Here is a 115,784-nt window from a genome sequence, read left to right as displayed (position 1 = left end):
GGTTCCATTTTTTTTCTAATTAATCTAATGTATTTTTCTCCCTTTTTGTTACACCAGCAATGGACATTCTGACAAACACAAAAAAATGTTGTATGGTAAAGAAAAAAATAAGTAGAATTAAGGTCTACATTGCTCTAATTCCACCAGATACAGCAGTACTAAGAGGCAGGAAATTTCTTCATGCTGTCAATATAGTAAGCACTGGCCTACTGTAAAATTGCATACTTTTGTGGGATCAAATTTTCGAGTCAAAAAAAAATATTGGTTTGTGGGGCTTTGATTTCGTGGTTGGAGAGTGTTTATAATCTCCATTTCTAACATGTGCATATAAACATCTATTAAAATTTGTCTAATGGGTTTGAATCTACATAATTATGATGATGACATTCATTTATGAATAAGAGGAAAAATAATTACAATATTATAATTAATAATCTCTTTCTAATCATTTGCAGATGTAGTGGGGAAAGGGAGACAATCCTCAGTCACAATGTGCATACAGCTACATGTAGCAAGAGGAGGTATAAGGGAGGTAATTACGTAAGTCTTGTTGAGAAGTTTAGAACCATTTAATTATCAAAATGTTAGAGTACCTGGGATACATGTATATGAATTTTGAAATTTATGTTTAGCTTTGACTTGGGAGCTATAACATGTATATGAATTTTGAAATTTATGTTTAGCTTTGACTTGGGAGGTGCATGTATAACATACATGAAATTATATTTCCATAGTTCAAAATTGTTGTAAATATATATATATATATATATATATATATATATATATATATATATATATATATATATATATATATATATATATATATATATATATATATATAGGGATGTAGTATACTGTTACTGAATATTGAGTATGTGAAACAGTTAAAGAAGATTTTTTTACTTTAGTGTGTGTCTGTATTTAGGGCCAGTTACATAAGACTGTGTTGGGATATATACATGTACCTTAGTATACATGAGTATCCATCAAGGTACCTTGAAATGTTATGTTTAAGTAATATACTGTGTATGGGTCAAGGTAGGCAATGGAGAACCCACAATTTTAAAGATATAAATAGAGTACATGTATAATCATTCTGAAGATTTTTTTCATAAAAAGAAGAGAATTAAGATTGAAATTACTCACATTTCAGTGTTAAATTAAGTGGAAAAGACATTTCTCAATAGTTATTATTTTACTGTATTGTACACTCTTTTTTTTTTATTATGGAGTGATAAGTCCTGAAAATAGACCTCTTTGATTCATTGAAGCTTGTTTTTCCTGGTACTATAATTCAGTCTTTTAGGTATGCAGGAAACAGGAGAAGAGAGTGGTGAAGACGCTGTCCGAGATTTTGTCACCGCACTATAAAAGTAAAGTAGTACGTAAGACGTAAGCAAAATATCATACATGTTCTACCTGTTATAATGCAAAAATGACAATACATTATGTGCTGACTTTTAGTAATGGTGATAGTTTCATTTGATATAATCTTGAATGCCTGAAACTGAAAATGCTCCAGTTATTGATATTATTTATTTGATTTTGTTTTAATTCTTTTTCTGAAGTGATAGATGTAACGGTAAGGTTTCCAGGTCATGATGATACATCTTGAGGTCGGAGACAGACAACTTCAGACAGATGATGATGAGATTATGTGTGCAGGTAAATTTACCTACATGTTTGCACGCACTTGAGGCTAAAGTGTATGTATAAAGTGAAAACGCGACCAAAGTCTTCACCTGTACTGAGGGATGTATGCCAGCGGTGTTAAAATGACCCTATCATTTCATTTACGTAGGGTATATAAATAGATAAATTCCGGTCACATAGATAAAATCTGGGCAATATGTGACCAAATTTTATCCCATTAGTACGCTTATCCATGTTAAATTCATCAAATTGAAATCTATACCAATATTTCTGTATCTAGATGTTATAATAATCATTTGTCTCATGGGATAAATCATACCCTCTTTACTGCAATAGGCTGTCGCCAAAATTAAACTCTTATTCTAAAACTGAGCTGTGTATTTACATTAAATGTCTTCATTGATATTTTACATGTACACTCATTTTAGTCAAATTCCTTTCAGAGTGGGAGGTTGATTCTACCTACAGTCAGTAACAAACAAATGTCTTATAGCTGCATGTTCCCTTTTATTTGCCCCACTGTCTACCTGACTGTAAAGGGTGGTAGTGTTTTTATTTAGTTGCCAGTCCTGATTAATTTCATCCTCTCCTCTCTGCAGTGTTTTTCTGTCTTTTTATAGTTACTTAATACACATATGAAGTACACCTTTTGGTAGATTTCTCAGCATTTTTCAGATTTTTTTCATTGTTAAAATTTTAATCTTTTTTGTCATCTCTGGTTGTAGACAATAATTCATAATTTTAAAAATGGTTTTAGATCCAATCCAAAATATCCTAGTTGTCCTGAGTAAAGGTACATGTAGAAGCAAGGTACATTTTATTCTGGACAGATAAAGGGAGAAATCTGACCAGTATTCTGATGTCACTTATGTCTATACTGGTCTTCTGTTCTCATTAAGAAATGATTGTATCATTTGGATTCATATGTCAGATCAGGATTAGAACTTTTAAATAGAGAGAAGTATTTAAAGAATTAAATCTTGAGTCCACGGGCTGGGTCACTTCAATCTTTTAAGGAAAGAGAAATATTTAAAAATTGAATTTCATGAATTAATTGATATTCAAAAAGTAATATCATTATTGACAAGTAAAAGATTTTATTGACAAATGATTGATTTTACCCAAATATCATCCTAAGTCTGATCCCTTATAAGTTACACAAAGATTTTCATTGATTCCTCAAATTCATTAAAGGATCTGGCAAGTGATAGAAAGTCAAAGTCCAAAGGACTGAGGTACCCTGAGATCAACCCAGTGGTCTGAATTCCTTGTGATTAACATAGAAAAAGGTCAATCTCAGCAGATCCCCAACATAAGGCATTGGACCATGGAGGTTCTTACCTGAGAGTTTTATAAGTAAAATTTAGTTTCCATGCCATTGAACTTTGAAGCTTACCTGCCTCATTGATATCTATGATTATACGTCTGGAAAAAAGTATGAAAGAAAGATTATGCAACACCTATATTGAATAATACTGTTGGATAGCTTACACCTTCTGAGAGTTTTCGGGTTAAGTTTATCATCTACGTTTAATCATTAAGCTTAGTTGTTACGTGGGAACTGAACCAGACTTCTACAGGCAAGGTAGAATATTTCACTTTGAAGTTTGGGTAGCAGGCAATAATATTTACATACTTATAGAATGAATTCTTTGTTAGCAGGAGCAAAGAGAGTAAAATTTCTGAATTAGAATTATGCTTAGAAATTCTATTATGTAAATTTTATAACCAGCATATATTGGGAGGTTTGATATAAAACAAAATACTTTAGATAAGGTAATAAGATATATAGAAAAACTTGTTTTTATAGATTCTGTTGATGTGAAATTATTATAAAATGTAAACCACCGCTCAAGAGAGGTATCGTTTGTTTATGCTTATATGTAGTACAAGTACTTTTAATGAATTGGTTTCATGTGTAGTTTTGCCATTGATATCTTTTGCCATTCCATACTATTATAATGTATTTTGTCCAATCCAAAGACTTCAGTAATGGCTCCTAGTATCATCCCATAAACCACAAAAATTGACCATTTTTTGGTTGCAAGACAATTCATCTACAGTATTATTATTCATTTGAATTTCTAGATGCACATGCAGTTTTTGTTTTGTGCATGCAACACCAGATTATCATAGTAATGTTAAATATTTAAAATATTTATTGTGACACTTTGTCTAATTTTTGAGGGAGAAACTGCAAGGCTTTGATAATAGGACAATCAGAACTAACAAAAGTATGGCAAGAATCAAACCAGTGACAAGAATGTTTATGTAGAACTGAAGCTCTGTTGTCATACAGCCATCACAATCTTTTTAGGATATGCAGTTGTCAGTTCTACAGCTGGAGGGAGGGGGGGGGGGGGGCATAGATCATAGATGTTTAATTTCTGATGGTGTTTTTACTGTATACAGTAAATAAAGTTTTGTTACAATAATTTTTTTTTAATTTTTAATTGCAGGGGGAAAAAAATTGCATCCTTTCTAAATTAAGGATAACATTTACATTAGATAGGTTTATAGGGTTTTCTGAAAAGTTAAATTATCAAAATTAATGTACTATTAAGATGCACTTTCTGAAAGATATTTGGAAACAGTTTTAAGCTTAAGTTCAGTCTTAAACCCTAGTGGATGTTTTAGCATTTTTTCTGTTAGACTTATAATATCTTTTGTACTTAAAATTTATCTTGTTGAATGTTTTATTTTGATCCAAAAACAAGCTCCACCTAATTGTAATACATTGATGGGTTCATGTAACTATATCTTCCAATGATTTTGTGTTGGAAATGATAATCTGACAAAAATTCTTCCAATGTTCAGTGTCAAAATATTTTATCTCAATTTTTGTATTAGAATGATGTAAAATTATATGTGGCATGGAGTTGTTTGTTCTGATATAATGCAGGACAAGGATTAACGTTTGGTCAATTAATTTGAGTAGCACAGATTAGTTTGAGTTGCATTGTTTACCTATGCTCGAGCAGCCCATGTGAACAGGTATGCTGACATGAAAGTTGTATTTAATGAGTGATAAAGACCTTGTAACTGAGGATTAAAACCACTGTATTATCTCAGACAGATGCCCATTCAATTTATTGTTGAATGTTAGCATGTCAAAAATTATTCAACTTAATCAAACTTTGAACAAATATTTGCAATTGGTATAAAAGTAGATCACCTGTATTGATTATGCTGTGACTTTGTCTTGGAGTTGATGGGTATCTAAGAATTAGACTGTCTGAGATTAGTTTGTGTTACCCTCGCCTTCTAGGGGGAAAAGTTATTGACCACGACCAGCATTGTATGATTGGTTAATAATCCTCTCAAAAAGTTCATGGGTTTAAATATTCAGTGCATAGGACTGTAGATTTAATTCCATTCTGAACGTGTGTATTGGAGGGGGCAGTATTACTATGATAGGTATCACTGTCTATCATCGGTCCTTGTCAAAGCTACATGATATTTCGGAGATAATATATCTTGCCTGAAGGGACATCACCACTTTCACAATCTACACGACAATTTTCCATTCAGTAGGACTCAAGCTAGCGATTAGCTTAGTGGGACTTTTAAGTTACTGATTGAATTGCTTGTTTAAACTAGAATTATCCGTAAAAGGAAAGGGTACAATGAAAGAATAAAAAAAAACACTTGACAAAATCTCTGAATGGAAATTGGATGTAAATGCTTGGATTATATTTTCTGTTGGCTTTGAGATGCAGTGGGAGCTAGTATAGCATGGATTCAGCAAAAGAGACAATAAATTTGATACCTTTCTGGTACTTCAGAACATGTCTATACCATTAAAAATCAACTGAAATGGACATAAGTATGGTATAATATAGACAATGTATTTTTAGGGGAAAATTTCACATGAAGAGGAACAGATATGAGTTTAAGGCACATTGACAAGATCAGGGTGAATGGAAGGCTTGGAAATGAATTGAAGGTAAGTTTGACATAACTCCATACTGATACTTGTAAACAGAAGGTATGTCTTAGCACAGAGAAGACTCAAGTGTTATAGTGATGTCTGAAAAAAGCACCTGCTAAATGGTGTTGGAAAGTAAATAGGGTAATCAGTGTTTTACAAGTAATTTTACAAGTAACTGAAAAGATTTTACATGCAGAAGTTGCATGAGGTATAAAGTACTGGAATTTTAACCAGCTGTTTGAAAAAAAAAAATGTTAAATTTTATTAATAAAAGAGATTCATTTGCATAAATCCTTGAAGTTTTCTCATATTTAACATTGATTTGTGCAACCTGAGACTCTTAGTGGTTGGAGCAGTGCTTGAAATGTCTTTCTTAAGACAGAACAAAGTTCAAATTCAAAGAGAGATCTTTTTTACTCCTGATAGCTGGCCAATTTTGATATGTAAGGAGACAAACTTGTTGAGCAACAGTAATGTCACGGCGATAAGGCTGTTTGGTTATTGATCTCATTCAATCTCCATAGGGAGGGTTTTTAAGTGTTTTCCTCTGACTTTTAAGTGCTTTAAAATAAAGTTAAACCTTCTTTATCTTTTATATTATCAAAATTTGTTAAACATTTGCTGATTTAATGTCCTGCGGTTTTCCTATATATCATGAAATAAACATATTTTTTAATATTGAAGAATTAGAGTGGAGGCAAATATATCAAATACACTTCTAAATTCAATGATCCATTTTTTTTTTATCTTGCTCTGGGTCATTATTGAAGTTCTGAATGGGAGAAGGAAGTTTGTGATGTAATTGTAGCTTGAAAAATATAATTAATAGAGGTGTACATGACAAAATTCACAACTGATTGTAAACTATTACACATAGTCTCTTATTGTACCAGTCTAGGGTTTGTGCTTAGCACCAGTAATACATCCTCTGTGAAGGAAACGTGAGACTATTAGATACATGTAGTTGTAACTTCCGATGATAATTCCTGAGTTCCAAAATTGGGGATATTTGCACATCGAACTGGTTGAATTTCATTAGACTGACTGAATATATTGTATATTCACTTTATCCAAAGTGAAAAAAGTGAGAGTTAAAATGTCTTATTTATGTAACATACGTAAGAATATTTTTAAAGCACTTGGAAAATATTGACGCCTGCTGTTGGACAGAGAAACAGACTATAAATATTTGTATCAAGATCCGAGGGTAAATAAATTCTGAAAGAGGATTTTTACAGAGTGGCGTCAGGTCCACGAACTTCGTCAATATCATTGGATCGAGGGTCGTTGATAAAACCCGGAGTAACATATTGTACAGGGTAAATATTGAAAATATCTAGCACCCAAAGTGTTTGAAAAGATAGTCATCTTTGATGTGTAAAGTTTGCACGGTTTCTTTGTCTCCCTTTCACCACATTGTGGTAAATTTTTAAACATGTAAGCTTCCAGCTGCGGACATGTATATCAGGATGTCAGCAGATTTGAAAAGCTTTTTATGTGTCAATCGTTGAACCCAATTTTAGAATTGGTTCCTTTTTTGTCCTCTCTATTTGATCAATTTCTCAATAATGATTGTAAGTGCCATTCATGTACAGGTATACATACTTATACATCATGACACTTTGACTTGTGATGTAAGTAATGAATTCAGTACACCTGTTTCTTATTGTTGTAAATATTACAAGAAATACTATTCAGACTTCGCATGGTTTGCCCTAATCATTCATTGTATTTATTAAGTATTCATAAAGTCTTAGCTGGTTACAAACATATATACACATGTATGAAAGGGAACATTCTTTTCTATTATGTGTGATTTATCTATGATTTGCCAAATTCTATAAGGATGATTTGGAAAGAAAATTTTCAATATTTATGCAAGGATTCATGTTGGAAAAAAAAAAGCAATTTATTCATTAATTATTCTTTTAACTTAAGATTTGTGTAAATTGCCATTTTATATTCAACTAAAACTTGCGAAAATTTGGAAGATAAAATACTCATAATCATAATCATTATGTGTCAAATTTTATTAAAAGATGTTTGATTAATCAGTATATCATTTGTCAAGCTGACACAAGGCATGAGACTGCAGATGACCCAATGTTAAGGGTTACTAGAAAGGGCCTTGCACCCCAGAAATCAAAGGGAGATAACCCTTAAATGATAAAAGGTCACAAGTGCATGTTTCAGACAGGTACTCGTGACGCTGGGGGGATTAATGCCAATAAAATAACTTGATAAAGTTAGATGATTCACAAATCAAATTAAATTAAAGGAACCTTAGACTCCTCAGGCGTTCCAAATGTAGGTGAAAGGTTTTCAAATTTGTCACAATATACATCAGATGTATAGTGATATGTCTTTGATTAACATGATAAAATATGTCATTAGAGTTCTATATAGCTATTATGATTGCGGGAGAAACAATGCTTGCTTTATAGGGCTGTAGTTTGATCAAACGGTGCTATATATCTTAGCTGTATCATAATTTCATAATCGAGTATCTTATTAAAAAGATTGATATCTTCATCAAAAAAAGCTTCGTACACAAACAAAAAAGTCTGAAATGTATGACAGTGACAGATCCCATGGTTCTTGGTGGTACCAACTGTGTGGGGTGACCTAGTTCTGGGTTCTATGTCCAAATTCTATTGTTTGTTGTTGATCAAAGAATTAAAATTGAATTTTATTTTTTGTCCTTAAATATACAAGCTTGGAGTTCTCTTAACATAATTTCAGATGTGAAACAGTGATTTGTTCATTATTCTGTGAAAAATCCCTGTCTTAAATAAAAGTGTCATTTCAATGAGTGACAGGTAGCTAAACACAGGATGTATTTTAAAGCTTTTTAAACAGTCTGTTTCTTATTTTTATTCAAAATCTTAAACCTTACTCTATTCCATGCTGTCCTTTTCGTGGTGTCCTTTTGTATACATTTACAATGACCTTGGGCTGGTTTCTGGAATTGTAAGCTTTTCCGTTCATCTCTCATGAATTCTATGGTCTGGCTTTATATTCAACAGTACATTTTTACTTATTTTTTGACTGGCACAAGAAAATCAGTGATCAATAATTCTTCAATACACCCTTTTACATTATGTATATGGATGGAATAATTTAAGAGTATACATTAACAATAAATTCTCATTCATTTTACTATTTTTTTCGGATGTCACTCAAATGATGACCTGACTGCAGGAGCAGATTCCTTTATTGAGTTGATTGATCTTTTACTTGTCCCTTACCTTTATCTTACCTGTAAGGTAAACCACAGGACCACTAAATTTATATTGAACTATCTGTTGTCTAGGATACTTCTGAAGTGTTTCAGGTTGTAATCAGTTAAGGGCAAGATTACAGATGCAGAAACAAGGAATATTTACGACTCAGGTGTTCCAGAAGGACATTTACCTGTTCACACCTGGTTAACTCATCCTTTTGATGTCACAACCCCTTTCTTCATTTAGAGTTGTATTACGAAGGAGCACAGTGAAAAATGGGAGTTTGATGAGAAACTTCAAGAAAGAGAAGACTGTAATCCCAACGAATCAGATAATGCTAGGTTTACTAAGTATGTCAAGATGAAAAAGACATACATTAATTTAAACAGGGGCTTTCGTATAGGGTCATATCACCTGATAAATTCCAACTTCTTTAAGGGACTAGCCTACCTGACATATTTTTTGTACATGGTATAAATCAAGTTAGAAACATAATCCTATAAATCACAGAGAGCTTCAATCAGTTCCTGTCTTCTATTCATTAAACACTTCCCTTCTGTCATTGAGGAGACAGAAGTAAAAAAGATTAAATGAGAAAATATAGATATTAGTCTAGGTTACATCAATGGGAGTTCTGTGGGTCTTGTTTTAATAAAGGTGGAAATAATAAAGAAGCTTTGGACTTATTGTACATGGTCCTAGTACCTGTCGGAAATCATGGGGAGTCCCAAGATATCTATCATTTGACAGGTAGAAAGGTATTGAGCCGAGTTATTATGACCACAGGGTTAAATGGGTCACTTCAGTCAATGTTCTAATGTAGCGAGCCTTTGTTGATATTTGTTTAAAGAAAAGTCACTTTCCTTTCCTTTGTACCATTGCTGAATTAGGACTTTTTAGTCCCGCGTGAATAGTACTTTAACAACACATTGGTAAGTTAGATTTAAGAGAGACTTAATTTGGCTTTTGAATTGAAGTTTACTTTCAAAGCGTAAATGACTGCGAAGAGGAATAAATTTCTTTTCAAGTGCATGACTTTAGAACAGTGTCAGTAGAAAGAAGAGCATTGAAAGTTTTCATTTCAAATTGGCTCTGATATTTCGACATGTAATATATATATGAGACAGAAGCTGTAGAGAGAGTAAATACGTGGTCATATTTCACAGAAATATGTGTAGGATATACCTGTGTAATGACTAATTAACAGGCTTATTAGAAGTGTGAGTGATATACCTGTCTGGCCTAACCCTGACGGTAAGGGAGTGATTGACACATTATACAGCCTGTTATAGCAGCCTCAGACCACCAGGTCCTGTAAAGGAATGCAGCACATTAGCTGTGAAGAATGCAGGCTGCTCATTTGAGGCTGGGCTATGAATTTAGAATTGTAGGAAATATATCTGCCTCATATTTGTTACTATAATACATGTATGCAATATTTTCTTTGATGAGTTCAATTACTCTGTGATGTAGAAACTCTCCTAAGTCTTTCTCATGCCCTACAACCTTGGCATCAGCTGATAGATCCTGTAAGAGTACATAATTCTCATTAGAGCTTATTTACTTTCATAGATTTATTTCCCATCATATCCAAGACTATGAATATAAAAATAATATAAGAAAGTCTGTCAGTGGTCAAAGGTCAGATCTCACATGAAAGAGAAAGAACTCCCTCCTCTTGCTTCAGACAGGTGCTGAGGGGGTCTGGGGGGAGGACTGCATCCTGACGTCTGCTAATTACTGGGTACATTGTGGTCACATGGACGGCTTGTTAGTCACAGACCTCAAGATTATATTGTTGGAGGCTTGTTAGGGGTGTCTAGGTACAACACCTGACTGCTCAAACACAGAAAGTCTGTGAGTTTTTATGGCTATGGGAAACTTTTTCCTTGATACTGTAAATGATGCATGTTCATTATGATCATTAAAGTTTAACTTTTTTCACTCTTGTTGAGCTGAATATGCATGTGTGGCCAGTTCTCTGTCTTGAAATGTTGAACCATTGTTCAGGGTTCAAACCACACTTTGACAGTATAACATTAGGTTACTAGTGGTTTTGTTTGGAATACAAGTTTGGTCGTCTTTCTGGTTGTGTGGTAGCAGTGGGTATACCCAGGCTTATGTGTGCCAACTATCAAACAAATTTCATGGCACAGAAGACACCAATCTGATCAAGATATTTTGTAGATAATTCAAGAAATCAAATTAAAGTCTCATCTATATATCCTAGGCAGTAGTAATTTTATTGGGGTGTCTTTTGTATAGTCGGGTGTGCTTTTAATTGGGTGGATTCAATGACACTGGATCAGATGAACCCAAAGAATGTGTGCCCCTTTTGTCCTTCCGTTGTGCTGACAGATTCATACCGAACTCGATTTACATATCACAGTTCTGAGGTTATTTGGGTTTATATTAAGTGACCGTTAAATAGACCTTTTGTTCTAAGAGGTATTATATGAGGTTTGAGGAAACAAATTTTATTTTGATCTCGTATTTCTTTCAAATGTCATAAATTCAGAAAAATCAGATATGTTTTTGATGGTTAAACACTTGTCAAAAATTTTTTTTCTTCGGGCTTAAATACCCATGTATAAGGTAAACCAGCATTGTTTTACCAGCTTCTGCTAGCCAACACAAGAAGATTATGTGATGCGTTTCATATAGCTCCCCAAGTTTGTCAAGATTTGACAAGATTTTCTTTTTGGATTTAGGAAACTATGAAATATTTCAGTTTCCTGAGCAAGAGTAATTCCTGTCTGTAAATACCTGAAAAAAGAACAAAGGTGTGAATGCTATAGTGTCATCATTTATCACAGAGTTGCCATAGTTTGTACAGAAATTCAGCAGACAGACATTTTGGTGTGCTTGAATGGATGGACAGGTGAGATTTTGGTGTGCTTTCTGTGTTGGCTCTGTCTGGGTGCAAAAAAGCACAAGAGATTGCTTAATGTTGTAGAAGGGAGCTGTAAGAAAAGCGAGCATGCGAACCTTTGTCTCTGGTGGTCGGAGTAAAGCTATGTGATTGATCACCCAATCACCTTTAGTCCTGTGAACCTACTGGTCTTTGGGTACTTGATAGTTCGTTTGTGAAGGCTCAATGTTCTCAACATAAGAGGTTTGTTAAAAAAAAGTGTCTTTAAAAAAATTTATGCTATCATTAAATACATGATCCCACACTTTGACATAATGGCTCTTTAAGCAGTGTCTGAGAATGTACATTGGTCTGTTGCCTTGTTGGTACGTACTTGTTTGGTAAAACTTAATCTCCTGTGACTTAACTTCAAGACTATCCAATTCAAATTATCTCAAGTCAAATGTGACAATTTTGACAGAATTCCTCAATTTCTGGTGTGTCAGACATCTCTGTCTTCCTGTGTGGGATTCCAGCTAGAGTCCTAACAACATAGACAGTAGGCTCGTCCTGTAGTGATATAAAGAGTATTTACCCCTACACTATGTCACACAGAGATTACATGCCAGCAACAATATAGACAAAATTTATCTCCAGAAATTAGTCCCTCATGATCTTGTACCTTGCAATAGAAAGATAACGTAGTCTTTATGTAAAAGATAAGTTTATATGTACTGGTCTTCTTTGTTACCTGGGTGCCAGTCTTTTTCTGTGTCTTTGGCACCAAGCACCTTGTACACTTGCTACACAAATATCTCTTGATTCGGATTCAGAGGTGTTGAAACTCACTTGAATTCTCCTTTAATGCAATTAGAGTGTGCATTAAACCAGTTTTGTATAAAATGAGGGTTTTCAGTGGATGGTAATGCCATCAAAGATAAGTTCTAAAGGAAATCCCACATCTTTTATCAATTGTGTTTGCCAGAAACTTGATGAAATTTGAGCCATTATCCTATTTTGTATATCAAACGAGTATACCACAGGTAATAAAAAGGTTGTCATTAAGTAGGTGTCATCCAGAGCAAGAAGGCTTGGAACATTGATTTTTATTTCCATTCTTTTTCTCCAAAGTCATGGAGCAAAACAGATGATTTAATATCTACCACTTCCTAATTATGCATTTATACTCACAATTTTTTTTTTTTTTTTGAAGAAATAATTTGATAATTTATTAAATTTTACAAAATATGACTTTGAACTTTTTTCTTCTTTAATGTTTCCAGGCAATTGTGATTTGATTGATAAAAAATATGATCTTGAAACCATAATGGGCAGTATAAGTGTAACCAATAGTATACATTCTGGCATGCAAGAACAGCCATTATCTTCTTGGTTCTTTTGAACTTATTCTTCAATGCACAGAGACAAGGTTAACATGGTGAGGACAACTATTCCGTAACTATTTTATAAGACATATTTTGACATACCATTGGCTGAGTGTAAGTAAGTATAAGTATTTCATTCTTTTGATGGCTTAATTAATCTTGTTAATTCTATTAACATTAATCTACTAGAACAAGTCAATGACTTATTACAGAAGGCTAGTGACGTAATTTTGGCTGAGAATAAAGAGAAAGTTTTATACCTAAGTAGTTTATACTGATAATCTCTTATAAGTTTCTAATTCTAAGCTGTATGGGAAAAATTAATATTTGAAAACACATTTTCATGTGCTCAGTGATCGTAATTCCATTTATTATATCCATTAAGTAATCTTTAAATAGTACAGATCATAAAATGTGTCATATATTTCATGTCTTTCACACATTCAGAATTGAGATCTGTGTAGAATATCAGATGTATGTATTCCATTATCATGGTAATATATATTAGAATTTGCCTAAATTTTGACTTGAAAAGATGGGAAAAAAATAATTGTTAGTGTAACATCTTTGTTTTTAAAATATTTACATGTAAATTTAATTTTAAATATTAATACTTGACTGTGGAACACTACACCAACATTGAATGTTAAGAGGTATACCGGTTTAATATTTAAATATGACACCAGCAGATTTTATTAATATCTGGAAAATGTCAAGTAGAGTGTAAGATTAGTCTGTTTCATTGAAAAAGGTCACCCACTTTTGAAATTTTGAATGGAGATTTGATCTGAAAGGAAAAAGTACAAGTTAGCAGGGGGTTCTCAAAATCTAGAGACAGAGCAATGATTGAGTTTTATAAAGGTTAATTTACTTCACGGCTCTTGATATTGATGAAAGTGATGCTAAATATACGGATAATCTATATTTTGTTATTTTGATACTGCGATTTACAGAAGTGCAGGTAGGTGATATTGTTCTTTGCCAGAATCCTGTGTCTGTTTCCCACTGTGAATTCCAAGAGGAATTTGTAGAAGATAAAAAGAAGGGTGGAGGGGGCCCTACAGGTGTTTTATGATGTTCCCCCATTCTCTGGTTTGTTTTTCATGTCGCCTTGCTTCTTAGATAGATATTATTTCTGGTAATATGAAAATGTTCCAAAAAAATAAGAGAATTTTTGTCCTGCAGGCATCTCCTTTGATATCTATCTTCATAACAGCTAATTATAAGTGTTTCTGATGATAAACAGTGACTGGAAGAAAATAATTCTTGGCCACTTTGTTCTGTGATGGAATTGGGTCAGGAGTACTCAAGCTTTTAGAAAATCTCTTCCAAACTTCTGCTTACTTTCACAAAATAAGTGCTTTTCATATAATCAAGACTTACCAGGCTCACAGTATTATCAGTGTGATTGTTGGTATATTTAGTGCCATAATTAGTCACATCAAGTGGACCAAGTAGTGTATGCTGCCCACCAACTGGTAGACAATTTTTTTTATGGCTTTGATCAAACCCTTAAGTTGGTCTTATTATTTGACATAGACATCCTCTCGGTTCATTACATAAGTACGTACACATTGGCGGATCCAGAGGGGGGGGGGGGGTTCCGGGGGTTGGAACCCCCCCTTTGTTTTTGCAGAGAGAGAGAAAGAGAGAGATTTCTGTAACATAGATCATTTAACGTCTAATATTTTGAATAAAATAAGTAGTTCAATCTCTGCCCTTTCTGCTCGCTAGATAAAGTGTCCCATATTCCATCCTCCAGGTACGTTCAGAACCTTTGCCCCGGGCCCCGACCACCCACAAGTAACATGAAAGATTTCACTTTGATATCATTTGAAGATTCCAGCGAACTTCAGCTATGCCATTTTTGGTCCATCTTCTGAAGTAACTAACTTTAAAAAGTATGAATAAAAAGTCATGAAAGGGAGCATACTTAAGAGACTATTATGGTTGTTGTAAAGTTGTAAAATGCCCCAGTAGTATGCGGGGGGAGTGGGTTCACTTTTTCTGAGAATAATCGTTTGCTGTAGTTTTAATATGCAAGTTTAGATTTGGATGCTCCCCCATTTTGTTGCTGGAAGTTCAAAATACGCAATTCAAGCATTTGAAACCAAAAAAGTGCGGAAAAATAAGAGGACACCCCCCCCCCCTTACCCCGAAATAGGATGTAAGAATGTGGCGCACAGTTTTTTTTTTTTTTTTTTAGCTTGTCAACTCTGTTCGGAATTTGCCCTTTTGATAAACCATTGCTACGGACTTGAAGTGCCTGTGGCGTAATTCTATGCATGAATGTTGGGGGCACCGACCTGGAACCCCCCTTTTAAAAATTGCTGGATCTGCCCCGGTACATGTAACTTTTCTTTTGCTTTATAGGAAACAAAAACATTGGACTTATTAGAGAATATTTGGCAGTCTTTTACCCCCATTTAAGTAAAAAGGGATGTCTGTCTTTAGGGATGGGTATCGCCAAAAACTTCGTATCTTGATATATCACGATTTTTTTCCCAAAATATCACGATAATGTCATGATATTTTTAAAGGGAATTTTTAATGATATTTTTAAAGGGAATTTTTACTACAATTTCAAATGAATTTCTATAATTTTTCTTACAAATAGGCTGTAAAAACATAAGTTTTTTATTCATATAATATAAAGCATGTTTGGATGCAGTAGCTTAACTTTTTTCAACATTTTTTAGACATCCTGTAACTTTTATTTAATAGTTCGAAGAAATAAATGAATAATTTCTGGAATTTATAATTATGTACCAAATACTGGTATTTTAGTCTCCGTATCACAATACGTATCATGCAATAAAAAATCACGATATATCGGTATACCGATAAAATCGTGCATCCCTATCTGTCTTCAATAAGATATAACACTGTGGTTTTGAGGTTATGTAAAAGTTTTAATGGGTCATGCAATTGTGATATATTATTCCTAGTGAAATAACAGATCAAGACAGGCTTACAGGGATACCTACACAGGAAACTATCACATAATTTTGAAGATGTTAGATGATAAGTCTATCATGGTCTTGACACCTTTAATGTCTGTCAGAATGACAAAAAGAGAACACACAGGACTGTGCCTTCAAATTCATCTAACAATGTCAATGATTAGCAGTTTATTCATGGAGATCATCAATGTATACTGCTCCAATTTCTCTACTTGACAGAAAATGATAATCTATGGTAATGATGACAATTAAAGTAGCTCTAATATGGCTCCAAGAGGCAGACAATTGCTTAATTGTTAACCACTAAATTGAACTGCCGGACAGGTTTCTTACTTGGGGGTACCTTATGGAGTAGTGGAGAAGGAGAGAGGGAGGTATTTAAAGTCTTTAGTCATCTAATCAAGCGAATGGTCATTTGACAGTAGAGTCTGAGAAGCACTGCAATTGTCTGAACATTATATTGATATCGGCCTGTCACTTTTCTCTGATTTTATGATGGATATATTGTCATGTATATTGTATTGCAGAGTATTTGATTCATACCTGGCATGTATTAAACCATTTAAAACAGTCAGTCAGTGCTCTGGTCTGTTACAGGAAGGGTCTTTATTCATAATTTTTAAGTGCACAATTACATGATGTATTAACACTGCCTTTCAATTGGGTAAATCCTTTGTAAATTTGGATTATTATAAGTGAACACTTAGTATTAACTGATTGCTACAAATTTTAGTAATCTCCTTCAAGGCTTGTGTTTACCTTGGGAGTTGTAGAACGCCCTCAGACCATTTAAACACAAATTTCACCTTTTTATTATGAATCAAATTCTTGAAGAAACCTGAATGAACTTTTAAAGACGTCCATCTACTGTCTGCTAAATGATAAGTACTCTGATGTCAAACTAAGAGAATGACAGTACAGACATAGCAACTGTCATAAGATTGACATAGTTACTTTCTGATGGAGTTCTATTCTGTTTGTCAGGTAAATTATGTGTTTGATTTTAAAATTCATCTTATCAGACCTTTTGATATATCCAGCAAGTTGCTTTCTTTTAGATTTGTCTGTTTATTAGATGAGTGATCTTTGCCAATATGAAATTGGGAAATTTCAAATTGATGATTATTTGGTTTGTTCTTTAAGGTTTAATGTTACCTCTAATTAATCAAAGAATGTTTAATTGTTTTTTTATTCTGCTTATAAATTTTGACAATGATTGAATATTATACCATTGTCACTGATATAACTTTCTTTGACTTCAGTTTTAAAATATTGTTATCAGAAAAGTATTATTTTTTTAAAGTAAATGAAACCACCTTGGTTGAAGGACAAAATAGACATTAACGTATGTGGGCTCAGAAGACTGATATAGAATTTCACAGCTAATGAACCTTGTTCAAGATCTGAATTTTGCACATATTATTAATCTAGATAATTTAATATGTTCTGCATTGTCTTGTATATCTGACAGAAAGTGTAATAATAGTTTTTTTCAGTCAATAGGTAGATCAGGGCAAGTCATATACACCGACGTCCACCCATCATAAATCAAATTTTTATGTTTTAAAATTGTTTAGGGCAGATTTTGCAGATCACTTCATGTCTTCATTTCCAAAAAAGTAATGTGATTTGAAAGGTGATAAGAAAACTCATTTGATACATAAGCGTATTTGCAAAGAGTTGTCTTGACAAGTCTGGGTATAGACAAAAGACAGAGATTAACATTTGATACAAAACTTGATAGGAAGGTCATTTTAATTTCATAACATGAAAATTGATCCAGTTACTAAAAATTAATTTTTTGGAGGTCAGATTTATTGCATGATATCCATAAATTTTCTTAATTAGGTCAAAATAGAAAGGCTTTGAACAGATGTATGTCAAATAGATAATATGTGTCATCTTCTTTGACATTCCCAAGTTATTGACTTTGTTTAACAAAAGTATTACTATGTTGAGTTCTTGGTTACCCACAGAGGAAATGGAATCATATTGCACCAACTTGAAATGGTAGACCAGGGGGCATAACCTGTGCAGGGACCATAGTAAGCTCCCTTGTTCTGAGGGATTATCGGAAGGCGGGTTTCCTTTCAACACCCATCCAATCATAACACTATTTTGTATAGGTCCATAAAACCTGAAAAGCAGACTTCTAATGGTGTGAAATTTTTTGATAGATAGGAAAGTGATCTTTGGGCAGATGTATTATTTTGATAATGTGATACGATTTTTAAAATCGGAAACAATGGTAGTGCTTGATCAAACACATTGAGTTGTTTTTTAAATGCAAACAAAGTTTGTTTAAGTAAGATGATTGGTAGTAGATTATCTGAACAACTGAGCTCTAACACTCTCGTGTAATATTAAATTGAGGGATATTCTGTGCAATTATGTTATGGATATTTTAAAAGATTTTCAAATCATGGGAGTAGTGGTAAGATTTTTTAAAATTTCTTGAAATTGTAGCAAGAATTTAAATTATAAATTATCAGAGTGAAACAAATTTTTTTTTTGGAAAGCTTGCTTCATAGGATTTAGTTCAAAAATGAAAGACAGATGATATCAACGAAATATACTTTTAAATTGTTGCAGTCTCCATTTGTAGGGGGAGGAGGGCTGGAAGGGGGGGGTGTTAAAACGGTATTACTTACAAGAATTGATTTGTTTAGTACTGTTGAAATATCCTGTCCATTCTGCTTAATAATAGAGTTGTTTTAATATAGTCACCACAAGATGCGACACTACAGGAAATTGATATTCTCGTTAATGTCAATCATCATGTTGACAGTTGCCTCCTGTGCTGTTGTCAAGGTTATCGGGCTATTTCAGGAGTCTTGTTTTCACCATTCACAAAATTTGTTGTGGTGACCACTGACCATCTGATATTAAGGAAGGGCATTAATCGGTAGGAAAAGTTACATTTTTTATTTAACCAGTGTAGGAAGACTAAATGTACTGAAGAATTTTTAAATTTGGATCTTGCTGGAAATTTATAGGTGAAGTAAAATTCTGAAAACAAGATACTCAGGTGTAATTCTTGTCACTGGTAAATAAATTATTTTTTTTTAATTTCAGGTGGAGGGAAGTGTTTAAGTGATCATACATTAATATTTGATGTTAATCATTGACAAGATCATGTACTAGACCTACAAGTTGGTGCATGACCCATAATGAGTTGTTGTTTAAATAGTTTTTAATGCTGTTTCCGAAAACGTATATGCCATAAAGCTAGTATGACACGAAGCTGATGGACATTTTGGCGACATGTAGATTGTTAACACATTTTTACATCTGGAATAGGTGTTAATTGCGAACCTTTGATTCAGCTGACGGAGTATTTTACATCAAATCACCTGTTCTTACCATTTGTTATTGAGAGATTGTCCTCAATTTTGTAGGTCATTCAGTGAAATTTTCTTAGGTCCGTAAACAATAAATGTTGAAAAAGAACTGGGTCCCATTTTACAAAAGAACTTACGACTAAGACCAAATCTTTAGATGACTGTAAAATTGTTTCAGATTTATTATTTCATTAAAAATTGCTTGCATGAATATATTTTTCAGAATTCTTTTATAAAATATTAATACCATTTTTTCAAATTATTGTAGAGAAGATATTTATTCACAAAATTATATTTAGGTCTTAGTCGTAAGTTCTTTTGTAAAACGGGCCCCTGGTACATATGTCAAAACATATAGCACAACATTGCATATTATGCATTGTTTTAGATGTAAATTTTTTAAAGTTCTGCAATTTACATATGAAGGCATTACCATTTCTCATTATAGAATTTTTCATAGATGTCTAGGGAGAGAGCGTAGTAGTTTTCAGAACTTGTGCCCATGCAATCCCTTTGTAATTATAATAAAATATGTACAAACCAAACTAAAATACTGTATAAGAACAACAGACATGAAATTTTTTTCAGAATGCCTTGATACCTATAGTGTTTTAATCTTAAAATGTATTTGTTGATCAATTTTCAATTAGAAAATGCACAGATTTGATAATTTTCCCTATATTATATGATTACCTATAATAATGAACTTTGAAGAGATACCATGGGTTAATACACATAACTTTATGAATTCAGAGACCTTTTTGTGAGCATTTTCAATTACTTAACTGCTGATTTTTAGATCCTAAGGATCACACTACCTTAATTACTTTTATCCCTCTTATCAAATGTGCAAGAATTGTCTCCCTTTAATCACACTGTCTATTCTTCAGCTAGGAGACAAATTGTCTCTATATGTCCCATTCTTTTAAGATTGCATGTCGCATTCCTCAAGTCTACTGCATCTGACTTCTCTTTAATCAATTATCCTTGATATGTAAGAACAATCTTATCATGGAATCATTTTGGTATCTGCTTTTTGGAGGGTTAATTGAAATGACCCTGTTACATAGTAAGTTCATTCATCAGAATAGCTAATCTTTATCTTCTGTTTTGGAAACCTGATCAAAGTTAGAAATGATAGTTGCTTTGAATTAAAGAGCCTTTTATAATGAAGACTCCAGAATATACCCCACCATATGCAAAAAGACATCAATTTCTCTGGTGCAGTTCTGTACATGTTTAGACCATTGTGTCACAGCTGCAGTAAATATTGAGTAGAATTATAAATTTGAATGCAAAGAGAATTAACAATTTGGGCTGATGTTTGTCAAAGGAAATGAAGATCTTCGAGTTTTGTTATATTGGTGGATTTGAGAGCCATGTTGTAATTGCCAGTCACTGAGATGTAAATGGTCTTTTTTCATGAAATCCTTTCTCAATCAGATAGAGAGTTTTAAGTATTTACATTTGAGATTAAAAAGACATGTCTAATTTAAATTATTATACATTTTGACCTGTTAAACTTTCCATTTTTAATTAAATTCATTATAATAGTGTAAAAGGAACACTTCGGTACCAAAAAAGCAGTTAATTGAGCTAACGAGAGAAAAAAAAAAACAGGGTTTTATATAATGGAGCATAGTATGAATGAAACTGTATGTGCCTGCATGTAGAAAATTTTATTTTGCCTCTCCGAATAAACAGCCATGAGGAGCATTTCAGTGTTGTATATATTGTTTCACTAATGATTATTTGTCTAACATCTTTCCCATGGAAAGCATGTCATGTCTACAATATGCTTGCCATTTGGCTGAATTATAAAAAGCATATGTTCATCCAATTCAGCAGTTAGATGCATGCATGATGATAGTGGAATTTTAGGCCAAATGTATTCATCTTCTATTTTGTAAATATTTCTCAAAATGAAATTTTTAACATTGTTTTGACCAGTTAAGGATTGGAAAATGTTGGGATCGTTCATTTATTTTAAAAGGCCTGCTTATGCCTATAGTAAACAGTTCAGATAAACCAAATGCTTATTACAAATCTGGTGCCAGTATATATTAAAATAAATCTATACTTTAAAAAGAGTTTAATTAATTGATACTCCTTCACCCTATAAGAGAGAGATTAATTTCCTCGTTAGTAATTATTGTATTAGATAATGTAACATCTGGGTAAAAGTTTCTACTGGGTAGACAAAATGAGGGAATTAACTACCCAAGTTAATCTTGGAATTCTGACTTAATTCAAAGATTATAATGTAGTTAAATCCTGTGTATTAAATACAGATTACCACACAGATTGGCTGTATTAATGATTAGAATATAACACTTCAAATGTCAATTTATTTATAGATATAGCTGATAAAGATGTTGAAAAGTGGTTTGTGATTACATTAAAATTTTATCAAGTGTGAAATCTACAGCACTGGTGTTTCACTTGTCCTACTGAGTTATGTCCCTTTAGCATAAGACTTTCTCACGCTCTTATTTTCTTGTTAACCAAATTACCAAAAAAAAAAAAAGAAGGAAGATTCATATTCTTTTTACATAGTATAGTAGCCTGGTGACTCATGGCAGAGGGAGATCGTCTTAATTAGTAAAACTCGTTAAATTAACTGGATCCTGCTGTGGGGGGAGACATTCAGGAATAGATATGGATAAGTGCCTTTTGATGAAAAGATCTCATACTGTCTCGTAATGTAAAAAGATTCGCCTGTGCTTCTTTCTTCATATGCTTAAAATTAGAGTATATTTTTATGTGATTGTTAAAGTCTGTTTCAATGGGACATTGTCGATCTATATGAAATAAATTCAGTAATTGATATTGCAGCAATGTTTTGTATATTTTTTTTAGTGTCCTTTTATTTTGATGCACTTTTACCTGGCATATCATGTTCTTAACAATAATTGTTAACAATACAAAAATAGACTTTGAAGAAGTTCTCATGTTTTTGGTCCACTTGATTCTGGTATATTAAGTGAATTATTAAATTCATGGAGGCAATGTAACAATTTACCATGCATTTTTATGTTATATATAGATTCCAATCTGATGATTTGATGTTTTGTAATGATAATAAAAACCATTTGATTATAAACTTGACATTATCATCCAAATCAATCAAAGATAAATAACATGTACCTCAATATTTAAAATTCAATTGACGTAAGGCACTGTAGGAAAATATTAATAATTCTGTCATTTTGTGTCTGATGGATGACTTTTGTAAAAGATGTACCAATGTTTGATTTTAGTCATCATTGTGTTATCCTAATCTCCTTGCTGATGTATATACTTTAACAATTGATGATTGCATTGATAAATGCTTTTTAAACAAATAATCAACATATAATTCCCAGTCATTGCATAATTTCAGAAAATTCAACTCGGTGATAGAAAATCTCAAAAAATGCATTTTTTTTTCCCCTCTTCCTAAAACAAACTATAGACCTCACATCTGCTCTCATACTGTGAGTGAAAGCTTGTGAACATGCTAAATGCTTTTAAAGAACATTACATTACATATAGTAATTAAAGAAAGCCTTTGTACCTCAGGCAGGTATAAGTTTGTAAACATGAATCAGACCTCCCTTCACTAGGGGAACATCTGTATGTAGAGGGCTCACATTCCCAGAATCACATGTTGTGAGCTCCTCTCTGACATACTGTGGTCAGCTTTGGTGGATGTTGGGGGGATTTCTGTGCAAGGGATGTCGCGGGGTGTAAGAATTTAAGGAATGAAGTGCATAGAATACGACAGAATCTGGTAGTCATCTCGTTTCTCTTTTCAAATGAAGCCTCAGAGAAATCTAATCAGTGATATCTGAGTTATGAAGATTCCCACCAGCTTCTTCAGAATCTCTGTGCAATATGATTTAGGAACCTGAGGACCCATAATGTAATGAGCAGGAGCAAATGGGATAAGTCAAATTTATCAGTTGCTGATGTGTAAATCATGTTTATGTGACAGAACATCTTCTGCCATTAATCATTATACAATTCAATGGAGAGGAAAAGGAATAAAAATGTTCCCAAATCTAAGACATTGCCTCCTAGAAAACCTTATCCACCGGAGTTTGACTTTGATTTCTTCTCCTCTACTGATTCTAGTACTGACTGGGAGGTAAGCACCCATTTCACCACTCGACCCCTCCCAACTGTCTTCCTTAACTGACCTTTAGTGAACAATATTGACTGCATGAACTTGAAACTTTATAGAAAAACCTGATAACAGCAAATCTATATAGCTTTATGGATACCTGTCTATATTGAATTTTAGTGTCTTTTAACCAAGTACAATAAATAATGAATGTTAGTTGAATTTAAGGAGTAATAATTAAAACATTATATTTCATATAATATATGTTATAGTATGCCACAAATTAAACCTTTGCACTTCAGATTTGAACCCCCCCCCCCCAAAAAAAAAAAGAAAAAAAATAGCAGCTTTTTTCAAGTTTTTGTCAGAAGTTCAAAAAACAGTTGAAATTGTCACCACAATTACTACCATGTGATGAGCATATTTAAGACCTTATCTTAATTAATGCATTATTTTGCAAGTTATCAATTACAGAAGTATTACCAGGCAAGTAAAAATTCTGTTTGTACAAGTAAATTTCATGGTAACATGTCTGAATGAACAACTAGGCAAAAAATTGATGTAGAGCACTGTTACTGAGTGAATATCAAATGTTTCTGATAGTTTTACAAGTTTCATACCTCCTTAATAAAATTTCCATTTGAAAAAAACAAATCAGTGTTGGTCGTTCTTAGAGGTTTGTTATAACCATGTTGAAATGTATCATTTTTAGACGATTATAGTCACTGTCTTTTGTCAGTTTACAATTTTCATTTCCCATTTGATCTTTTTTCTTTCAATTTTTGGACAACTTAACATTTGATTTTGGAGTAGATTATAGCAGTATGTTTTCAATCCTTTTAATTCTTGTGTTTAAAAAATGGAAAATCTGAGGATAAAAAAAAATTAGGTGTTTATAAACACCTTAGAAGCTCTTTCATCTCGAAATTTGAGTCTGCAAGGTGAATTCAGTGTACAAGTATTTTTGTATGAAGATTTGTCTATAATACTCATTACCTGATTTTCATTCTTTTGATGTTCAGACAATATATTAAGAGGAATTAGTGGGTTCATGGTTACATTGAAAGATTTTGTAATATTTATAGTTGCTGACATGGTAAAAAGATTATCTTTAGAGATTTCTCTACCTATCACAGTTAATATTAGGTGAGGAATTCCTGAAGATGTCTGCTAGATTATGAAATAGGTGTCTGATTTTTTCATTTCCAACAGAGGAAGATAAGATGGAACAAGATAATTAGGAATTGAATGCCTGTTCAAGCCAATTTTCACTGATTTGTTCTACAGATAAGTTAAAATACTTAAATGCCTATTACATAATTTAGGTTTGAAACTACATGTATTAGGGTGGAAAGTTTTAAAAAGGTCAAGCATGTATACATAAAATATTACCTTAAAACCTAGCTACCTCCCGTTCATTGTTCTAAATGAAGTACCGGTGTGGGTTTCTGCTATAAGTTTTTCCATTGAGAAAGTTTGGCCCAGGTAATCAGACAATTGTGGAATTTCAGTACAGTTTACTGAAGACTTAGTCTTATTTCTTGGAGCATTTCAGATACAAAGAACTCTTTAACACATTTGATGCCAAAGGTCTGTGTATTATCAGCACACAAACAAACATGCTAATGTGGTCGTGACTGAATCAAACGGATTTCTGTAGACTTTTTGCACCTCGTGTATGTGCTTTTTTGCGGCAGGTTTACTTGGATAAATAAACTCGGCAATGATCACTTTCTGTACCCCTGATTTTTGGCAGCATGTCCATTGACAGTGTCTGAGGTGTGATTTCTAAACAATTTCAGCATCAGATGTGTTGCCAATGCCAGTCCTTGACTCCAATTAGTGCATTATATTTACTTTAAAAAAAAATTAAATTGACAGTGTGTTGTACATTGGTTAAAGGATGATATGGAATGGGATTGGAAAAAAATGTTACTAAAAATGAGTGAAAAAAATCAACAATATTAAATTAACAATAGTTCAAATCAAGTAAATTTTGATATATATGTATATATATTATGCTATAGATGTGTAGGAAAATAACCATAAGGGCTGTATGAACAGAAGTCCTAATCTATTTACAAATTTTAGGATGTGCTGGAGAAGAAAATTGAGGACCTGAGTCGACAGTTGACCAATGAGAGACAGCAGCACAGAAAGGAGAGACAACAGTTTGCCAAATTACAGCGAGAGCTTGCCCGTGCCAAAAGTGACAGCCAGAAATTCTTGTCTGTAAGTTAGATTCAGAAATACATAATTTACTTGCAAAGAGAGATAACTCTAATAGTCTTTTTTGCAAACTAAGAACTTGGAAGTAATTTGAAACAAAGTCCAGAATCAATGTGGAGAATTCTTGCATATTTCAGCAAGATTTTCTCTAATCTAAATTATATTAAGCAAGTGATGTCATTTTAATTTTTAATACAACTTTGGTAATGCTTTACCTCCCCCCCCCCCCCCCCCCCCCAAATAAAAGGGGAAAGAGAGAAATTCATCTAGACTACTGATTTGAACTGACAAAGTGGTGTGTCCCAAACATAAAAACTGTGTGGAAAAGAGTATTTTTTATATCCTCTGAGCTATTCATAGCACCCACTGAAGCAGTTAAGCAAGCAGCTGTTTATTTTTTCCCCGTAATTTATTGGGTATTGATCTTTCCCAGGGGGTAAGACTGGATGGGTTTTGCATGTCCTTCCCATCATCAATGTCTGATTGCATCTTCATGGAGTCCTAAACAGATATTCTGACAATCTCAATTACTCACTTTTTCTGAATGCTTTGCTGGTATCTCAACGTAATAATGTTTTATAGGAATATAAGGCCATTTTGTCTAATGAGCTTATATTGTTGTAGAAGTATTGAGAATGACATTTCTTATTGTTAAGCGCTAGAAAAAGTATGTGCAGACTAGGGCCACTTGTTAATCAAACTGGGGGGAAAAATCTATATTAATTTTCTTTGCTCTATCCAAAAAAATTCAATATCTGTCATATATGTTATGCTTTCAATTTCATTAATCCAACTTCTTTCAAAGCATTAAAATAACTATTTCAAGCCTTTAATATACTTTGAAAGCCTAGTTTGTGTATTTGGCCTGGATAAGGTACAGAAATTGATGTAACAGGTTGAATCTAATTAAATATTCTTTAAGGGTGATCACTATGTATTTAATTGAACTTTTGTCCCCAGCTAATGTGACATGTGTCCTTTTAACCCCATTTTGATTTCATGCAAACATATGGTGCATGGATGAGCTACTTTCGCAGCCATTTGTTGAGGGTTTCACTTACAGTTGTGCTCTACAGAACATGGTTTCTTCTTTTGATGGTGCATGGTCAGTGGTATTTTTGTTGTGTGTGGCGAAGCTGGAATGCTTTCTGTTTTTCTTGGTGCTTCTGTTAAAAGGGCAGACAATTTGTACCTGCCAGGGAAAATAATCAGAAGACTATAAGCACAATTAAGGCTAATCAAAGCCAGAGACAGGTGATCCTATGTATACCTATAGTATGTCAAAACACAATTCTCTCTAATACCTAACAAACGTCAGGCATGAAAATTGAGAAATGGAGAATACTTACACTTATTTCTTCCCCTGAATTAGTAGCGTAAAAATAATTCTTTATGCAATTATACTTGCAATTAAAACGTTCTTATTGTGGATGAAAATTTAAAAACCAGGTAACATCATTAACCCAGTCTTTGGTTCACCTATTGGTTTGTAAGGTTTTCAAAGAGAGGCTAAAGATTACAGGCAGTTGAGAAAAGTGACGCTCATTACTTTTTAATTAAGATTTCATTAATTGGTTATTGAATTCCTGGATCAGTTAATCTGACTCAGCTTATCACAGCCATTCTACTTAAATTGAAAGACATGCAGAGAGACTCTCTTAAGTTTTTGTTTGCCCAACAGAAGAGCGATTTATTTTCTGTCTCTAAACTGATACTTTGGTTTGATCAGGTATCAGACGTACTTTGGTCCTTTTAACTCAAGTGTTTAAAAGCTTCGATTAACTCTGTTGTAAAAGAAGGAGAAATTGAATATTTAATGCAAGAAAATGGGTTTTTGATTTTTTTTAACTAGAAAGAGATAAAATGAAAAAATTAGTCTAAGAATTATAACTTGGAGGGAAAAAATGCACGCATGCAATATAAATATTACAAAGAGTGAAGAAGAAAGAAATTTCAATTGGATTTTTTTTTCAATATAAGAGGATTTTCTTCATAAAAAGTTGTTTTTATTACTCATAATAAAGTCTGTCCAGACAGATATGCTGTATATTGACCAGGAGTAACAACACTGCATTCAATGCTTCTTTTTTTTTTAATGTGCACCATCAATCTCTTCTTGGAGTAAGGCATATCAGTTTTTGTTTGAAATAATGTGTAAATTGTTTATGTAGTATTAACATAGAGCCCTCCTGCAGATATTTGGACACTCTTTGAACTTCCAGGATAAACATGCCAGCCTTTGCCATGCCTTTAGTCTTCTCTATACTTCTCCAGCTTTGACATAAATGTAGAAAAGATCTCCATTGTGAACTATAAAACTTGTACCTAGACAGATAAAGTTGCATATGATTTTTTTCAGTTCAGTGCATTTTGGAGAATTTATAAATAAGAAGGGATAATTTTTTATGGTGGTCAATACCAGGTAGGCAATTTTCCTGTGTAATGAATGGTAATATGAATCAAAATAAAGGCTCTGGAATATATTTTGCATTGACATGGCTAATTTATAACTTCCTCAAATAGAAATGTGGAGAAAAAACCCCCCACAAATGTGAATTAAAGAAAAAAAACAGCTGGTAAAAATAGAGTAGGTTTTTTTTAGTTGGAATCAAAAGTCTCTGAGTCAACATTAAATCAGGGAGATAATTAATCCTGCTTGGAGTGCCATCTTCCACCCTCTGATGTGAAAGGTTTTTGGGGGATTTTGTCAGCTTTTCTGTTTCTATTTAATTACTTTTTCATGTAGATTTTGCCAGCAAATTCCCCTTCCATTTATATCACAGAGGGTCTCCATTAGTTTCTGGTTTATAGTGTACAGGGTGAAGAAATTGTTGTTTAAAGGGGGATATATGGTAATTGATCTAGAACAGCTATTTTGAGCTTATATCCATTGTCATATTGAAATTTTTAAACACTTCACTTTGTTCTAAAAGTCTAACTTAGAAAAGTATTATTTACAGAGAAAATTTTAAATCTATAAGCCCAGTATGTGTATAAATTTTATTCTCATTCAAAACTATACTTTAACAGCACATGACTTTAATCAGTCTGAAATTACTGTATTAGTGTAATTCTGAATATTTTCTGGTTTCCTACAGATTTCATAGAATTAAGGTACTTTTTATGATGTTCTCTATAATTTGAGTCTGGATCTGCCATCTTTGTTATTAAAATATCATTCTACTTCAAAAGAAATTCATAATTAAAAATAAGCACCATACCTGCATTACTTGATCTTGCCCATAAGTGTTGGATAAAATGAATCCCTAGAGAATCTTGATTATATTTAATCTATATACAGCTCTTCATTTGACAAGAAAAAAAAATCAAAACAAAACAAACAAACAACTGAAAAAATAATATGACAATTATGTGGCCTATCTCTTAGAATGCATATTTTGGGAGATAGGAACATGATTTCTTCATGGCAGTTATTTAAAACAAGATTTTACTTTTAGAATCGTTGCTTGCCTGCCTGCATTCATTTTTGACACTGGTGTACATACTTTATCAAATTGATACAGATGTTGTGGAAATTGGTCATCCTTTATCATAGAGGAGTTTGGCTGGGGAGGATATCTATGATAATTCCTCCTTGATGCTCTCCATATGATCAGTTTTGGCAGAGTAGGGTGCATCACCCTGATTAGGCTTGCCCCTCCAGTGACAGATAAGTTTGTCTGCAGTGACCAGCAATCAGACAAATTCTAGTGTTCCTGCTGTGGGGTCCTTAATTTGTGCATAAATATCATTATTTTATGAAAAAAGAATGATTATTGGCAACATTTCGTCTTCTTGGAATATCTTTATAATAAGCAATTATTGCAGCAATGGATAAGGTACTTAGATTGAAGTGCATGGTAGTTTGGCAAAGAGGATGCGACTGTATCAATATTGCATTGTTATAGAATCCAAAACCCCTACTGACGCTCTGCTGAAGTAACAAGTGCATGATCTAATGTTCTGTATAGTCCTTATGGCGGATACAAGTAGTTGGCTTAGTATCAAGTTGGAGATAAAATGGAGGTAACTGTGTGCATATATACAATGAGACCATAAAACCAAATGCACATTCTCTGCTTGTAAAATCAACTACAGAGTAATGAAAAAGAACAACAGAGGAGAGAAGATGCTAGTTTAAGTGCGTTTAATGACCAATCAGAGATTCCAATGCATGCCAGGGATGACTTAGACAGTGGTCTCCCCATTTGGTGGATCTAAATAGGGGAATTCTCTCAGCACTTGTCCTGGACAGATAAGCCAGAGGGATCAGGGCAGGCATCTGTGGAATTTGGACAGGAATTAAGCCACTCCACCCACTGTTAATTGAGTGGTCACTTGTTCCTGGTTAATTGGTCGATATACTTGCTATTACTGTAGAGGGTCAGATGAACTTCAGCATCCCTGGTCAACATTTCTCTTTTCTATATACCTTCTCTTTCTGCATTCTTTTTGTTTATATGACTCAGATGCGTAATATTAATGTTGATGTTTATGTCAAAACACTTGCCAAGCTGTTTTATTTTATTCTTCTTTTTTACCAGAAGTTTGGAAGAAGAAAAAAGACCTAAATCAGGAAATCAACAAGCCCTCTGACACACAAAAACATGTTTTCTTTTGCACTTTGTGTGCATGTATCTGATTTGTTTTGATTTCTGTTCTACCTCATGCATACAAGAATGCTTTGTTGCTTTACACCGAAGGTCATGCCAAGTTTTGTTTTTGAATCATTCATAATCTTTGTTTATATAAGCATACAACCTGTACAAAAAGCCAACTTACAAATAAGTGAATTCAAAGGAAAGAATGAAATTATAAGAAATAAAATTAATTATGTCAATGATGATAAAAGAAATCTAGTTAGAGTCCAGGTGAAATTTGTCCTTTGACACCTGTTTATTGTATGACCTTTGCCCCAGGGATTGTCCCAACACCTGTGGTCCAGTCTGATCTTTGGCCATTTCCAGTTGACGCCTCTGTCCATTGCCGCAGTGACAAAACATTTGTTCAGGACAATTATCATATTGCTTCTACAGCTCACAGCTTGTAAAGACACCAGAATTCCATTAGCCATCATTCTTCCCTTCCCCTTGGTCATTCTTTGTTACTCATTGGCCTTTACAGGAAGAGGACTGGCTGTATATTATCTAGTTCTTGTACCACTAGACATTGGAACATGGACCTTTATGGTGGTCCTTTGGACTGTTTCTGATATATATTTTTTTTCAATATTTTATTAGGTAGGTAAAGCTTTCTGTCAAATGGTTGTATTTTTTTTTTACTTTTTTGTTCCAAGCAGTGTGAATAATTTGTACTGTCAATTACCATGGTCCTGCTAAGAGTAATAAGATTTATGCGAGATAAGAAAAGAGCTGAGAGAAATTTGTGAAATAATTGGAATATCTGATGATTCCCTTACTTTTGGGTGATTAGTACCCAGCATCTATATTTCTTCATGGTGAGGAATTTCTCCCCATTCTCATTGATGGGGGGAATGATATCCTTTATGATTTTTCCAGGTATTGATAGCAGGAAACGTTTCTGATAAACATTAATGAATTCCATTTATTGAGTATTCAAATATTTATAGAAATTTTACTGTCCTTAAAATACCCATTATAATGTGTTGTAGTAATGTTCCAAGTGATTGTGTTAGTTTTTAGAGAGTTGTTTTATGGAGGCAATGTGATCTAATGAGAGGAAATGGTATCACTGGGGGAGGAAACTTTCATTTGAGGAAGCCAGAGGCAATTTTTCCAGATTTTTGCATAATCAATAAGCTGAAGAGCTTCTACCCAGCAAGGTCTTTGTCAACATAGGACAATCGTCACTCGTGTGTGCGATGAAGGTTTAACTTTCATCTGAAGCATGAGAACACACCCAGCATGTGGGCAATCAATAATGCATGGATGAACCAATGATAATCTTTTTTGGTATTCTAACCCCCAGCATATAATCATTTTACTAATCAAGATATTTATAAATATCAACATGTTTTTTTCTCCTTGTTGTAGAACCATCTGTCATGTTTAGCATTCTTTCATCCACTTTTCACACATATGATTGATGATCTCTATATTTTTTAAATGTTTAGGTATATCCATTGTCATAAGATCTCTTTTTTTTCGGAAATTTTGAATGCATGTGCTTGTGTTTACTTTTGATGATTCTTTGTGCAGTCTGACTATGGGAACAGAGTGAGTAATTCTGCATCTATAAAACATTTTGGTAATTATAACAAGCTGTGTTACACATCTGTCAGACTCTTGACAAGGGACACATTTACTGTAAAGATGGATTAATTTTTACACAGCTACTGTCTCAGTTACCATGTGCTTGCAGTGTTTTGCATGAGGAGAAACCAATTGTGCAGGGAAAGTATTGCCCAGGGAAACCAGAGGAGATCCGATGCTGACCAGACTTTTATAGCCTGTAATAAACTTGTCCTAAATGACCAATGGATGGAGTAAATTGCTTGTTGCCCAGAGTGTCGGAGAAAAAAGGCACTGGGTGTAAAGAGATTGCATTTTGTTAATTGTTTAGTTAATGGGGCTTGTTATGATAAGCTTCTACAGTTAATGATGCTATTTGTCTTAAATCGGTCCTGAATGAGCTTTCAGGAGATCCAAAGGCAAAATTGATTTTGTGAAGTGATAGATTTTTTGCAGTGATCTAAAGTTTCCAGTTAAATGCTGTAAATGACATTTGTTGAACATTTGGAGAAATGGATTAATAATTAATGATGGAAACTATTGAATAACAACACAGCAACTGATAGTATGAAACTCATAATTGGTTTTGTGGACTAGTTATTATGCAATATTTTATGGATCATAAATTCAGATAATTTGTTTATAAAGGTAAGGACATGTTTTCCCTCCCCCTTCCCTCCCCCCCCCCTTCCCCCAAAAAAAATGTCTTGATAGTCTACCTACTGTTACTTAAAGTTTCCTTCAGACTCAACTTTGTAGTGAACTTTGTATGCCTAACCAGACAGAACTACTCTATTAACAAAGCATCATTACTCACCTTTTTAATTGAATTCAGAGTAAAGAAAGCAAAGTTGGGAGATAATTGCAAAGTCAACAATGATTCATTTGCAGTTATAATTAATCTTGTTATCAGTAAGGAGACAGGAACTTTTTGCTCAATAGAATTGTCCAAATTGTCTTTGTTCTTCAATTTTTTGTGTAAACATTCTGCAGGCATGTGCAGCATGACTGCATTTATGTTGATTTTGCCAATTCTTTGTCAGACATTCTTTTTTGACAAGGATGGACAAGCCTCTTTGACAGTTCTGACAGTCTTGCTAATTATGTCTTCTGCTAGAAGATTAGAACTTATCGACTGTCTTATGTAAAATGAGGAATGTCTTCTGCAAAAGCCTTGTCCAGTCAGGAAAGAGCAGAGGTGACTATGACCTGACTCCTGACATCAGGAGCTGTTACAAACATCTTACAGACAAGATTACCCGTCAGTTTCTGACATTTCAATTCCTGATGCTCAGAATAAATTTCTTGGTGAAGGAAATTGGTGCTGACTTTTGGTACAATGTTACCTTGAGATTTTTCCAAGATGACCAGATTTTCTCCACAGGAAATGATACATACATACACATCAGTTTTTAGAGTGATTTAAGTGATACATTGTATTGAAATGTTCTTCCATTTTGTATTTCAAGCAAACATCGTTGGAGGATTAATAGAAATGCCCTTAAGGTTAGAGGTACTTCAATGTTGTGAATACTCCCATCCAAGTGTCATTTCTTTCTTTATTGATTCAGGCGCTTTTTTTTGTCATTGGTATTCTGTGTTTTCTATTTTGATGCTTTATCATTTTGTTCTTTCTTTAAGATGATAATCCATGAGTAGGTGGCTTCATTTCCCCCACAAAACACCCAGCTTCCAATTGCAGTATTGGTAATAGATAGGCTTATTGTGAAGAAGTTGACAATTGTTTGGTTGGCTCCATTCCATGTATTTGTGGATGAAAAATGCTGCCTTCACAGAAATTCATCAAATTGCATGAACCAGAAAAATGTGAACTTTTCAGTAACTGTAAAACATGGCAATTTGCAATGCAAGTAAAAATGTCAAACAGTAAAAAACAAGAATTCATTTGCCTGGTATCATGCATTTATTAATTTTAATGTATAATGCAGCATTTTTTTTATCTAATCAATAAATAGGCTTTGATCAATACATACATAATTTGCAGATAAGTTTCTATTGTGCTATAACCATCAAAGAAAATGTGTAAGATACAGGAAGTTGCATTAATCTACTCATTAGTGTATTTGTTAATCATCTTAAAAACACATCTTTACAATTCCATGGAAAGTAGATAATTTCTCAGAAACTGTGATAACATTGATTACAGAGCGACCACTTGAAAGACCCAAGTCTATTAGATTAAGATAAGGTAATGGGGGAAAAAGATGAATGCCTCCCCCACCAGATCTTTTCCATAAAGCCCTGGGGTATGGAGAGAAGGGTGCTTTACTATGTGGACCAGATAACACATTTGCTGCTAATTACGACAGGGTTTAATTAAAGTGAGATTTCTCTAGGCCACATTTAAGCATAATTGATGATGCAGGTAAAAGGATGATTCATCCCTAGGAAGATGCTCCAATACCCATTTTATCCTCCAAGCTTTATCAGGCCTTCCAAAGGTTACTGTATGTTTCTGGTGTCACATGGTAGATCAGCTATGAGAGCTTTAGTAACTTTCAGGAGAGATATACACAATTAATATCTAAATCTCATGAGGTAATTATAAATCTGTCATTTTTTTGACATCCTAGAAATCAATTGTTCATTGCAAGATGGTCTCTGTCTCATTGGTTTTGAATGTTTCACCTGTAGTAGCTAACCTATTATTTGCATGGAATTAAACAAGCAATGTGATATCATGTGGACTTCTGTCGTCACATTGAACAATAGGCCTGGCCTGGCTGCGCGTGACAAAGAGGACTGAAGCTTTGATGCATATCCAGATAATAACTACCTGGTGATTCATCCCTAGCAGCAGTTTCTGTTTGCTTTTATCTTCATCTTCATGCAATTTCAAATCCAACTGATGAACAGATCAAATTTAATAATGAAGCAGTGTGTAGTTTTTCGCTGGTTGTAGAAAAAAGCAAAAAATTTATTATTAATGATTGCTGTGGGAGATCTTTGTCAACCACAAAAAATGGTTCGCTCATTGCAAGGTTTTTTAATTTCAAAAATTTCACAAAAAGTAATTTGATGATATACTTTATTGTGGAAAAAAAAAAAGTTATGTGGAGAAGCCAGTGATATAGGAAAAAAATTATTTTTTTTTCTTCCCGATATGATACAGTGAGTTTCTGGAAGTGAGTTGAATCACTGCTATGATGACTTATGAATGCTTTAGCTATGATGGTACACTATGATCAGATATGATAAGATGTGTCTGTGCCTATGAGTAATCCAAATTTCATTTTATAAAAGCTCTAATCCATGTGAATTGGAGAACAGATTTGTCCATTTGGATTCATGTTTCGTGATTTTTGAAATATCATTTTTGACTCAACTGCCAATGATCAAATTGAAGGGGAAAAAAATGATTTAAATATAGGCTGAGGTACAAAATGAATTACAAATTCTTGGGTACTCCCTTTCTAAATGCTTTATACATGTACTGGTACATCCATGCAATGATGTCTTTAATTATTAGTAGAACAAAACTGGAAGATGATTTGTCTTTTTTTTAACTCATTACATTGACCATAGATCTTTCTTTGTTCATATTTATATGTATTACTGTTTTATATTTTTGCTTTATAATTGATTTTCTAATATTCACATAGTATTAAGGACCCCATTTTTATGGACTGAGTCACTCATTATCAGTTAGAAATATATTTTGTTGTGCTTGTCTAACAACAGTTATATTTCATCATTGACTAGATCCAGATTAATAAAAAAAAAGGAGGGAGGGATGGGGGAGCAAGTTTTCAGTTTGGAGAGTTGGGGTGAACTTTTGACCTTAATTAGCCATGGACTTTTTTAACATTGGCTAATTTGAGATCAGTAAACCTCCAAAAGCTTGGGGGCTTTGATTTTACCGGTAGATTGTTTTGTAATTTATCGCCTATGATTTATTCATCAGGGATTCACATTGTCATAAATACAGTAGGTTAAATGATTGGAGCAGAATGTCGATATTTTCACATTAAAAATACATTAATTTGTGTTAATTTAGTTCACAGTGTCAAAAATTGGATTATTTTTTTTCTAAAATGGGTTGATTTTATCCCCAGGTCTTGATTCCTCCAATGTTTACTGTGTAAATGACTTGCTATATTGTTTCAATCTTTAGTTGTATGAAAAATAATAGCATCTAATATAACGAGTGACCTTTTGATATGGAGGTAATAGCATGAAACAACCAATTTTTGTCAAAGCATGCCATGATCAAAGCTTAACCATCAGGTACATGTACTGTTGTAGAAAAAAATTTCTACAACATTAGAAAATTATTAATTTTTTTTTCTTTTGTTATTAAAAATGAACAGTTTTTCCTCTCTATTTCTGATTTCCAGATGCCTGTATAGTAAATTACAGGTATCAAATGCAAAAGTTTATCATTTTTCCTACAGTTGAATTAGTTTACATTACATGTTCCACCATATGCAGTTTCAGTTATCTTAAACAAAGATCTAAAATTGCAATTTGTCAGCATTAGTTCAACCAACCAACTGCATTTCCTTCAAGCCTTACATTTGGCCTCTCAAGTACCTTATCGTTCGTTGTGCTAGTTCTGAGAGATTGGTTAAATTATTTGTCTCATGTCTTTGGCTGTTTATATTCCATTACATCAAGAGAACTTCAGATTTTGAAGGTTATCTGATAAATGGGACATACTATAGCTTCTTATGCAGCTGAGTGGGGTACAATTATTTTTCACTGCTATTTATTTTATTAGAGATAAACACATTCTGGCCCTTTGTGTGATTTTGTTCCCTTCATTTTTTTAAGCCACCAGGCACTAAAAGCAAACAAGAAAACAGAGGCCAAGTGTTCTTATAAACATTAGGAGGCAATTACGATCTGTTTTCCTGTGTCCTCATTTAGAATACAGTTCAAAAGGTCCTTAGTTCACCCTGATTCTTTCTTAATGATTTTGTGGAAATTACACGAGATTGATTATTTAACAGTGACTACTGTGTGTGGTCAGAATAGAGGAAATACAAAGTATTTTCTTTCAGTCATCAAAGACAAAAAATGCAACATTAATAGCAGAAAAAGAGGTTGGGTGTTCGGTTTCTACTCATTAGCTCAGTAAGGTCATTGAGGATCTTTCAATAAGGGAGTTACTTAAGGCCCCCAGAGTGCTTACAACATGGGACAAATTGAAGATCTAGGGGTATTTTTTGAGGTAGGAAATACAATTTACAGTGCTGCAAAAAAAAAAAAAAAAAAATCTGGCACTAGTGACTTGTTGATGATGTGAAGAAGATTTCCGAAATTCCAACCCCCAAGGTTCTGTTCAACCGTTGTCCCTACACAGTGTGTGTGGTACCTCCAGATCAATTATCAACTTTGTCTGCCGTTTCTTGAGTGTATATGGGCCAAGTTTGTTAATGATCCAACAACTTTATCCAGAGATGTTTGTGTTACATTTTATGCTCATCTTGCAAAAATGTTCATCATCTGGATGGAAGTGAAGTAAATAGCTGTTAATCCAAAGAACAAAGCAGAAAATGGTTATTGTCAGTTTATGAGGTTAATACCCACAATCATTGATCTAAAGCTCAATCTGTTGTGTGAATGGAATGCGAAAGAAATATATAAGCTTTTTACTTATCGTACTACATATAGTATGTTTCCTACTGAGTCAATAACTTTCCTGATCTGTTATTCAGATACGTATAGTCAATATGTATTAGCCAAATAAAATTGCAGCAAGTTCTCAAAATCTTTGTAATGTAATTATATAAGCTCAATTTTCCTATGTTTGTATTAATTTTCAAAGTAAATGCTTTTTATGACAAATTAATCTATTTAATGGCATAAATATCAGAGCACTTGATTTAATTTGGAGGCCTACTATCGTTAATTAGCAGTAATCCCATCTCTCTTCTCTGATCACAGGTCAACTCTCCAACAGATCTGTGGGACAAAAATCAATGTATATTGTATAAAAGTAAACATAATATTTCATAACCAGTCAATACCCATCAAGCCACAGAGATGACAAAAACAGAATGCATGGGAATATCTGGGATCCCAGTCGATTCAGCAGCTGATATTACTGCACTTGTCTGTCAGTCACAGTTTATCGTTATTTGTAAGAGCATCTGCCGCACACAATTAGACCTGCAAAACACTGCAGTGAAGAACTCCTACAAAATACAAGATGATTGTGTTCTGATGCACTGTAAAACAGCGACACTATCAGTTTTCTAGCTTGTTGCATTTCCAATGCATTAATAAAACATAACTCAAAATAAAATGTTGCATTTCTGAAATTATTTTTGCAATACTGATCGAGTTTCAGTATGAAAATTTAGACAGAGAAGTAGAATATGACTCAATTGACATCTGCAGAATTAATAAATGTGTAATATGTCACAATGGTTATGAATTCATATTTTTTTGATTTGTTTTCAGAAGGAAGCTCCCTTATTGAAAGAAGTTGAGCAGGAGAGAATGTTAAGGCATGAAGCGGAAAAAAGGCTGAAAGATATGACCACCGAGAGTGAGAATTGTCAAACTCGACTCCAGTCCTTACAAGGCGAGTTCAAAAAGTGAGTATTCATGTAGGGGAGGAAAGTGAGAACAGTCAGTGAGTCTAAAGTCATTTCAGAGCAAGTTCAAAAGGAAGTACTAGTATTTATAATAGGTTCAAAAGCCGGATTGTCTCAAGTCATTATAGAGCAAGTTCATAACAAAATGGAAAAACTTATAAAGGGTTCAAAAGTCAGATTGTCTCAAGTCATTACAGGGCAAGTTTAAAAGAAAAAAGAAGTACTTGTTTTGGATTTGAGCTTGTGAACTGTCAAGCTTGTTTCATGTCTCAAGAAGGCAAATTGAAACTCATGTAAAACTGCAGGTTTGTTTCTGTCCCTATAGAGATGAGATCAGAGACCAAAAACACAAGTAGAAATTGAAAGTGAGAACTTAAGTCATTGTAGGTAGAGATGAGCAAGTAAATATTTCTGCAAGGCCAAAGTCAGTACCAATACCAATTTAATATATATATTCAAAATTCCAAGGCAAAGTGACAAATATTTTAGCTGAGCACACAAGTGACAACATGCTGTTAAGGAAAAAGTAGGAACTTTTTAGCAGAGGTTCAAAAAAACATTAGAGACTTGGTTCACATCAGGTGATACAGTTCATAATTTGCCGTACACAACAATATTGTGTGTCTCCATATCCTGTTATGTATTTGTTGTTGACTTGCAGATTAAAATATATTCTCAGTTTTTCCTGTCACTGTTATAGAACATGTAGATATTATCCTTTAGATCAATGTCGACTACTGCCTTTATAGATTACAATAAATTGAATTACAGTGGCACTACGAGAAAAACTGTAGTTATCTGCACGCAAAACATATTATCCCAAATTAAGATTATTACAAGGAATGTTGGCAGATTGACCAATACTGTGTGATATATAACGACAGAAAATCAACAATTTATTTCCAAGTCCTTGAAAGCTGAATCTAATTGTAAGATAGAGTTGGTGGATAAATAGATTTGATGGATAGGAGAAATCTGAATGAATGACCATATCCCTTTCTTTCAGGGCTATAGAATTCCTGCCCTATTTGAGAGGGAGGAAAAATGGTTTGTGTCAAGTTTGTAAGGCTCCATGGAGGCGGACTTGTATTTTTCCCTGTGGAAGTTTGTGGCCATTATCTTGTTTCCAGTGATGATCACTCAGTGTGTAGTATATACAAAGAATACTTTCAGGATGATCTAGTGTTTGTTTAATGATGCAGCTTTTACTTATTTATAGCTCTTGGCTTGGTCAAGAGAATTTTTATTACTGGATGTGGAATCTGAGAGGTTTTGGGGTGATAATATTTTGTATATCGTTTGGCTACTTTATTTCCCTCGAAGGAGCAGAATGACCTTTTTATATGTAAACTGAACTGTTTTTATCACCAAGGCCAAAGAAAAAAAATTGGCATGGAATGTTTACGTTTTTGTGTATGATGTAATGATATGTGTTTCTGTTAAGAACATTCACAGCTTACATAATTGGCTGGTTACCTTGTCTTTACCTTATCAGGGGGTGATATCTAATGCACTATATCTATAGAATCTACCCTGAGGCCAGTAGATTGTTTGAACCAAATACACCTAAAAAATGGAACTTTTGCCAAATGATTTGTTCAGTTCATGCATGTTCTTCAATGTTCTCTAAAGCAGTAACATGTAAAGGTCCAGTTTTACATTGTTTGAATACATATTGTCCTTAATTCTTCTGTTTTCATAATGAATACGTTAGCTGCAGTAAACATAATCAATTATCGGGGTTAATATTTTGATGTAAACAAATCTACTGCTTTAATCTCATTGGTATCTCTCTGTAGAATCTGAGCTAACAAAGCCAATACATTTTATTGTGTTTTGTTTGAAGTCCATGTTATGGTAGAGAACATCTAGGTGCCTAGAGTGGAATATCCTTGGCAATTGTCAACAATGAAGAGCTTATGATTTACAAGTATCTAGTTTCAAGCCTGTCCTAGTTTCAATGTTTTTTTTTTCTCTCTCTATACATGCATGGATTTTAATCAGAGAGACATATCATCCAATTATTAAGAAATTTCTTAATAATAAAAACCTGCTCCAACCACCTGGAAATGTTTTACACCTTTGTTAACAGTGTGATATATGTGTCACGTAATTTATAATTTGTGATGGATGTTAACGTTGAAGACATGTCGAGGAGTTCAGACGAAAGGTAAATCGCCTTTGATCATAAAATTATTAAAGTTTGATTCATGTTGACACGAACCTTTTCAATCCGATGTGTTTGCTGCATGTTTATATTTAATTAAAGCAGTTGGAAATGTAATTGAAAAGGCATGAATTTGGAGTAAGCACAAGAGGATTACTTAGTTTTTTTGAAATGAGTCAGTTTGGGTTGCATCTTGCAGGGAATCACTAGTTTTATCTGCTGCCTTGATATCATGTTGTTAGTTCTATGTATGGACTCAATCTGTCCCTCAATAGAGGATCTATCCAAGGTTCAAGTGGAAAAATCATAAAACATTTTATCAATAAATTCTGTAAAGAAAAGTGTATTTACATCACGACTTCACTCTGTAAGAAGTAAAACAGTGAGGGGAGGATTCGATGAAGACTTACAGATTACGCATCCCCTAATGTTGGGTATATATATAAACCGCATGGAAGGAAGATAATGTATTATGAAGAAGGAACTCATTTTCAGATGTTTTCTATTTTGTGTTTAAAATTTGGATTGCAAATTAAGTCTTTTCAATGTCAAGTGTGCCAGTAGGATGTTTTGATTGTGTAGGTGACTGATTGTCAACGGGGACAATTTTTAAAAAAAACATTTATGTGTTACCAGTCTCGGTAGGAGTTTTGTGACATGTGCTTTAATTTACACTGTGTGGCACCTATACTTATCTGGCCGTGGAAAGTAGATACGATAGTATAGGAGTGTTGTATCGAAAAAATACAAGTAGTGAATGGAACCTTTAAGTGGCATTGTATAAGGATTGGAGAACTGCACTTCCAGTTATAGCTATAATGAAGTCCTTATGTCAACAGATATTTATATTATTAAACTGAATGGGAATATTCTGAGACTTTTTGATAACAGAGACATTATCCAGGATTAGAAATTCACAGGTGTGTTTTCTGCCAATTGTTCTGGTGTCCCAGATGGTACTTCAAAGTTTGGCATACATTACTTTAAGGGTTTGATAGGTGTAATCTTGTTTTCATTTCTTACAATGGGACTTGACCGCTTGACCACCCGAAAGCATAGACAAAATTATTAATTATATGATCCTCGGACTGGAACTAAGAGTTCTAATCTTTTAAAGAAATTTTTAAATACTGAGTGTATTCATCTTGTAGACATGTGTAAACAGTTTAATAGCTGTCTGATATATATCTGCACTGACTTTTGATTTATCAGTTTGTGGGAGTATTCCTTGACAGGTTTGGTACATTTACTGGTTTGATAAATTTATATGTTTTTTTCCTGAGATCTACCCACAAGCTCTGCTATTGTTAATTCATTATTGTGCAGAGAATTGAACATTTACTAGTGACATTGAAAGGGTGTAAGTTTGAAAGCAATGCTTGGAATTTATCCTAATTTATTTTCATAGATCTTTGTTCACTGTGGTCTATTAGATTGAAGCTGTGAGACACTAGAGACAGTGTTTTACTGGTGAAGATGTAAATATAATGGGGATCAGCGTAAGAGTGTTCACTGCATGGGGCACTTCCTGACAAAGAAATCCTCTGTTGAATCCCCCAATTCTCCATCAGGAATGGCTGACATGGTTTAATTTCTTTGTTTCAGGATGGAGGAAATGGTCAAAAGTATGATGCAGTATAAGACCAAGATAGAGCAGATGAAGCAGGAGAAGTCAAGCCTGTCCATCACGTATGAGGTAATTGTCCTGTAGAATTTTAAAACACAGGTGCGATACAATTGATACGGAAAAAAACAGATGGCATTGGTAATCTTATCTTTGGTATCTCTTGATTTATTTCTACAGAGCAACCTACAGAAGTATAGGAATTACATTAGTAACCTAGAGAGAGAGAATATGATGCTTCTGAATGATGTCAAGAGATTTGAGACCCAGGTGAGATGTATTTTACACCTGTTTGATAAGAAGTCATAGGAAATATTTTATGTTTGTCAGCTTTTTTTCGGATCTTTTGTTAGTAAGGCTTTCTAGAACTGTGGCCTCAGGAGTCGTGACTTTGCGACTTGTGATCTTGCAGTTTTAAGGAATTCATTTGATTGCTTAATGGTTGGTTTTTCTGTATAGAAAAATCAAAGACTCTTTAATGTCCCTCTGAATTATGTGCCATTTTTTCCAAAATGTCAGCGTAAAGCTGACATATCAAACATAATCATTTTCAATATATTGCGAGCAGGGCACTTTGGCATGCCTCTTGGCATCAAGTGTTTGATTAAAGAATTGACTAGGGGTAAACGTGAAATTTCAGCATGGCTTTAAATTTTTAGTTCAGGTATTGCCTGCATGCATGCATATATTTTGCAAAACCTTATTTATAGATTTCATTTAAGATAGACCTACTTGAACGGAAACATCAGCAAAGCCTTCAAGCGCATTCAGTTACAATTCAACAAATATAGTTGGATTTTTCACTCGATAAGAGAGGAAATCTGTTATTTTATAGCCTTTTTTGTTTAAATAAGTTTTATTATTGTGAGAATTTTTTCTTCAAGGCACGGACATGTTATTTAATCTTTATAATGGATTGTTTGCTGATGTAGCATGTTGATTTTTATTTCTCTCATTTTTTAACCACAGATGGATGGTAAAACAGACGAGCGATCCAAACTTTTGTTGGAGAGGTTGAAGATGTTGGAGGCGGAGAATTCCTCTTTAGTTCTGGAAAATGAACAACAGCGGCAACAGTACGAGAAATGTCTGGACGAAATCGCCAACCAAGTGGTCCAAGCTTTGCTAGCTCAGAAGGTAATAACTTCATAGTATCCCTCAAGTGCTTCTGGAGTCTTAACTTATCAATGAAATAGGAAGCAGGAAATGTTGATTAAATCCCATGTCTCGGAAAAAGGGAGGCAGTTGCATATGCAGACTGCATTTAAAAGGAACTAGATAAGATAAAGATTCTAAACTCAGAGATAGGCATGGCATTTTGGAGCTTCTCCTTCTGACTATGAAGTTTAATTGAAGTTTTTTTATCATCAATAAATTTCTAGTTAATTATCTTGCTTAGTTTTAATGATTTGTTTATTTGTTGACAGACCTTGAGAGAGGAATGTGTAAAACTTCAGAAAAAAGTGAACGAGTTAGAAAATCAAAACATGGAGCTAAGCCATGTGTTTCAACAGAAGAGTTATTCATCTCAAGCCCTCATCAAGGTATTAAAATGCTTGTTTACTTGCTACCTAACCATGTAATTTACTTAAAAACAAGGGATTGGTTTAGTTCTCCTCCCAAACCCACATCCAGGAGCGTTCATTAAGATAAAACAAATTGTGTCAAATTTCTCATATTTATAGTTACTGTAGGGGGAAAATAAGACACACTGTAATATTTGCTGTATTTGCACTCTCAGAAAGGCACAAAAGCATGAAAGAATAAAGAATTAATAATTTTTATTTTAAAAGTTTAATCAATTTTAAGGCATAATTTATGTTTGGGTAAATTCAGACAATTGCAGTAAAGTGGTAAAGGAAAAATAAATGAAGTATTTCCACTTCTTTAACCCCCTGTGCAGTATCCTAACTCTCTTGCATGATGTTTTTGCATTTGTTTTCAGTCGTCCAGTCAGAGCATGTCTACTTCCACATTGTGTGATCAACAAAGTAGTTCCAACAGTGTCACCAGTCTTCCTGCTCAAATCTCTACCGCCATTTCTCTCACACAAACTATGGTAAGCTCAAATCTCTATCACCATTTCACACACACAAACTATAGTAAGCTCAAACTTCTACCACTTTTTCACTCACCCAAACTTTTGTAAGCTCAAATCTCTAATGCTGTCTCACTCACACAAACTATGGTTGATATCTCTATTGCTATCTTACTCTCACAAACTATGGTAAGCTCAAATCTCTAATGCTGTCTCACTGACACAAACTGTCAGTGGTTGATATCTCTATTGATATCTTACTCTCACAAACTATGGTAAGCTCAAATCTCTAATGCTGTCTCACTGACACAAACTGTGGTTGATATCTCTATTGATATCTTACTCTCACAAACTGTGGTTGATATCTCTATTGATATCTTACTCTCACAAACTATGGTAAGCTCAAATCTCTAATGCTGTCTCACTGACACAAACTATGGTTGATATCTCTATTGATATCTTACTCTCACAAACTATGGTAAGCTCAAATCTCTAATGCTGTCTCACTGACACAAACTGTGGTTGATATCTCTATTGATATCGTACTCTCACAAACTATGGGAAGCTCAAATCTCTAATGCTGTCTCACTGACACAAACTATGGTTGATATCTCTATTGATATCTTACTCTCACAAACTATGGTAAGCTCAAATCTCTAATGCTGTCTCACTGACACAAACTGTGGTTGATATCTCTATTGATATCATACTCTCACAAAGTATGGGAAGCTCAAATCTCTAATGCTGTCTCACTGACACAAATTGTGGTTGATATCTCAATTGCTATCTCTCTCACACAAACTATGGTAAGCTCAAATCTCTAATGCTGTCTCAGTGACATAAACTGTGGTTGATATCTCAATTGCTATCTTACACTCACAAACTATGGTAAGCTCAAAGTCTAATGCTGTCTCACTGACACAAACTGTGGTTGATATCTCTATTGCTATCTTACTCTCACAAACTATGGTAAGCTCAAATCTCTATTGCTATCTCAATCACTCACACAAACTATGGTAATATCAAATCTCTACCACCATCTCACTCAAATTATGGTAAGTTCAGATCTCTACTGCTATCTCACTCAAACGAACTATGGTTAGCTCAAATCTCTACCACCATCTGGCTCACGCTAATGCTATCTTACTCCCACAATCTATGGTAAGCTCAAATCTCTATTGCCATCTCAATCGCACAAACTATGGTAAGCTCAAGTCACTACAGCCAAATTGCAATCTCACTCGCACAAACTATGATTGGCATAAATCACCACAGCTATTTTACACAAACAATGGTAATCTTAATTCTCCACCATTAACTCACTAACTACACTATATCTTATACAAGCCATGGTAAGCTCAAATCTCTACTCCCATCTCTCACTCACACATACTATTGTAAGCTAAGTACATTCACTGATACCCCCCCTTGATTGCACCAAGTTTGCTGCTTCCATTACTGTGCTCCTTTATACACCTTCAGATATGTCGTTATGCTCTGCTAATGATAAAAATTTACTGACGCCTCTATCGGAGGTATATCTAATCTAAGAAATCAGGAAGGCATTTTAAGAGAGATGAGACACACATGAAGCATAAGGCTGTTTTTATACTCTTCAATTTTTTTCCCTAAATCATTATTGATAAATGTGTTTCAGCACTATATCAGTTTGTATCATAATCTTTATCATTAGACTACACATTTTTTGGGGCTTTCATTCACTATTGCTATCTGTTTTAAAGTGTGGAGAAAAGTTTGAGAACTGTAATAGAGAGCAAAGTGTTCTTTTTATATATAGATATAATACAGAAGTTTTCACAGCTTTGTGTAGTGGTTTTGATAAGACATTCAGTAGTGATTTAGTTTCGTATGATAGCACTTGAGTGACACTTGAATTTTACTTTTTCAGCACCTGTCGCCAATGTCACAATATATTTTACAAAATACGGTGGCACAGAAATGTCTTCAGCACTTCATTCCTGAAAGCACAGAGTCTCTTCAAAGCATTTCATCAGACTTTGTACGTATCACTGCAGTGGATAGATAAATTCATCAGTATTATGAAATACTTTGGACAGGAGAGCTCTAATAGTAAAAAAATAGATTCAATCATTACATACTGTAACTCAAGGATATGAGTTAGTAACCTTACAAACACCAAATGCTGTTAAAAGTTTTAAGCAAGAAAGATTCATATATGTTTAAAAGTTTATTTTAATTCTCAAATTTAATGGTTTATTGCCTTTTTTTAGCCAATAGAAGAAGAGCGACCAAGATCTGTATCTACCTCAAGCTGTGTGCCATCTTCTCACTGTGAGGATGCTGGGCCTCACACAAAAATAGAAACAGAATTCCCTGCCACACCCTCTAGTCCCAAGGTCAAACACATAAGTATTGCTGAGCGAGTCCGCACCAAAAGAAGCTCATCTGTGTCATCTCTACAAGGGCCAGTCAAACCTACCAGAATCAATTCTACAAATGTTCTGCCTAAAACAAGGCTGTCTCAGCCAGTGCAATCAAAGAGTATTACAGATGTTCATAATTCTCGAGTGATGTCCATTTCTGCCGATCAGTTGGATGTAAGTTCCAAAAAGAGTGTGTCCCAGCCTGATAATATGAACAGAGTGAACAAACAAACGCTGTCTACCAGGTCTGTCAAAGTACAATCAAGTATCTCCTCAGGAAAAACAGTCCAGAACAAAACAAGTATTCCAGTAAAACATGCTTCAAAATCACAACCATCTCTACCTCAAAGCTCTAAGGCTGTTGTGAAACCGCTAGCAAAACAGGAAAGAACTTTGAAAGATTTAGGAACGGTACCAAAAACTTCTTCCTCAGAAGCATTGGGACACTCAAAAACTCCCAGCATATCCAGTGCAATCAAAGCAGCATCAATGCGTCAAGCTTGTTCAGGACAGTTAGATAAGTCCAGTACAGATAAAAAGATAGATGCCATTATGGAAAATCTAGGGCATCCTGCAAGTGCTTCATTACTTCCTAAGGCTCAGTACTTTTACGAATATAGTGATGAAGACAGTGACTTTAACCGTCCAGTGTCGGCAGACTTTAGCACGACATCCACAGTGTCTTTGAACGAACTCTTGGAGGACGAGGACACTGACACACTGCTGGATGAGGAATTTACTGCTGAAGCTTTTGCTTTCTTTGATTCTCCTTCTTTTGTGAATAAACAATCATTTGAGGACTCAAAGAGTCTTTCATCTAAAGAGATTCAAATGAGAAAAGAGAAGTCTTCCAGTTTAGGAAGCAAGCCAGATATTGTAAAAGATACTCTAAACTGTGTTGCAGCCAAAAGTCCACTCATGAGTCGCAGAAGATCTATGCAACATCCCAGCAAACGCAAACATCAAACTCAAAGGCCAAACTCACTTGTCTTAGCACCCAAAGAAAAACAGTTCATGTATCATGGATATAGTTCATCTAGTCTTAGTAGTACGGAGAGTGATGAAACCTGGTCTCCAAAAATGGAACGTAAAAACAGACCACATCACAAACCTAAACGAAAAAGTAGTTCCTCTTCTAATCGTTCTTCATATCATTCCTCATCTGTCTCAGATAAACAATCATTAAAATCATCTCAAGAACTAACTCCGATCGCCACCGAAGTGCCAAAACTGCCAAAAACCAACTCAGTGTCTTCAGAAATGTTGCAGAAATCAGAAGTGATTAGTGCTTACCATGCAACAGATAGTACTGAAAGTTTAAATTCAAATTCTCTTTCTAGAAAAGGACCACCACCTCCTGTACCTAAGAAACCAGGTACAAGTAAAAAGTCACCAGGGATAAGAATGGGTTTACAATCTCCAGGTTTTAGACAAAATAAACCAGCAGTGGTTCCAGTATCATCAAAGGATAACATGACTATGCTACCTAAACCACATGAATTTAAAACAGACTATAATTCTACTGAATCACTACAACAACATCATGTTATAAGTACTCCAGAAATATCCAAACTCAATCCTAAATTTGTGCCTTCATCCGACTCTAGTTTTGAGAGCAATAAAGGTGACAGGGTGGAGCGATCAGGGAGTAAAGATGATGGGTATTCCACTATGTCCAGTGATATTCAACCTGAACTACAGGAAAAATACAATGATAGTGCACAAATAAATGTTGACTCAATAGACCGAAAAGACACAGTTGTCAAGGATAAAAGTCCTGTTACACCTACTGAGAGCAATAAATCCCACAAGTCCAGTACTGGAAGTGAAGGGGACTCTATGATTGGACATGCCAGTGGGAGTGATGAGGTCACATCCTCCAGTGTTTCATCCCCTCACTTCTCTAGTACCCCCTCCCCACAATCTCCTGCTTATGGTTCACTTGGACGAGTGAGAGCTATGAGGTTAATGTTTGAGGCAGAATGTCAGAAAACTAGTGACAGTAAAAATTCTCGCTTTCCCCTCAGGAAATCCCCGTCAGTAGACAGTACACTCAGTTCTAAGTGTTCTCACCCAGAGGTTAATCTGAAGAGGTACTCCCTCGGGGATGAAAGTGCATTATTTAACAATACTCAATCAAAGCAAGACGAAGATAGTCAAAAGGTGGAAGTCAAGGTGGATGTTCCACCAACACCGCCACCAAAGACCTTTGTTTCAGAAGTCAAGTTTGAACCTGTTGTCCTTCCACCTAAGCCTATACTCAAACCAGTCATACCTGAAACCCCACCAAGTTTTCAACCTCTTCATTTGAGTGAAGAGAATTTCTTGTCTGATATTCCAGAGGAGAAAGATGAGTGTGAAATGTCGACAGCTTCAAGTGTGAATCGATTAGACTGTAGCTTCAAATATCATCAGCCACATGTCAAACATCTTGAGTATTTACACATGTTTAAAGGGAGAAAGCATAAAACCATGTGGTCCTCTCTTCAAGGTCTTTCAAGAGCCTTGTCTGATTCAGATTTGCACAAGTGTGAAAGTTCTGCCTCTGATAATGACTTGGATGAAATTTTAAATAGTGGCAAGGGAGGTAACCTCTCCTTAGAACGTTCCACTTCTCTCAATGATCTGAGGAAGACAAAGATTAAACACTCAGTCAAAGTCACTCCACCCTTGAGCAGACATGGTCAAAGGATGGTGATAGATGAGGTCAAGGTTATTGGACAGGTGCAAGAAATAATCAAAGCCCACATTTATCATCAGGTAAATGCATTTATTCAAGGATGTGTTCAAATATATTTTTTTCTTCTCATTTGTTCTCAAGTTAAAACTGTCTCATATTAATAATTCCACTTTTTTATGATTTTAGTTGTCTATGGAGAGTGAATCAGAGGATGACTATCAGAGCCTCAGCTATACCCAGATCTTGGCCAATAAACAGAAAAAGGAGAATAGGTACCAACATCTTTTGAGTCAGATGCCCCCTTATACAGATCTCTCTCAAATACCTAGCCTAGGTACTGACAAGCTTCAGAAACTGTCTGCTGCTCAGTACAGTGAAAGCTTGGTTGTGGAACAGAGGTTTGTAAGGCAAGGGACACCATCCAGTGACAGTTCTTGCCAGGAGGTGGATTCTAAATTTCGCAGTGACTATTACAGCTTGTGCATGGTTGGCTCAAAGGGAAGCTTATTTAATGGGAGCAGTGATGGTGATCATGAGCAGTTTAAACCAGAGCAAGCTCCACAGCACACTTGTAAAGAAACCAATGACAAGAAAAACTGCCAGGCATGCGTCAGTGCAAGGAACACTCAGGAATTTGATGAGATTTCACGTCAGCTTGCAAGTCTTTCAAAAACCGTTAATGCCTTACACAAAAGTCTAACTAGTCTGAATAGCCATGATTCAGACACGGAATCAAATGAAGAACAAGTCCAACTTTTCCCAACGACAGCGGAGAATTTCCGAGACAATGATGGCTACCAGTGGGTGGAAGATGAGTTCTACCTGACTCCCTGTGGAGGAGAAATTATCATGGGTGAATCTCCTTTCTCAGAAACAGGGGCATGTGCAGACTGGGTCAATGAATACATGGATGACACTTCATGTAATGACGAATTTGAATACTATGGGAATTTACCACCTTCTAATCCAAATGGAAAGTATGATTTCAAGTCCTTGTGTGAATCCATCATGGAGGATGACATAAACCCAGTCACCAGTGCAGGAAATGGGGAGGGAAGAATTTCAGAGGAGAGAATTCCTATCAAAATAGTGGAAAAACCTACCCAGAGGGTGGAAAACAAAAAGCCAAAGGTATTGTTCTTCATTTTCATATTTACCTGAAACTTGGACTAATTCTTCTCTAAGCATTATATATTTAAATAAAGTGTTTTATATGAATTTAAATTTGATTATTACTTAAATTTATAGCTTGGATCATCAAGTCTGGATGCCATGGTTCATTTAAGTGGAGAGAGCATGGAGAGCTTAGATGACAATATTGGAGTTGATCATGTCATGTGCTCAAGGCTTATTGGGCGTGGAGGTAAATAAATGTTGAGATCATACACTAGCTCATAGATTATATAATTTGGAAAATAAAATCAGGATGTAAATAAATATTTCTCTTTTTTTCTGCTTTAATAGAAAAAGGCAATGGAGCTGTAAGATGTATGCCAGTAACAAGACCAGCTGTAGATCTTTCTCAATATTTTTCGCATTTTGGAGAAAGAGAGCAGGAAGCTGTGGCTGCCTTTGATTTTTTACATGACATGTCTCCATCCCCTGATGGTCTTCAAAACAAAATACAAGTAAAGGTAGCCAAAGAGGGGAAAGAGCTAAACAAAGGAGAAACCAGTAGTAGTGAGGGGAGAAAAGATAAAGAAGTACAGAAAACTTGCAAGGTAACTGAAAAAGCTTCTGAAAAACAAAAACCTGTGCCTGTAAAAGAAAATGGTACTGTGAAACAGATACCCACAGGATCTCCAAAAGCTATCAGCCAAAAGACAGAAGATGGGTCCTCAAAGAAAGACACTCCTCCATCAAAGGCAGTTTCTAACAAATCAAAGACACAGCCTAAAGTAACTCCCCAGCCTGGGAGGTTCCGAATGTTCAGAAAACAGTCTCAGGGAACTGAGGACAATGAGAAGAAACAGGCTCAGGGATTGGACAGTACTAACTCAACCTCGACCAATGAAAAAAGTGCTAACAAAAACAAGGAGGACAAGAAATTACTGTCCAGACTGCCTAGGAAGTTAATTCCAACTAAAAGCAAAACAACTAAGCCTAAAGTGGAATCCAAAATTCCAAAGGCCACTACGAAATAAGTACATGTACATGATATTCTTTTGTACAACTGTAAATATTATTTATTTCATTTGTCATTTTTTGAAGAGTTTTTGGGCACATTGCATTATTTTGGCCCATTTTATACAAGCAATTTTAAATGATGTCTTTTTATAACCATGTTTGTACATTTTATAAAAGATACATGTAGTGAGATGTGTATGTTTCATTCAAATATTTAAGAAGAAATTCAGAGAATTACTTCTCTATTTATAGAAAAGATGACATAAAAATCTCCCCCTCTCATTTGCTGTCTCACATATATGCAGACTGAAATAATGCAAGGTGATAAAAATTAATGCTGTATCTGTATCACTTGATAATTTTAGTGGAAATCATGTTTTATTTATTTAGATATTTATAATGGTGCTATTTATTTTACAAAGAGTAAAAGTGGTTGAGGATTACATTGAAAATAGAAAAAAAAAATACTGTAGAAGCACAATTTTTCGTTGGGATAAAATTTCATTGATTTGTCAGCTAAAAAGGTTTCGTGGGCATTTAATTTCGTTGCTTTGAAAGAAACCCTATTCAATTTATAGTCATATGAAAATTTCATGTGGGATTTAATTTTGTTGATAATTGTTAACAACGAAATAAAGGAAATTTAATCCCCCGCGAATATTTCTGCTTTTATAGTATGTATTTAAAAAACATCAGCAGCACAAAAGAAAAAAAAGGATAAATGTCATGTGTAAAGATGATTAATGTTTGGAAAAAAAAGAAATATTTCTCAGTTTTTGTTTTCTTTTTTGAATGTATTCTGCATGTGGCAATAATTATATCATTTGTTTTTAAGTGACTCATAGACAAAGGACAAAAGAATCATTTTGGTATCAAATTTAGTAAACAGAGCATGGCTCAGGTGATACAAGAAGGCCAGAATATTTCACAGTATTGTCTCATTTTCATGATAACTCAAACTGGAATAAACTGGTAAAAACTGTATAATTTTGTGATTTATTATGATTTGATATAATGCAACTGCATGTGGTCTGACTTGATATGAACAAGGTAGTTTGCTTTAATAATTATGCTAGAAGGAAGCATTTTTATGCTTATGACTTATGCAAACAAGAGGCCCATGGACCACATCACTCACCTGAGCACATTGGCTAAGAAAAAGCACAAATCAGGTCACTAATAAGAAGTTTACGGGGGGGGGGGGGGGGGGCTTGAATTTTATACTACCTGAAAATGCTTTTTATATCAATATAACAAATGGCTTTGTTATTCTTAAGCAGAAAAGTTTTAAAGATTTTTCCCTACATATTCGTACGTAAAACTTTGATCCACCATTGTGACCCAACCCTACCCCCGGGGGACATGATTTGAACAAACTTGAATCTACACAACATGAGGATGCTTCCATTTCAAAATGACTAATCATGGCTCTGCTATTTTCGATAAGAAGATTTTTAAAGATTTTTTCCTGTATATTCTTATGCAAAACTTTGATCCCCCATTGTGGTCACACCCTACCCTAGGGGGTATGAACTTGAATCTACACAACATGAGGATGCTTCCATATATATATGACTAATCATGGCTTTTCTGTTCTTGAGGAGAAGATTTTTTCCTATATATTACCATGTAAAACTTTGATCCCCCATTGTGGCCCCACCCTACGCCAAGGGTGTTATGATTTGAACAAACTTGAATCTACACAACTTGAGGATGCTTCATATCTATATGACTAAACATGGCTTTGTTGTTCTTCAGAAGAAGATTTTCAAGTTTATGTAAAACTTTGACCCCCCCCCCCTCCATTGTGGCCATTCTCTACCCCGGATGTCATGATTTGAACAAACTTGAATCTACACAACTTAAGGATGCTTCATATCAATATAAATAAACATGGCTTTGTTGTTCTTCAGAAGAAGATTTTTAAAGATTTTTTCCTACATATTCCTATGTAAAACTTTGATCCCCCATAGTGACCCCACCCTACCCCCGGGGGTCATGATTTGAGCAAAAGTAAATCTACACTACCTGAAAATGCTTTCATATCAATATGACTAAACAGGGCTTTGTTGTTCTTAAAAAGAAGATTTTTAAAGATGTTTTCCTATTTATTCCTATGTAAAAATTTGATTCCCCATTGTGACCCCACCCTAACCCTGAGGGTCATGATTTGAACAAACTTGAATCTACACAATGTAAAAAAGGTTTCCTATAAGTTTCACCTTTTTTGGCCCAGTGGTTCTTTAGAAGAAGATTTTTAAAATATGCCACCAAATTTTCACTATTTCCTAATTATCTCCCCTTGAATGAGGATGTGGCCCTTCATTTGAATAGACTTGGATCCCTTTCACCCAAGGATGCTTTGTGGCAAGTTTGGTTAAAATTGGCCCAGAGGTTCTGGAGAAGAGGACGAAAATGTGAAAAGTTTACAGACGGTCTGACAGACAGACAGACGAACTACAGACAAAATGTGATCTAAAAATTGAATATGATGAAAATGTTTCAGTTTTCATAAGGTGTTTCGAGAGCAAAGTATTTGAATGTATTCATGTTAAATGAAACTTTTGAATCTCTTACATATTGTAAGTTTTTGGTTAATGTTGCTATCTTGAGGAAAAACATGAAATTCAAGACTGGCAACTTTACATTTATAGGACATTTTACTACAGATAGAATAAGAAAAATTGGGATTAAATGCTACATTGCAGTGTAACCATGGAAACAACGTGCTACTAGTGGTTTAAGGTGATTTTTTTTTTTTTTTTTTTTTTTTTTTTTTTTTGATGCTTTAAGAATTTAGTTACCTGTTAATCAAGAAACATTATTTGACTCACCTTGAATTTCATTTATCTGATAGAACTAAAGTTGAAAATCATATATTGATAAAGTTTGATGAAGAAAATAGAAATGTTGCTATGGTTACCAAGATAGAAAATTGCTGGATTTTGTTAACTTTATAGCAATATTAAACCCTATATGGTAGCTTCTTTAATCCAGTTAGAGATTATGTGATAGTTAAAATTGAAGGTCATGTTAGTTGTTTTGAATATCAATCATAAAAGTTTTGGGAATCTACATACGAGGGTTCGTATCCAAGGAAACAGATTTATTTTTCATTTATTTATACATATTTTCTATAATATCCAAAGCATTGCTCTATTTAATGAATTGAATTTGAATTATGAAAATTAGGACTACATCAATGCATTTAAAAATTGATCACCAGTTATTTTTAAAAAGACAGGATCATATATAGAAATATTTCCATTTCTATTCTTTTTCTCTGTGGTAACTCTTTGAAAGTTAGTTGAGTTGATTTCTTGATGTAAATTTCGCCAAGCAATAGGCCAGGAGCTAAGGAGGCCTAATATATGCATGTAAATCTCGTGCGTTTGTCTTTGTGTCTTACGCTGAGGAGGCCTAATATGCATGCAAATCTCGTGCGGCTGTGTTTGTGTTTGATCACTGGGCGGGGACTATTGAAATTGACATGTGAGGCCTTCACAATGAAATGGAAATACAAGGAATCATTTATGTTATACTGACTCTCCATATATTCTTCCATATTGCATGGTTGAACACTTCCACTTCAACCTTTAGTTTGATCAATGATTGTCAATCAGAATGCACATTTTCTTGCACTTTTTAAAAAATGCACATGCACATCCGGCGTAATATTCAGTTAAAAAAAACGGCACATAAACATAGGATCAGTGAGAGGGTAAAAATGCATGCACACAGAAACTCCAAATTTATTTTTATAAAAAAGGTAACTTGAAAAATATGCATTGCGTAAAGATTTTTGCAACTTGTTGAAAACAAGTCCAAAGATAATTTGTCTTTTAAAATCAAGCACCAATTTGTACACTATATTTTTATGCAAAATTAAACATGGACTTGGAAGGTCCTATAGGAGCTTGCTGGTACTGTCCGACTGCTGCTAGGACCACTGGATCTTCCTTCACTGATAGATGCCTAGAATAATCAAAGTTCTTATTTTTACCTCCATTAGCCTATGTGAGAACATTTTTTTTTTTGCTAAAAGAATATGTGAGAATATTTGAATTTTTTTTACACATATAATTAGCTGCATATATAAACAATCTTTCAGACAGGGCTACTCCCTTATGAAATAAGACGAGGTCCTGTCAGAAAAATGACTTCTCTCTGAACAAACGATTTGTTTTCTTTTATTGCCATCCTATAAAATGGTTATTCTAAGAGAGCTTACCACCGACGTAGAAGACTAGCTGTGGCAACAACGGTAGCCGCAGCCGCTAGTGTTCCCAGCACAGCACCTGCTGCAATGGCCGCTGTGTTACCTAAAAAAATGAACGTCCATGGTTATTACTGTTATAATTTTGTGTTAAATATGATGACATTTTTTAAGGGAATGCACACTTACTTGATGATCCACTTCCAGAAGAGGAGGAATATGCACTGTTACCTGGGGAAACAGTAAGGTAGGCATTAAGGACTGTTAGTATTACACAATATACATTTGACTCTTTTTCTTCAAAAATACATTGTAAGCTAATATATACTGACAAATGAATATATAAATCAAGATTTTCAACCTCCAATAAATAGCTACAATTGTGAAAACCGTTGTTTGTGAGTTTTTATACCTGTATGTTGTGTTTGTACTGTTGTTGATGTCCCTGTTTCTGTTGTTTGTATTGTTGAAGTGGTATCTCTTTCTGTTGTTGTATCAGCAACTGTTGTTGTACCTGTTGTATCAGCTATTGTTGTTGTACCTGTTGTATCAGCTATTGTTGTGGTTGATGCTGTAGATGTAACTGTGGTTTGTACTGTTGTTGTAATGGAGGGGTCTGGAGTTGTGGTTGGTGGGGTAGGGCAATCAGCGAGTAATGAAGGGGTCACTGTACTGTCTGGAATTTAAACAATATCGAAGTCAGCCTTATACTACTGCATAGTTAAATCACTGAAGTTATGGCAAAATCGTAACGCTTATTTCTCTTTATCTAATACTCGTCGCATTCAAGTTTTCTTTAATCTTCTTAACTTTATAAGTCAATGTTATTTTTTAATTAACAGGTAGCAAAAGTCGTTTATTGATATACCAAGTTTGGGAACTAAAGCTGGAACTAGATTACACAGATAGACAAAGGTATCAATATAGTGGACATAGTAAGAATCAGGGTCGTTGGCAATTCCCCTCAATTCTTCATTTGACCTTGACACCGTTGACCCAATTCCTATTGCGAACACTTCTGCTCCTTCCGTGCGTAGGTTATCTGCAGCTGTTATTGTTCGACTTCCGTTATTAGACAGTCCATCTGTTAGAATCACAACCGTTCTATTGGCTCCACTTCTTCCTCCTTTTGCAGACGTGAACGAATATTCCCTGACGTAGTCAATTGCGTCATAAGTATAGGTTCTCCCTGTGGTCCTTGTGCCACGTAAGTTCTTTATGGCATTCAATAGATCTGATTTTGCAGTATGATCATTGAGATCGAATTCTTCTGTATAAGAAGAGGAAAACACCACTATACTGACTTGCATATCGGATGATCCGATTGCCAAGTACTCTGTGACGTTATACACAAAATCTACAGACTCATCAAAATCTGTCTCCTTTACACTCCCAGATTTGTCCATAATGTATACCACATCTGTTAAAAAAAAAAATTATGTGAGAGTAATGAAATTTATTTTATTCTGTGTCAGTGCTAATGGACCATGAGAGCCCAGTCTGATTAAAACCAGCCCCTTCTCCTTTTGTCGTCATACAGGAGAAGGGAATCTGGTTTTTTGTTCTTCCTTTCCTGTCATATATAGTCCTACTGGACACACCATAACTGGTGATGTAAATAGCATAAAATATAGAATAAAATGAAAATGACGACCTCAAAGCAATGTTTTTAAACAAGAATGGGAAAGGCTACATTAACAATATTTTGGTTCCAGCTGACAAAGCTTCTTACAATATAGTCTGTGTTTGTAAGGCTCATTACATGTATTACAACTGCATATTTGTAAGAACTTCAACTGCACATTTCATAATCCAACTTATACTCACATTCCCTTTCAAAAGATGAATTCTTTAAAATCACCTAAGTTTCAGTTTAAAATCCTTTTAACATTCCAGTCAATGAAAGTGAATTTTAATCACCGTGCCTATACTGGATTAAAAAAAAATAATGAAAATCCTTACAAAGAAATATATATTGCAGGGTTCAGTAATGTTTCACCAAGCCTCAGTTTTTACTCCTCACATAAAATCTTAACTGTCGTGAAGGAGAAACTTCAGACGTACTGTGCTAAAACTTATTCAGAAAGTGTTAATGAAGTATGGATTCTCAAAAACTCAAAGAACTTTCAAAAAATTTAAAATCATAGGATTTTTTTCCAAAGAAACAATGACATCAAAACGTGTGACTTTTTCTCCATTCCTTATGGTATAATCTAAACCAGACCCTCGTAGTTGAGGGTAACATTGAAGCCTCAGTTGACAATGGTTTTCTTGGAGTGAAACAATTTCATCGTTATACCTTTAAAAATAGTTTCCTTTATAAATTTATACTAAAAACGTAACACATTTCCAATGTTTTACTGAGTGGTCCCAAAAAAAAAAATCGATGTTAGACCGCAGAGTGAGATATTGGACCTGTCGATGAGATATTGGACCAGTAACGTCATACTATGGGCGGGATCAGCTATATCTTATTTGCATTCGTTGGTGTTCGACAGCTACGGAATTTGCCTAGTTGAAACCGCCGTGTTACGTCATGGAAGCCAGCACAAGATATGTCAAAATACGTAAAAGGTGAAACAAAACATTTATTGACTGGATTCTCGGGTAAAATGCTTTTTGCCGACCTTTGCCTTCGGCCTTACGCCTCAGGCAAACAGTTTGGTTCTTGGGTCCGACAAAACGCATGTTGTCCTCGAAACCAGTCAATAAATGTATGTTACTCTCAGCTACATGCAATTTTTATTATTTTATACTGAATGTTTTATGCAAATACAACAATTTGTTATACCTTTAAAAATTTGTTCCTATATAAATCAATACTAATAAATGTATAATATTGAACCTTGCGCGCTTAAGGTTCATCGATTCTATGCTATAATTGTTCTTATTTTATTTGTTAAACACATTTCTTTTGGAAAATCATTAGAGTTAAAGCAGGATTTTATATGAGTGAGAAGAGGGTTTATAAACCTTAAAATATAGTTTTTACCCTGTCCGTGCGTCTGTGTCTCTGTTTGTTTGTCCACAAAAACTTTAACCTTGCCCATAACTTGTGATTGGTTGGAGCTATGGTTTTCATGTTTAACGTGTATTCCTTTTGACAAGTCCTTTCTTTGGGTACCAACATATTTAATCTCTTGACCTTGACTTTGGAGTTTGACCCACTTTTGCAAAATATTACCAAACTTTAACCTTGGCCATAACATTTGAACAGTTTGTGCTAGGGCTTTCATACTTCACATGTGTATTCCTTATGAGAAGACATTTCCTTGGGTATAAACATTTTTGACCGCAGAGTTTGACCTACTTTTATTGAAAATTCTTTATTCTTGTCCATAACTTTTGAACGGTTAGTACTAGGGCTTTTATATTTCACAGGTGTATTCCTTATGACAAGACCTTGCGTTAGGTACCAACAGTTTTGATCTTTTATCCTTGACCTTTGAGTTTGACCTACCTCTGAAAAACTTTAACCTTTTCCATAACTTTTGAATGGTTGGTGATAGGGATTCCATCGTTCACATGTGTATTTCTAATGATAAGACCTTCCCTTGGGCACCATTGATTTTGACCATTAAGGAAGCTCTAAACACTAACATAAAATGTTTTTTGGACTTTGAGAAAATTTTATCACATAAAGATGAACATATTGAATTTTTCTACTTCATTTTCAATATAGGGTACCTGCCATATTTCTCCACAACAAAAAATGTTCAAAGACAATGAAGTATTATTGAACTGAAATCACCTCTGTTTACTTAAGTTTGGAAAGTACTTGAAAATAATGTTTTCAATTACTTTATCTTGGTCTAATATACTATTAAGAATGCTTTAATCTATTTTAAATTGTGTCATTTAATGTAGAGTTCCATGTATTCCATTTTACATCAAAGAGCAGATCACTCTAAGCGCAAAAAACACTACCATGGAATTTGAACTCTTTAGTGAGCAGTGTTTAGAGCTTCCTTAACCTTGACGTTTGACTTCCTTTTGAAAAAAAAAACTTTAACCTTGGCCATAACTTTTGATTAGTTTGTGCTAGGGCTTTCATATTTCACAGGTATATCCCTTGACCCTTTCTTGGGATACCAACATTTTTGATCTCTTGACCTTGGATCGAGTTAAACCTACACCATAAGCTGCCATTCGGGCATCAGTGTGTTTCACAAACGCTTCTCAAAAGTGTTAAGTATTTCAATCCAAAATTCAAACTTTTTATATCTTAAATGCAAAAATATTCCTGGCTTACCGTTAGGGAAATTAAATTTTTAAGAGAGACAAATATTTTTGTATTATTCATTTTGCTATGTCGATAATGCAATGGTCTTAATACTCCGACTCGAAACTAGAATCGATCATATTAGATTCCATGGTCATTATTTCATTGTCAGATCTGCAAGGGTTGTGTGCACAGGTGCTTGTGGACAGGAACCCCCCCCCCCCTCCCGAATATTTTATAATACCGCGGGTATGATTTTTTAATAAAACATTAATTCTATGTTATTTTTCTTTAGATTTTTCATATGGAATACATTGTAAATGTGTACTAGAAGATTAATTTATGGAAAAAGACGAATGAAAATATCCTTGGACCCAGGGTGTATATTGGGGGGGGGGGGAGAGAGAGAGTCCTGTCCACAAGCAGCTGTGGTTGTGTGCAATTTAAAACAAAAACGTTACATTTACAAGAATTAATTTTACCTTTTTATACAGGAAAAAAAATTCTTTGAAATCCATGCAATTTATTTTGAGCACCTATACAACTGAAAGTTTTGTCTTGAAATTTGTAAATGAGTGAAGCGACATTGAGATTTCCAGTGGAATAAGTTTTTAAACATTGCATTATGTTCCTGTGACAACTCTTCATATATGTTGTCAAATATTTATAAAACTATACATGTTAAGTCTTAGAATCGAAATCGATTTTTAAGTTATAAATACGATGCTACGAGCGTAAATTTGTAAGCGACACGAAAAATTGTTATTTGGTCACGTTTTTGTAGAATGACTGCAAAAAGATGCCTATGCATGCAATCTATATTCTAATCCAGATAATCGGGTGGTATTAGGTGCATATACTTTCAAATGCATGTACTTGCAATTTGTTTGCCAAAAACTGACTCAATGTATAGAATTAATCGATTTTACGTTTGTTAACAGAATACATTAGAAATTGATTGTTTCCATAACCTTCATTACACCATTCTGCGATCCTTATAGCCTTTATTACTTTAAATGACCTTAAACTAAATTTTAAAAATGTAACTGTCGTAAAATGATTATTGCTACATGTACTGCCGTTTTTAAGTTCCAAGTAAAATAAATTAGGAACAATCGTTACAGCCATTTTTAATTTTAATTTAAAAATTATTTGTTTAGTGTTATTCGGTCTCAAAATGTATCCCTTTTCAGATAAAAAGGGGGAAAGATAAAAATCATTGAGTCAAACTTTGAAAGATGTACATATACCATGATTATGAAGTTGTATGACTTAAATGCATCTCCGATTTTTTTCTTCTAGATGAAAATAAAATTTTCCAGATGAACTTGTTAATTATCAAGATATTTACACATATATGTATTTTTAATCGTGCACAATTTTTTTTAGTTAATTCTATAATTAAAATAATGCAATGATATTTTGTATAACATCATTAAGATCATCCTCCTACTCGATCCACCAGAACCTCTTTGTTCCATGTGGTACAAAAGTTCTCAGATGAAAAGGAAATTTTTCTTTCAACTTTAAGTATGAAACAAACTAGTGTACATGTTAATGAGAAGAATTTACCAGAGTAAGTGACCCCCCCCCCCCACACTTTCTGTTATTATTGTAAAACATAATATCAAACAATCAATGTACTATCAATATTTATCAACAGTTAAAATGTTCAAATTAAGAAATTAACTTGCCTTTGAAGATGGCTGAAACACACACCAAATTAACAAAATAAAATAGTATCCAATTGGTCTCCATTTCACATAGTATTATACGGATGTCATCTTTTCTCTTTTCAAAAAAAACTAAACTTCTAGCAACTGTATACTCTTTTCAAATTGCAAAAGGAAGTTTGTCTTACGTGTTTGTCAGCATGGATATTTATAACCAAAGAATGTATTTCAAACACATGTACGCTCTTCCTAAACCGATTATGGAGAGTGTTGTTCCTCAACGCGAAGTTTCTTTAAAATATCCTTTAAATTCCCCTATTGTTACATTTCTATTGGTGTAAAAGTGATTCATGTCAATATTTTGATTAATAGTTAGGCATGGATCATAATACATTATTATTTTTTTAACTGAAGAAAATTGGCTTTCTTAGAACACTTACAAGGAAAATGAATTAAGCATAAATTTAAAGTTTAACTTAATAAAATAATTTGAAATGAACCCTCTAAAAATATGCAAACTACTTTTGGTAAGTGTCATGCAATGGAGCGTTTTTTCTGATTGTTATGTAGTCTATGCGTTAGGGTAACACCTACACGGCGGTAAGGGGGATGGCTTCACAGTTTTGGAGTAGGGATATAACGCTGTGACATTGCACACATTGAATACCTATTAATATACATGAAATGTGAACATAAAGAACAGTGCTCATTCTCAAAAGTCAATTTAAACAATACAATTTATGAGCAGAGCCAACACGGACTTCTGAAAACAGAGGTGGGATCAGCTGTCATAGAGGAGTACGCATTCTCTGCCCACCGGTCACACCCGCCATGTGTTCCTTGTCATGATCGGGTGAACGGAAAATCCGTAGACAATTGAGGGTGAAAATAATTGCAGTAACATTTTGTATGAAAAACGTCAGTGAATATTCAACCCAAAGATTGTTCTTGCAAACAAAGTCATTGTGTCGACCAAAGAATTTGCGAAATGTTGACTTTAAACAAGATTATTGATGTTCTTGTATTATCAACGTATTTGTCAATTGTCTGTCTTCGTTTTAGCAATTGTTCTTACGTAGAACAAGTATCAGAAAACAAAACAAAACATTTACATGTAATTTTGACCCATTTATTGAAAAGATTCTGAGTTGTTTTTGCGTTTTCAATATCTCTTTGGTCAGTGATGCTGACCTTTGATATGTGACCTCGAGTCAAGTTCATAACATGTTTATAGGCTACTAAAGCTTGAAGCCATTCCAGTGAAGATTCAAGACAGAAAGACACAAACCTCCATCTATAACAAAACCAATATGAGAAGGGGTATAAAATGCCTCTTAAAGCTCTAACTTATCTTTAGTCCATAAGAGTGCCGTTAATTATTCATAAAAAGGGATACTTTTATATAAACTTTTATTGAAAGTAAATAAACCAGAGTTTTCCCTCTCAGAAGGAGTATATTTCACCTCGTACAGATAGCAAACAGCAGTGTTTTTCCTGATACTATTTCCAAAACAAATATGTAGATTTAAAGAAAAGTTTAGTTGAAGGCGTCGGAAATTGGTTAATGTTAATGAATAATTTTTTTTCTGTTTGACAAAATCTTAAAAGACCAATGTGCACACAATAGGGGTGGGTGGGTGACAGTACATATTGTCGTTTTGTACATATTGTCGTCGGCGACAATATGCTCCTATCCTCACTGCACACATTGTCGTCCATTGACATATATTGTCGCCGGCTGAAAACTTATACATGTACATATTGTCGCTTGCGACATTATGTGCCTACCCTCGGTGCACATATTGTCGCCCTACAATTAGGGTTGATTGAGGATTTTTTTGTACTTTTGTGAATTAACTTGGTGTGTAAGTCTGTAGGCTATTTCATGCAGCGCGATTGTGACGGTACATATTGTCGTCCTGCACGGCGACAATGTGTACGTACCCTTACTGCACACATTGTCGTCCATCGGTACATATTGTCGAAGGCTGTACATTTTGTCGATCGCGACTATATGTCCCTACCCTCACTGCACATATTGTCGCCCCTCTGTCGGCGACAATATATACAGGGCGACAATATGTACCGTCACATGGGTCAACCAACTGCTCCATCTTCTAAACTGTAATATTCAAATAAGTATCCTCGTAGGTTGAGAGAGTCAATTTTCAAAAAAGAATATGACTTTTTCTTCCCCTTTAACCACAGTTCTTTGTAGAAATACGAGCTAGGGGGCAAAGATCGTGGTAGACGATTCTAAACAACCTCGTCAGTTTCACGCCAAAGAAATCGAGGTATTCAGAGAATTAAGGAACCAAAGAACGAAGAAACCACGTTTAACCTCTCTACCCTTTCATAGCCATATCTTATTCATCATTTATTTCTATAAATTTTTGAAAGAAGTTCTATAAAAATGTTTGAGACAAGAAAGAGCTACATTCGAGAGGGAATATCTTTTTGTGTATGCTAATTGATTTTGCAAAAAAAAATGCTTTTCAAGATGCAAAATGAATTAAATATTTTATTTTTTATGGTTGACCATTTACTGTCGATTAAAGACATCGTGACTTCCTCTTTCAGAGACAAACTTCTATGTGTTCAAAAACTTCAGAATTTTACTGATTTTTCGTCTTACAAGGGTACTTTGGTCCTATTTCCTATTGTTAAGACAGAATTTAAACAAATATTTCTTTAAAAACAGACCAAAGGACATACACGTGTTTAACATTGATTCATGTTTATTTCTAGACAATAAGTAATTTATATCATTAAAAGTTTTATATTCATATTCAATCATATTACATAGTTCGAAAATTGTTTCTGAAGAGAGAGAGAGAGAGAGAGAAACTAGTTTTATAAATACTACTTCTTTTACCTTTTTTCATACCAGATGAAGGGTACCAGCTTGTCCCCAATAGAACTGTATTTTATGCCATTTCAATTTCGGTCAAATATCTAAAAAAGTAGGGACTAGCAATCAAAGTATTGATAAAGATACTGAGTATCGAAAACTGTTGTTTTCTTGTAAGATAAATTTCCTTCAATCTTTAAGTATTGGAGATGGTTATAAATTACAACAAAAATCGAAGATTTGACAAACGTTCAACTAATGGTATAAAGAGAGTAAAATATTTCTTTTGAAACTATTCAACTTTCAAATAAGAGTTTCTTTTTACAGAAAAATACCTGGAGTGCGGAAACGTCGATCAGTTTTCAAAGATGCTCAAGTAGAGTATATTACCTTCAGCTGTGTGGGTTCGCTTGTTTTGCTCTAAATTATCAAAAATCACAGATTTTGCCAGATATTTTAAATAAATATTTTATTTTATTATTCAAATTATCACTTTTCTCATCTATATTTTTCTAAATATGTACTCTAAACAATCTTCATTCTATAGGGCTTTTAGGATATAAAGGCTTCAAAAACTCTATTCAGAGGAAGGTTTAAATAACTAATTACGAGGTCCAAAAATAATGTAATAACTGCATGCTATTAAATCTTCAATGATCGAATGTTGTCAACAAACTTTTATATACTAATACCTCTCAGAATTTCGTTCAGACATATGCTGTACTTTTTAAAACATTAAAATAAACACAACTTTGGGTCTTGTCTATCTCCGCGTGGCAAGAATGTACCGACGTTCGTTATGACGTCGCGGTTTTTCTTTGGCACTCATTTTCAGTTCATCCGGAACTTAGATCTACGCAGAAAGGAATGATTTCAGAAAAAATATTTGGACAAAGTCAAATAATTTTAATACAACAACGCAAAACAAGACGCTTTATAGCAAAATATCAGTCCACATTATTTTTAAAAAAGCACGTGAGAGATTTCATAAGACATGCAGATGAATTGAAAATAAGTGCCAAAAAGTAACGTCATGGCGTCGATAACATTCTTGCCTTGCTGCGATAGACAAAGCCTAACGTTGTGTTTATCTTAATTAATATTTTGAAAAGTATTTTATATAACTTGATGAAATTTTGAGGCAAAAATTAAAATAGATAGGCGAATTAGTATGTAAAGATTGTTGATAGCATTCGATTATTAAAGATCATATAGCAGTTGTGACAAATTACTTTTGGATCTACTATGTAACGTCAAATGTGTGAAGTGGAATAGCATGTACATGTAATCTACATGTGTGTGTGTGAGGGTGTGTGTGTGTGTAAATTTACACTTAATTGATGACAAAGCTACAATGTGCGCTACTTCATTTTATTTGCTGAAATCCGTACTATTATTTAATGCGTTGAAGTACAATGCAACGATTTTCTGCGATTCATGCAATTTGTTAGATTAAAACAATGTGTCCTCTATATCAAACTTAGATTTTTTTCATTTTATATGGTTTGTGTATGAAAATAAGTCATATAGTCATTGACAATTGAAAACTGTTAGAGAAAGAAAACTGTATTGAATCAAATAAACATGTGTACAAATGTTCATATATCTTGTAGTCCCTTGTTGTTCGGGTATTTGGAAGAACGGCATTACTTTTTGCCAGAATTCCCTTCTCTAAGATAAAGTACATGAATTGTATCAGTGGTTATTCAAATGATGTTTGATAAACCAACATGGAATCAAATATTGGGATTGATGACCAAAATCAGACAAATATAAATAATTCTTTTTTGTGTGATTGAGGAAATATTGCATCGATACTCCCATCGATTGGCGTTGCGCATCACCTTGTAAAAGAGTGACACTCCAAATCGATGACCATGTACAAAACGCAACACGTGTCGCCCTCGTCATCTTGAGAGAACTTGGAGCCAACAGATGTTCACGTGGCGAATAACTCCTTATAGACCTAAAGGATAAAGATGGCCCGTGTTTTTATCTTCTTCGTTTTGTTTCTCTCGTTTGGAGCATCTCAGGATCTTACTACGGTTATGAATTTTGAGAAGTTTTTCCGGATGGAAGAGGAACTCCTAACTCTCTCGGACTTGATTGTTAAGCAGGAGTTAAGGAGTCATGATGAAGACGTACATCAGTTAGCCAACATAACCGGGTCAGTATCGATCAAAGCTTTGTATGATTTCAGCTGGGGAACCTTTAAAGCACAGCAAGTCCGTACAGCATTTTTATGAAAAAAAATAGTTTTCATCTGAACACACACGTGCATATATATTGAAATTTTCTTTGTAGGGTGCTTGAAAACGTTAAAGCCATTCATAAAAACGTCGGCAGGAATGTAGTAGGGTACATCAGTCACCCGATCAACCAATTTCATTTAACCAGACGACTTTACCATAACTGGCGGGAAATTCTACAACATATATTACACAGTGATACATGTGTAAAGGGTAAAGTTTGAATATAGATCTATGAATATATAGACAGATGGAAATGGGGAAAAAAATCGAGCCCGACCCTGTTACATGGTGCCAAATAAGCGGGAATTTGGGTACCAAATGTGATATTTTTAAGCACAATTCTGAGAAGTCAGAGACTATATAGATAAAGTTTACATTACTCGTATGCCATTAATGCATTCAAGTTGTCAATATTTCCATAATATATCTACCTGTTGTTTGATCACTTGCATTTAAATGGAAAATTCTTTAGAAAAATTACTTAATTTTTCATTGTCTTTCAGCATTAAAAGTAAAATTACAAAACATAGAGGACAATGTCCCTAATAAAGACGTGTTCGATACCATTGCCAGTACTATTTCTGCTCTACAACGGTATAAAAGCTTCACAATAGAACAGATCATGAGTGGAGATATAGCAGAAGCTAAGCCTCTAGAAAAACTTACCTTGGCTGACGCCTTCGACATCGCGAATGCAGCCTATGAGAAGGACGATATGTATTATGCCATTGAGTGGTTAAAATACATTGTTGAGGAAGTAAAAGCAAATCGTATCTCTGATATCAACGATCAAATATCAGCATCAGCGGCATTTCACTTGTTATCCAATGCATATTTCAAGGTATTATATGTGAAAATTCCGATGATTGCTTTCTTTAAGGTTTCATTATAAAATATTCCAATGAAATCTTTGTTTTGTTATTTAGGCTGGTTTTATCAAAGAAGCACAAACGACATTATCAGACTTGCTTCGTCTTGGTATGACCTTGTTTCTTGTGTCGATCTTTTAGTGCTATAAAATTGTTTTGTAGGACTTGACGGAAATACTATATAATGTAAATATCGTACGCATGATTACGAAGAATAAACTTATTTCTTTGTTTTGCAAACTGTTAATCATAGATCCAAGCAACACTGCTGCCAAAAGAAACCTGGAATACTTACAGACTAGCAAAGTCTCAAGTAATCCCGCTCAGTTAAAGCCAAAAACTCCATCAAAGAAGAGCAGGAGATTATACGAGGAACTCTGTAGATCAGAAGAAAAAATGGTATTATTCCAAAATCATGAACAACACTTTTGTATTACTTCAGTTATATATTATGTGCAAACCAGCTATACAAGCCCGTCTCATTTTGTTTAACTTATCTACATTTTCAAGAGCATCATAGATCTTTTTTGTATTCTTTTAGATAATTTCAAAATCATCGAGATTAAATTGCTTGTACTTTCCTTTGAGAAGCCCTGTTCCTTACATGAAATCTGATGTCAAAGCGGAAGTAGTGAACAGGCATCCCCTAATTGTTGTTCTTTATGATATGGTAGATAATGGAACCGCCATGGCAATCTCTTACATGGGTTACAAAAAGGTGCGAGAGCAGGGTCGTTTTACCAGTACAAAAATACTGCTTCTTTCTTGATAAATATATTACTTCAAAACAATGTACCCCGTGTTCAAGAGAAGTTATCAATGTTTTTCCAGCTGATGGATGCCTCAACAATAAGAAGATACTCAGACGTCAGACATAAGTATGTATATACATGTACCATGATACATTGCAGAAATGTTTTCTGTATACTGGCTAACAATTTTTACGAAACTATTCTCAGTGTTTTGACTTTATTTTTTTTTAATGTGCTTGTCTTGTATTTTCTAGTGCAGCAGTTTATGACACGACTTACTGGAAATGGATTCCTAATTTACAAACAAAATTCTCAAAAATGAAATTAAGTCACTTTCCCCCTGTTTTATTTTCATATAGGGTAAGAAGAATTGTTTAATTCCAATAACCTTATATCATGGTGGCCTATTTCCTCTTTAAACTTGGCAATTTATAACCTATGTTAAAAATGTTCATTCTACATTTATCTAGACGTTTAATATTGGAACGGAAGGGGAATTAATGGATAACGAAGTAGTGGTAAGGAATTTTCTCAATATATGTAAAATATACAATTGTATTACCGATATCCATGCAATGAACTAATTTTAAAAAAAAAACATGACTAATATCAAATTTTCTTTTTTGCAGCAAAAAGACCAAGTTGTGGGAGTTTTCATTTCATTTGTAAGTCTCTTTTTTATCTGTATATATATTTTTGTATCTTAAAATATTTTAAATTACTTTATGCCCCCGTATTCGAAGATTCGGGGGCATATATCTTTTGCCTTGTCCATCTGTCTGTTTGTCCGCAAAAACTTTAACCTTACTCATAACTTTTGATTGGTTAGAGCTATGGCATGTGTATTCCTTGTGACAAGACCTTCAAATTTGACCTGTAGTTTTACCCACTTTTGCTAAATTTTATCAGACTTTAACCTTGGCCATAACTTTTGAACAGATGGAGCTAGGGCTTTCATACTTCACATGTGTATTTCTTGTGACAAGACCTTCCTATGGATGCCAACAACTTTGACCCTTGTTCTTGGAGTTTGACCTACTTTTGAAAAACTTTAAACTTGGCCATAACTTTTGAACAGTTCGTGCTAGGGCTTTCATAATTTACATGTGTATTCCTTAATTGTGACAAGACCTTGAGTTCCTTTGGATACCAACAATTATGACCCTTTGACCTTGACCTTGGAGTTTGACCTACTTTTGAAAAACTTGACTCTTGTTCATTACTTTTGAACAATTGGTGCTAGGGCTTTCATACTTCACATGTGTATTTCTTGCGACAAGACCTTTCTTTGGATACCAAAAATTTTGGCCCATTGACATTGGAGTTAACCTATTTAAAAAAAAAACTTTAACTATTACATTGGCCATAATATTTGAATGTTTGGTTCTAGGGCTTTCATATTTCAGGAACATGTGTATCACTTGTGACAAGACCTTCCCTTGGGTACCATTTGCCCTTGACCTTGATGTTCTACTTACTTTTGAACAAGAGGCCCATGGGCCACAACGCTCACCTGAGTAACTTTGGCCCTGCTGTTTTTCACCTGATTTCCTACGTTGTTATACCTTTTGTGGCCCCGCCCTACCCCCCGTGGTCATGATATGAACAATTTAGAATCTACACTACCCCAGGATGATTCTGCATAAGTTTCAGCTTTTCTGGCCCAGTGGTCTTTGAGAAGAAGATTTTTAAAGATTTTTACTACATATTTCAATGTAAAAAATTGGATTCCCTATTGTGGCCCCGCCCTACCCCCAGGGGTCATGATTTGAACAATTTAGAATCTACACTACCCCAGGATGCTTCCACATAAGTTTCAGCTTTTCTGACCCAGTGGTTCTTGAGAAGAAGATTTTTGAAGATATTTTCTACATATTTCAATGTAAAACTTGGATTCCCTATTGTGGCCCCGCCCTACCCCAGGGGGTCATGATTTGAACAATTTAGAATCTACACTACCCCAGGATGCTTCCACGTAAGTTTCAGCTTTTCTGGCCCAGTGGTTCTAGAGAAGAAGATTTTAAAAGATTTTTACTACATATTTCAATGTAAAACTTGGATTCCCTATTGTGGCCCCGCCCTACCCCCGGGGGTCATGATTTGAACAATTTAGAATCTACACTACCCCAGAATGCTTCCACATAAGTTTCAGCTTTTCTGGCCCAGTGGTTCTTGAGAAGAAGATTTTTTAATGACCCCACCCAATTTTTGTCTTTTCTTGATTATCTCCCCTTTGAAGGGTGCTTGGCCCTTCATTTTAACAATTTAAACTCCCCTTCACCCAAGGATGTTTTGTACCAGGTTTGGTTAAAATTGGCCCAGTGGTTCTTGAGAAGTTGAAAATGTGAAAAGTTTACAGAGGGAGGGACAGACAGACAGACGGACGACGGACAACGGGTGATCAGAATAGCTCACTTGAGCTTTCAGCTCAGGTGAGCTAAAAACTTTAACCTTTGCCATAACTTTTCAATGGTTGGTGCCATAGCTTTCATTTTTCACAGGTATATTCCTCAAGAAGTGACCTTTCTTTTGGTACCAACATTTTTGATCTTTTGATCTGGAGCTTGACTTAATTTGAGAAGCTTTAACCTTTGCTTTAAGCTGTCATACAGGGCAGGGGCTGAGGGGCATCAGTGTTTCACAAACACAGCTTGTTTTTAAATACAAATATACCTACACAAATGACCAACAGTCTCTGAGTTTCAATCTTCCATGTTGTTCCCGTAGCTTACAGATTCTACAGTTGGGGGAGAGCTCGTGTTTCCCATGTCCAAAATTAAGATACCAGTTACAAAGGTAGGTTCAAATCATTTATCTAAATCTATAAAAATCTATAAAATTCTGTCATTTATAATTGCAATACCTTTCAAGGGTAGAGAGGATTTTGGCAAAGAATGACAGAAAGGTACTAGTACACTAAAAATATATATTATACATTTTTTAAGAACAGTCATTCCTTGCAACCCTTTTATCAAAAATCTATCATTTTCAGGGCAATGTTGTATTTGCTGAATACAAAGCACGGATGGGGATATGTCCTGTTTACTACGGATCCCAGTGGTGTAAGATATCGGTCTATATGTTGTGTTCAGAAGTTTCACAAAAATATCCATGACTATTTCAGTTATTTTTCATAATTAAGATTCACTTGACAGCTTCACCTTTTTACTGTCTCAAAAAGTCATTTTCTAGGCTTCATTTAATGTCAAGCATAATGGTTGAAATTTTGTCTATTCTATGCATTTCTTGTATATTACAGATGGTAGTCAAACTCTGTATGAGAGGATTCCAACAGAAATATGTCCCTTGAAGCAGAGAGTCCCCCAATTTTACTGAGATATCAAACTGTGCCAAAGTGTGACAGAGAACAAGGATGAAATACTTATAAATTTATTAACAAATTGCGTAGACTGTGCACATGCAATATTTTGAATACATGTACATGTAAACAGGTTTTAAAACATATATCAAATGTATATATACTAAGTACACAGAAAAAATTAACAAAAATCTATGTAGAAAATGCACCTTCAAAATGCGTCCAATATATAGCATTAATATCTACTTAAGCAATACATATTGTATTTAAAATCTTTTGGTTGGAAAACTTTATAATCATTAATTTTTTGACCTGTGATCAGAATTGCGTAATCTTATAACCATCTGTTTAGTACATTTGTAATAAATGTCTGATATTTTGGATAGTTCATTCATTGTTTTATTCTCACTAAGTCTTCTCTTGTCTCATGATTTCTGCGCCTCCTCTTCTTTGCCTTTATCTGGAATTACATACACATTTGTTATAGTACCAATATAACATTCAAATGCTGGCTAAAAAATAATAAAATTTGAAGTCAACTGCATATAGAATGAAATTGTAGTTGAATATTTTTAAATATATTTATCCAACCAGAAAAACTGTTATGTAAATTATTTAATATAATTTGTTACAAATTAGTGCTGAAAAAGAAGTATAGGGCAGTCAATAAGCATAGAATACCCGTAAACTGTAAGCAAAATCTGTATACATTTCACAGAAATGAGTTGTATATATTGCATATTGGTTTATGTAAGCAGTCATTGTTTAATTTTGCAAGATTTTGTAATTTAAAATTTTTTTAGGGAGTAGTATTCATCATATAATATGATATACATGTAATATAATTGTTTATTAGGATTTATTATGAAAATGAATTATGTGAAATTATGCGGATATGTTTATTTCCCGACATGCAGTTATATACATGCATATATAAATAACGAATAAAGCTAACTCTTGATTTCAAATGGGTGGGAATATCCTAATCCTGAAAAAAGAAAATTAGAACAGTCACGCTACCGTGAAAAAAATATAAAAATTACAACCGTTTAAAATGAGCTCTTAAATCATCTCACATAATTTTTCATAAACATAATACATAGAGAATAATACTTTAACATTGTGTTACGAACGTAAACAATAAAAGAAGAGAAAAGTCATGCAAGTCTGTGTGGGTTATTATATTATACAGTAAGTAACATGCTTTGGTATACACTATACATGTACATGCTTCCTGTGTTCCATATCCTGAAAGTCTGGAAACATAAGAGTTTAGGGAACCTTTATACAAGAATATGTTTCAGAGGATGGTGTAGAACAAGAGGAAACTCCGTGTATGTTATATTCATATTTTAAAAATGTTTCTTTCTGGTTATATTTGAAATTGATAGAGGGAATAGAAAATAAACACATCATTTTTTTTTTTTTTTAGCTTTTTGTAACATCCCTGCTGGTATAGGAAATAACATTTATACAACTGTACAAGCAAGACATGGCGCTCATAAAATAAAACGTGGTGGTAAAGCTTATTCTTTAGCACATGCTTAAGAGGGATTCCGGTATAATTTTATTGAAACATGAAGTATGGGATAAACAACTTAAAGGGTTCATGAGACACATGCATGAGATCAGGGAGGAGAAGAAAGAGGGAGGGGGAGGTGCTATTTGACCTTTCTCCGAGGCTTCTGTATCGTACGGTTCAACCTCTACTTTAGAATCGTTTTCGGATGTTTCTAGTGGTACTGCGGAATCTTCCTCGCTGATCATTTGTACGTTTGTTTCTACATGTAAATTTGTAGGGAAATGTTAGTTGATAAATATATAAGACATCATGTAAGTTGCTGTTATAAAGGTTATGCAAATAAAACATACATTTACTTATGTACATTATTACAAATTAAAACAGTATAAGCTTTAAGATAAAAATAAAAGTGATACAGAGCATCATTCTGGATAAAATAAACATTATACTGAACACAGACTACAGTTTATTAAGATGTAGACAAAGACTACAAAGGTTAGAAAAGACAAGGGGTCATGCATGCATTTTCTTTTCCTCTCCTTACTTCACAAGCATTGTGTTATTTTAAGAAAGCTGCACATCAAATTAATCAACCCAAACATTCATAGCTGTTGCGACAATCACAATTTTCCATTAGATGAACCAATCACTCGTTAGACCACACATTTCTATCAACCTTTAAGATTCCCCGTTTCTTGACCACTCTTTACACTTCCGGCTGGACTCTGTGTTGTACCATTCCCATTTACTTTTTGGATTCCTTTTCTGCTCACTGGGGAGGGAGTTTTCTTGGCATGTGATACATTTCCTCTTGATCCAGCTTCATCATTACCTCCCTTTGAGCCTGCTTCAGACTCGGGAGGGTCTCTGATGCTTACTGAACGTGGGCGAGGACTAGGGGTGGGTCTGGGGCTAGACCTGGCAGCTGTCGGTAGCTTGAAATCTATAGCTAAGGAGGAATTTGAAAAGGAATTCATTTTCTGTGTAAAGTAATATATCTTTCACTCTACAAAAGAATTTTGTCTTTCATGATTTAGCACTATGTACCTTTTATCACAACATTGAAGAAAAAAATTAAGGCAAAAAAACCCCACAAGTACATGTACCACATTCAGATATGAGCACATACAACAAAAATGAACTTGTTCATGCAAAATCAAACTGCAAGTATGAACAGATATTGGCATGTCTTCACCGTACAAACATGCAGTGCCTCTTGTCTACAATATGCTTAAGAATGAAGACAACAGAGATAGAACTACTTCCTAATGTCATGCTTCTTGTATCACAACATCCCATGCCTGTGGTGCAGGGACTCACCAGAATTAGTTGTTACATTATGATCAGAGTTACTTTCCTTTCCTTCAATGTCCTCCTGGGGAGGACTCTTGTCCTTTGACTCTTCCTCTACATTATCATCTGATTTTCCTTGTTCTGGTGTTTCCTCTGTCTCCTTTTCCTCTTTAGTTTCCTTTTCCTCTTTAGTTTCCTTTTCTGATGACTCCTCCTCCTTTTCCTCTTTGCTATCTACCTTTGATTCCTCCTCAGGCTCATCCTCTTTTCTCTCCTCCTCTTGTTTGGTCTTTTCCTTTTTTTCACTGCTGGATGAAGAGTTCTTTTTACTTTTGGTGCTGCTATTTGATGTCTTTTTTGTACTTTGAACATAAGGACTGACAGAGGATTTTTTCTTTCTTTGTTCCTCTTTAGAAGGCTTCTTTTCTATCTTTTCTGTTGGTTTGTTTTCAGTATCATCTTTTTTGTCATCACCTTCAAACAAGTCAGCCTTCGAGTTGGCTTCTGAAACTTTCCTTATCTCATCATTGTCATCATCTGTTTCCCCTCTCTTTGAGTTGTCTTCTGCTCCTTCCTTCTTGTCTACTGATGCCCTCTTTTCTTGGGTGGATTTCCTTTTTGCTAGAGGGCTTGATTTTCCTTTGAGGGAAGATTTTGAAGTCTTCTTCTGTGGTTCACCTCTGTTAGTCTGACCACTTTTTGTGGACTTCTGAGACTCCTTGCTAACTTTTCTGCTATCAGATCCTTTCTTACTCTCTTTTTGTTTACTTGTGGTAAACTTTGTTTTGGAAACAGGCTGTGGCTGTTCAGGGCTTGGTGTTTTTGTGGGCTTGTCTTGCTTGTCCTCTGTGACAGGGCTCTCCTCTGGCTTTGATTCAGTGCTCTGCTTTTTAGATAACCTTGAATTTGACCTTGACCCAGGTTTACTGTCACTGTCTGATATCCAGGAGAAAAAGTTTAAGATAGATTTTATCAAAATAAAAGTGGTACAGAACATTCACTGTGAATCTAGATTTTATTCCCTGTTATCAGCTACCTGTGATTTACTGATTGGAAGGATTAGTCTTATTAAAGTATCTAGGATACCATAGAAGAAATTTTTATGAGAAAAGAGAAAGACAACAGAGATACAACATGATGAATCACCTTGCTGGTCCTGTTCAAAGTCATCAGGGTAATCCTCGTCCCGGTTGTCTTAATAAGAACATGGGCAACAAATGTTACAAAACAGTTTATCTTACATTGTGTACAATAATTTCCCTTTACACATACACCACATATGATGGTTAATTTCTATAGGTGTCCAGATTTTATGGTTCATTCATAACTGTAAAAGGAACATATTCAAATTCCCTTAATTTAATAATCAGTAAAGCTCATTGACTGAAATTGCAAGGAATGTTTCCTTCACACAATGAAATTATTTTTGGTCCAATAAGGTATATTCTAAAAATTGTGAATACATTAATTTAACTAATGGTGACCATATGTAGAAACACATCATGTATATTTTTTGTAGGTTTTAATCTGGAAAAGGGGGAAATAAATCATGCATAAAATATTTATACACCTCTACCTAAATTTTCTGCAGTATCTATCTAGCATGCAAAATAGCATAATTATCAGTTGCAAATTTTAGTTATTCCATTAATTAAGTTTGTGCACTGAACAAACACTTGTGCCAAAGTTCATTAACTCCCTTATAACATCCCAGTATCTTTAACATTTTTAGTTGTTAAAAGTGGCCATATTATATCACTTTTACCAAAGATATGGAACTGAAGCATGATTTGTTGCCATAATTTATGATAGAAATCACGGACCATTTGTAATGGTATTGTTCAATGGAACGTTAATACATATGAAAATTTATCAAAATTGATCATGAAAAAATAAAACACATGTACAGATGTATTTCAGTTATCGAGATGAGAGGTGTCCACATACTGTTACGCTAATGACAATATACGTTTAAATATGTTGACATCTATACTTTCCTGATGTACCACTTCATGCAATGTAAACTCTGTTTTTGTAAAGTACAAAAAATATTGCACACTAAAACTCTCAGCATTTTAAGATTATCTAATAAAGATATTATTCTCTATTAAATAATTTATACTAAGTCAAATAAATGAGCTTAGTACCGGTAAATAAATACTTGTACATGTTCTTAGTGTAAATTTATGTGAGATAAACAAATTGCACATTTTCATGGTAAAACCATTATTCACAGTGCATGTATCCTGGTACTAAAAATTACTGGGAATCATAAACACACATTTTAATGAACACCCATTTATAATTTCAAAACTAACTGAATATAGTTTGAACTTAAACAAACAGAATAATCACAAAAAAGCATATGAAGACAGACCCTACTCCATTGTAAATCTTATGCCAAAGCAATGTGCTACAATAATGCCTTCCCCCATTGTAAAACTTCTACGAAATTCAAAGTTGACTTTAAAGCATATCAGTGCAAAATAACTGGTGCAAACTGAAATTCAATGTCCAAAAAAAATGCTTCTTTGATAGGAAAGAGTACTTTTGACACAAAATATTGACAGAGAAGTATAAATATATAGATATGGCCAGATATATAAGATGCAAAACAACACAGAGGTGGCTACAGAACTGCTCCCTGTATAATACCTTTGTCTTCATCGTCTTTACTATGTTTACTCCTCTTTTCATCTTGATCACTTTCATTTCCCTTATCTTTGTAATTTTAAAACAAGAAATATTTATAACAGATGTGATGGCTGATTTTATAGGTTAAGGTTTCTTGAAGGGGGCAATAACTAAGTTTTGTATTAACAACTTTCTTTCCTTTGATTTGGAATTTAATAAAATAACCAAGGAATTTTTAAGTAAAATCAATTGGATGGTAATTTTTTTTTCCCATTTGCATTACAAATTCAACTCACAGGTTTGCCTGCAGAATTTTGGTTTGAATGAGTGAAAAATGAATTGGTGAAATTAAACTGAATTTTCTTTTAATTCAAACGTTTGAAAATCACTAGCTGTTATAATTACCTGAGGCTTGACTGGTGGCCCCTTTCCTGTCCCCGCCTGATTTTGTGGACCCTTTATCGTCCTCATCCTTCTCATCTCCCTCCTTCACTCCCTGCACTATCCTGTTATTAACCTCCTCCATGGCTTTTTTAATGGCTGCCTCTGCTGGGCCATCGTTAAGTTTTTTAGCCAGTTCTAATGATCTTTCAAATGATTCTGCTGCTGATTGTAAATCTCCTAATTTAACTGTAAGAAAGGAATTCAAAGTCTTAGTCAATTATTAATTCTTTGTGATACATTATACATAACATCGTCGGAAACCCATGGCCAATCTCACATACGCTTATCAATAAGCGTATGCGAGATTGGCCATGGGTTTCCGACGATGGATACATATAAATGTAGTGAAAATCTTTTTTCCAATTTAAGGTTATTCAATAAACCTATAGAATAAAATGAATTACAATTTCTAAAGAAATTTCTGTGAAAAGGAGCTTACTATGAATGTACATTGTAACACCATAATAAAAATTTAATTCAAATTTTGAAATGTTGAATTAGGTTCACGACTTCAGAAACATGAACTTTCTTATACCAAAGTCAATCCTTAAATGAATACACACCCTTTATCATGAGACATTTTCAAAAGTGAAGACATCATTCATTAACTGACAAACATGTAACTTTGTATATGAGTACAAACCCTCTGACTGAGCTACTAAGACACTAGCATGAAGCTGCCACCCATCATCCTCTGCTTCTTTTGCTGCCTGTATCGCTTTCTCTCCAAAATCTCGGGAGTCCTGACATTTTTGTAATTCTAAGTAACACCGACCAATTTCATGGTACAACCAGGTGCTCTCCAGTGGAGATTTACTCATAGGTAATTTTTCCTGCCATCTACAAATCAAAGTTTAGAGTTAACCGGTAAGTCATAAAGTAAAAGGCATTGTATGATAATGTAGATAATTGGCAATATCGTTTTTTTAAAGTAAATTAGGCAATTAGTTTCCATGCTATGTTTTTCCTACAAATAAGTATTGCAGTTGATTAATATATTAATATAGTTACAGTAAATCTGTTTCAGATTATGTTGTTTTGTATAGGTATACCATAAATACATGTTTATCAGTTGATCAGTTGGTATGAATATATATACATATGACATTACAGATCATTCATTATAATCAATGAAATATATTTAATTATTGCACATGCTTTGACAAGAGTGTACAAAAACCCTTTCCACTAAACTTTTGTTGAAGTGAATTTGGAAATCAGTCATCCCTGAATATAATAATTTAGCCAATTAATCAAGATTTTCTTGAAGTTTTATGATATAAGTACTCTGATGTAAATAGGTCAGTACTTCTCTAAAAAATATTGACAAATGCTATAAATATATTTATACTGAAATACTGATTTTAGGTCAATTTCTTTCTGGTTTTTTGTACACCCTGTTATATTACAATGTAACTGTCTTAATCACACTATTTTACCCACATTTCAAGAATACTACAATGAAAGCAAAGTGTGGAAATGATAAACTTCATAACATCTACATGTAAATGAAATTATTCAGCCATTCACCAAGATATAAGTGATTACAAAAGCAATTCCCCACACATAACTTACTTCACAAAAAGTTCAATTTTCTGCATAAAAGTTAAAACAGTGCTTCTCAAAAATGGGTAAAATTCCTGCTATGGACAAAGGAGAGAATGTTTAATTGAGATAACTTACACTTCTATGGCTTTCTCATAATTTCCTTTACGAGCATATACTCTTCCTAAGTTATCCAAAGCTCTAGAAGAGGCATCCTCCAAATCACTGCAAACAAGAATCATAGAGTTAATATCATACATGATAATATGAATACATTAAGAAATAAAGAAATTAAAATTCCTGTTTAACAAGAAATCAAAAATCAATTTAACATCCGTGGTTTGACAATATATGTAGATTCTCTTACTTTTCTTTGGCGAGTCTGAGATCTTCTTCGTGATGTTTAAGAGATTCATTGTATTTTCCTAGCTCCAGGTAAGCATTTCCAATCTGACTGTGGATATTTGCTAAGATTTCTGCCTTGTTCTGCAGTTGATCTTCACTCATGTTTTCCACTGTCTTCAGAGTTTTCTTGGCTTTCTGTAAACTTTCCTCATATCTTTCCTTTGATTGATCTAACAGAAATATTCGAGTAAATTGATAGTATCAGAGTATAATGTATATAGCAGTGTCTTTGATTAAAAAGCAATTGACACTTAAAAATACCCGTGCTTTTTCTATTACCAAGGCATTTAATTCCATATTTTTAAAAAAATTAATAAAACAGTATTGTCTGTCACTAGGCAACTTTTTTCAATGAATCTTTTCTGAAAATATGCCGTATGTTTTTCAAAGACAGGTAAATTCTATTACAGTTTTTGGGAATGCAACTTAATGCAACCCACCATCATCAATATCCTCCAGACACCTGAGAAGATAGCTGGTGGGGTCTTGGTTTCGTGCCTTGGCACTCTTTCTCTGCTTATCCTTGTCACGATTACGAGCATACATTGGTTTCTGTTGCCGCCAGAAGTCAGCTCTGGCATTTAAATAGTCCAATCCATCATATATCTTTTCCCTTATGCCTTTGTTTGTGGGATTGCTGTCATTTGTTAAACCTTGCAAATTAAAAACAACTTATGTAAGAAAAAAAAAAAGAGAGACTATTTTACTCAGTATAAGGCCTGTAAAGTACACTAGCTATATACTCATGCAAGAAATAGCATGAAATAAATGCATGAAAAATATGGAGGAGAAAATGACACATAATTTAAACATATTTATCTTCAATGGTATTTTCTATCATCCTTAAAATTTAAACTGATCGTTACTTCCTCTGATACATACTGTCCTCATTGAGTAGTTTTTCCAGGAAGTCCTTGTCTCCGTACAGTTCTCCCAGCAACTGTTTGATGGTTTTCTGGTCCCCACCACCCTGGGGCTTTTGTCTCTCTTTGGCTGCCTCTTTTTTGGCCCCAGGCTTTCCATAGGTACCACCAGTTTTCTTTGATTTGGCCTGAAATATCATACAACTATGATTAAGCTAGGAACAAAAAATCTGTCATGGAAACTTATAGATATACAGGGTACATACGTATATACTCGGATGCATATGTGAAAAAAGAAAATGCTGTGAAGCACCTAAGATTAACAAACAAAGTTTATACATTACTATATATAAGCATTTCTAAAAGCCTTCACCTAGCCATTATTTCAGATCATGATTTATATATCTATATATAGTTACCAATAATTCATTCATCTCAATGTTGGAACATTAAATTACCAGTTATGTTAATATTTCAACCAAATGAAATGTGCAGATATGTAAAAATAAATGTGACTGAAATTCAGAAACAATGGGTGAATTTGATTTATCTTTTCATTGGTGCTTTATGACAGTGGCTGAAAATATTGAAAAAAATAATAATAAAATGCTTTTGGAAAATTGGTGTAATCCCAAACCACCAAGGACAGAGAACTTTGAGAAACCATGGAGAACCAAAAAGGACTGTTTCTATTCTTTTGACTGAGTCTGGTGCAAGGATATAACTGGATTGAATAGAAGAAAAAATGCACAACCAAAATCCACCTAAACCTTGAATGAGAAATAAATGATACAAGTACCTTCTTGGCCTGTGAGAAAACAAGGGAAGAAAGAAATTTTAAATCACAACACACAGCAAAGAAAATGAACAAAGAATCATAAATTTATGGCTGTGATATTCAAGATGACTTTCTATGTTATAAAATTTAAAAGTGAAAAGTGTGATGAATTTAAAAAAATATGTACCACATTAAAGTTGTCTATAGTACAAAGAATCATCATGCTTCAATAAGAGAGTAAAATTCTCATTGCTTACTTTGTAAATCTGTGCTTAAAAAATTATTCACTCTCTAAGAGTTATTGGGTGATATCAAATACATGTAATAATTATGTCAATGAAAAATACTGCAACTGTAGATTGCAAAAAAGAGGCTTTTTCAATACCCCCTCCCCTAGCTTAAATACATAGTATTTACTATTGTGCATATGTATAAATATATATTATTGTTTATAAGTAAATGAAGACAACTAAATGGATTCAATGCCATTGTAGTTGTACATATGACATGTTTCTCTACAATTTTCCTATGAACATATCAATAATATATCAGTATTTAAGATAACAAAATATAGTCTACATCTACAATATATTTTCTAAAATATAGGCTTGCAGAGAATGAGAAAGCAAGATATAAACTGACAGGAAATTCTACAACACACTCTTTGATTACCTTGGCCTTTTCATCCTATACAATACAACATGCTTATAGAGATCATACAATAAGCAAACAACAGCAGATCAAACATGCTCAAGCTTGTACAGATTCTTTAGTGTGTTTGTCTGTGTATATAGAGATACATTAGTGGAACACTGCAAATCTCTTATTGATTACACATTTCTGACCTATGCAAAATGTCAATGAGAGTGAGTTTATGGATAAACGGGTAAATACTTGTTTTTCGGATGAATGACTACATGTATGACTATGATGCATTGCACTAGAAATGTAAATTTTATACATTCTGAAGGAATTAAAGCTAATTAGCATGCTATTTTCTTTTCCATGCCATTTCCACATGTCTGTCAGTATTTTGTAGTATTTACATTTTCATATATATATATATATATATATATATATATATATAGATTTTCATTCGATTTATTTTGTATCACACTGCAAAACATTCAGTTATGTTTGAATATATGTATTTCCAATGCACTGACTTTTTTCATCCATTTAATTTTGAACATTCAGATAAAATCTTATATTTTAATACTAATAGTTATAAGTCTGCATTGAAAAAACACAACCCTGTCCCATTAAAAAAAACAATTTACCACTGGAAATAACTGTTGAAAATTCAATTTCAAACAAGAAAAATATTTAAATATATATACAAAATGTTCAACTATGAAATAAGTGAGTTGGTACAGATATCTCATCAGCAAAATTTTGCATACAAGTCTAAATATCCTGAAATTAACAAATGCATTTTGCTCAATTTTTAAACATTATTTTATTTGTCTCTTCATTAGCTGAGAATATAAATCTGATTATGCACAATTCTCAGAAAATTTCTAGCACAATATAATCATGCTCACAAGAAACAACAATAAAAACAAAGTCAGATGAAAATAAACTAGAAATTTACCTCCTCCTGTTTGTAAAAATAAGTCAAGTCACCCTCTGCTGTCAGTTTGACTGAATCAGGCTCTATCAAAAAATTACATGATCATGTTTGTTATAAAATTAATAGTTTGAAATAGTCTATCTTATAATCTTAATATATATATATATATATATATATATATATATATATATATATATATATATATATATATATATATATATATATATATATATATATATATATATATATATATATATATATATATATAATATTTTACTTTGTTGCATACATTTTTTTTTGGGGGGGGTCCCATAGGAAAGGAGGGGAAAGAATTCAAAGCTAGTAACTTTTAACAATAATGTTAAATGATAAGTTGAAATACTCTAGGCTTTAATCTCATAAACATGAAATTCACAAGTTACGTGTACTTTATTATTAAAGTTGATATAAAACACTGGACACTCTAGCTAGTAATACACATTCTTACGCCCAATGCTGTTGTTGATGGCTTCCTGTGCTTTCTGGATTCCAAGCCTAAATTCTTGAAGTTCTGGTCGTAACTTGTGACCTCTATGGAAGAACACTAATGCTGTTTCAAAATCCCCTAACTGATACATAGCCTCAGCTTTTTGATACAGGCCCTGCAAATAAGTTCAACAAAAGCTATCAAAAAGCTGAATTGTTGCACTTATCATGTAGCAGAAAGCCCATCATAGTACTTTTTAGATAATACATTTCATTGTAATCAGCTTACTGGAATATATTCTTTATCTTGTCGTAGTGCTTCCTCAGCATCCATGAGAGCGTTTTCTGCATTGCCTAGTTGTAACCAACATTTTGATCGTGTGACAAAACATTTCTTGTCCTCTGGGTTCATCTCAATGGCCTTTGAAAAAATAATAAAAAAATTATTCAATAATTTCTCAAAGCAAGAACAAAGTCTAGATTCATTCATATAAGGTACAGCAAAGTTTTTCTACATTCTGTTTGCCAGTGAATGTGATTATTATACCTAATTTTCAGACCATGTAGTCACATTAAAGCATATGTATGACAACATACATGTATGAAAACTGCTTAGTAAGTTCATAAGTAGCATACAGGGCTATTGTACCAAAAATGTGGGTCAATTCCTAACAGAGTCATTTCATCATCCCTGTTGCATGATCACAAATGAAGTATATTTGCCAAAGCGCATGATCAGGTGATGGATTAGGAGAAACAAAAATATTTTAATAACTTTCACTAATATTATAATCCACTTAAATAAGTTAAAGCTTTTAAATAAAAACGACCAGTAAGCAGATATAAAAGAAAACAATTTGAATACAAGAACTTTATACCCTAGTGAAGCTGTCGATTGCTTTTTGCCAGAGCTTGACGTGAACAAAGTGTTCTCCTTCATCACGAAGTGTTTCGAATGTCCCAACCATTTCCTGGTTTTCAGAACCATTGTCACTTCCCCCTCTTCGCGGCATAATTAATTAATCTGTGATAATCTGGATTACTATTCAATAAACCGATTAATAAGTTAATTCCTGCCGTTACCAAGTGTTGTTTACAACGGGTACCTGCTTTGTCGGAACTCCTCTAGACTCTTCTTCTCTTTCATAGTCCACAATGCAGTACTCCGAATGAAGATGTACACAATGCCATGACAACGCAAAAATACCACAAATATTGTAAAAAGTTGATTGTCAAGCATCATTTAACATTCAAAATTTGATCTAAAAATTATACACTTAATTTAAGATGACTTTAGATTTTTAACTACATTTAAAAGTCAGAAAATGAAAAATTCGAAAAAATTAAGTCAGCTAGCTTTACTTCACTAAAATTATTGTTTACAAATGGCGGACGAACCAAAAGAACAAGAAATGGAAGAAAGCGACAATCCTGAAAAAAGCTTAGAAGATTTTGTCACCGAACATTATAATAAACAAAAAGTTAGTGATAATAGAGGTCTAGCTGTATTTAATTGAAAAAATAGCATTCAATTATAGCAATTCACATCTCACGTCTCTGAACAAGATAATAATTTGCAACAATTTGTTCCAGAAAGAAGGAAAGATGGATGCTACTGAGGAAATTGATGATAAAAGGACAATGGACTTTTTTGCACGAGCCATGTCAGAAAGCAAAAGGTCAGGTGATTATAGTTAGAATAATCTAACTGTGTCTCGGGACAAGCCCTCACCACAGTTAGAATACGTCCCATATACTTGCAATGTAGCAAATCGGAGTGGATCCACTCCGAAATGATTTTGAAGAATACAAAAGGAGTTGCACTAAAAATAACTACCAAATTAATCATAACAAACCTTTTTGAGATGGTATATGTCTTTTAACCTGAAAAATAATCCATATAAATACGAAAATTCAACTCATTGTTTCGTAAGTTTCACGGAGTTTTCACACCCTGAATTCACACGTCTTCTTGCATTAAATAAAAAAATGGGGCTAATCTGTATACATTGAATAAACAAAGGAGATAGTCAGGAGTACACACACTTGATTTCTGAACGTTTTTGTTTACTTGAATGATCAAATTCTATTAAAATATTTGTTTTCTACACCTTCACATTGATAAATATGTGTAAAATGGAAGGTATCTTCTGAAATTCTTAGAAACAGGTAACGAAATCGGCACTGTGCGGTCCCGAAATTCACAACATTTTCGTATCTTATTTTAATGTTTATTACACACATAGATCATTATAATTTTCAAAACTTTCAAGAAATAGGTAGCTTATAGCTTGAATTTCATGTAATGCTTTACTGGATGAGAAAATATTGCGTATTGACTGAGTTATATGCTCTAAAAACATCGTATGTAACAGTCTGCCATTTTGAATTTTGGTGGGACTTTCCAAGATTCTTTTGTTTGTTTACACAGGTAAATCACGTGATTTCTAACTGTAGTATGATGCAATCATCTATTGTTAACCTGCAGGTGGCCACCTGTGCTCTGATAATTTGTAAACAAGCGGTAATTTCAAGTCAAATCAACAATGAAATACACGTGCGTCAAAAGTCGTCATTAAGGGTTTGAGACTAGGCGTCAAAAGTCGTCATTAAGGGGTAAAGGATGGAAAGGTCAAAGGGGAATAGAGTTAAAGGTCTTCAGCCCCTGAAGACACCAACTCTTCCCTGGCAGGTCTTTCACTTGTCACCTGTCACTTCCAGGGCATGGCACAGTACCAAATGTAATGGGAGAGGAAAAAATGCAACGGAAAGGGCGTGACGGACCAGACCGGGATTGGAATTCCGGTCTGGTCCATCACATTTTTCTCTTCTCTCATCACATTTGGCGCCATGCCACGAATCTTCGATCATGCTTTCGGATTGATTCTGAATTTCAAAAGAATCCCACAATTAATTCTTGAACACAACGACAGTCAGTGTGGTGAATAAAATTTTTTACATTACATAGTATAGGGAAAAATAATTATCCTTACAACATGTAAATAGTATTACTCTAGTGTCGTGTTACTGAGGTTCAGTTGTTATGTAGGCTAAAGCCATTGAGATTACAGTATTTTTGCTTACTCTGCATTTTTGATGTGGTACACCATGTACACAGGTTTCCATAGCATTTTTCAAAATTAAAAAAAAAATTCTTTTTCATCTATGGTTTTTTTTCTGGATGGAAGAGGAGGCTTAAGTTTTTTTGAATGCTTTTATTGCAATTATTTTTTTAAAGTACACTTTGCAATGCAATGACGTTTCAATGCTGCTTTGTTTGTATGTTTAATATTGAAAAATAAACCTGGCATCAACCTGCACGGTGCGCTATGATGCAATTTAAGATTTTATTATGTTTATATATGTAGGCATAAAGTTTAGTGAAGTGTGGACAATTCCATTCTCTCTTTATAATGTATAGTGGGGTATTTTTTGCGTGGAATAATTATTTTGGAATTTATGGTATACATGATAAATAAGTGTAACTAGATATTGAGATGGTGGCCATCTCAAAGGGTCCCGCTTTCAGCAATGAACATGAAAATGTAAGGTAGCCTATTTTTGACCTTGACCCTTGACCTAGAAATTTCGTTCAAGGTCACTGCACATCCATTGACCAGTGGCACTCTGTGAGTGAAGAATGAGCCACATTGGACCAAAGGGAGAGAAGGTATGATCCAAACAAGGATTTTTCATATAATTTTGCTATGACCTTAACCTTAGACCTAGAAACATGGTTCAAGGTCACTGCACACCCTTTACCAAAAGGCACTCTGTGGGTGAAGTATGAACCAGATTGAGCCAAGGAGAGAGAAGATATGCTCCAGACAGGAGATCTGGGATGGACAGACGGACGGACAGACAGACGGAAGGAAGGATGGGCAGACTGATCACTACAGGGTGCCCGCAGAGGGGCCCTAATTAAGATAATTTGTGAAAAAAAAAGTCCAAGCTCTGGGGTTGAATTTTTTTTTTGGGGGGGGGGGGGGGGGGGGGTTGTCCTGTCCACAAGAACTTACAATTACCAAACCTCTAATGAATGCTCAGTGACATCATATTTCTACATTCACTTGTAATAATAGTCATGACAAAAGACCACATTCTTCTGCAAGAATCTGAACATCTTGCAGATTAAAAATTCTTCCTCATATTGAGTTTTGGAGTACTCTTTCAGAAAGTTAAATTTGATGATATCAATGACTTCACAACACATTTCTCCATGTCTAGTATGTTCTGTCATCCAAGGGATGTCATGGTTTTTCTTCCATAGCAAATTTAAACCATAAAAGTGAGAAATTGTATTATTTTTATATAGGATGAACTTAGAAGTAAATAAATCAGAACAGAAGCTTGCTAAGCTACATGCTGAATTAGGGAAGGAGAAGGTTGCAGCATGGCAGGCTGAGCATGCAGCAGAAGTTCTTACACCAGAGCAGATGAGGCACATGGGATTCCAACAGGCTTCTTGAATTCCAACAGGTTTCTTCAATTAATGATTACATCAATCATTTATTTCATAATGGATGTTTACAATTTTACTGAAAGAAGTGATGGACTTACTCTCCATTCGTCATAAGTAATGTGATAAACAGTCTTCAGAAGCATAGTTCTGCTTGTTGTGGGGTTCAAATGGTTAAGTTTATATTCTTATGTTTCAATATCAATTCAGTACAGCAAACTATTTGCCATTTGTATTCCTGTACATATTTCATTGCCTTTCATAAATTGTTATGTAATAAAAAAAATGTAAGCATATATTTTTGTCTAAAGAAAATTTTATTTTTAATATTTACAATGTTTATAAAATCAATGTTCACCGACAAAACAGTTTACATTTTTAACCTGTCATGATCCCTACTAAAACACAAATACAAGCCCTTTGTTTGTCTTTTTCCATTCTTGACCTTTCACTTCAAGAAGTTTAGTAAAGTCATAATATTGCACATTAACAAGAAAACCAAGTTAATTTGTTCTTATTGAGCACCAGTTACATTTGTCTCAGTTTTACTTGTTTCTTCTATTTCATATCACAGCATTTCTGTGTCACGTTCAATTCCCACAAATCTCAGTTGTTCAGTTGGTCCATAACTGAAATGAAATATAATTTCTACATGAATTAAAATAGTACTGGAAAGTTTATCACTCATTAATTTAACAATTTTTTTTTCTTCCTTTCTGTTGAGACTCATGCTGATACCTAAATAACTTTCTTCTTGACTAACAATTCAAATTGTACTTGGCCTCAGAATGATTGACATTCATGAGTGAAACACAGCCCAACAGTCGTATTTTTTTTTTAAATACGAAATAAACTGGTTTACAGTATATCATAGCATATCAAAAGAAGGGAACTTATATAAAAATCTTTCTAACACAACTTCAGAAAAAGGAAAAGTAAAAATAAAGAGAACCATTATGCATCAAGATTTGATCTCTCCTACACTTTGTTTCCCATAAAAATTCTGTACAGTACTTACCGATAATCGAAGAAGAGCTCCTCCCCTGCCTGTATAGGTCGCTTGGCAAATATCCCAATCCTGTGGTCCCCATTCACCATCATTACTTTAGCATAACAGTTAGGGTTCACAGAATGATTGGCAAAGCGAATTTTGTTACCCTTTCTTGTGGCATCCACAACAAAATCTGAGTTTAAAACATGAATACTACATATAAAAGACTCGCTGAATAAATAGGATGTAATATGGGAGAATAAAAGTGATTGCATACAAATTTACACACAATTTCTATCAGATTTGCAGATTTATATTCTCTTACCATTGTTGAGATTAAAGAGAAAGCTGCACATGTATTTGTCGTATACTTTTCCTCTTCTGTCCGCCTCGTCTTGTGATATTATCTACAAAACAGAGAATACAAGCATTTCATCTACAACATAAAACAATGTTTTCTAAAAAAAAAACAAGAAGCCCAAGGGCCTAAATGGTCACCTGAGTACAATACAACAATTTAGAGGATCCACAAACTGATAAATGAAGCTTTGATTCCCAAAAGCAAGAAAAATAGTATGATATGCATCAACAAAATAATTGGTTTAGTATCTATCGGTCCCCCATTTATCACTATTACCAAACTATTAACAAACTGTCTATTTTTAACCCATATATTTATAACTTCTCACATTGGCCTCTCTTGGCCTTTGAACTGTTGAAGAACAATTAAAAAAGATGTTATTTTTGTCTCAATTTTATTCATTTATTATTTCCAAGTCTACCTGATCATTAAATCTATGAATTTCAAAGTACTTTTTGTATTATACAATAAATATTCTTGCATAATTCTCTTATTCTGTTAAGCATTCAAATACATTATTTACTGTGATTTATTATCAAAGGTGAATGGCAAAGGGGAATAACTTTGCTCAGAAGAATATAAGTTAATAGAGCACTGGCCGGGACCAAAACACAAGATTAAATGGTCCAGGTGTTTAAAATTCTGGTAAAAATACCCTTGCATATTTTAATTTTGTATATTTATATATATTTGATTAATCTTATTATGATAAATCGTTATTGGTGATAAGAATTTTTATTATTCTTATTTGTTCACCTTATGCTTCCAGCCTCAAATCACTGTTCCATCTCCTCAACACTTCCTTAGTGAAGTAGAGATGGGCAGGCCTCTGTTTATAGTCAAGGACTTTTAATAACTAATTAATTATTAAATCTAACTATTTTATATAAACGTACATATTCATGAAGTGAATACATAATACATAATTCTGATTGAGTCGTTCTAGCTATGCTATGGATTAAACGGATATAAACAAGGGAGGTAACTTTATTATATACATGTACCGATTCCAGGAATTCAACAAACCGCAATCGTGTCAGAGGAGAGAAAAACGTGAAAATTACAACCCATGAAATTAATCCCCTATACAGTAAAGCCCCATCCTTACACCAGAACATCTGACCCATTGGCCATATTAAGCTCACAATTCTGGAATAAGCACCCTTGCTCATCATAACTATACACTTCTTTCTTTGCTTTATAACCAGTAGTAGAAAAAAATATTTTGAAAGAATTTATGCATTTTCACTATATAATCAATAGAGCCCCCCCCTTTTACCAGAACCCCTGACCCTGGGGCCATGAATTTCACACATTCGGAAGAGGCATTCTTCCTTATCATAACTATGCACTTTCTTTGTTTGAAAAATACCCAGGAGCAGAGAAGAAAAATTTGAAAGAATTTATGCATTTTCCCTATATAATCAATAGAGCCCCAGCCTAACACCAGAACCCCTGACCCTGGGGCCAAGAAATTCACAATTTTGGAAGAGGCAACCATGCTCATCATAACTATGCACTAAGTTAGTTTATTTAAAACCCAAGAGCAGAGAAGAAGATTTTCAAAGAATTTATGCAATTTTACTATGTAATCAATAGAGACCCACCCTAACACGTGAACCCCTGGCCCAGGGGCCATGAAATTCATAATTTCTGAAAAGGCAGCCATGTTCACCATAACTATGTTCTTGAATAGTTTATTTAATACCCAGGAGCAGAGAAGATTTTCTATGAATTAATGTATTTTCCCTATATAATCAATAGAGCCCTGCCCTAACACCAGAACCCCTGACGCTGGGGCCATGAAATTCACAGTTTTGGAAAAGGCACTCTTGCTCATCATAACTATGTACTTATTTAGTTTATTTAATACCCAGGAGCAGAAAAGAAGATTTTCAAAGAATTAATGCATTTTCACTATATAATCAATAGAGCCCTGCCCTAACACCAGAACCCCTCACCCTGGGGCCATGAAATTCACAATTCTGGAAGAGACACTCTTGCTCAGCATAACTACATGTATGTACTTACTTAGTTTATTTAATATCCAGGGGCAGAGAAGAAGATTTTCAAAGAATTAATGCATTTTCACTATATAATCAATAGAACCCCACCCTAACACCAGAACCCCTGACCCTGGGGCCATGAACTTCACAATTTTGGAAGAGGCACTCTTGCTCATCATAACTATGTACTTACTTAGTTTATTTAATACCCAGGAGCAGAGAAGAAGATTTTCAAAGAAATAATGCACTTTAACTATATGATCTATATAGCCCCGCCCTAGCACCAGAACGCCTGACCCTGGGGCCATGAATTTCACAATTATGGTAGAGGGCTCAATGCTTATTACAATTATGCCAACAGTTTGACTGCTTGATGTCCAGGAGTAAAGAAGTTTTTTTAAGATTGCATTAATTTTGGTGGTTTTAGCCCCACCCCTCAAGCCCCAGGGGGGCAGGGACCATGAAATTCAAAATTTTTGTTCCCCTTCTCCCAAAGATGCTATATGCCAAATTTGGTTGAAATTGGTTGAGCGGTTTCAGAGAAGAAGCTGAAAATGTTCAAATGTTAACACACGACGGACGATGATGGACAAAAACAGATAGAGTGACTCAGGTGACCTAAAAACAAGGGCACCACAACACAGAGCACTCCCTTGCAAAAGAGCACTCACCCATACACACAGAAGTGCATTACTATATTCCCTCCAACTTTGTTGCAAGGGGATAAAAACAGAAAACTAAACTAAGAGAAAACCAAACAGTGTACCAAAAAAAAAAAAAAAAGAACAATTCATTTGAATATTATCATAAGTAATTTACAAGAAATAAAGAGAATTACCTCTCCACAATACTCTGATATAAACTCATTTTTCTCTGCTGGAACTTTAAGAAAGATTCCCCAACCTGCAATGTCTGAGGGAGCTAAAAGGAGGTGCTGTTAAATAAAACAAAATAACTTTGAACACTTTCACTTTTAGTTCTATAAGAAATAAAACTATCTCTGAATAATGCTATGTTTTCCTACCTTTTTTAACCCTCTTTGAACACTGACATTCTTGCAGGAAATTTTGTCTGTATTAAACTGATCTGTGTTGAAGAAGCACATTATCTTTGAATGAACAGAAGCAGCATAGAAATTGGAAATATTCTTAATAAACATATCCATGTGTAAGTCCAATATGAACTTTGACCTACCTGCCCCACACATCTGACAGAGGTCAGGGTCACATTCACGAACTGCCAGGAAGCAAGGACATTGTTTTGTGTTACATTGAGCCTTACACCTACAGCCTGGGAATCGGTTCTCACCTACAACAACAGAAACAGTAAATACATTGACAAACACAGATATTTGACTGGAAAACACAGTCCTCTTCTTCATTTGGGTGACGGAAAGAATTCGTCTCAAACTTCAACTTCCCATTTGTTGACAGAGAAAATTTGTTTATAGTGTATCTTCAGGCAGATATTTCATAATCACTTTCAGTCAGGCCCATATCCAAAATCATCATCAGATACACAAGTCGAATACTAAACATACAATTAATTAAGTACTGTAAAAGCAGAAATAGTCGTTGTGGATTAAATTTTGTTTATTTTGTTAACAATTACCAATGAAATAAAATCATACTTGAAATTTTAATATGACTATATACTGAATAGAGTTACTTTGGAAGCAACGAAAAATTTATGCCAACAAAATCTTTTTAGATGACAATGAAATTTTATCCCCATGAAAATTTGTGCTTCTACAGTAATTATATAACAGAGATTGAAATATGACCAAGAAACTTTTTTCATGAATTTTGAATTAATTTAACTTAAAAAAAGAATTTCAGTATCACTGACTGTGAATGTATATTTCTGATCACTTGTAAATTACAAGTAAAAGACAAAGGAATTAACCTGAGAATTCAACAAAGGTATTACAAATTATAACCTATCTCAAGTGTTAAACACGTACAATCACTGCTGCACTGACAGAATTTCTCACAGAAGTTCTGTGACATGATACACGGACAGTTCTCGTCGCACCGGAGCCCAGGGTGGTCACATGGCTGGTAGTTATGGACCATCTTACTACTGTTATTGTCCTTCTTAAGCTGAATCTTACGACAGTGCATGGACCACAATCTACAACAAGAAAGTCAATCAGTTTTTTAAATACTCATGTACTAAAATTATCCAATGTCCAGATTTAAATCAAAACATTCCATCAAAACTTCAATAGAACACATTCTGATAATTGAATACTATGTAAAGAGTAATTTCTGCTGCTGACACTTTGTGCATTTCTCTTCAGAAGTTGGAAAATAATTTATGAATTCATTTTGTTCCAATCCATTCTTTCATACACATCAAAGAGAGCTGAATAAATTTTCGACTTTTAGGTTTTTTTTCTTTTAGTTTGCAGGGAGATAGGTGAGGAAACAATTACTGTTAAACAAAAACTTCTGTTTCAATGCATAAATTACTCAAAATATGACAAAGAATTCAAAACTAAGGTTCCAATAGACACGTCTTTTCTTACTTGTGTTTCTTCTTGGCCTTCTTTCTGGGTGGAGTCAGTGTTTTATCTTCTGTGATGTCTGGAATGTGGGCAGCTTCTTTCAGGGCAAAGTTATAAACCTACAAAACAAACCATTTCATACAGAAATTATAATTTTCATCATTGTAATATCTGAATGGAATAGGTACAGATTTATAATAAAAACAAGTACTTAGTATGCATATAGTTGTTATATTGATTTCTGAAAAAAAAAATGAAATTTATATACAGTTGAACTTCATTATCTTGAATACCAATATTTTTGAATATCAAGGATATGTCTGTCTTTTTCTTTACATTTTTTAACCTCATTATCTCAAATCCTTTGATATCTTGAGGACAGAGGATACCAAAAAAAAAAAAAAAAATGGACGCCTGGATTGGCATATATTTTTTGACCTATTTTGGTTGTAAATGATTCAAATAGTAAATTTCTAAAATATTAAGAAATTGTAAACTTTCTGTGATGTCCAAAATTCCACCTATCTGTAACCATCCTTAATAATCTATACAAATTTTTGTCACTTTAAATCAGATTATTGTGAAACTTTGAAAGAAAAACAAAAATGTATGCAGTTAAACTTATTCATTTTACTTATAAAAAACATGAATTAAATTGTTATTTTCAAAACTTTTGATAAAAGTTTGTTTGTATGATCTGTCCTTAATTGATATTAAATCCATGTCCATTCGAGTTCGAGATTGGACTGTAATTGAACATAAAATGTAATGGGAACTTTTAGGCATCTATAGCTTTATAGGCTAACTGCAGTGTTGTCAAAACATACCTGGACACAGGACTTGGTGCGAATCAGTTTGGCGATGGCGCAATAATTTGTTCTGTGCATGTCTTGAATGACTCGGAACAAGGATTCCTCGGCAGGTAGCCAGTTATCTGTCTTCTGTTTCTCCAGCTTAATGTCCACACTGGATCCTGAAATAATTTTCTTCTACAATAAATCCACTTCAACCAATTTACTGGCACATGTCTGTATTAAAGTGACACTGAATTAAAACCCTCCCTTAGTATTGGGTACAGGACTTCCAAATAATAATAATTGAACAGTTTGTTTTGTACTATTCATAATATTCATGAGTTGTTATATGTTTTTATTCTCCCTTCCCTCAAAACATTTTTCACAAATTTGATAGACCAAAAATTTTTCTTTCTCATAAAAGTGCAAAAATTAAGATATACAATTGGAAATGACTAAGGTTAATTGAAATTAATACAGTTGTTTTATGCAGTTTTTAAAATACGTAAGTACACATGTATATTAGAATTTAAAAAAAAAAAAGGCTGAATTTTTCAAAGATCATTAGATCTTAAACAAGCTTTGGCTTGCTGTAGCTAATTGAATTAAAAATAAATTGCTACATATCAGTTACATGACTTTGCAAGGAGAAAATTCTTCTGTCTACTTTATAATACAAATCTACAAATATTCTTATACATGTACTTCAAATACTCATATAAATTCCAAAAAATATTACATAGCATGAAAAATAAGATTTCCATTTCAAATCTCCAATTTCTTACGTTGCAAAATATGATAAAATCAATACTGATTTCATTTTAAAATAACTATCAATTTGAAAAAGAGCTCAAGAGAGTTTTCAAATGTATTAATCATCAGATCTATCATTCACTTTTTTTTCAATCGGGTAACCATTGTAAAAAATTAGATTATTACAACAAAATAATGGAAAATTGTATATGGGAATCTTCTACCCAAGTTTTATTTTTGTCTTTCAAGCTTTCACCCTTAGCATGCAATTTATATGAGGACCAATTCCAAAAAATGTACACAGTTTTATAGTGGCAAAATTATTTCTTTAATTGCTTGGGTAGAAATAACATGGGGCAAAATTTCCCAACACAGGGTACTGTTTAATGTGTCAATCATAGGCTATCCTATTAAAGATTGAATTTTAGCTCTAACCCAAGTATGATTAAGGAAAAGTTTTGTTTTTTTTATTTTATTTTCACAGCATTAGCAGAAAGCATCTGCACTTTCAACCCATGGAAATCGTTTTTTTTTAATTTGCAGACATTTTGAAGGGAAAGCATTTATTGAATTGAGAGGCAGTGCTATAGATATGACATCTACTAAGTCTTAATCACATATAAGGACTTACATGAAAGAAAATTATTTTTCTTTTTATGACTTTGACAGATTTATTGCATCAAATGCCACAGTCTTATCACACCTTAAGTGTATTTTAATATTAGTAGTATAAGAAAAAATAGTGCTGGCACAGTATATTTCAAGTGACTTTTCTAAATTATAAATATTAATGTCATTTTTTCCTAACACTAAATTAAAGATTGAAGATCATGTTTCAATTGTTTCATATGATGCTTGCTTCTATTCAATTCCTCACACTAAGATACTCTCAGAAACCATGACTTTCTTCTACATGTAATTACAATTTATCCTTCATCTGCAAGTTAATTGTTTTATGAATATAATTTTCCTTTCAAAAGGGAGAGGGAAAACTTAAAACAAAATACAGCATCAAAATGATGCAAAAATGCAAAAGGCATCCCATTTATTGTTAATAAATGGTGTATATATAGATGAAGCTCTATTTTGCTCAACTTATTGTTACATACATGTACAATGTTTCAACAGAAATCAGCATTCAAATATCAAGTTAACATTTTGTAGTATGTTGTGATAAAATATGTTTCATATAAATGTACATTAAAACATGTTTATAATAAAAACATGAACAAAGAACCGATGCTTATGATAAAATCATGTCACTAAGTGAAATTAATAATGAAAAATAATAGGTTATATTCAAGTAGAGATATTGTAAAAAATCTTGCTATCCATAAAGATTCACTTTAACCTTGTACAATTTGAAATTTGTTTAATTTTTTTAAACATGTTTTTAAGGCTTTTTTATGTTTGATTTTTTTTCTTTTTTTTTTGGTTATTAACAAAAAGTGGGAATTTTTTTTATCAATATAAAAAAAATATTAAATCATAAATGTATGCAAATGTTCAAATGAATTTTTTTTTCTCGGACACTATGTTTAACAATATTTTCATGTCCAAATGCCCCTCTTACACAATAACTTAAAGGAGAAATTTTTTTTATTACTATTAATGAATATTTAAAAGTTAAGTCTGTTTTGGGTAAATTAAACTATGCTATAATACAAATATCATCAATGTTAAAAAGAAAAAGAAATAGCAGAATTATTTCCAGTCAACTTTTCCTACATTTGATACATTTTTCTAATTCTAAAAAGCATTTCTTTTCTTTTATGTAGGTTGAAAAAATATGCAACACAATACCTAGTACATGTAATACTGCAACATATAAAGATATTTGAATATTCTTTCTATTTTTGACTTACACAGCAGAAAACAGAATATATTATGCGAATATTGAAGAACTAGGCATGATGCACTTTTCTCTTATAAAGGTGACTAAACCATGCAAAGACAATAAAATGTTTCTGAATACGAGGACATTTTTTTTTTCTTATGACAAAAAAAAAAAAAAAAAAACTAACTAAGATTGTATCACGATTCTGAGAGTATCTGATGTAAAATAATTCTAGGCTGTTTAAGAATCAAGATGTACGTGAAAATTCATGCATAAGCTCACACCAAATCAATCCATTCGAGGTATATTGTAGATGTATATTTTAGATAAAGAAAAATAATAATGATTAAATGGAAGCAAATGAAACTAAAACATATAAGCAAAATTGTTTTTCACGTCATGCATGATGAATTTTGAGCTATTGTATGATTTGTCTACAATGAGTTTCTTTTTTTCCTTGAAAAAAAAAATTTGATGAATGAAAAAATATAACCTATACTTTTGTACTGTACTTACTTTTGCGTTTATTTTGCAATCTAGTTTTACATTTTTTACCTGAAATAAGACAAGCAAGAGCTGCAACTACTTACAACAATGAAATGGTGTAAAAATTTAAAAAAATAATTTTTTTTTTTAAAAAGTTCAACTTTTTAATTAACAAATGTGTCCAAAAAAAAATCCTAAAATAGTGTACTGATTAAAATTTTATACCTATACTTTCCACAGTTTTAAGGTTTAATCAAATTCCCTGTGTATTGTTGCAAGTAATAATAACAGATTTTTCTTTAATCATCAAGCAAACCCATAACAACCTGACAGTAACAGTAATTTTGATTTACATGTAAGTTTCAATTTTATCAGGAGAATCATTATTTTGCCCTTGAGTATTTAACTGACAGTGTATACACACTTCTAAATGCTAAAGACAAAACCAAAGTAATAACAGTAGAAATTTTGGTTTATTTGCAGCTACAGTGTACATCTATTCACCAGTAAATGGTTTCTAGAAGCTGTTTTTACAATGAAACAATCAAATGTTATATTACAAAGTGGCATATGTACCTATTTCCCAGAGTGACTTTCAATTCAATGTGAAAGTATTATTTTTCTAATCAATCAGACAAAAATTAAATCTCAGGAGATACATACTGGTATCCATTTTCTCCTCCTTCTTCACTTCACCATTTTCTCCTTTTTCATCGGGTAATCCAACCTACAGGCAAAAAAAAAAAAGAAAAAAAAAGACTAAGACTTATACATTTACACAGAATATATACAATTCTTATGATCCCTAATGTTCTATTTAACTGGAAATTTTATAATGACCACTATCTCTTTTGCCAGATTTAACTGGACATTTTATAATGACCACTATTCCTTTTGCCAGATTTAACTGGACATTTTATAATGACCACTATTCCTTTTGCCAGATTTAACTGAACATTTTATAATGACCACTATCTCTTTTGCCAGATTTAACTGGACATTTTATAATGACCACTATTCCTTTTGCCAGATTTAACTGGACATTTTATAATGACCACTATTCCTTTTGCCAGATTTAACTGAACATTTTATAATGACCACTATCTCTTTTGCCAGATTTAACTGGACATTTTATAATGACCACTATCTCTTTTGCCAGATTTAACTGGACATTTTATAATGACCACTATCTCTTTTGATAAAAGAGCTATCCCACTCACAGCCAGTGGATAATTGTATACTATCCCTTTTAGCAGACGTAACTGAACACTTTAATAATGATCACTACATGTATTCCTATTGCTGGATTGAACTGAACATTTTTTAATAATGACAGGGATAGACATAAAATTTCAGATTCACTTAAGTGATCTCAAACTTTAACTTGTTTGAATGCAAAATCTGATTGCCCAATATTAGAAATGAAGAATATTATTTATTACAGTAAATATTTTCATAAGAAAAAAAATTGACCAAACACACTACTGTCATTGCTGCATTTGTACTTAAATGTGTATCACTGTCCTTGTCAATTTAACCTGTTAACACACACTGCCATGCAGTAATAACCCTCCATTTCCTTTTTTAAAAATTCATATGTTAAAAATTTATTTTCGCTAGGATCCTTTTGTGAATTTCAGAGATGACTGTGAAGAAATGGTAAAGAAAGACATTCATATCTTAATTGGGATACATCGTGTAACTAATCTAATTTTCTAATAAGAATTTAACAAAGTTGTTATATGTAGAGCGTATTTACCAGAAAGAAAAAAGAAACATAGGTAATCAAAGATTACGAAGCTCACCTCAACGAAGGTTATCTATAAGTAAGGCAAATCTTACATCATATTTTTTCTAGTTAGTGTTCATCCCAAGATCAATATCCATACAAGTTTGGTTTAAGAAGGACTTATAGTTACTTGGAAAGTAATCTGCACAGAGACCTGCTCAAAAAACTTTTAACCTGTTTACCAATAAAGAAAATCTTGGTCAGTTCCAACATCCAAAGCAAGTCTGGAAATTTTCATCCTTAGATGCACCATCCATGCAAGTTTAATCATAACATGCCATAATATTCTATAGCTACTCCAAAAACATTACCCTGGTCACTCATCTGGAAAATGTAGGTGAGATTCAGAATCCAAAACAAGTCTGAAAGTGTCCATCCTAAGATACATCATCCATGCTAATTTGATTGAAATATGGCTAAAATTCACTCATCTGGAAAATCTAGGTTAGATTCAGCATCCGAAGCAAGTGTGGTAGTGTCCATCCCTGGATGCATCATCCATGCAAGTTTGGTCCAGGTAGGGCATATAGTTACTTGGGAATAGACCTGCTCCAAAAACTTTAACCTGGTCACTCATCTGGAAAATCTAGGTCAGATCCAGCATCCGAAGCAAGTGTGGTAGTGTCCATCCCTAGATGCATCATCCATGCAAGTTTGGTCCAGGTAGGGCTTATAGTTACTTGGGAATGGACCTGCTCCAAAACTTTACCCTGGTCACTCATCTGGAAAATCTAGGTCAGATCCAGCATCCGAAGCAAGTGTGGTAGTGTCCATCCCTAGATGCATCATCCATGCAAGTTTGGTTCAGGTAAGGCTTATAGTTACTTGGGAATGGACCTGCTCCAAAAACTTTAACCTGGTCACTCATCTGGAAAATCTAGGTCAGATCCAGCATCTGAAGCAAGTGGGGTAGTGTCCATCCCTAGATGCATCATCCATGCAAGTTTGGTCCAGGTAGGGCATATAGTTACTTGGGAATGGACCTGCTCCAAAAACTTTAACCTCTTCACTCATCTGGAAAATCTAGGTCAGATCCAGCATCCGAAGCAAGTGGGGTAGTGTCCATCCCTAAATGCATCATCCATGCAAGTTTGGTCCAGGTAGGGCTTATAGTTACTTGGGAATGGACCTGCTCCAAAAACTTTAACCTGGTCACTCATCTGGAAAATCTAGGTCAGATCCAGCATCTGAAGCAAGTGGGGTAGTGTCCATCCCTAAATGCATCATCCATGCAAGTTTGGTCCAGGTAGGGCTTATAGTTACTTGGGAATGGACCTGCTCCAAAAACTTTAACCTGGTCACTCATCTGGAAAATCTAGGTCAGATCCAGCATCTGAAGCAAGTGGGGTAGTGTCCATCCCTAAATGCATCATCCATGCAAGTTTGGTCCAGGTAGGGCTTATAGTTACTTGGGAATGGACCTGCTCCAAAAACTTTAACCTCTTCACTCATCTGGAAAATCTAGGTAAGATCCAGCATCCGAAGCAAGTGTGGTAGTGTCCATCCCTAGATGCATCATCCATGCAAGTTTGGTCCAGGTAGGGCTTATAGTTACTTGGGAATGGACTTGCTCCTAAAACTTTAACCGGGACGCCGACGCTAACGCCGACGCCGGGGGTATAGCATAAGCTCATCTCGACTTCGTCGAGGTGAGCTAAAAATGAATCCCGATTTTTGAATGGAAGGTATAATGTAAAAAATACTACTAAGAAATTCCGAATGCAAATCAATGTTAGTCAGGTATCTGGCGGAAATCAAGTGTTATTATTTGATTTATAAATTAATGTAAACTAAATAAATATTTACATCTCTATGAGAAAAACTCACTTGTCCAATCGGACAAGTAAGTCAACAGTTTCACTTGCCCGAAGCAAGAATTTACTTGTCCCGGGCAATTGGACAATCGTTAATATCGATCCCTTAATGACCACCAGGGCTTAATAACCCTTGCACCCAGATCCAGATTTCCAAAATTTGTCTCTTTTTCGATTTGAAATTCCCAAAGGGTACAGGACCCTGTACCAAAAAGGGTCAGTTATGCCCTGACCACTATCCCTATTGATGGATTGGACTGAACATTTTGATTATGATGACTATCTCTACTGCAGCATTTAACTGATAACTTTATATTGTGGTACCATGTTAAATAAACCATGCTTTTCCCATGTTTATTGTCAGAATATGATAACTAGGAAAATGATCAGTCAGCAAGGGTCATGCTAAGGGATGTGCATGTGAATGGGAGAATATTAACTTGATTAAGAAAGAAATAAAATGGAAAATTAACATATATGATGAAGAACTGAAATGAGCACAGTATTGAATTTAAAGAGTAAAAATATTTCCTTTATATCAGAATATTTTTATTATCCAACTAATGATATATTTCTATAAGGGAATAATAAAAAAAACAAGATGTGTTTGTAAAACACTGATGCCCCCGTATTGCAACTTATAGCAAAGGTTAAACTTTCTCAAATGCAAATCAAATATCTTGCTACCCAAAGTAAGGTCTCGTCTTGAGAAATATACCTGTGAAGTATGAAAGCCCTAGCAGCAACCATTGAATAGATATGGAAAAGGTTAAAGTTTTTCAAAAGTAAGTCAAACACGAAGGTCAAGGTCAAATAGTCAAAATTAATGGTGCCCAAGGAAAGGCCTTCTCACAAGAAATACACATGTGAAATATGAAAGCCGTAGCACAAATCGTTCAAAAGTTATGGCCAAGGTAGGTGTTTTTTCAAAAGTAGGTCAAACTCCAAGGTCAAAGTTGTTGGTATTCAAAGGAAGGTCTTGTCACAAGGATTACATATGTGAAGTATGAAAGCTGTAGCACCAACTGTTCCAAAAATATGGCCAATGTTAAAGTTTTTCAAAAGTAGGTCAAACTCCAAGGTCAAGGTCAAAGGGTCAAAGTTGTTGGTATCCAAATGAAGGTCACAAAAAACTACATATGTGAAGTATGAAAGCCCTTGCACCAACCATTCAAAAGTTATGGCCAAGGTTAAAGTTTTCCAAAAGTAGGTCAAACTCCAAGGTCAAAGAGTCAAAGCAATTGGTACAAAGAGGAATATCTTGTCACAAGGATTACATATATGAAGTATGAAAGCCCTAGCACCAACCATTATGGCCAATATTAAAGTTTTTGCAAAACTGGGTCAAACTCCAAGGTCAAAGGGTCAAATTTGTTTGTATCCAGATAAAGGTCTTGTCACAAGGATTACATATGTGAAATATGAAAGCCTTAGCACCAACCATTCAAAAGTTATGGCCAAGGTTAACGTTTTTCAAAAGTAGGTCAAACTCCAAGGTCAAGGTCAAAGGGTCAAAGTAATTGGTAACAAAAGGAAGGTCTTGTCACAAGGATTACATATGTGAAGTATGAAAGCCCTAGCACCAACTGTTCAAAAGTTATGGCCAAGGTTAAAGTTTTTGCAAAACTGGGTCAAACTCCAAGGTCAAAGGGTCAAAGTTGTTTGTATCTAAAGGAAAGTCTTGTCACAAAGATTACATATGTGAAGTATGAAAGCTCTAGCATCAACTGTTAAAAAGTTATGGTCAATGTTAAAGTTTGGTAAACTTTTGCAAAACTGGGTCCAACTCCAAGGTCAAGGTCAAAAGGTCAAATATGGTGGTACCCAAAGAAAGGTCTTGTCACAAGGAATACACATGTGAAATATGAAAGCCATAGCTCAAACCAATCAAAAGTTATGGGCAATGTTAAAGTTTTTGCGGACAAACAGACAGACGGACAGGACAAAAACTATATATCCCCAAATCTTCGATACGGGGGCATAAAAAATAGTTTTGATTTATTGTGTATTTGAACCAGAATGAAGAATGCATTAATTATTAAATGCTAGCTTTCATCAACACCAAAAATCACTTGCAGAGAGAGGTGTTCATTCATAATTTTAATGTGACAGATAAAGATAATGCTCTGGGTCTTCTGCAGTAGGCATTATCATTAACCCCAAGGAACTCAAGGGTGAAATGGATAAGAAAGTGATAACATTATAAAGAAAATGTAAATTAAAAGATATGATGAAGAGTGAAACAACCAATAGTGTAATGAAATTTAAACATATTTCCTAAATAACAGTGATATTTTTATCCAACTGCCTGCAATAAATTAACAGTATCCTTGAATTGTTTCAAAGACAGCAGTAAAAATCACCCATACTTGACCTAATTTTCAAACAAAAACTCATAAGCAGAGATATGCATTACCGTATATACTCGCCTATAAGTCGGTTTTTTGGGAGTTAAATTTTGGTCCAAAACTCATTATCCGACTTATACGCGAGTTATAAAAAGACTGGTATTTTAGTGGGTCAATCCCTCTAATTCAAGCTTAAAAAATACAACCGACTTATAGGCGGACCGACTTATAGGCGAGTATATACGGTAATTAATCTTAATGTGACAGGTAAAGATTAGGATCTGGACCTTCTGCAGTAGGCAATATAATTAATTCTTGATGATTCACTGCAGCTTTCAGAAGTTTACAGTAGGAAAAATTTCTCTCTCTTACCAATTTATTCTTGCATAAAGAATGGCATTTACCCCTAAACCCCATTCCAAACCAGATAAAATATAGAATCAAACTTGGTATCAACACAGTCTTAATAAATAAATAAATAAATACCAAATCTGAATTTCACAGAATAATCATTAGAAAAGTTTTGAGGAAAAACAGAAAAAAATTGTTGACAGACCCCCATATTCTTGGGGGGACCCAATTATCTTTTCACCAGTACCCAACGCAATAATATATCTATAAACAGAATGAAGGTTTTCAAACATCTATGAATTTCCTTTTCTCTTATCCACCTTTTTAAACGTCATAAAGCATTTCATAATTACCACATGCAGATAGCAGTTTGGGCTGCATGGCTCTGTTTCTTGTTTGGTCTCAGGCATTTTTCTTGTCAGCATACTTGGAGTGGGATGATATGCTGAAAATCACAAATCATCGATGAAATAACGACGTTACCATATGGTATCATATGGTTACAAGCACAAAGTGTACAATGTAATGAATTAAATACTTCATTCAATTCAACATATCTAAAACACTGTGGTTGTAGGATACTTACATGTACAATACAAGATACAACCTTGTAGCCAGATATTTACGAAGAAAGAAATTACAATGGAATAGACTACATACGATGTAAGAAACAATCATATTTGAAGCAGCGTCTACAGAAAAGTGTGTGAAATGAGTGCATGGTTTGGTCACGGGGTACAGACTGGGCATTTACTCCATCTATGTTTGGGGTACATTCAGGGGGAAGATTGCTGTCCTTTACTTCAATCAAATCTTTGTACCTGAAGTAAAGAAAATGAATTTAAAATGCCAGAAATCATGCAATGACATCAAAATATTTAACTATTTCATGTAAATAGAATACATATTTGCACAAATTATTTTCATAATTTTGATGATATTTTTAAAGTTTACATGTACAGTCAAACTTTGGTATCTCAAACACTAATATCTTGAATACCATGGATATGTCGAAGTGATTTGGAAGTCCCCAATTACTTATTATTTAAGTATTTTACCCTCGATATCTTTAATCCTTGGATATTTCAGTTTTTTTCTTGGTTCCATCGAGTTCAAGATATGGAGGTTTGACTGTGTTTATCAGTTTTAGTCATTAACATATACAATTTTAAATAATTTCAATCTATATATACATGTATATATATGTGTATATATATACTTTTCTCTGAGGTGTTCTGCACTTCCTTTCTCTGGGAATTCTGCAGATATGGCCTCAAAAATAGAATCACTTGGAAACTCAGACTTTTGTACATCCTGATTACAATGCTCCATACTCTCCTCTAAAAAATAAACATTAAAAAAACTTGTACAACTGAAAAAAAGATATATTTCATTTCTAATTCTTCATTTCTCAAACACTGTTACAATTGTATTACATGTATTTCTATATTAAAATACAGATTTTTAAATGCGTTAACCAACTAGGAATCATTGTGATATCGACCATATTAAAGGGTCCCTTCTTTTGGTAAATGTAAGAAAAATAAGGGCTAAGAAGACTTGTGAAAACTGTTGCTGAACAGAACTTTTTACACTCAATTATGTTTTTATCTTAGTAAGGAGAATTGCTATGGGTCATTTTTTCTTAAACGTGTAAGAAATCTTTGTCCAAACTTGATTTGGATTTTATCGAGTAAATGACTATCAGAATTATGTAACTAAAAATAATCATCACACCACAAAGTTTATACAAAATCTGCTTTGACCTTCACGTTTGACCTAGTTCAAACACTGAACATCATTGATCCAAGGTATTCTGTAGGCCAAACTTATATAAAAGCAGAAATTAAGTACTCCTTTTACCCAAAGGAAGACTTTAAGTGAAGTATAAGTCAGACCAAGGGGGGGGGGGGTTTAAATATGGTCTGGACAAGCATTTTACACAGAAATCTGCTTACACCCTCATCTTCTACCAACATTTTTGGATCAAGGTCCTGCACATCCTTCAACCCAAAGGCATTCTGAGGGTAAGGGGGAAATAAATATATCCTGGAGAATATATTGGACAGATGATAGATGAATAGACTGACTGATCACTATTGATTACCCACATAGCCAGGCCCTAATAACTATTCCTATTTTGATGTACATGTATATACAATGTATAATTGCTACTGGTGTGTGGAGGATAGATATTTTACCTTCATCAACATCAGGATCAGGGTAGTTGAGCCAGAGAGAATTGACAAGTTCTACAAAAGTATCATTATCCATAACATTGCAGTGCTTCTCCCCATGGACCTTGCCATCATAGTTCTTCAGTAGTTCTTCAATGAATGTGACGTCCTTGTCCAGTACATCATCACCCATGTAGGGAATATTGTGCAAAACAGTTTCATCTTCCACCTGAATATCAACATAAAATCAATTTAAAACCACACTCGAGATATAATTTACAAGGTTTGATTCATCTATGGCAAATGAGAAGTTTTCTAAATGATATTTTTTTTGTGTAATTTTGTTTGGAACTTGGAATATAGAATACAGGTACATTGTAGCAAGATTTAACATGCCATGAAATTTTGCTGAAGTCCTGCCCAGCAGTACATGGTAGGAATAGACTGTAGGCTGTTCATCACTCTAAGTAATGTTGTCTGGACTGGCATCAGATTACTTTTCACATCACACTACAATATGATGAAGCTAATGCATTAACTGGAAAATGTAGTGACATTAATAAAAATAGTTTGCAGGAAATATATCATTAACTGCAATTTCTATCATTCGAAAATATAAATCAAGAGCATGTACATATGATAATGATGCCATTTTGAGCAAAATTATTCATTTGCATACCGTTTTCTTTTTAAAGAAAATTCTGTTATTTTGATACAAAATTCATTCATTATTATGTTATCTGATCCACCTTTTTAGTGATTGGAATGTGACTCAGAGTTTCTGGAGGAGGCAGAGTGTAAGAGGGCTGTGATTCTATGAATTCTTTCAGATCTGTAAGTTCTTCATTTATGGTAGCTCTGTTTGCTGCAAACGCTGCCTAAAAAAGGAAAAAAAATTCCATGAAAATCCTCTGAACAACAGCATAAGAGTATTTGGTTTGCTGACTGTATGGTTAAGCTGATAATGTAAAACAGACTATTCAGCTTAAAAATTACTAAAATTCCAATACACATTTACGTGAAAAGGAATTAAAATTTATTTCTAGATTTCTTTTCATTTTTCTCTCGACTATTATTATGATTATAATGTTTGATATTAATCTTCCTTAATACCTTTAATTCATCTGTCTTTTTGTATTTCTTCAGATGTTTAATCCTCAGGAACTCCGATTTGACTCGTCTTTTCCAATCAATGGAATATTTTCCGCCCGTTTCACTGACTGCTCCTTCCTCTTTTGTAGAGCTCTGCATCTCTACATCATCACTAGCCTGAGTCAGGTGTAGCAGGGCAGACTTACAATCTTCACCGTCCATCTAATAATCTGTCAGTAAAAATACAGTGAAACTTGTCTAATCCGCATATTGTGTAAGTCAAAATCTTGCCTAATACAAATGTACGGTGTAAACCTTAAGTCCCTTGCAGTAAACTCTATGTTTTAAATGTTGTCTAATCCAGAATGTTGTCTAATCCAGTCAATTTTTTTGGAACCATTGGTGTCCGAATTAGACAAGTTTTACTGTATATCAATATCCTGGAACAGAGCTATTTTTAGTAGGCATATTGCTATAAAACATTTTTCATAGATTTTTTCCCAAATTTCCGTATCAAATGCCAAATGCATATTCAGTATATTAGAAGGTACTTTCCTACTCAGCATGACAATAGTAATTTAAAGAGTTTGATTTTGATTTTTAAAAAAACATATCAGCAGACTGTGCAGAGACAAGAAGAAAGGATGAAAAATGGTCTAGGTCAGTTTTTAATTTACTTGTTTTGTGATTTTCTTTCATGTCATTGTCTGCTTTATTATAATGCTCTGAATACTCTATTTCTTGCAAGAAGGTAGAGAGTATAATTAGTCATAAAGATGATATGTCCTTCAGACCCGCTTAAATGATACCATTCATACTGTTTATAGTTAGAATAATCTATCTGTGTCTCTGAACAAGCCCTCACCACAGTTAGAATACATCCTATATAGTTGCAATGTGGCAAATCAGAGCAGTTCCACTCCTAGAAGATTTTGAAGAATACAAAAAGTTATATACTGAAAATAACTACCAAATTAATCATAGCAAACCTTTCTCAGCTTGTATATGCTTTCCTGGCCAAATAAATTCAAAAATAATCCATAAAAACAATAATTTAACTAATTTCTCAATGTCTTTTCTCACTTCCAATTTACATGCCAAGCTGAAATTCAAAACTCTTTGGATTATTTGAAGAAAATGTGTAATTAATATTTTCTGTCCCTGTTTATTTTGCTACTTTGACAACACATGGAACAAATTCTATTGTCATACCGGGTGTGTATGATACATGTGATAACATTTTAATGTGAGTCTGAGAACATTCCATTATACTGTGTGTTGACAATGTAGCAGTCAATGTATATTCTAATTAAACCAGGGCTTTCAAAAAGACTAGAAACATGTGGTACTTTGACAAAAATAGGAGGTACCTGGTGGAAGCGACTTTAATTAAATAAATAATTGACTTTTTCTCAACTGAATATTTTGGCCAGTACAATCATGATTTCAGCTGGGTAAAAGTACCAGGTAGCGGCAAATTTTGTAAGGCCAAGCTGATAAACAATTCAAGAATTCCATGGCAACATCTTAAGAAAATCTGTTGAACTTCTCCTATATAATTTTTTTTAAGAAGTAGATGGCTCATACATTTAAAATAGATTTGGTGTTTAGTTATCATGAATCTTCATTTGTAACAGTATTCTAAAAACTGTATTTGCACTAGTTTGGTACATATTGTACAGGTTGGGAACAATCGCCCAAATGGGATATAATAACCCATCTGGGATACATAATATCCCAAATGGGATATAAATTTACAGTGCAGAAAATGAAAATTGTTATTTTGGCTATAAATATCATAAATCTGCATCAAAATACTTTAAAAGGAATAACTTTTGGTTAACAAGTTTTTCTGCAACCCTATGGGTTGTTAGATTGATCCCCAAGAAGTTTAGGAACTTCCGAGGGATCAATCTCTTGAACAGAGGGCATACAGAAAAACTTAACCAAAAGTTATTCCTTTATAAGTCTCTTGATGCAGATTTATGATATTTATAGCCAAGATAAAAATTTTCATTTTTTGCACAGTAAATTTATATCCCATTTGGGACATTATATCCCAGACGGGTTAATATATCCCATCTGGGCGATTGTTCCCAACCTGTTGTAACAACATAGGACATATTTTATCTGATAGCCTGTCCCTACATACAATTATATTCCGACTAGCAAAACTTCAAACATCATTAAATTGAGCAGGTTTGGTATAATCAGAAGATTTTGAACCGACACTGGACCTGTTGAAGATAAACAAATGGTGAAATACCAAATACTTTGTTGTTATATTTACGAGTCGGTGGTGTGATTTCGTTATACTCGGAAAAAAGTCTAAGCATTCAAATAATGAAAAACCCAGTGTCAGCAGTATGATACAAACATGATAGTGGTTGTAACACAGGGGCTTGACACGAAATATTTACCTTCTCTTGATAAAGTTATCCCTACTGTCCTACTATGGTTAGATCTGGTACAATCACTAGATTTAGCTATGTAGCTTGAATTACCTACATAGCTTTATTTACCTACCTGAAGTAGCTTTATTTAGCCACTAAATCAAACTTATTTCTTAAATTAGCATTTTTCCGAGAAAGTGCAGAAAATTGCACTTTGATGCAGTGATAATTTTCAACTTTCAACTCATCTGAAAACAATTCATGAAAAAATCATTCTTGGAGATCTATGTGTCTTTTTCTGCACAATTGCAATCAAAGTTCTGAAAGTTTTGGGGCTATAAACAACAGTTAATTTATGACCTAACAGTTATCATGCCGTCATATGTTTCCGATAGTCATATGTTTTCGATAGTCTATTTTCGTCGTGTGAGTTTTCCCTAAAATGACGTCATATTTGTAATTACTAAGGACACCTGACGTAGGGAATCTCGCAACATCAATATATGCAAAAGATCGAAAATATGCTGCGTGCAAAGGTAAATATCATAAAAATAAAGCAATCAGTGGTAAAAATACTCATTTTCTTATTATCAAAAATTGTGGTCATCAAAATGGTCTGAAAACCCTTTTGTTTCGCACTGTATCTAAAGACGCTCATCATCTGATAAAATACACTTCCGGTGAGGTATTTTGGTATTGAAATTAATCATGTGACTCTATTAGTTTTCCTATGCATGGAAAGCCAAAAACCGTCATAATATTAGATGATTTGCAAGAATAATGTCACTTTTTATAATATTTTAGGCAGTAACAAATAAAAGAAAATGTTGTTATTCCCCATCTGCACTTGTCAGGGCGTATCAGTCAGTGAAACAAGATGGAGTCCCTGTATATAGGGCAGCTAAGGAACATGCTGTTCCCTTAACAACTCTTAGAGATCGTGGTGACAATAGGGTTAACATTGACTGTACAAAAACTGGTCCAGAGCCACTTCTGTCTCAGTTTGAGGAGGCCAAACTTGTAAACAAAGAATTAGCTTCTGTTGGATATGGTTATACAAGGACAGAAGTATTCACCATGGCAACAGATTATGCCATTCACCTTGGAAAGAAACGGATGGAAGAAAAATGCTTAAGCATGCAATGGTTCTACAGTTTTATGGGCAGATGGCCAGAATTAAAATTGTTAAACCATCAAGTTTGTCGGAATTAAGGGCCAGATGTGCATCAGAAACTTCAATAAGATCATACTTCAGTGAACTTGAATCAATTCTTGATAAGTATAATTTAAAGGATAAGCCCCATTTGATATATAACATCGATGAAAAGGGAATGAATACTGAGTTTAAGCCCCCTAATATAGTTGCAGGAAAAGGATACCATCCACAAGCTGTTATATCAGAAAAAAGTTAAAACAATTACAGTAATCGGTGCTGGGAATGCACTAGGAAATCAAATCCCCCCATACTTTGTTTTTCCAGGTCAGCGGATGATGCCGGAACTTTTGAAAGGGAGCTGATGGAACGATAACACCTAGCGGATTGTCAAACTCGGAAGTTTTCCGTTCATATATGAAAAACCACTTTTTAAAGTATGTTCAAGGTCGAGATCAGTCTGCGACTATACTTGCCCTTTATGACGGTCATAGAAGCCACATTTCATTAGATCTAATAGATTGGGCTAAAAACAATGTTATTCTTTTTGTTCTGCCTCCTCACTGCTCACATATTTTGCAACCAATGGATGTAGGTTGCTTTGGACCCTTTCAACTAAAATACAATCACGAATGTCTATCTTTTTCACGTTTGAATCACAAAACAGTCACCCGTTATGATATTTGTGCTCTTGCTTGCAAAGCCTACACTGCTGCCTTGTCTCCAACCAATATTCAGTCAGCATTTTCAAAATCTGGCATCCATCCTTTTCAATCAGCCGATAGCATGATAGAAAAACTAAAGCAAAAAATTACTCCATCAATCCTCTACCAAAATGAAACAGGAGATAATCTAGAAATTGAAACTGAAGAAAAAAATGCCACTGAAGCAAATGAACTTGCAACATCAAAAATGACACCTGCAAATTCAGACACAACCTGCAGGGAGAAACAAACAAACTGCACTGGAGATAGTAACCTATCAAATAATGAAGATTTCTTTTCAAAAAAGGGGGAGAAGTTCAATGTAAAATTGAAAACTTAAAAAAGAAGAGAAGAAATATCAAGCATGTAATTGAGGGAAAGCTGTAACTGAGGATGAAACGCTTGGGAAAATGAGAGAATATTTAAACAATACTGCTAAAAAACCAAAAAAATCATGCAACACATTAACTTCTAAAACTACAAAAACTGTGAGAAAACCAATCAAAAATAAACAGGAACCAAAGAAGAACAAGAAGTGTATTGCATCATCGGACTCTCAACAGCCTGGACCATCTTGCATCAACCTTACTTACTCAGATGATTATATTCTAAACTCAGATGAGGAAGAACATGAATTGCAGATGAGTGAAAATGAGAAGTGTTGCGTTTGTAAAAATTTCTATGTGAAGTCAAGAAATGTGCATGAAATTGCTATTGTCAAATGGGCTCAATGTGAGTCATGTGGACACTGGGTTCATCTCCAGTACTGTTCAGCTGTTCTGTTGTCAAGAAAAAACACACCATTTAATTGTCCATGTTGTGAATAGATATTAATATCTACAAAATATAATTGCAATTGAAAACAATTGTGCACTCAGGGTTAGAAACTCCCTAAAATTACAACTCGCAAATAATTGCGAGTACCAAGAAAGTGAACTCGCAATTTTATAAGACTACTCGCAATTTTCATATAAAGTTAAATTTATATAAATTAAATATGTAACTTAAGGAAAAAGTGACTACTGTACAATACACAAAAATACAACTACAGTGTGACTTTTATTTAAATTACTGATTTAAATCAAAAGCATTGTGTTTTGTCATATTATATAATTTTGTTACAGTTTCAATGCAAAAAAAATCAACTCGCAAGTTTTTGCGAGTTGCCTAATTTTTAACTCGCAATTTAGGAATTCTAACTCGCATTTTGCGAGTTGTATATAGTGAATTTCGAACCCTGGCACTTAAAGAAAATGGTTTACTCACTGAAACATCCATTTTCCAAGCATTATTATTATGCTAGCATTGTATTTCAATACACTAAATATTAGTAAATATTTAGTAGAATTTCAATACATTCATAGTTGTATAATTGCGAATTTAAGATATGTGTGTATGATTAAATATATTAAACATATTTTTACGATAAAATAGCTTTTTATTTTGATTATTGCCCCAGTTGTTCACCTTACATTAGTAAAGAAATATATCGACGAATCAAACTATCGAAACATATGACGCTCGTTTTGATTGGTCAAATATGGTATCCATGTTATTTATAGCTAGAAAATGCATATGATGACGACTTTATGCCGATTTATTGTCGGTGATTTTAATGCAATGCCTAAGGTTAAAAAATAATACGATTTGAAAATCATTGAGAAAACTGGGAATCAAATCGGACCTTGGTTGTTGTTAGACTATCGGAAACCCATGACGCCAGGATACTTCTTGAATGAAATAACAAAGAAAACCAGTTTTAGTTTAAACTTGAGCACAATGTGAAGTAATCATATTTATCCACGCCTCATCGCACACAAGGTGGTGTACAGTTACTCAAACAATGAAAATACATATTTTCCTTAAGTGTTCAAACGCAGCAATGTTAAAACTATCCCTGCTTTAGATTGCTTTTTAAATAATACCTAGAATAAATATTAGCAGACATTTACTTGCGACTTTTTGTCTTTTAAAATAAAAAGCAAAATTGTGAAAAGTTGCTTTGAAATAGCTCAATAAAGCTACCTGAGGTAGGTAAATAAAGCTACGGTAGGTAATTTTAGCTACGTAGCTAAATGTACTGATTGTACTGGACCTGATGGTTGTAATAAAGAAAAACAAAGGCAAGGACAGGGCTGTACCACAACTGTAATCCATAAAGAGTACCCCTTTTTAGTTGTTGTTTGATTTTTCGTCAACAGAAAAATAAAATTTTGGTTAACATATTGAAATTTTAGTTTTTTACCTTGATGGAGGATAAATGAAAATTTTAGATAAAATTAATTATTTTCGATATCCCTCGCCGCCACTGAAGTTTGAATTATCTGTAGACTGAACCCGATTCAAATTTTGTGTCTCGTGTTTCAGAGACATGCGTAGGGACACATGCTACAAACTATATAAACTGCACGAATGGGTATATATTTTTGAACTTAATTTGGTTGTAAATAATGCATGTATCAAATATTTCAAAATATTAAGAAATACTAGACTTTACTTTGAATGAAAAATGATCTTTATGCGGCTAAAATTATTCAATTTTCTTATATAAACACGAATTAAGTTGTTATTTTCATAATTTTGAAAAAAAAAAAAGAGTTTTGTTTGTATCGTCTGTCTTTAAGGTAGCTACACCCTCACACTTTTAATGGTTCCAAATAAAAAAAAACTGTAGTAATTAATAATTTCAACTTAATAAGTATAGTTTAATATACATGTATATCAATATTTTTTCTCCTTCCTTCATGCGTGGATCTTCGAGGGGGTGATATTATTAAATCTACATGGATAAAAAAATGATCTACATGTAACACCCCCCACTTGACAAGAAAACACTGATTCCTTCGCAAGTTGGTAAGGATAAATACGTGCATGAAGTAGGGCCAGATTTTTTTTTTTTTTTTTTTTTTTTTTTTTGTAGAGTCCCCCCACCCCTAAACTAACTCAACTAAAAAGATATCAAAAATTAAAACCCCCAAAATTAACAAAGTTAAGAACTTTAAATGATGCTTGTTTTTAAAACCATGCATCATTATTTTGATTCAAATCTAACGCGGGGGCCACAAGAGGGTGACATATTTTACCGAATTTTCTCAATTCCGGTGGAATTTCGTCAATTTTGAGATGTTTCTCACTTTGGGAAACATAGAGCACAAGCTTGCCTATCTGAGATTTTTATACACAAGGTGCATCTGATACTAGTGCATGAAATATGTAAATTTGAAAGATAGACTCATCTGTGCTATGTTTTTTTCTGAAACAAAATGTGCTTTAAAATTGATAACAATTTGAATAAAAATGAGAAAATTCAGAAATTGACACGTTTTGTGGTTTTCCTGTAATATCTGTGTATCTTATCACTTAGAATCAATACTCATTTTATAAAAGGGATGACAACAGCTTTTTGATGATGAACTACTGCATCGTTCTTAGAATCACCCAAAACCGGGTCTTATCCTATCTTGTACTTTATCAGCAATGAAAATTTTATATATCATTTTACAACTAAGTTCGTTTAAACAATATTTTTCATTGTTACGCAATAAATAGCAATCATCGTTTGTTATCTTAATAAATATTATTAACAGATATAACAAGCAAATTCAAAGAATGGTCATCGGTCGGTGTCTTGGTGGTTGGGACGCAATATTTATGGCATATTGTTACTGTCTTGTTTGTGTGTCTTTCAAACTTACAGGACAAGGTCATGAAGTCAAAAATGATATACCTTTCTGAAAGGTGTTCTTATGGGTAATGCACATTTACATGCAAAATATGAAAGCCCTATCGTTTCTCAGTTAAAAGTTATGACCAATGTAAAAAAAATGAAAAAGACTATACCTTAAATTTAAAGGTCAAAGTCACGAGGTCAAAAACCAGAGTACTTTTCAGAAAGATCTTGAAACAGGTAATGCACCTATCAAATACAATGCCTAATGTACTCTCATTCAAGAGTTATCAGCAATGTTAAAATTTTTGAAAATTAAGTCAAACTTCAAATGTCAAGGTCATGGAGTTAAAAAATATAGTACATTTGGAAACTTCTTGTTACAGGTAATATGCATAACAAAAAATAGATGCCCTCTCTTCTCTTCTTCTAAAGTTTGCAGCAATGATAAAATTTTTGAAAATTAGGTCAAACTTGAAGGTCATCGTAACTGGGTCAAATTTCATAACACATTTGGAAACTTCTTGTCACAGGTAATGTACTTGTCAAATATGAAGGGCCTATCTTCTCTCATTCACAAGTTATCTCCAATGCTAAAATTTGTGAAAATTAGGTTAAACTTCAAAGTCAAGATGTAAAAAAATCATAGCATGTTCGGAAACGTTTTGTCATAGGTAATGCAAATGTCAAATGTGAATGCCCTATCTTTTCATTCAAAATTTATAACCAATGTTAATATTTTTGAAATGTAGGTCAAACCTCAAGGTCATGGGGTAAAAAAATCAAATCATGGTATATTTTGAAAAAAGTCTTGTCACAGGTAATTTACATTTAATCAAAGAAAATGTAGAGGTTGCCATATTTTTAAGGAAGCTTTAAACAGTGCACACTAAACAGTTCTAATTGTAAAGTAGTGTGATCTA

The 115,784-nt window shown here is 33.8% G+C and overlaps 6 protein-coding genes across 23 annotated transcripts; 3 read left to right on the top strand and 3 right to left on the bottom strand.

Annotated features, from left to right (window-relative positions):
- Positions 1-5,504: 5,504 nt before the first annotated feature.
- On the top strand, positions 5,505-52,488 carry LOC133197251 (uncharacterized). Of its 8 annotated transcripts, none has more exons than XM_061333200.1 (14): positions 5,505-5,599; positions 25,545-25,685; positions 33,364-33,400; positions 38,324-38,460; positions 42,233-42,323; positions 42,432-42,521; positions 43,221-43,388; positions 43,679-43,795; positions 44,197-44,310; positions 46,199-46,309; positions 46,542-49,454; positions 49,561-50,505; positions 50,623-50,737; positions 50,839-52,488. In XM_061333200.1, exons 2-14 carry the CDS (start codon positions 25,591-25,593, stop codon positions 51,516-51,518), a joined length of 5,613 nt encoding a protein of 1,870 aa, XP_061189184.1. In that variant the 5' UTR covers positions 5,505-5,599; positions 25,545-25,590; the 3' UTR covers positions 51,519-52,488. The 8 variants fall into 8 exon arrangements, with proteins under 8 accessions (XP_061189184.1, XP_061189182.1, XP_061189181.1 ...); XM_061333201.1 differs by lacking the exon at positions 5,505-5,599 and adding an exon at positions 23,340-23,477; XM_061333198.1 differs by lacking the exon at positions 33,364-33,400.
- A 2,792-nt stretch (positions 52,489-55,280) lies between these two features.
- LOC133196310 (collagen alpha-1(XIV) chain-like) lies at positions 55,281-57,134 on the bottom strand. The gene is made up of 5 exons (XM_061332219.1): positions 56,586-57,134; positions 56,130-56,393; positions 55,907-55,948; positions 55,733-55,823; positions 55,281-55,476 (listed from the first exon to the last, which is right to left on the bottom strand). The coding sequence occupies exons 1-5, from the start codon at positions 57,121-57,123 to the stop codon at positions 55,377-55,379; spliced, it is 1,035 nt and encodes a 344-aa protein (XP_061188203.1). The 5' UTR covers positions 57,124-57,134; the 3' UTR covers positions 55,281-55,376.
- A 9,127-nt stretch (positions 57,135-66,261) lies between these two features.
- Positions 66,262-71,992, top strand: LOC133197250 (prolyl 4-hydroxylase subunit alpha-2-like). Its single transcript, XM_061333196.1, has 13 exons — positions 66,262-66,630; positions 66,768-66,925; positions 67,219-67,556; positions 67,642-67,693; positions 67,838-67,983; positions 68,126-68,302; positions 68,416-68,462; positions 68,591-68,696; positions 68,807-68,854; positions 68,966-69,001; positions 71,064-71,132; positions 71,329-71,398; positions 71,596-71,992. The coding sequence occupies exons 1-13, from the start codon at positions 66,443-66,445 to the stop codon at positions 71,670-71,672; spliced, it is 1,512 nt and encodes a 503-aa protein (XP_061189180.1). The 5' UTR covers positions 66,262-66,442; the 3' UTR covers positions 71,673-71,992.
- Positions 71,840-84,288, bottom strand: LOC133197248 (outer dynein arm-docking complex subunit 4-like). Of its 11 annotated transcripts, XM_061333187.1 has the most exons (16): positions 84,056-84,288; positions 83,467-83,598; positions 83,200-83,353; positions 82,734-82,795; positions 81,812-81,826; positions 80,381-80,549; positions 79,939-80,151; positions 79,461-79,668; positions 79,232-79,318; positions 78,192-78,388; positions 77,510-77,734; positions 77,126-77,191; positions 75,617-75,664; positions 73,326-73,436; positions 72,611-72,643; positions 71,842-72,115 (listed from the first exon to the last, which is right to left on the bottom strand). In XM_061333187.1, exons 1-16 carry the CDS (start codon positions 84,188-84,190, stop codon positions 72,081-72,083), a joined length of 1,890 nt encoding a protein of 629 aa, XP_061189171.1. In that variant the 5' UTR covers positions 84,191-84,288; the 3' UTR covers positions 71,842-72,080. The 11 variants fall into 11 exon arrangements, with proteins under 11 accessions (XP_061189169.1, XP_061189170.1, XP_061189171.1 ...); XM_061333185.1 differs by lacking the exons at positions 72,611-72,643; positions 73,326-73,436 and adding an exon at positions 74,498-75,406 and having other exon boundaries at positions 71,840-72,115; XM_061333188.1 differs by lacking the exon at positions 72,611-72,643.
- Positions 84,289-84,519: 231 nt separating this feature from the next.
- Positions 84,520-87,934, top strand: LOC133197246 (uncharacterized). Its single transcript, XM_061333182.1, has 3 exons — positions 84,520-84,658; positions 84,771-84,856; positions 87,493-87,934. The coding sequence occupies exons 1-3, from the start codon at positions 84,563-84,565 to the stop codon at positions 87,644-87,646; spliced, it is 336 nt and encodes a 111-aa protein (XP_061189166.1). The 5' UTR covers positions 84,520-84,562; the 3' UTR covers positions 87,647-87,934.
- LOC133197247 (histone-lysine N-methyltransferase EZH2-like) lies at positions 87,935-107,174 on the bottom strand. The gene is made up of 18 exons (XM_061333183.1): positions 106,966-107,174; positions 106,602-106,730; positions 106,249-106,362; positions 105,877-106,081; positions 104,895-105,015; positions 104,336-104,496; positions 104,029-104,120; positions 98,037-98,100; positions 97,404-97,442; positions 94,331-94,476; positions 93,525-93,622; positions 92,958-93,127; positions 92,189-92,302; positions 92,019-92,080; positions 91,833-91,928; positions 88,953-89,034; positions 88,655-88,820; positions 87,935-88,265 (listed from the first exon to the last, which is right to left on the bottom strand). Exons 1-18 carry the CDS (start codon positions 107,164-107,166, stop codon positions 88,205-88,207), a joined length of 2,121 nt encoding a protein of 706 aa, XP_061189167.1. The 5' UTR covers positions 107,167-107,174; the 3' UTR covers positions 87,935-88,204.
- Between the last annotated feature and the right edge of the window lie 8,610 nt (positions 107,175-115,784).

Source organism: Saccostrea echinata, unplaced genomic scaffold, assembly GCF_033153115.1.
Source record: "Saccostrea echinata isolate AGI-Se365-2 ecotype Australia unplaced genomic scaffold, CSIRO_AGI_Sech_v1 ptg000030l, whole genome shotgun sequence".
NCBI classification, from domain to species: Eukaryota; Metazoa; Mollusca; class Bivalvia; order Ostreida; family Ostreidae; genus Saccostrea; species Saccostrea echinata.
The sequence above is the reverse complement of the archived record's forward strand: the minus strand, read 5'-3'. Positions and strand labels throughout refer to the sequence as shown.

What these genes read in the sequence shown, in the direction of transcription:
- LOC133197248 (XM_061333185.1), bottom strand. Translation starts at nt 84,190, where the DNA reads ATGCCGCGAAGAGGGGGAAGTGACAATGGTTCTGAAAACCAGGAAATG. An exon ending in AAGATAAAGAATATATTCCA is followed by an intron (nt 83,354 to 83,466) that starts GTAAGCTGATTA and finishes ACTTATTTGCAG; the next exon opens with GGCCTGTATCAAAAAGCTGA. An exon ending in TAATGTAACAACTAATTCTG is followed by an intron (nt 72,116 to 74,497) that starts GTGAGTCCCTGC and finishes ATGTAATTCCAG; the next exon opens with ATAAAGGCAAAGAAGAGGAG.
- LOC133196310 (XM_061332219.1), bottom strand. Translation starts at nt 57,123, where the DNA reads ATGGACAAATCTGGGAGTGTAAAGGAGACAGATTTTGATGAGTCTGTA. An exon ending in AGTACAAACACAACATACAG is followed by an intron (nt 55,949 to 56,129) that starts GTATAAAAACTC and finishes CTGTTTCCCCAG; the next exon opens with GTAACAGTGCATATTCCTCC. An exon ending in TTCTGGAAGTGGATCATCAA is followed by an intron (nt 55,824 to 55,906) that starts GTAAGTGTGCAT and finishes TCATTTTTTTAG; the next exon opens with GTAACACAGCGGCCATTGCA.
- LOC133197246 (XM_061333182.1), top strand. Translation starts at nt 84,563, where the DNA reads ATGGCGGACGAACCAAAAGAACAAGAAATGGAAGAAAGCGACAATCCT. An exon ending in AACATTATAATAAACAAAAA is followed by an intron (nt 84,659 to 84,770) that starts GTTAGTGATAAT and finishes AATTTGTTCCAG; the next exon opens with AAAGAAGGAAAGATGGATGC. An exon ending in GCCATGTCAGAAAGCAAAAG is followed by an intron (nt 84,857 to 87,492) that starts GTCAGGTGATTA and finishes ATTTTTATATAG; the next exon opens with GATGAACTTAGAAGTAAATA.
- LOC133197247 (XM_061333183.1), bottom strand. Translation starts at nt 107,166, where the DNA reads ATGGACGGTGAAGATTGTAAGTCTGCCCTGCTACACCTGACTCAGGCT. An exon ending in AAAAGACAGATGAATTAAAG is followed by an intron (nt 106,731 to 106,965) that starts GTATTAAGGAAG and finishes TTCCTTTTTTAG; the next exon opens with GCAGCGTTTGCAGCAAACAG. An exon ending in ATTGCAAAATAAACGCAAAA is followed by an intron (nt 94,477 to 97,403) that starts GTAAGTACAGTA and finishes AAATTATTTCAG; the next exon opens with GATCCAGTGTGGACATTAAG.
- LOC133197251 (XM_061333197.1), top strand. Translation starts at nt 23,358, where the DNA reads ATGGAGAGGAAAAGGAATAAAAATGTTCCCAAATCTAAGACATTGCCT. An exon ending in ACAGCCAGAAATTCTTGTCT is followed by an intron (nt 25,686 to 38,323) that starts GTAAGTTAGATT and finishes ATTTGTTTTCAG; the next exon opens with AAGGAAGCTCCCTTATTGAA. An exon ending in TGGAAAACAAAAAGCCAAAG is followed by an intron (nt 50,506 to 50,622) that starts GTATTGTTCTTC and finishes TTAAATTTATAG; the next exon opens with CTTGGATCATCAAGTCTGGA.
- LOC133197250 (XM_061333196.1), top strand. Translation starts at nt 66,443, where the DNA reads ATGGCCCGTGTTTTTATCTTCTTCGTTTTGTTTCTCTCGTTTGGAGCA. An exon ending in TATCCAATGCATATTTCAAG is followed by an intron (nt 67,557 to 67,641) that starts GTATTATATGTG and finishes TTTGTTATTTAG; the next exon opens with GCTGGTTTTATCAAAGAAGC. An exon ending in GTAGATCAGAAGAAAAAATG is followed by an intron (nt 67,984 to 68,125) that starts GTATTATTCCAA and finishes GTATTCTTTTAG; the next exon opens with ATAATTTCAAAATCATCGAG.